The sequence below is a fragment of the Bos indicus genome, chromosome 6 (genome assembly GCF_029378745.1).
Source record: "Bos indicus isolate NIAB-ARS_2022 breed Sahiwal x Tharparkar chromosome 6, NIAB-ARS_B.indTharparkar_mat_pri_1.0, whole genome shotgun sequence".
Taxonomy (NCBI): Eukaryota; Metazoa; Chordata; class Mammalia; order Artiodactyla; family Bovidae; genus Bos; species Bos indicus.
Genome location: NC_091765.1, coordinates 58,930,081 through 59,050,071, shown reverse-complemented (window position 1 = coordinate 59,050,071; position 119,991 = coordinate 58,930,081). Strand labels below are relative to the sequence as shown.

Here is a 119,991-nt window from a genome sequence, read left to right as displayed (position 1 = left end):
AACTCTGCATTCAGATATTTATATCTTTCCTTTTCTCCTTTGCTTTTCGCTTCTCTTCTTTTCACAGCTATTTGTAAGGCCTCCCCAGACAGCCATTTTGCTTTTTTGCATTTCTTTTCTATGGGAATGGTCTTGATCCCTGTCTCCTGTACAATGTCACGAACCTCATTCCATAGTTCATCAGACACTCTATCTATCAGATCTAGGCCTTTAAATCTATTTCTCACGTCCACTGTATAATCATAAGGAATTTGATTTAGGTCATACCTGAATGGTCTGGTGGTTTTCCCTACTTTCTTCTATTTAAGTCTGAATTTGGCAATAAGGAGTTCATGGTCTGAGCCACAGTCAGCTCCTGGTCTTGTTTTTGCTGACTGTATAGAGCTTCTCCATCTTTGGCTGCAAAGAATATAATCAATATGATTTCAGTGTTGCCCATCTGGTGATGTCCATGTATAGAGTCTTCTCTTGTGTTGTTGGAAGAGGGTGTTTGTTATGACCAGTGCATTTTCTTGGCAAAACTCTACTAGTCTTTGCCCTGCTTCGTTCCATATTCCAAGGCCAAATTTGCCTGTTACTCCAGGTGTTTCTTGACTTCCTACTTCTGCATTCCAGTCCCCTATAATGAAAAGGACATCTTTTTTGGGTGTTAGTTCTAAAAGGTCTTGTAGGTCTTCATAGAACCGTTCAACTTCAGCTTCTTCATCGTTACTGGTTGGGGCATAGACTTGGATTACTGTGATATTGAATGGTTTGCCTTGGAAACGAACAGAGATCATTCTGTCGTTTTTGAGATTGCATCCAAGTACTGCATTTTGGACTCTTTTGTTGACTATGATGGCTACTCCATTTCTTCTGAGGGATTCCTGGCCACAGTAGTAGATATAATGGTCATCTGAGTTAAATTCACCCATTCCAGTCCATTTCAGTTCACTGATTCCTAGAATGTCGACATTCACTCTTGCCATCTCTTGTTTGACCACTTCCAATTTGCCTTGATTCATGGACCTGATATTCCAGGTTCCTATGCAATATTGCTCTTTACAGCATTGGACTTTGCTTCTATCATCAGTCACATCCACAGCTGGGTATTCTTTTTGCTTTGGCTCCATCCCTTCATTCTTTCTGGAGTTATTTCTCCACTGATCTCCAGTAGCATATTGGGCACCTACTGACCTGGGGAATTTCTCTTTCAGTATCCTATCATTTTGTCTTTTCATACTGTTCATGGGGTTCTCAAGGCAAGAATACTGAAGTGGTTTGCCATTCCCTTCTCCAGTGGACCACATTCTGTCAGATCTCTCCATTACCTGCCCATCTTGGGTTGCCCCACGGGCATGGCTTAGTTTCATTGAGTTAGACAAGGCTGTGGTCCTAGTGTGATTAGATTGACTAGTTTTCTGTGGGTCTGGTTTCAGTGTGTTTGCCCTCTGAAACAGACAGAAAACAACAGAATGGGAAAGACTAGAGATCTCTTCAAGAAAATCAGAGATACCAAAGGAACATTTCATGCAAAGATGGGCTCGATAAAGGACAGAAATGGGATGGACCTAACAGAAGCAGAAGATACTAAGAAGAGATGACTTTGGCCACCTCATACGAAGAGTTGACTCATTGGAAAAGACTCTGATGGTGGGAGGGATTGGGGGCAAGAGAAGGGGACGACAGAGGATGAGATGGCTGGATGGTATCACTGACTCGATGGATGTGAGTCTGAGTGAACTCCAGGAGTTGGTGATGGACAGGGAGGCGTGGCGTGCTGCAATTCTTGGGGTTGCAAAGAGTTGGACACGACTGAGCGACTGATCTGATCTGATCTGAATGTAACTGTTATGCTACAACAGTCTGTGATAAACACACAGGATCAGACTTACAGGGCAGGAGTGGTCAGAGGCTCAAGACCTGCCATTAGATTTCTTCTAGATGATACTCATATTCACAGGAGGACCACTAGTATAACACAGCTAAGACCCTTACACACTCTGCTTACCTCAGGTCTTCCAAATCCTAAGGCTGGCCCTGAGTATAAGATACCTTTTTATCCTCCTAGTTAATGTGTAAAAGAATATGTTATTCATTCCAAAGTTTTCAGCATTTCTTTCCATGCCCCATTCACTTTCTCTAATCTCTTCCACAGGGAAGTCATCATTAAGTGGGAATAATCATATCTACTTCATAGTGCTATTGTAAAGATTAAATGTATCAACATATATATGACATGCTTAGCACATATCTGCCACACAATCAAGATGACTCAACCTTCCTACATTTCAGTAAACAAGTCTGAAGAAATTTAATAAAACATGAGATTCAGCCTAATTACATTTAAATACTTCAAAACCTAAGAGATGCTCTGCTTGTCTTCAGGCCCAGAGACTCAGTTATTCATCCTCTGTCTTCTTTCAATAACTTTCTTGATGTTGGAAGCCCCACCTTGGTTTACCATTTTCTTTGCTATATAATTTCTCCTGCAATGCAGGAAACTCAAGATTCAGTCTCTGCGTTGGGAAGATCCCCTGGAGAAAGATATGGCAACCCACTCCAGTATTCTTGCCTGGGAGATCCCAGGGACAGAGGAGCCTGGTGAGCTACAGTCCATAGGGTCACAAAGAATTGGGTATGACAGCATGCATGCATGCATCTGGCACCATTTGTTGAAGAGACTGTTCCCTGCATTGAATGGTCTTAGCACTCCTACTGAAAATCAACTGACCATAAGATATTGACTATAGTTTATTTCTGGACTTTCTATTTTATGCTTTTGGTCTGTATGTTTATCCTTATAACAGTACCACACTGTTTCCATGAATTTTGATATAAGAAAGTCCTTCAACTTTGCTATTCTTTTTCACACTTGTTTTGGCTCTTTTGGGTCCCTTGAAATTTTACAGGAATTTTAAAATTGGCTTTTCCATTTCTGCAAAAAAGGCTGTTAGATTTTTGACAGGGATTGCATTGGATCTATAGATTAATTTGTGGAGTATTGCCATCTTAAGTCTTCCAATTTATGAACATGTCTTTCCACTTACTTAGGTCTTCATTGGAGAAGGCAATGGCACCCCACTCCAGTACTCTTGCCTGGAAAATCCCATGGACGGAGGAGTAGGCTGCAGTCCATGGGTTCCCTAGGAGTTGGACACGACTGAGCGACTTCTCTTTCACTTTTCACTTTCATGCATTGGAGAAGGACATGGCAACCCACTCCAGTGTTCTTGCCTGGAGAATCCCAGGGACAGGGGAGCCTGGTGGGCTGCCGTCTATGTGGTCGCACAGGTGGGCTGCCGTCTATGTGGTCGCACAGAGTCGGACACGACTGAAGCGACTTAGCAGCAGGTCTTCATTTCAGCAATATTTTGTACTTTTCAGTGTACAAGCCTTATACCTCCTTTGTTAGATTTATTCCCAAGTTTTATAAATGAAAAGGTTTTCTCACTTTTGGGCAGTATATAGAAATCAGCTAACATTTGTGTGTTGACCTTGTAACATTAATGATAGCTCTAATAGTTATGCGTGTGTTTTCTTTAGGATTTTTAATATATAGGATCAAAACAGTTGCAAATGGAGTTTTACTTCTTCCTAATTGCTAATTCCTTTTCTTTCTTGCCTAACTGCTTTGGCTAGAACTTCTTGTACAATGTTGACTAGGAATGGTGGGAGTGGACATTTTCCCGATGTTGGAGGAAAATCTTTTAATCTTTTATCATTTATTGTGTGGTTAACTGTGGGTTTTTCATGAATGTTTTTTAACAGGGTGAGGAAATTTCATTCTCTTCCAAGTTTGCTGAGTGCTTTTATCATTAAAGGGTATTGATTCCTGTCAAATGCTTTATCAACTGAGATGCTAATGTTATCTTTTCTTTAAATAATGAAGAGCTTTATTTTCATGTCACTGACTAGCTGAGTTCTCTTCATTCTATTAAGTGGTAAATTACATTGATGGATTGATTTTTGTATTTGAACCACCCCTATATTTTTGCAATACATTCTTAGTTCATCATGGTATAAAATCTGCTTTTGCCTGGCTTAAGTATCAAGGTAATGCTGGTCTTATAAACTTGTGAAGTCTACCAAATTCTAGTTTGATTTTTGTATTTGAACCACCCCTATATTTTTGCAATAAATTCTTAGTTTGTCATGGTATAAAATGTGCTTTTGCCTGGCTTAGGTATCAAGGTAATGCTGGTCTTATAAACTTGTGAAGTCTACCAAATTCTGGTTCTGAACTTTTTTTGTTGAGAGGTTTTGATGATTGAGTCAATTCTTGTTAGATTTGTTTAGATTTATTTCTTCTTAAATCAGTTTTAGTGATTTGTGTATTTCCAGAAATTTGTCTATTTCATACAGATTATCTATTTGTTGGCCATAAAACATTTTTAAAAAAATCATTACTTATTTATTTGGCTGTGCCGAGTCTTAGTTGTGAAATGCGAGATCTTTGATCTTCATTGCAGCATTCAGGATCTTTAGTTGTGGTAGGTGGGATCCAGTACCCCAACCAGGGACTGAAGCTGGGCCCCCTGTATTGGGAGTGTGGAGTCCTAGCCACTGGACCAACAGAGAAGTCCCATAAAGCGTATTTTTGATTTGTTTATGATTGAGCCATCCAAAACACCATGAAATTTATCTAATGTTCATAAAACCTGGAAGTATGTTTACTTACATTTACTTTTCTAAAGCAAAATGTATATAAAATTCCATATGAATTTTATTTAAATAAAATATCCCCCCAATATTAAGGAACCAAAAATTTCTGGTAAGAGTATAACTGATAAATTTTACTTCTAAAGCATTAACATTCTTTTAAATTAAAATAAATGATTTACTTAAAATAAAGTTTTTTTAAATTAATGATTTCTCACATGAAATGAAACTTCTTTTCTACCTAGAAGCAGGAGTGGTAACAGCATGGACTCCTGAGCCAGACTTCTACACCTGAATCCCTACTCTGCCACTAACTTGCTATATATAATCTTGGGGTTAAACTCTCCACGCTCCAGTTTCCTCATCTGAGTAAGGAGAATAATAAAAGGAGAACAATTAAGTACATTAATGCATGCAAAAAGCTTGGATCCTAATTCATAAGGATTCAATAGTTCACAGATATTCTTAATTTTCATAAGGTGGTCATTAACTGGGGCTAAAATTAAGAGCAGCTGGATGAGATGTTCATTGGGATAATGGAGAAGCTAATAGTAAAAGTTAAGACAGCAGTCTTGGATGATGCACACAAGGAAGGGCCATATTTTCCTCTAGATTTACAAGATCCCAGTCTAAGAGAAGAATAAATGTTTTGGCAAATGCTCTGTCACTAGAAAAGAAATCAGTTTTCTTCATTTGTATCCAGGACAGCAGGTCCTATTGACTACAAAACTCCATTAGAAAGACCCTCCAGGGGGACAGAAAATCAAAGTAACTGTTCTAATGAATCCCATAAAAGAAAGGAAGATCCTCAGGGACAAGAATCTGTTCCTTACCTTTAAGGTGAGTCTGACTCCACTGCAGACACAGGGAAGGAGACAGTGAATGATGAATGGAGATGAGAAGTAAACAAAAGGATAAGCACTTTCCTTTCAAATCCAGGCCTAAGCCTCCACATGAAGGGATGATGTACTAACACATTTCTACTTCTGAAATTTTTGCTTTGTTTCTTATACCTTTTTCCTCTTCTCTCTCTTACCCTAAATAAATATACTCTACAGCTGACCCCATCTTGTGAGGAAAATATCTGAATTCATATACACACTACAATGAATATATGAAATAATAATATATTTGTCATGATCACTGCTATTTTCTTAGTACCCACACCAGTAAAATGCCCATGGAATTTTCTTTGAGAATAAAAGTCCTAAGTTTGTTGACTTCAAAGGTAGAAAAATTTCATGAGTATTCAAAATCAGCTCAAAAAAAAAAAAAAAAGCTCAATTTTTAAAGGAAGCAACCAAAATAAAGGCTACACTGATACAGAATGTAAAAACACATTAACCACAATATGAACTTTTAAAAGGTGAGAATTTAGTTTATATATACTCTTTTTATATTAAGATATGTTAATGACTTATACCGTAAAGAATTTATCATAAAATACTGCCCAGTGCACTTGTGCAAACAATAAATAATTCACTGACAGTATTAACATTCACATGTGTAATTAAGAGTTTACAAATGTACAAAATTTGGGGTAATAAATACTTTAAACTCATTTGCCAAACATTCAGTAAGCCCATCCCCTCCAAACTGTTTGATTACAAAGACGCACAAAGGATTACTAATTCTGGCAAAAGATAAGACACAAGGCAGGAGAGGCAAACACAGACTTGAGAACATAGGAATATCCAAACAGTTCTTTGATACAAAAAGACAAAATCAGAACATTTTTAATAATATAAAAGAAAACAAATCCATATAATTAAATGCTACTTAGGTGAAAGAACCTTAGAGGGTATATAGCATTTATTTTCTCCACAAAATGTGCATATCTTGAATTTAATGTAAAACACCTTGTTTCAGTTCCAAAGGAAGAATATCATAATATAGAGTTCTTGATGAATCTAGATGGAATGAATATTTAAATAGATCCCAAAGATCAAAACAAGCTTTTATTTGGTCATTGTTCTAACTCTTTAATGTTCATTAAATTGATTCACTTAGAAATTTTAGAAATAAAACTCTACAACCAAAGCACAGAAAATTCAGCTATTCCTAAAAAAAACTAAATGCATAGTCTTTAGTATATCATTAAAATAGTGGTTGTGGTTAAGCAAACAAATGAATAAAAATTACTACAACTCATGTATGGTAAAGTTACAAAGCAATACATTAGAAGTTTTATCAGATGTATTTGCACTATAATAAAAGAAATCTGGATAATAGTATTCAGTAAAATGTTTTTGATTATTAAAAGAAATGAAATTCCCAATTAACCCTGGGTTGTGTTAGGAGCAGTGCATTTGTCATCATATTCTATATATCAGGAACATACATTCACAATCCACCAGACACAGTTTTAATCTCCTAAGAAGTGAAAGTTTTTAATCCTGGTTCTTCTGTTCTTTCCTTCCGTGTTTTAACATCTTCATTTAGAGATCAGGCACTTTGTGCCCAGGAATGTGGCGTTGCAAATTTACTAAAAACATATCCATTGATAGCAGAATAATTATACTAAATTCATAAAGGAAGAAGATATTTTCATTTAGAAAAACAAGCACTAAGTTATAGTTTCACAGTCACAACGCAAGCTCCAGCTCTTCCAAGGCACAGTGGAGCAACCTAAAAAAACAAACAAAAAACCAAAAAGACTTGTGTTGGGATTGTGGGTAAAAATGTTGATAATACTACAACAGTCAATGAAATATTGAAACAGTTTGCTCACAGTGGTTGCCAAAGAGCTGCTGCCCAAACCCTACTGTCCGAGCTCTTCTGCTGGCTCTTTTCTTAAACGAGATCCTCTTTCCTGATGCCAAAGCTTCACGGACTAAATCGTTTTGGGTATATAACACAATGTAGCATTCACTTCTCTTTAAAGATGACTTTTAAAGACAGATCAGGAACTGGTCTATGTGAAACACTATTTTGGCCAAAATTATGTACAATATGGATGTGAGACAAGGTTGAACACTTAGAGTAACTTTGTGACCAACATGGAGAAAATACCAAGTATTATCCAGAGCTGCTGTTACTTTGCTGTCTCAGAGAGTACACAAAATACACTGCTGCCTGGGATCTGCTTACTCTGGAGGAACCACTGACTTCACAGTTATTGATGACCTTCTCAGCATGGCTGAAAAGTCTAAACTCATTCTACTACTTGTTAGCAGAGTGAATCAATAACACATATCATCCACCCAGCTTCTTGGGAGTGAAAACAAACCTGGTGAATAAACTCTACACCCGTGAGAACAGTGAGACAGAAATATGAGCCACTTGGGAGAAAGTATAATCTTATGAATAAGCAATAATTCTTAAATATTTCACTTATTGTCTTTTTTTTTTTTTCCCCAAAAGTACTCTAGACACTGGAGTAATTCATAGTGGAGATAAGTGTAGACAAGAAGAGTTTTAAAATAAAGACTACTTTGAGCCCAGTAAGAATCTATGCATTTGAGCTAACAGAATTAAAACATTAAGCATTTGGAAAGGGTTTTGTTTTGTACCTATGCATGTACGGATATGTCGTAAAGTGTTTTTGTCAAATGGTGGTGGGGGTTAGTTTCTCAGTCATGTCTCTTTGTAACATCATAGCCTGCCAGGTTCCTCTGTCTTTAGGATTATCCTGGGAGGAACAGTTAAATGGGTTGCAATTCCCTTCTCCAGGAGATCTTCCCAATCTGGGGATGGTAACCCAGGTCTCCTGCTTGGCAGGCAGATTCTTTACCACTGTGCCACCTGTACACGATATCAAAATGACCTTCTAGTCATTTTGACTCTCCTCTCCTGACCAATTAAGGATACACCTGACTTCAACGTGAGTGAATTCATGGTTGTTTTCCACCTGAATCAGTTGTTTTCATCACTGTTACATCTTTTTGATTAAATAACCTATTTTAAAACCATATTTACTTACAGTATTCTAGAAGTAACCTCCAAGTCATTTAAATCACAATGTCTGTAATTAGTAGTTTTTCTCAAAACACTCAAGACACTGTCTCTACCCTGTGAACAGTCGATGTTGTCATGATAACCAGCTAGAAAGTTTAGCTTTGAAAATTTACTAAACGCAATGTGGTCACCTGTTTTGGGTCAATGCTGGTAGTGGGGTGAGTGGTAGCTTAAGACTTCATAATCATATTTCATTTCCTATGCAAATAAATGTCCTCCTGTCCATTTGTAGGACCATCGAATGGAAAACATTTATTTTTCAGATACTATGGTTATAAGTTCACATTTGGGAGCTTTAAAATCACTTATATGTGGAATCTAAATAATGCAACAAACTAGTGAATATAACAACAACAACAACAACAATAAAACAGACTCATGGATCTAGAGAACTAGTGGTTACCACTGGAGAGAGTGGAGGAGCAAAACAGAGGTAGAGAATTAAGAGTTACAAACAACTGCGTATAAAACGGGGCTTCCCAGGTGGCACAGTGGTAAAGATTCTGCCTGCCAATGCAGAAGACCCAAGAGAAGTGCGTTTGACTGATCCCTGGGTGGGATCCCCTGGAGGAGGAAATGGCAACCCACTCCAGTACTTTTGCCTGGAAAATTCCATGGACAGAGGAATCTGGCAGTCTACAATCCATGGGATAACAGAGTCAGACATGACTGAGCAAACACATGTATAAAATAAGCCACAAAGACACACTGTACAACACAAGGAATACAGTCATCTTTAAATTGTTAATCACTATATTGTACACTGGTAACTTATATAATATTGTATACTAATTGTTCTTCAATAAAAAAATTTTAAAAAGTAATGGAGATGGCATGTAAAGCAAAGGGCTGTATGGTCACAGATTATGAATTCTGATACAGAGTGATTCAGCATAAAGTATTAATTATCTGTAATAGCAAGTTTGAAATAGATTTCCTTATAACTGGCCTAAGGGCTTAAATGAAATACATTTCAGGAAAAGAGAGTCTTCTCTCTCTTCTTGGGTTCCTCAATTATCATTCACAACTTCTTCTGCCATGGTAGGAGGCTGATGGTAGTTTCTAATGAAATTCTGTAGCTCTAACTCAAGTCCTCAAATTATGCCTTCTCCCCTTCACCAAGTGATCTCACTTATTTAAGAAATAAGATCAAGGTTATACAATCTAAGTCTCTTTACCTACCATTCTCTTCACCTGAAAATACTTTCTATCTTTCAATCCTCATATTCTCATCTTCCCCTCCAGTTTTGGAGGATAAAACCTTTCCTCCAGTCTGAGGATAAAAACTTTCCTCCTGCCTTTGCCCTCAATTCTGTTTTCTGTCCTTCTTTTCAGAAAAATGCCTTCAACTTTGCTTTCTGTCAACTCTCCTGTCTTCATCTTTAATTGTGAAAAAGATTCTAGGCTCAAAATTTAACTCCACCATTTACCTGCTGTGTGACACTGAGTCAGCTATTTAGACACCTCATCCAATACAGTGAGGAGATAATAGTACTTACCTCATAGAGTTGTTGGGAAGATTCTTTAATGTGAAGTGCTTAGAACAGAGCCAGGTACATAAAATGTATTAAGTGTTAACTTTCTATCATTATCATTATTTTAAAATTGTATGCCGCTCTAGCTTCCACATTTCCTTTTAATCTTCTGGTGGCTTCTGCTTCTATCACACTCTCAAAGGTCCTGACAACTTCATGAATGACAAATCTTCTTCATTCTTTTATGTTATTGAAATCTTCTCTCCTTTATTTAATGCTCTATTTCATTATCTACTAAGATACTTTCTGATCATTCTTTTGCTGTTTTCTCCAGAAGCTGCACCTCTCTAGACAACCTGCTGCTGCTGCTAAGTCGCTTCAGTCGTGCCTGACTCTGTGCGACCCCATAGACAGCAGCCCGCCAGGCTCCCCCGTCCCTAGGATTCTCCAGGCAAGAACACTGGAGTGGGTTGCCATTTCCTTCTCCAATGCATGAAAGTGAAAAGTGAAAGTGAAGTCGCTCAGTCGTATCTGACTCGTAGCGACCTCATGGACTGCAGCCTACCAGGCTCCTCCGTCCATGGGATTTTCCAGGCAAGAGTACTGGAGTTGGGTGCCATTGCCTTCTCCATATAAATGAAGCAACCTTCTAAATGTCCTTTCACCCAGCCTTCACTTACCCTGCCCCAACCCAATTTACCTTGGCTCCAGCTTCTGACATGTGGATTTTCTATTACTGCATTGCTCTCTCAGTTAAAAGTCTCCACTGGATTCTCACTATCAAACTCTTTAGGCTAACCATTACAGACCTCCATCCTGATTCCAACCTTCCTCTCCAAGAATTCCTACTCTTCTCAATCATGGAGTCTTATAACCAGCCCCACTTCCTCAAGATAGCCTGCGTATTTCCACTTTAGTGACATTTATTTAATGTTTTCTTACATTAATAATGTTTTCTTACAATTAATAATTTCTCTGAGTATTAACTCACACTTTAAAGGTAATTTTGAATTTTAACTATACTATAAAATTAAACACTCCCTCTGTTTTCTTATATTTAATTAAGAGATGACTTTATCTTGCTTATGCTATGTATTTTGATACTGGACATAATTAGGGTCTGTTTTACCAAAAGAATTGTTTTTAACAAAAATACAGTTAAGTGTAATAATGAAACATGAAATGCCATACCTGGGTCCACTCATTTGTCTGGGGATCATAAGCCTCCACTGTATTAAGATAAGTCTGTCCATCATACCCTCCAACAGCATATAATTTATCACCAAGTAAACAGACCCCCACAGCATCTCTGCTGATGCTCATAGAAGCCACTGCAGTCCACATATCTGTTTTAGGATCATATCTGAAAGGAAATTTTAGAAATGGAGCTGACATTATTCTCACAACACTTTACATAAAATCCTTCTGTCCTTTAATCCTATTTTATGTCTTATTATCTATTACATAATGAACACATTTTAGAGAACAAAATCAGTATTTTCCTGAAAACTTCTAAATTACAACAGAATTATTTTACAGATGTGTAACATTTAAACTAGTCCAAAAGAGCTCATGTGAATGTTTAAAACTGCTTTAGGGTTTTAGATTGCCTACTGCAAATCTGAAGAAATCAATTCATGAAGCTCTGCATAAGATGGGTGCTCTATGTAAGATGACTAACAGCCTCAACTGCAGCTTTTTTTTGCTTTTTATGTTTTTTTTGGGGGGTGGTGGTGGTGCTGCTGGGATCGAAACCTATACCCCTCACAATGGAAGCTTAGAGTCCTAACCACTGGACAACCAGGGAATTCCCCTCAATCACTGTTAACTGCTCATTTTTAGAGTTTCTTGTCCTTTTCATGAAGTACGTTAACTAGAACTGCTCCCAAATTGTCTAAGAGCAGATACACCATGCTAAGATGACTTATATTGCTTCCAAATGACTTATCTATGCTTCTTGTATTAATGAACAGCTTTTCACTGGGTGCGGTCCTATAGTGGGCCTGTAATTTATGGGACAAAGTGTTTAAACACTTCCATATATCTTTCCTGGATTTTAACATGCAGCAGGCAAAGTCTGAATTATTTTCTTCCTGACACAGGTGAAACATAGGTGTTAACTATCTTGCTTTCTCAAAAAACACCAACTCTGCTTATTATTTTATAGAAAGCACTCACTGTCATCTACAAACCTTCATTTTTTATCCTTCTTTTAGTCATTTATAATTTATTAAATAATTCACACACATACACATATTTGTTAACTTTTCATTGCTCTTTAAAATCCAAGATCCTTAACAGGGCTTCAAGACTCTACAAGATCTGCCCCGACCTCCCCCTACTACTTTCCTGCCACTTCTGTCGTTCTGTGTTCTCCAGTGACAGTGGCTGCCTTCCAGTTTTGAAACATATACCTTTCTGATGTGTTCATACACACTCCTACTCAATTTACTTCCTGCTGCTGCTGCTAAGTCGTGTCAGTCGTGTCCGACTCTGTGCAACCCCATAGACGGCAGCCCACCAGGCTCCCCCGTCCCTGGGATTCTCTAGGAAAGAACACTGGAGTGGGTTGCCATTTCCTTCTCCAATGCATGAAACTGAAGAGTGAAAGTGAAGTCGCTCAGTTGTGTCCGACTAGTAGTGACCCCATGGACTGCAGCCTACCAAGTTCCTCCGTCCATGAGATTTTCTAGGCAAGAGTACTAGAGTGGCTTGCCATTGCCTTCTCCAAAATCTACTTCCTAAATCCCTTCAATTCTCTGGATCACACAGAAGATGGGCGGGGGGGGGGGGGGGGGGGGGGGGCTGAACCACTGTCCAGAGCTTGTGTTGATGTCAGGCTCTTTACCTAGACCCATATATGAGTTTTGAACATGGATAACTTGTTCAAGTTTTAAGTCTTACTAGCCCTTTATTTTCTTTTACTATTTCATACTACTTCATTTTATATCAAAACATGTCAGAAATGTCCCTTTCCTTTTTGCTTATTTGCTTCCAGCTCCTAATTCATTCTCTGTAAAATTCATCAGACTCCTTTTCTTATTAGGTACAATATCCAGTACAAAATAGGTACACAATAAGTGTTTGTCAAAGGATTCAATTAATGAATTATGTAATCAATTCTAAGGTAACACTGAGGGAAGACTCTGAGGGGGTTGCTGGAGACAGATCAAGAGATGGCCTGAGCAAACCACCCAGTATTTACAGAGCTCATAATGAACTGCCTTGTTTGTGGGTGCTCAAGTTGGAGAAGGCGAGGGTGGGATGATTTGAGAGAATAGCACTGAAACATGTATATTATCATGTGTGAAATAGATCGCCAGTCCAGGTTCGATGCATGAGGCAGGGTGCTCAGGGTGCACTGGGATGAGCCGGGGTGATGGGACGGGGAGGGAGGTGGGAGGGAGGGTCAGGATCAGGAACACATGTACACCCATGGCTGATTCATGTGAATGTATGGCAAAAACCACCACAATGCTGCTGCTGCTAAGTCGCTTCAGTCGTGTCCAACTCTGTGCGACCTCATAGACGGAAGCCCACCAGGCTCCCCCGTCCCTGGGATTCTCTAGGAAAGAACACTGGAGTGGGTTGCCATTTCCTTCTCCAATGCATGAAAGTGAAAAGTGAAAGTGAAGTCACTCAGTTGTGTCCGACCGACTCTTAGCGACCCCATGGACTGTAGCCTACCAGGCTCCTCCGTCCATGGGATTTTCCAGGCAAGAGAACCACCACAATATTGTAAAGTAATTAGCCTCCAATTAAAATTTAAAAAAATAAAAACAAACCAAAAACAAGAGTTATTAATTTGTGTGGGAGTGTCAGAGGCTTAGGTTTGTTGATTCATTCCTAGCTTTCTTTCACAGGAGATACCTCTCCACACAGTCCGACAGCCTGGAAGTCAAGTTGGATGCAGGTGCGTCGTGTCCCCCGATGGCATACAGCAATCCGTTCCAGGTAGTGACTCCTACTCCCCCTCTCCTTTTTGACATTTGTGCACAGAGTGTCCACTTATTAGTATGAGGATCAAAACATTCTACTGACTTGAGACAGGAACTTCCATCACGACCACCAACTGCATAAAGTCTATAAAAAGAACAAATTGAATGGGAAATAAGAGACAGTCCTATTATTATGCATAGGACAAAGAAAGAGGTTATTCTTATGGTATTTCATTGAATTCAGGGTGTCATCAGTTATAAGAAATACTGTCAATCTATGTGCCATTAAGAAAGAAGATGTGCTACCTATTAAATGGCACATGTATATATCATATATTTGTATATATTACATATCATTCTGTACATACATAAAAAAGAAAACATAAACTTACGTGAGCAAAGACAACTTTTTCACAGCTGCCATCTAACTGACAAGTTACCACTGATTGTAGAGTACATCACAATTTTAGAGATGTTAAAGTGTGTCTTAAAACAGATAAAAGATGATATATAAATATACCATGACATTTCTTAAATAGCTAAGATAGGACTTGGTGATAAAAGAAACTAACCTCTGAGCACTACCACAGGTGAGGCACTCTACATGTATTAATTTAATCATTACAGTGATCCTATGACAAACTATTTGTATCCTTGTTTCACAGGTAAAGAAACTGGGATTCATGGAGATTAAGAAACTTGCATGTGGTCACTCAGTAAGAAGGAGAAGCAGGACAACAGTTACATTAATGAGCAGTTGTACAGTCAACAGTCATCTGGGATGTATTTGTAATAGTGAAATATGAGAACAGAACTATCGATTCAAATATACTCATCTACTAGACAATGTTTAGGACATTAAAATATCATATTTATATTCATTGGTATGTTAATGTTCTAAACGTTGCCTAATAAACCAATAGAAATTCATTATCAATCAATACACTGCACTAAGATTATTATTAATTATATTATTACTACTGCACTAATAAAAATATTATTTTAAAAAATAATTTTATTTATTCAGTTTTGGTTGTGCTAGGTCTTCATTGGTGTGTGAGCTTTTCTCTAATTGCAGTGAGCAGGGGTTACTCTCTAGTTGTGGTATGAGTACTGCTAACTGTGGTGGCCGCTCTTGTTGCAGAGCACAGCTCTAGGGTGTGGGCTCAGGAGTTATCGCTCACAGGCCCTAGAGCATAGCCTCACTAGTTGTGGCACACGGGCTTAGTTGCCTTATGGCATGTAGGATTTTCCCAGCCCAGGGATAGAACCCAAGTCTCCAGCATTGGCAGGTAGGTGAATTCTTTACCAATGAGCCACCAGGGAAGCCCTAATTAAAAATATTTTTACTCTGATCTTAAAATATGTAAAATATTTTAAGTATTTGGACATATAAATGTTTTTTATTCAGCACAAAATCTTCTTAGACTTACTATTCACCTGGGAAACTCTTTGTAGATATTTTTCTATCAGTTTTTTGTAAAATAATAAATTCAGCTTACTGCATGTACAAAAGCTTACACATTTTGAATTTATGGATGCCTTAGTTAATATTCAGCTATCTTTTAATTCTTAAAGAACAGCATTTGAACTATATCAAATTTCTACCCATTAAAACTCTTAAGTATTTATATTTGGGTAGATATACATATTTAAAAGAAATATTTCATAATTTTAATTCATTATTTGTAATACCTGTGCCACTCAAGTGAAGTGTTAGTCGCTCAGTAATGTCTGACTCTTTGTGACTCCACAGACTGTAGCCTGCCAGGCTCCTCTGCCCATGGAATTCTCCAGGCAAGAATACTGGAGTAGGTAGCCATTCCCTTCTCCAGGGGATCTTTCTGACCAGGGATCAAACCCAGGTTTCAAACTGGTTCTTAAATAATAAGATAACATATCTTAAACAGTAAAATATAGTTACAGCAGTATATTGTTTTAAACTTAAAATATATTAATAGCATGGAATTTGAAATTTATTTGAAACTTCAACCTGTTAAAATTTTATGTTAAAAACTTTTTTTTGATGTTACCGCCTTAACAGTAAACTGTCCTCATCTTAAACTAATACTTGTTAGAGTAATTATATAAATACAGATCACAGAATGTTAGAAGGAATCAACAACTAGAAATGTCAATAACTAAAAACACATATACACATGCACAGTTTAATAGGATTTCAGGTACTGTACACTCTTCACAGTGAATTCCTGGGTCTTCCTTGTGAAAAGTGGTATAGTACACTCATTAAGAAAATGGACTCTGGAGCCAGACTCTCTGAGTTTGAATCCTGGTTCTACCACTTATCACTTACTAGCTGTGACTTTGGACGAGTTATTTAATCTCTATCTGCCTGTACTTTATCATCTATAAAATCTAAATCTTTTAATAATCAGTAACAATCCTACAAATAATTTTAAGTTTCTGTATTTTAACCTTTATTCTTTTCTCTTTCTGGAGATGATGATAAAGCATTTTAAATGAGTAAAGTTATGTAACAAACAACTTTTATTTAATAACCATATAGGTCTTCATTTTATGGAAGAAAGGCCTGGAAAAGATACTATATGTTTTAGTCTTTGAGTAAACAAGAGCTATTAGTGGTGGCTCTATCCAAATATGTTTATTTAGAGCAGACAAGAAACAAGGAAACATGTCTTTCTAAATGCATTCTAATATTCAGCAGTTTACCAAGATAAGAAAGAAGTGTTAAGGAAGGAAAGGCTTCCCCCACAGCTCACTGGTAAAGACTCCACCTGCTAATGCAGGAGATCTGGGTTCAGTCCCTGGGTTGGGAAGATCCCCCAGAGAAGGAAATGGCAACCCATTCCAATATCCCTGCCTGGAAAATCCCATGGACAGAGGAGCCTGACAGTCTACAGTCCATGGGGTTGCAAAGAGTCAGACACAACTGTGCGACTAAAACACACACATATTTAAGTAAGGAAAAATCAGTAGAAGAGATGGAAGGAATTAGAGAAATACGAGTGAGACTATATAATTAAAAAAAAAAAAAACTTTACAGTTACATAAACCACCAGATTTTGACTGTGAATATTTATATAAAATTTACTTAAAATAACTAGAAATTTATAATATCTGTACATTAAAATAAAACCCTAACTTAATGTTGAGCTATTTATTTTTAGAACTATTATAAAAAAGAGACTAAAAAGTTTGTTTACATCATTCAAAGTATTTCTCTCATGATTTCTATGTATCTTTTAAGTTGGACATGCTATAGCTTGATACATTTAAGTGGAACTTTAAATATATCCTTACTTTCCACTTAGTACAGCCACACCAACTGTGCTCCTGGGAGTGGACATGGTAGCAACAAAGTTCCACTGGCGAGCCTGAGGGTCCCATCTTTCCACTGTATTCAGATAGCTCCAGCCATCATGTCCTCCTACTGCATACATAGGACCTTCCAGTACAGCCACGCCTACAAGGAGATAGGAAAGAAGCAAACTGAAAAACCTTTCATTGAAATGTAAGTAAAATGAACCTTTAAGAAGCAAATTTAACTGAGCAAAAATTGATGATAAAAATTTATGACAAAGACATTGGTTATGAGGGACACAGCTCTTCTTGATAGATAGGTGGGTAGGTAAGGGGGAGAAACAGCACTGTAATTCTGGTCTTAAAAGTTTTAGAGGCAGCATTTTGAGGCCCAACAGGGGAAAGTTATTTAAAAAGCATACAATATGTGCAATTTTGCCATATTTATAACATTTTTCAACAATTTGGATTTACAATATATTTGAAAACAGCAATTTTATTCCTTTCTTCCTTTAATTCAAATTATGAGATTTTGCTCATTAGATTTGATACCACAATATATTGGTCTGATTCATCACAAGAGAACCAAGTCAGCTTCATATGTTCATTTATTCAACAGCTACTGAGCTTCTACCACGGGCCAGGTACTTAATGGAGCATAACAGATAAGGGCTCTGCCCTGATGGATCTAATATTTTACTTGGAAATAAAGGAAAAGGGTAGAGAGGATCAGGGAGACCTCTCGGATAGACTGATGTTTGAACAGAAATGTGAATGAAGTAAGGAAACCAGGCTTGAAGGTATCTAGGAGAAGCGAAGGTGAGACAAAAGGACTAGTATATACAAAGGCCCTGAGGCACAGTGTGTCTGTGGTATATACAGCTAGGAGGCCAGTTGGTGAGTAAGGGGGAGAGAGTAGTGGATGAGGGGCAGGGTGGACTCAGATCATGTAGTGGTCAGGACAATTGTAAGGACTTTGGATTCTACTCTAAATGAGATGGAAAGCCAGTGGAGGGTTTTGGGAAGTGACTTAACAACAGCAGCAGGAGTATGACATGACCATAGTCAGGTAAGATATAAATACATATCACCTGAAGGCCAAAATACAAATATTGTGATACAAAGACATCTATTTTTGTGAAATCATAGCCAGATGACATAAATAGTCACCGTCCATGCAGGAACCAAATCAACATACCATCCTACTCATTTGTGTCCTACCAGTACTAGCTATAGGAGATTACCTATCTATCTCCAAATATACATAAAACATAGACAATTTTATATTTTTACATGTGTGTGAGTGTAATTATTTAAATTTAAAATTTACTTAAGTAAAGATTTCTTCTGTAAGTTCAAACATTATTTTAAATAATGTTTATAATGTTTATTATAAGGTAAATTAGTAAGAACAAAGCTGTTCTGAACAACATAAAATGGAAATAAAGGCTTAAAGAAGACACTTTGAATGATATGGTCATTCTCCTTTGAACTTGCTACAGTTCAATAAACTCTTTTGTATGGTACCTAGAACTAATGATAGTATCCCATGCACAATCTCATCTGTATAAGACATAGGTAGATAATGGCCATTCCCATTCTATGTACTATAAGAAATTACATTAAGTTAGAATTGACTTTCTTTTCCCCATAATAGAGGAACGTTTGCAGCTGAATCATACTTTTGACCCTGGATTTTATGCTCAACACAAATTTAAAAGCCTCGTTCAGGCTGCTTTTAAGATATATCTTCCCACTTTGTGCCTATGTAATAGTTACCAACAAGGTCCGTCTAGTCAAGGCTATGGTTTTTCCAGTGGTCATGTATGGATGTGAAAGTTGGACTGTGAAGAAAGCTGAGCACCGAAGAATTGCTGCTTTTGAACTGTGGTGTTGGAGAAGACTCTTGAGAGTCCCTTGGACTGCAAGGAGATCCAACCAGTCCATTCTAAAGGAGATCAGTCCTGGGTGTTCTTTGGAAGGACTGATGCTAAAGCTGAAACTCCAATACTTTGGCCACCTCATGTGAAGAGTTGACTCATTGGAAAAGACTCTGATGCTGGGAGGGATTGGGGTCAGGAGGAGAAGGGGATGACAGAGGATGAGATGGCTGGATGGCATCACCAACTCGATGGACATGAGTTTGGGTGAACTCCGGGAGTTGGTGATGGACAGGGAGGCCTGGTGTGCTGCAATTTATGGGGTCGCAAAGAGTCGGACATGACTGAGCAACTGAACTGAACTGAACTCAATAGTTGATTTTATGGATTCAAGATTACTATTTGTTTTGTTTGCTGAATTTCATGTAGTTAATTTTAAGCTCCTCTCTCAGTACCTTAGCCCCAACTCCCTGGTTTTACTTCCTTATCTAACTTGAAACTTAAGATCATCTTTCATTGAAAGCTAATTGCAACTAGAAGAATCCCTTGTCTCTCTGATCTTTTGCTGTTCCCATTACCATACCAAGCTTCATGCCTAGATAATTTTCATTGGCATTTTGGGCAATCTCTACTCTGGTGCTCAGTATTAATAAACTGGGTATAGTATAAAGCCATCTTATCTAAACTCAACTATCTCTTCACTATAACTCATTCATCTTTTATAATAACCTATCAAATTCTTTATTGCAACTATTTTAAGCCTTTTCCAAAACTCTGATAAATTGACAATATGGTAACAAATTCTCCCTCTCCCAGAAGACATGTCTATTTGCAATGGGATTCTGTAGGTCCTCCCATCAAGAAGTGGAGTCTATTTTTCTACCTTTTGAATCAGGGCTTGCCCACATGACTTATTTTAGCCAATGGGATACTACCAAACATGAGGCAAGAAGCAGCTTGAAAAATGTTTGTGCACTGGGACTTACCTTCTCTTGCTGCTTTTGAAACCCTGTGACTCCCACCATGAGAATAATACTGGGCTAGCCTGAATGATTAGAGGCATGTGGCCCAATTGCCTCTGCTGCCTAGGCTGAGAGCCGGTGTACCACTATACATGTGAGTGAGGCCATTCTAGATCAACGACCAACTAGCCTGCCTGCCTACTCCAGATTCATGAGAAAACCCAGCGGAAATCTTCTAAGTCAGCCCAGACCAGAAGAACTGCCCAGCTGATGCACAGATTCATGAGCTAAATAAACAATCCTTGGTTTAAGCTTCTACGCTTTGGAGTGGTTTGTTATATAGCAAAATCTGGGTGATATACATACATTTCAAGCCCCATCTAATTTTATAATATATCCACCTCTTCACTCTCAGCAAACAATTCTTTCCATTTTTTTTCTATGAGAAAAGAGAAGTCATCTGATACAAGATCCCTAAATTCTCTTCTGTCCATTTCAGAATGAGTCATCAGTTTCTTGAAGATAAAGACAGTGTCTTCCTCATCTTTATATATCTACAGAACAGAGAGCATGGCACACAGCACATGCTAATCAATATTTGCTCAGTGAATTACTGAATTAAAGAATGAAGAGTCTCTATCATGACATTCTCTGTGCTACCTCAAAATTTTTCTGCATCTTATTCATTTCTGCTTAAAAACAAAGGAATATACATGAAAAAAAATAATGCTAAAGATCTTTAAATAAGCATTTCAATTAGATAACATTAAATGTCAACATAGAACACACATGTCAAATGGTAGCTTGTCAGTCCGTCGTGCTACACCATAATTCTTAAATATTCATGTTTTCACTTGTGCTGGCTGCACATATACATGCTTGTTTTCTCTGCTTCTGCTTCTCAGATAACAGGGAGCATGAGGGAATGCTGGTGACTGCTGTTGGCTCAGCAGCTGCGACACTGATCTTTTGCCAGGTAAAGACTGAAAATGCCATACAGGCCTATACATGAAAGTATGAACAAATCTGCAGTTATCTCACCAAGGCCATGCCTATGTGTAGACATAGGAGGCATCACACTCCAAGTTTTTGTTTTAGGGTTGTAGCATTCTACAGTATTCAAAGTCTTCAGTCCATCTCTTCCTCCAACCACGTACAGTTTGTCATCTAACACTGCAACGCCGAACTGCAGCCTCCGCCCATTCATAGTTGCTACAGGAGTCCACATATTTGTACGAAGATCATACTTTTCGATGCTTGTTGCTCCTTAATAGTAACAGAAAGAAGTTATGCAAATAAAAAGCTCACCATCATTGAGTATTTTATGAACTTAGACATATAAAAGTATAGGATTAGCACTGACAATACTATTTCTAATATGTTCCAATAAGCACCTGCATGATCTCAACCTTGCCTGTATCCCTGCCCTCATCTCCTTCTACTCTCTAGTGCTTACACCAGACTCTGGTACTAGAAGGTCAAGTGGGAAAGGACTGTCTGTCAAAGAGGGCTGAGAAGCAACAGCCAGAAGGGAAGCAAGCAGGGTAGTTTAGCACGATGGAAGCCAAAGTAAAAAAGAGGATCAAGTAAGATGAAGACTGAAAAGTATGACTGAATTTAGCTACATGGAGGTCATTCATGACTTTAGGGAGAGTCCTTTGTTTGAGCAGTTGAGACAGGACTACGAGGTGAGGAAATGGAGAAAATGAGCATCAATCATTCCTCTAAGAAGTCTGGTTACAAAAAGGTGGAGAGAGACAAGAATTATTTGGTGGGCTGAGGGAAGTTTTGTTTTGTTGTTAAAAGTGGATAAACCTGAGTTAATAATGGGAAGGATCTAGCCGTGGGGAAGAAGTTGAAAATACACGAGATGAAGGGCTCCTACTTAACAGTGAGAGTTCCTGAGAAAACATGAAAGGGCAGTATCAGGGCCCAGGTGAGAGGCTGTCTTTCAAAGAAGGAGGGGGGATACACACTTCACCGAAACCAGGGAAGGACAAAAGCTGAAGAGTGGATGCAATGCTTTGAAAATCCTAAGCGTGGAAAGTTTGGGGAATGATGGTGTCTACATGTTATCAAGAATTACAAGATCCAAAGAACTCTTCTATTTTCTTTATGAGGTAAGAAGAGTGGAGTTAAGGTTAAAAAAAAAAAAGACCTACTCCTCTAAACAAAGAGCCAATTCTCAGTAGTTAGTTCAGTTCAGTTCAGTCGCTTAGTCATGTCTGACTCTTTGCGACCCCATGAACCGCAGCACACCAGGCCTCCCTGTCTATCACGAACTCCTGGAGTCCACCCAAACCCATGTCCACTGAGTTGGTGATGCCATCCAACCATCTCATCCTCTGTCATGCCCTTCTCCTCCTGCCCTCAATCTTTGCCAGCATCAGGGTCTTTTCCAATGAGTCAGCTCTGTGCATCAGGTGGCCAACTACTGGAGTTTCAGCTTCAACATCACTCCTTCCAATGAACACCAAGACTGATCTCCTTTAGGATGGACAGGTTGGATCTCTTTGCAGTCCAAGTGACTCTTAAGAGTCTTTTCCAACACCACAGTTCAAAAGCATCAATTCTTCAGCGCGCAGCTTTCTTTATAGTCCAACTCTCACATCCATACATGATCAATGAAAAAACCCTAGCTTTGACTAGACAGACCTTTGTTGACAAAGTAATGTCTCTGCTTTTTAATATGCTGTCTAGGTTGGTCATAACTTTTATTCCAAGGAGCAAGCGTCTTTTAATTTCATGGCTGCAGTCACCATCTGTAGTGATTTTGGAGCCCAGAAAAAGAAAGTCAGGTACTGTTTCCACTGTTTCCCCATCTATTTCCCATGAAGTGATGGGACCAGATGCCATGATCTTAGTTTTCTGAATGTTGAGCTTTAAGCCAACTTTTTCACTCTCCTCTTTCACTTTCATCAAGAGGCTTTTTAGTTCCTCTTCACTTTCTGCCATAAGGGTGGTGTCATCTGTATATCTGAGGTTATTGATATTTCTCCAGCAATCTTGATTCCAGCTTGTGCTTCTTCCAGTCCAGCGTTTCTCACAATGTACTTTGCATGTAAGTTAAATAAGCAGGGTGACAATATACAGCCTTGAGTACTCCTTTTCCTATTTGGAACCAGTCTGTTGTTCCATGTCCAGTTCTAACTGTTGCTTCCTGATCTGCATACAGGTTTCTCAAGACACAGGTTAGGTGGTCTGGTATTCCCATCTCTTTCAGAATTGTCCACAGTTTATTGTGTTCCACACAGTCAAAGGCTTTGGCAGAGTCAATAAAGCAGAAATAGATGTTTTTCTGGAACTCTCTTGCTTTTTCTATGATCCAGCGGATGTTGGCAATTTGATCACTGGTTCCTCTGCCTTTTCTAAAACCAGTTTGAACATCTGGAAATTCACAGTTCACGTATTGCTGAAGCCTGGCTTGGAGAATTTTAAGCATCACTTTACTAGCGTGTGAGATGAGTGCAATTGTGCGGTAGTTTGAGCATTCTTTGGCATTGCCTTTCTTTGGGACTGGAATGAAAACTGACCTTTTCCAGTCCTATTGCCCCTGCTGAGTTTTCCAAATTTGCTGGCATATTGAGTGCAGCACTTTCACAGCATCATCTTTCAGGATTTGAAATGGCTCAACTGGAATTCCATCACCTCCACTAGCTTTGTTCACAGTGATGCTTCCTAAGGCCCAGTTGACTTCACATTCCAGGATGTCTGGCTCTAGGTGAGTGATCATACCATCATGATTATCTGGGTTGTGAAGATCTTTTTTGTATAGTTCTTCTGTGTATTCTTGCCCCCTCTTCTTAATATCTTCTGTTTCTGTTAGGTCCCTACCATTTCTGTCCTTTATTGTGCCCATCTTTACATGAAATGTTCCCTTGGTATTTCTAATTTTCTTGAAGAGATTTCTAGTCTTTCCCATTCTTGGCGGCGGCCGAGAGGACCTACCCCACGTCCAAGGTAAGGAGTACGGCTGGCCTTTGCTGAAGCAGCAGTGAAGAGAGAGATACCCCATGTCCAAGGTAGGAGAAACCCAAGTAAGATGGTAGGCACTGAGAGAGGGCATCAGAGAGCAGACTGAAACCACAATCACAGACAACAGGCCAATCTGATCAGACGGACCAAAGCCTTGTCTAACTCAATGAAACTAAGCCATGCCCGTGGGGCCACCAAAGACGGGCGGCTCATGGTGGAGAGGTCTGACAGAATGTGGTCCACTGGAGAAGGGAATGGCAAACCACTTCAGTATTCTTGCTTTGAGAACCCCATGAACAGTATGAAAAGACAAAATGATAGGATACTGAAAGAGAAACTCCCCAGGTCAGTAGGTGCCCAATATGCTACTGGAGATCAGTGGAGAAATAACTCCAGAAAGAATGAAGGGATGGAGCCAAAGCAAAAACAACACCCAGTTGTGGATGTGACTGGTAATGTAAGCAAGGCCCGATGCTATAAAGAGCAATATTGCATAGGAACCTGGAATGTTAGGGCCATGAATCAAGGCAAACTGGAAGTGGTCAAACAGGAGATGGCAAGAGTGAACATCAACATTCTAGGAATCAGCGAACTAAGATGGACTGGAATGGGTGAATTTAACTCAGATGACCATTATATCTACTACTGTGGGCAGGAATCCCTTAGAAGAAATGGAGTAGCCATCATAGTCAACAAAAGAGTCCAAAATGCAGTACTTGGATGCAATCTCAAAAACGACAGAATAATCTCTGTTTGTTTCCAAGGCAAACCATTCAATATCATGGTAATCCAAGTCTATGCCCTAACCAGTAACACTGAAGAAGCTGAAGTTGAACAGTTCTATGAAGACCTACAAGACCTTCTAGAACTGACACCCAAAAAAGATGTCCTTTTCATTATAGGGAACTGGAATGCAAAAGTAGGAGGTCAAGAAACACCTGGAGTAACCATCAAATTTGGCCTTGGAATACAGAATGAGACTTCTGCCAAGAGAACGCACTGGTCATAGCAAACACCCTCTTCCAACAACACAAGGGGAGACTCTACACATGGATATCACCAGATGGTTGACACCAAAATAAGACTGATTATATTCTTTGCAGCCATAGATGGAGAAACTCTATACAGTCAGCAAAAACAAGACCGGGAGCTGACTGTGGCTCAGATCATGAACTCCTTATTGCCAAATTCAGACTGAAATTGAAGAAAGTGGAGAAAACCACTAGACCATTCAGGTATGACCTAAATCAAATCCCTTATGACTATACAGTGGAAGTGAGAAATAGATTTAAGGGACTAGATCTGATAGACAGAGTGCTTGATGAGCTATGGACAGAGGTTCGTGACATTGTACAGGAGATAGGAATCAAGACCATCTCCAAGAAAAAGAAATGCAAAAAAGCAAAATGGCTGTCTGAGGAAGCCTTACAAATAGCTGTGAAAAGAAGTGAATCAAAAAGCAGATAAACGAACATTGGGGTACATGTGTCTCTTTCAATTCTGGTTTCCTCAGTGTGTATGCCCTTAGAAAAGGCAGGGAACCAGAGATCAAATTGCCAACATCCGCTGGATCACAGAAAAAGCAAGAGAGTTCCAGAACAGCATCTATTTCTGCTTTATTGACTATGCCAAAGCCTTTGACTGTGTGGATCACAATAAACTGTGGACAATTCTGAAAGAGATGGGAATACCAGACCACCTGATCTGCCTCTTGAGAAATTTGTATGCAGGTCAGGAAGCAACAGTTAGAACTGGACATGGAACAACAGACTGGTTCCAAATAGGAAAAGGAGTACGTCAAGGCTGTATATTGTCACCCTGTTTATTTAACTTACATGCAGAGTACATCATGAGAAATGCTGGACTGGAAGAAACACAAGCTGGAATCAAGATTGCTGGGAGAAATATCAATAACCTCAGATATACAGATGACACCACCCTTATGGCAGAAAGTGAAGAGGAACTAAAAAGCCTCTTGATGAAAGTGAAAGAGGAGAGTGAAAAAGTTGGCTTAAAGCTCAACATTCAGAAAACTAAGATCATGGCATCTGGTCCCATCACTTCATGGGAAATAGATGGGGAAACCGTGGAAACAGTGTCAGACTTTATTTTTCTGGGCTCCAAAATCACTACAGATGGTGACTGCAGCCATGAAATTAAAAGACGCTTACTCCTTGGAAGGAAAGTTATGACCAACCTAGATAGCATATTCAAAAGCAGAGACATTACTTTGCCAACAAAGGTCCTTCTAGTGAAGGCTATGGTTTTTCCAGTGGTCATGTATGGATGTGAGAGTTGGACTGTGAAGAAGGCTGAGTGCCGAAGAATTGATGCTTTTGAACTGTGGTGTTGGAGAAGACTCTTGAGAGTCCCTTGGACTGCAAGGAGATCCAACCAGTCTATTCTGAAGGAGATCAGCCCTGGGTGTTCTTTGGAAGGAATGATGCTAAAGCGGAAACTCCAGTACTTTGGCCACCTCATGCGAAGAGTTGACTCATTGGAAAAGACTCTGATGCTGGGAGGGATTGGAGGCAAGAGGAGAAGGGGATGACAGAGGATGAGATGGCTGGATGGCATCACTGACTCGATGGACGTGAGTCTGAGTGAACTCCGGGAGTTGGTGATGGACAGGGAGGCCTGGCGTGCTGCGATTCATGGAGTCGCAAAGAGTTGGACACGACTGAGCGACTGATCTGATCTGATGGCAGTTCTATTTCCAGTTTTTTAAGGAATCTCCACACTGTTCTCCATAGTGGCTGTACCCCAATGTTCATCGCAGCACTGTTTATAATAGCCAGGACATGGAAGCAACCTAGATGTCCATCAGCAGATGAATGGATAAGAAAGCTGTGGTACATACACACAATGGAGTATTACTCAGCCATTGAAAAGAATACATTTGAATCAGTTCTAATGAGGTCAATGAAACTGGAGCCTATTATACAGAGTGAAGTAAGCCAGAAAGAAAAACACCAATATAGTATACTAATGCATATATATGGAATTTAGAAAGATGGTTAACGACAACCCTGTATGCAAGACAGCAAAAGAGACACAGATGTATAGAACAGTCTTTTGGATTCTGTGGGAGAGGGAGTGGGGGGATGATTTGGGACAATGGCATTAAAACATGTATAATATCATATAAGAAACGAATCACCAGTCCAGGTTCTATGCAGGATACAGGAAGCTTGGGGCTGGTGCACTGGGATGACCCAGAGGGATGGTATGGGGAGGGAGGTGGGAGGGGGGGTTCAGGATGGGGAACACATGTACACCCATGGCAGATGCATGTTGATGTATGGCAAAACCAATACAATATTGTAAAGTAAAAATAAATAAATAAAAAATTTGCAAACTGAAAAAAAAAAAAGGGCAGATAAAGGGAAAGATATACCCATTTGAATGCAGAGTTCCAAAGAATAGCAAGGAGATATAAGTAAGCCTTCCTCAGTGATCAATGCAAAGAAACAGAGGAAAACCCTCAGTTATGAAGAGTTCAATTAGTATCTACTTTACTTCTCTCTTCTAAGCCTCTAATACAACATGCAATCAGTGCTATTCTTATAGCACTACAATCAAGACAAGCATTTATTCTGAAATATTTGTTACAACTAGGTCATCAGAGCACTGATGGCTATTGATGTCTCCTAAAATTAGGAATAGTTTTGCCATTATACATATGGCAAGAAACCTTGAAAGTCTTTAATACATGTGTGTATCCATATTTTTGTTGTTGTTTAGTTGATACATTGTGTCTGGTTCTTTTGCAACCCTATGGACTGCAGCCCGCCAAGCTCCTCTGTCCATGGGATTTTCCAGGCAAGAATACTGCAGTGGGTTGTCATTTCCTTCTCTAGGGGATCTTCCAGACCCAGAAACTGAACCCATAGCTTCTACCGAGTCTCCTACACTGCAGGCAGGCAGACTCTTCACTGCTGAGACACCAGGGCTGTGTGTATGCATATATTTTTCTTAAATTAGTGTTACTATTTTTATTTACCTTATAAAAGTTTTAAGTTATTTGAGATAAATACTGAGTCTTTTTCCATTGTAGCATTCTCAAATGTCATGTAATAGACTCTGTTGTATATAGCAGCTGTTGAAAAATATTTTTGAATTTGAATAATCTTTGTGATTTTTAGCCAAAATGAGGCTTTACTGATACAAATATTTTATGTAATAGTATACTTGAATCATCACTCTAAACTTGACCTTAAAAACTTCTTTCTTCCTCAAATAAAAAGCCCCTGCTACTTATCTGTCCTAATTTGAATTTTGAGTTATTCCTTTTATTTATTTTTAATTTAATTTGATTTTATTTATTTATTTTTTTAAATTTTATTTTATTTTTAAACTTTACATAACTGTATTAGTTTTGCCAAATATCAAAATGAATCCACCACAGGTATACATGTGTTCCCCATCCTGAACCCTCCTCCCTCCTTCCTCCCCATACCATCCCTCTGGGTCGTCCCAGTGCACTAGCCCCAAGCATCCAGTATCGTGCATCGAACCTGGACTGGCATCTCATTTCATACATGATATTTTACATTCCTTTTAGATCCAGTTCACTAAGCAGTATCAGAGGCATATGAATTAGTAACTAAAAATTCTTTTGTTAATATCAAATGTAATTCTTAAAGACGTTAAGATTTTAAAATCTGAAACATGTATCTTAAAAAATGTTATCTCCAAATAACAAAAATCTTAGTAATTATAAAAATCCTATGTAAAAGCTTGGAATTTCCCTAATTTATACTGAAGGACTGACCTTTAAAAAAAAAAGTAAGTACAAATATATCCTGATACCATTTTAGTGGCTATTTAGAACCATTACTAGCTCATTTGGGGGTTCTATACTAAACAGATATATGAAGGGACCAAGAACTCAATAATCAAGACTCCTATCTAACTAATGCAAATTGCTCTTCATTATGTCATGGGTGGAGGAGCCTGGTAGGCTGCAGTCCATGGGGTCACTAAGAGTCGGACACGACTGAGCGACTTCACTTTCACTTTTCACTTTCATGCACTGGAGAAGGAAATGGCAACCCACTCCAGTGTTCTTGCCTGGGGAATCCCAGGGACAGGGGAGCCTGGTGGGCTGCCGTCTATGGGGTCACATAGAGTTGGACATGACTGAAGCAACTTAGCAGCAGCATGAAGACACTGGGAATAAGATAAAGCCTTGGAAGATAGCTTGAGTAGGACAGAACCTCAGAGTATTTGATTATTAAGAGAGACTTAGAAATAAATTTGGTCAAACTGCAAAGGCCAGATTACAGAAAGTCTTGAAACCTAGAGAGAGGATTTATACTTTGTGCAGTAAAGAAATTAAGATTGCTGAAGCTTTTGAGCAGAGCAGCGGCATGTTAACAGAAGTTAACATGGGAATTAAGCAGAGTATAGTGTCCAAAGTCAAAATGCCTATCTGTATCTTGATTCCATCACTAATTAGCTGTGTGAGCCTAGCAAAGTTATTTAGCTTCTCTGTCTCAGTATCCTCTTCTCTAAAAGAGGGCAGTATGGCAGAAAGTGAAGAGGAACTAAAAAGCCTCTTGATGAAAGTGAAAGAGGAGAGTGAAAAAGTTGGCTTAAAGCTCAACATTCAGAAAACAAAGATCATGGCATCTGGTCCCATCACTTCATGGGAAATAGATAGGGAAACAGTGGAAACAGTGTCAGACTTTATCTTTTTGGGCTCCAAAATCATTGCAGATGGTGACTGCAGCCATGAAATTAAGACGCTTACTCCTTGGAAGAAAAGTTACGACCAACCTAGATAGCATATTGAAAAGCAGAGACATTACTTGGCCAACAAAGGTCCGTTCAGTCAAGGCTATGGTTTTTCCAGTGATCATGTATGGATGTGAGAGTTGGACTATGAAGAAAGCTGAGCACCGAAGAATTGATGCTTTTGAACTGTGGTGTTGGAGCAAGGAGATCCAACCAGTCCATTCTGAAGGAGATCAGCCCTGGGTGTTCTTTGGAAGGAATGATGCTAAAGCTGAAACTCCAGTACTTTGGCCACCTCATGCAAAGAGTTGACTCATTGGAAAAGACTCTGATGCTGGGAGGGACTGGGGGCAGGAGGAGAAGGGGACGACAGGATGAGATGGCTGGATGGCATCACCGACTCGATGGATGTGAGTTTGAGTGAACTCCAGGAGATGGTGATGGACAGGGAGGCCTGGTGTGCTGCGATTCATGGGGTTGCAAAGAGCTGGACATGACTGAGTGACTGAACTGAACTGAATTGAGTAACATACAGCTCTGAAAGTTGCTAGGAAGATGAAATGAAACAATGTAGGTCAAGTCCTTAGCATAATGCCTGACATTTACTAAGAATATAATGAATGCTACTCCCACAAAAATAACATAATCAAAATTTGTGAGTTGAGAGAAGGCTAACTGGAATTATCAGGACAGCAGTGGAGATTTCGAAGAATTAGGAGTCATTTGAAAGAAGTCACTTGGTGACTATCAGAATGTAAGTTTGAGAGAGAGAAGGAGAGAGGAGATAAGTATTGTTTACTTGGCTACTTAGAATTCAAGTTCCTTCCCCAAATTTGAGGACTCTTCCTATGTATGTATGAGCCTTGATGGGAGCCAGGAACCCATCTCCCAGAAAACTGAAAAGGCAGGTCTTTCTTTTTAAAAAAAAATTTTTACTGGAGTATAGTTACTTTACAATGTTGTGTTAGTTTCTACTGTACAGCAAAGTGAATCAGTCATATGTATACATACAACCCCTCTTTTCTGGACTTAAGACAGTCATTGTCTTTGGAATTTTGGGGCCTATGACTGACCTAAAGCTAGTCAAATGGATGTCTGAACTTGGAATTTAAGACCTAAAGACTAATGTATTATATTAGAGCATCCTGTGAAAAGACCAGAAGTTCTGTCATCATTTACGTTCACCTCACAGCACATGTTCAGGTTGGTAGGACTTTCATTATGTGGTCAACAATGAATTTTGACGTCTCAAGGCACTCAAGAAGCAAACCCTCTTGACATGAGTAGAACAGCAGCTTTTTTAGACCTTATTTTAGCAAGTTCTCAAGTCTGAGAGACATGGTCAGAGAAGATTTGAATACATGACGTTTAAGGTGAAAACCAAACGTCAAATATGTATTTTATACAAGTTGGAAATATGAGAATAAAATCAAAGTGCAAGACTTATTTTGTGGAATCTGAAATATGATACAAATGAACTTATCTACCAAACAGAAACAGACTCACAGGCATAGAGAATAGATGTGGTTGCCAAGGAGGAGCGGAGGTGGGGGAGGGATGAACTGGGAGTTTGGGATTAGCAAATGCAAACCATTTTATAGAAAATGTTAAACAACAAGGTCCTACTGTACAGGACGTATACAGGGAACTATATTCAATATCCTATAATAAACCATCATGGAAAAGAAAATAAAAAAGGATGTATACAGAACTCAATCACTTTGCTATAGAGCAGAAATTAACACAATACTGTAAATCAACTATACTTCAATAAATTATAAAAAATCAAAATGTGAGAGTATAATTAATACAGAGATAACAGTTAAAGCCTTGAAAAAGAGAAGGAAAGACTGAGGAGAAGAGTTCAAGTGCTGGTAATGACTACAAAGCTAAGCACCAGTTCCAGACATATAGCAGGTTATTTAGTAAATATTTGCAGATCAGTTATCTGGACAGTGGATGTCTCCAAAAATGCTCAAATACTTACATTATAACTCCAATCAGTTATCTTTATGTATTTCTAGAACACTGAGTCATCAAGTCTATATTTAAAACTTAAGCATCTATATATACATAGCACTATATGCTATGTGCAATAATAGCTATATTTATATTTATTTATATTTTATAATCTAAAAGTTAAATCACAATGCAAGATTTTCAATTAGAGCTCACGTTTTGATATTTCTTAGAAATATCATATAGAGGAGAAACCTTTAGATATGATCACTGCATCAAGTGTTTTAGTCATACAAGTAATACAAGAGAACTGAGACCACAGCGGTAGCTAGAAGTCAGAGGTATTGTCAGGAGCCTGCAAATTATTAGTACTAGGAATTCAGAGGAAGAGGAGATCAATGTATGCTGAGAAAAAATACACATAAACAGAAAGCTTCTAGCACAATATCCGGCATTGAGTAGGCACTGGGCATGGTGTTTGTTGTTATTAATGTTACTATGAATAACAAATGCTGCAAGAAGGGTACAAAGATTTCCAGATACTCTTGACCGAGATTTCCTGCATATTTATATTTTACATTTGTTTTCTATGTATGTACATGTGTAGACATGAATGTTTTTCTGAACTGTTTCATCAGAGTAAGTTGCAAAAATGATGACCATGCATGCTTAGTCGTTCAGTCGTGTCTGACTCTTTGTGACCCCTGACTGTGGCCTGCCAGGCCTCTCTGTCCATGGCATTTCCTAAGCAAGAATACTGGACTGGGTTGTCATATCCTCCTCCAGGAAATCTTCCTGACCCAGCGATCGAACCCACATCTCCTGTATTGCAAGTGGATTCTTTACCACTGAGCCATTGGGAATCACGATGCCCCTGTATCCCTAAATATCTCAGTGTTGCTTCTTTTAAACCAGAAATCCTCTTACAAAACCACAATACCATCATCAAAATCTGGAAATTAACATTTATACAATGTTGCTGTCTAATCTACAGACCTTATTTGGATTTCATCATTTGTCCCAATTATGGCTTCCCTGGCAGCTCAGCTGGTAAAGAATCTGTCTGCAAGGCAGGAGACTCTGGTCTGATTCCTGGGTTGGGAAGATTCACTGGAGAAGGGATAGGCTATCCATCCAGTATTCTTGGGCTTCCCTTGTGGCTCAGCTGGTAAAGAATCCGCCTGCAATGTGGGAGACCTGAGTTTGATCCGTGGGTTGGAAAGATCCCCTGAAGGGAACAGCTACGCACTCCAGTATTCTGGTCTGGAGAATTCCACAGATGATCCATGGGGTTGCAAAGAGTCAGACACGACTGAGCAACTTTCATTTTAATGTCCTTCATAGTAAAAGAAAATCCAAGATGATGTATTGTAAAAGCTGTCATATCTCTGTAAGACATATGACAGAGACAAATTCCTAAACCTTTTTTTTTTTTTTTTTGTATTTCATGATGTTGACATTTTGGAATACTTCAGGTAAGTTATTTTGTAGCATGTCTCTCAATTTGAATTTGTTTGTCTTTTTCTTATGATTAAGTCCAGATTATATGCTTTTGGCAAGAATACCACAGATGTCCAGGTGAGTTCTCAGTATATCACATAAGCACAGGCTGCTGGTTAGTCTCTTTACTGGCAATATGACCTTTGATTATTTGGTTTAGGTACTGTGTCAAGTTTCTCTACCATAAGCTATAACTGATTGACTAATAAGCAAGTGATTGGGAGATACTTTGAGACTAAAGATCCTGCTCTCAAAAACTTTCACCTATGAGTCTTAGAGAACTGATGATTGACTGAATTACTTATTAATATGATGATTGCCAAATGGTGATTTTTCTAATCCCATCTTTGCTTCTATATTTTAATTAGTTGGTATTCTACTGTAAGGAAGAGCATTCCCTTCTACTTTGGTTTGTATCAGTATGAATTCATGAATACTTATTTATAATCTTTTGCTACCATTATTTATTTTGATGTTGAAATTATCCCAGGTTTGGACAGTGGTAGCCTTTACAGCCATGAAATTAAAAGATGCTTACTCCTTGGAAGGAAAGTTATGACCAACCTAGATAGCATATTGAAAAGCAGAGACATTACTTTGCCAACAAAGGTCCGTCTAGTCAAGGCTATGGTTTTTCCTGTGGTCATGTATGGATGGGAGAGTTGGACTGTGAAGAAAGCTGAGCGCCAAAGAATTGATGCTTTTGAACTGTGGTGTTGGAGAAGACTCTTGAGAGTCCCTTGGACTGCAAGGAGATCCAACCAGTCCATTCTAAAAGAGATCAGCCCTGGGTGTTCTTTGGAAGGAATGATGCTAAAGCTGAAACTCCAGTACTTTGGCCACCTCATGGGAAGAGTTGATTCATTGGAAAAGACTCTGATGTTGGGAGGGATTGGGGGCAGGAGGAGAAGGGGACTACAGAGGATGAGATGGCTGGATGGCATCACCGACTCGATGGACGTGAGTTTGAGTTAACTCTGGGAGTTGGTGATGGACAGGGAGGCCTGGCGTGCTGCAATTCATGGGTCGCAAAGAGTAGGACACGACTGAGCGACTGAATTGAACTGAGCCCTTACAAACTGTCTGCTGTATCTCTTGACCTGTTTCCATCATTGGGCACTTCCTTACTTTCTGGCACTACAAGTTGTTCTAGGCTTATCTTGTACTTTTCTACCTCAGTGCTAGAATCAGCTATTTCTCCAAGGAGCTCATAAGCCTTAGTTATTACTAATTCATTTTTCTGTTTCTTTCAAAAAGATACATGTACCCCAATGTTCACTGCAGCACTATTTACAATAGCTAAGGCAAGAAAGCAACCTAAATGTCCACCAACAGATGAATGGATAAAAAAGATGTGGTATACATATATATATAAGATATACATACATAATGGAATACTACTCAGCCACTAAAAAGAACAAAATAATGCCATTTGCACCAACATGGATAGACCTAGAGATTGTCACACTGAGTGAAGTAAGTCAGAGAAGGACAAATATCATATGATATAGCTTATATGTGGAATCTAAAAAAAAAGGTACAAATGAACTTCTTTCAAAAGAGAGAGAGAGTTACAGATGTAGAAAACAATCTTATGGTTAACAAGGAAAAGAGGGGAGGGATAAATTGGGAAACTGGGATTGACATATACACATTACTATATATAGAACAGATAACTAATAAGGACCTACTGTATAGCGAAGGGAATTCAATATTCTATAATGACCCACATGGGAAAAGAATCTTAAAAAGAGTGGATATATGGCTATGTATAGCTGAATCACTTTGCTGTACACCTCACACTAACAACACTGTGAATCAACTATACTTCAAAGAAAAACAAAAATTCATTTTGTATGTTTCTTCAAATAAAAGATTATTTAATACCTTTTGTTGAATCCATTCCTCCAACTGCAAATAATGTACCAACAGTTGACTTCCTAGGTTTTGTCCGAGGACTCTGTAACATGGGCCGTCTCTCTGGTAGTAAGTGATACTTCATTGCTTCCATAATTAGTTTCTGACATTCTATATCATCTCGAAAAAGTGCATTATTTTCCATGTCTGCTAGGAACTAGAAAAAAAATAGTGAGTAGATATATTGACTGATCAAGAAAATGATGAGGCTAAAAGAATAAACACAAATGTTCACAAATGGAAATTATCTCATTAAAAAAAATCCAAGTCTGGACATCTATTTTTAACTAAAATATTCAACAGTTACAAAATTTACATTTTACTGAAAAACAGAACTAAGGAAAAGTGGTATGCTTTAAAATCTTAACAGTGCTTATCTCCGGGTAGTGGGAAACTGGTGCTTTTTAAAATAACTTTTCTGGTATGTTTCTATATTTTCAAGATTTTCTAAAATAAATCATTTTACTAAGTTAGAAATAGTTTTAACTGAAGAATAATTATAAGTGGGAGCTGACTAATTAGACTGCATTTATCTGACCTCTCTAAAGAATGTTCAACCAGCAAGAACAGCAAAAACAAAGTTTTCAATTTTTCCAAGGGGCAAAGAACTCCGAATGGTGATTATTTTAAAAGAACTAAAATTCCTTGTACTTCACTGAATTCTACGTGTTTTACCTATGTAATTTTACATAAATGTATAAGTATGGTTACAACCTACCTTTAAAAGATGAATTAAAAAAAAAAAAAAAGATGACTTTCTCTTTTGTGCGTGGTTCTTCGTCCCCCTACTTACCTCTTTATTGCCTTATTTCTTTCATTTAGGATACTAATTCATATGAAGTTAATTTTTAAACAGCATATGAGTTGAGAAATACTTTTTCTTCCAAATGAATAGCTAGCTCTAGACTAATATAATTCCATTTCCCAACCGAATTGACCCTTGGTTACAGCAGTCTCAAGATATATGAGATCTATTTTTTGATTCTCTATTCTGTTCCACTGATATATTTGTCTATTCCTTTCCTAATACTACTGTATCTTTAAAAAAAAGTCTTTATTGAATATGTTACAATATTGCTTGTTTTATGATTTGGTTTTTTTGGCTATGGGGCATGTAGGATCTTACTTCCCAGACCAAGGATGGAAACAGCACCCCCTGCATTGGAAGGTGAAGTCTTAACTGCTGGACTGTCAAAGAAATCCCTATTACAGTGTCTTACGACATTTTTTGCTTATCTGACATAAATCTCCCTTCACTATTCATTTAAATTTTCTGGGCTATTTTTGAGTCTTTATTTTCTATATAAACTTAAGACAGATTTGTCCAATTCCCCTTCACCATCTTGATCCTGTTTGAATTCTAATAGGAACTGCATTAAACCTTTTTGTAAGGTATACACCAATTATATCATTTTCACTTCATTGATGCAATTGCTAAAACCTTCCAAGCAGTGTTAAATAATTAGAGTGATAAAGAGTATCCATCTTATAGTTTAAATTGATATGGTTTCAGTGTTTCACTATTTAGGATAATAGTTACTATAGCACAGAAGGCGATGGCACCCCACTCCAGTACTCTTGCCTGGAAAATCCCATGGACGGAGGAGCCTGGTAGGCTGCAGTCCATGGGGTGGCTAGGAGTCGGACACGACTGAGTGACTTCACTTTCACTTTTCACTTTCATGCATTGGAGAAGGAAATGGCAACCCAGTCCAGTGTTCTTGCCTGGAGAATCCCAGGGACGGGGGAGCCTGCTGTGCTGCCGGTCTCTGGGGTCGCACAGAGCCGGACACGACTGAAGTGACTTAGCAGCAGCAGCAGCAGCAATTACTATAGCATTTAATTTTTTACTATGTTTAAATAATTTATCTTTATTATAGATATGTTGTTTTCTTCTCTCCCTATTTCAGAGTTTTAAAATTAAGAATGGTTAATTTTTTCCAAATATCTTTTATACAGCTAGTGATATGATTATATGGCTTTTTCTCCTTTAAATTATTGATATAATTACCTTGACAGATTTCCTAATACTCAACCATTCTTATATTCTTGGAAAAAGATCTTCCTGATCATAGTGTATTACCCTTTTGATATACTGCAGGATTGTATTTGACAACATAAGGTATATTTTGCTGCTGCTAAGTCATTTCAGTCGTGTCCGACTGTGTGTGACCCCATAGACGGCAGCCCACCAGGTTCCCCCGTCCCTGGGATTCTCCAGGCAAGAACACTGGAGTGGGTTGCCATTTCCTTCTCCAATTCAGGAAAGTGAAAAGTGAAAGTGAAGTCGATCAGTCGTGTCCAACTCCTAGGGAACCCATGGACTGCAGCCTACCAGGCTCCTCCACCCATGGGATTTTCCAGGCAAGAGTACTGGAGTGGGGTGCCATTGCCTTCTCCAAAGATATATTTTATATACTGTATAATTCACCATTTCAAGTATACAGTTCAATGATTTTTAGTAAATTTACCAACTTGTGCAACCATTACTATAAAAACAGTTTTGGAACATTCTCATCACCCTGAATGTCTGTTTACTGTTAATCTCGGTTCCGATCTCCTGTTCCAAGCTCTAATCTGTCTCTACAGATTTGCCTTTAGATGCTTTGTATAAATTGGATCACACAATGCACGGTCTCCTGCGTCTTGCTTTTTCCACTTACCATGTTTTTGAGGTTCATTGATATGTAACATGTATCAGTGTCCATTTCTTTTTTTTGTTGAATACTACTTCACTGTATGGATGCATCATATTTTATCTAACCATTCGCCAACTGATAGGCACTTACATTCAAGTTTTTGGCTATTATGAATAAGGCTGCTAAGAACATTTGTGTGCAAGTCTTTATGTAGATATGTTTTCAGGAGTAGAATTGTTAGGTCATATGGTACACATTTATGTTAACTGTTTAAGAAACTGCCAAACTGTTTTAGAAGGTGTCTGCACGATTTATATTCCCACCAGCTATCTACAAGGGTTCCTGTTTCTCCACGTTCTCACCAACAATTATTACTGTCTTCTCTTTTCAGCCACTTGAGTGGGTGAAAAATGTGAGTTTACTTTGTACTTACTTAATGGCTAATAATGTTGAGAATATGTTCATATTTTGATAATGGAAGAGAAGGAAATCTCCAACAAAAGTAACTGTAAAATAGTTTGTGGCATCTGGCAACTGAGAACGGCATGCGAAAGGCAAAAAAAGCCAAACTGAGACAGAAGTCTCAACATAGAGAACAGATTGGTGATTTTTAAGGCGGAGGGGGCTGAGGCAAAAATGGAGTGGGAGGTTGGGTAGCAGATAAAAATTATTATATATAACTGACAGCACAGAAAACTACATTCAATATCATGATAAATCATAATAGAAATGAATATTAAAAAGAATTTATACATCTGTATAACTGAATGACTTTGATGTACAATAGAAATTAACAATATTGTAAATCAACTATACTTTAATAAAAACATTAAAAGTGAAAAAAAAGATGTAAGTCTCAGGATCTAAAGCAGAGTGTAAATTCTGATATTAATCATTCCATGTTATCCTATGCACACAAAATATAGTTATACTTTTTACAAGTCATTAATGAATATGCATCAAATGGCTCATTTAGATTAATCTCAGTATTTCTACTACTTGTTATACATAAATGCTTTAGTCCTTTCTAAATAAAAATAAATGTGAAAAAACTGTAGAAAGTAAAGTCTTAGAGGACTCAACAGTTACTACAGTGAAATATATTTCTTAGCATGCTGACAGTATCTATAATTTATGAATAAATGGGGTTAATTATATTTAAGTAGAGAGATGACAGTAATGGAAGAAAATATGAATCCAGTAATATAAGCATCAGATGAATGGAAGACCAGATATCACTCGGAAAATGATTCAGAAGGCACTGAGAAAGGACTACAAAATACAGACTCTCATATACTCTGCATTTTAGGGTAACACCATGTACTTTCTATGCCAAAAAAGAATGGCAAATTACCTAAGTGGAAACATTTAGAAAAGATGAGAAACATGTTCAATTTGTAAATTTTTATCTTTACTCACATACTTGACAAGGCCTTGCAAATAGCTGAGAAAAGAAGAGAAGCTAAGGGCAAAGGAGAAAAGGAAACATATAACCAATTGAATGCAGAATTCCAAAGAATAGCAAGGAGAGAAAAGAAAGCCTTCCTCAGCAATCTGTGCAAAGAAATAGAGGAAAACAATAGACTGGGAAAGACTAGCGATCTCTTCAAGAAAATTAGAGATACCAAGGAACCGTTTCATGCAAAGATGAGCACAATAAAGGACAGAAATGGTATGGACCTAACAGAAGCAGAAGATATTAAGAGGTGGCAAAAATACACAGAACTATTCAAAAAATATCTTCAAGACCCATATAACCATGATGGTGTGAACACTCACCTAGAGCCAGACATCCTGGAATGCAAAGTCAAGTGGGCCTTAGAAAGCATCACTACAAACAAAGCCAGTGGAGGTGATGGAATTCCAGCTGAGCTATTTCAAATCCTAAAAGATGATGTTGTGAAAGTGCTGCACTCAATATGCCAGCAAATTTGGAAAACACAGCAGTGGCCACAGGACTGGAAATGGTCAGTTTTCATTCCAATCCCAAAGAAAGACAATGCCAAAGAATGTTCAAACTACCGCACAACTGCACTCATCTCACACACTAGTAAAGTAATGCTCAAAATTCTCCAAGCCAGGCTTCAACAGTATGTGAACCATGAACTTCCAGATAGATTTAGAAAAGGCAGAGGAACCAGAGATCAAATTGCCAACATCCGCTGGATCATAGAAACAGCAAGAGAGTTCCAGAAAAACATCTACTTTTGCTTTATTGACTACGCCAAAGCCTTTGACTGTGTGGATCACAACAAACTGTGGAAAATTCTTAAAAGAGACGGGATTATCAGACCACTTGACCTGCCTCTTGAGAAATCTGTATGCAGGTCAAGCAGCAGCAGTTAGAACGAGACATGGAACAACACACTGGTTCCAAATTGGGAAAGGAGTATGTCAAGGCTGTATATTGTCACCCTGCTTATTTAATTTATATGCAGAGTACATCATGCGAAATGCTGGGCTGGATGAAGCACAAGCTGGAATCAAGACTGCCGGGAGAAATATCAATAACCTCAGATATGCAGATGACATGACCCTCATGACAGAAAGCAAAGAACTAAAGAGTCTCTTGATGAAAGTAAAAAAGGAGAGTGAAAAAGTTAGCTTAAAACTCAACATTCAAAAAACTAAGATCATGGTATCTGGTCCTATCACTTCATGGAAAATAGATGGGGAAACAATGGAAACAGTGGCAGACTTTATTTTTTCAGGCTCCAAAATCATTGCAGATGGTGACTGCAGCCATGAAGCCATGAAATTAAAAGATGCTTGGTCCTTGGAATGAAAGTTATGACCAACTTAGACAGCATATTAAAAAGCAGAGACATTACTTTGTCAACAAAGGTCCATCAAGTCAAAGCTATGGTTTTTCCAGTAGTCATGTATGGATGTGAGAGTTGGACTATAAAGCTGAGCGCCGAAGAATTGATGCTGTTGAACTGTGGTGTTGGAGAAGACTCTTGAGTCCCTTGGACTGCAACAAGATCCAACCAGTCAATTCTAAAGAAATCAGCCCTCAATATTCATTGGAAGGACTGATGCTGAAGTTGAACTTCAATACTTTGGCCACCTGAGGCAAAGAACTGACTCACTGGAAAAGATCCTGATGCTGGGAAAAATTGGAAGGCAGGAGGAGAAGGTGACGACAGAGGATGAGAAGGTTGGATGGCATCACCAACACAATGGACATGAGTTTGAGTAGGCTCTGGGAGTTGGTGATGGACAGGGAGACCTGGTGTGCTGGAGTCCATGGGGTCGCAAAGAGTCAGACACAACTGAGCGACTGAACTAAACTGATGTGATTTGCACTAAAACTATCTCCCCCCAATACTAATATTTCCCCCAAATACTACTTAGAGTAAATAACAGAATGTGAATGATTTATGAACTCCATAGGCTTTAAAAAGTGTTTTGGTACCCCAAACTTGTAAATTAAAAGAATGCTAAAGATAAATACTGATTTGTTTTATATTTCTGAATTTCAGTAAAAAAACAACAATGAGAATTGAGAACAGAATAGTGGAGACCAATATACTTGTAATGCAGACTAATCATTGGGAATATTAAGAATTTAGATATCAAAATATTTAAAATAATGCCCTAATGCAGTTGACCCTAGAACAACATGGATATGAACCATGAAGGTCCACTTATACATAGATATTTTTCAACAATAAATACTACAGCATGACACAATCCATGGTTAGTTGAATGCATAGATATGGAGGAATCTCACATGGAGGGCAGGTGATAGGTTATACACAGAATAATCCCCACGCTGTTTGAGGGCCAACTGCATTTTCATCCACATTGTTTAAAATAGGAATGAACAGAAAAGTCTGGAATGCTTTCAAAGGTAAAATAAAACCACACACACCTATCTTCTGGATTATTCAGAGTTTAAAAATAGAGCCACACTAAAATGATTATTTGGTTCAGGATTGTAATAATATATATTATTTCCTATATTATTTTAAAAAGACACTACAATAAAATGACTATATGTAGGTTGAACTCATTATAGTTAGGCTAAAAGAGAATGTTTCTTACCAACAGAATAGGGTTAAAACTGTATGAGAAAGGAATTATTTTATGAAAGTAAATTCTTTAGGTAACGATGTAATGGTAATTTAAAAAAAATCAGTCATTTATTTGATAGGCACTAGACATTTTTTTGCTTTGTCACTTTTATTTTTTATTAAGATATAAATGACATATAACATTAGCTTTAGATGTATAACATAATGATCTGACATATCTATATATTGGAAAATGATTAAGTCGAGTTAACATTCATCCCCACATAGTTATCTTCTTTCATGTCTGTGATGAGAACTTTTCAGATCTACTCTCTTAGCAATTTCATCCTTTTCCTATCTTTTAAAATAAAACATTCAGAATATAATCCAAGATTTTCTTGATGATTTTAGAGTCTACTTCAATACTTTATCACTTGACAACTCTAAGTCTCCAAATCTGCCCTTTACTTTTAGTAAGGAGAAAAAAAGAACCTTGCTAGTATCTCTGAATGCCATAATGGTGCCATATAGTATTATCACTGTAGAAAAAAAAAAACATTGTTCAAAGAGGTGTTATTAAGTTGTTTAAATTACACAGAGCAACGTGGCTTCCATTGTTGCTACTCCCTGGGCTAAGACAGTGGTTCTCAAATTTGAGTGTGCATCAGATGCACTGAGGGCTTATTAATACACAACTGGCTTGGCCCCACCACCAGAGTTTCAGATTTAGTAGGTGGAAGCCTAATCATTTTCATTTTAAACAATTACCCATGTGGTACTGATCTTACAGTTAGGGAACACACTTCGAGAAACACTGGGCTAATCCAATGCATTTACTGTCCTTATCTGTCTTCTCTGCAGCATCTAATGATGATAAAATTCCCTTTCTGGAACCTGCAATCTCTTTTTAATAGTACTACAGTTATTTAGGCAGATTTGGGACTACCACTAAATATTAGTATCTCCTAGGGTTCCACCTCTAGTGCTTTTATGTTCTCTTTGATTGGTGTCACTCTCTTCCCCTTGGCTTCAACAACCTAAATAAGTAGTTTCTAAAACTTCCTCTTAGACTCTAAGAGGATTAAAGGTGTCAATAAGCTCTGGGAATGTGCTTCTTCTACTTCCTTCCCCACCTTCAAAATCAATGCTTCATCCTGTATTCTGTATTAACTGACAGCACCTTCATCAATTGCATTGCACAAATGAGAATTATTCTGGACTCTTTCTTTTTTTCACCTTGTACATTCAATCATTCCAGTGTATCAATCCTACCTCCTAAATAGCTCTTGACTGTCATAATTAATTTCTCTACCTCCACTTTTTTTTAAAAGTGCTTAATTCACTTGTTGGAATCCAACAGTCTTCCTTAGCAGGTTTCTACTTTGATCCCTCCAATCTATTCTCTGCAATGCAATCATAGGATCTTTCTAAAATAAAAGGATAATTATGCCATTCCCTACTTAAAATCCTTTAGTGCTTCCTTATTGCTTTTAGATAAAAAAATCCCAGTTCTTTGGCATGACTAGAATTCCTCCACAATCTGGTCTGTTTCCTTCCCCAGTCTCATCTCTCAATACTGTCCTTTTTGTTTCTGTAACTTTAGCTATGCATGCTATCTTCAGATTTCAGAACATGATATATTTGCTCACGGCTCCATAACCAGGACTTTTATCTTTTCTGGGCTATCATGCCCATTCTTTTGGGTGGCTAACTTGGCTTGCAAATTGAGTGACACTTGAGAGATTTTCCTAGCTTCTCCACTATCAGTCTAGGTGGACCACTCCAATTGCTTTCATAATGCCATGTCTATCACAGACTTTATCTCATTATATTGTAATTACTGATTTGCTTTTTAATCGTTTTCTTCCTCCACCTGATATCCTCCCTACCCAGCAATTTTACATGGAGTACATTCAAGAGGCAGAACAGTTCAGGAGAAAAGGCATGTAACTTTATTTGGGTTCAAGGTCTACCTCTGTCTCTTGTTCAGTTGCTAAGTCATGTCCAACTCTTATGCAACCCCATGGACTGTAGCTCACCAGGCTCCTCTGTCTATGGGATTTCCCAGGCAAGAATATTGGAGTAGGTTGCCATTTCCTTCTCCAGGGGATCTTCCCAATCCAGGGATCGAACCCAAGTCTCTTTGCATATCCTGCATTAGCAGGCAGATTCTTTACCACTGAGCCACCAGGGAAGCCCCTGTCTCTTATTAGCTCTAGTCTAAAGTCAAATAAAACCACAGTGCCAAAGAACATGATTTATGCAATCACTTTGTGATTTTGAACATATGGCTTTACTTATTTAATCTGTTATTTCATTTGTACAACAGGTGTTAGACTAAATGATCTCCAACATGCCTTTCAACTCATAAGATCTTATGACTATGATTATCAGCAGTATCCTGGATAAAAGAAATTCTAAAGGTCTCTGAGAGTCATGCAAATACAGTATCATAAATATTTGAAACTACAGGGCTAAAGTAAATTGTCAGGTTACTTAATTGCACAGGTTCTTTTCAAAGTATACTAGGATTTTTCAGACTTTATCTTCTTTCCTCTAGAGAAGGATAAGGAAAAAAATTAGGCTGGATACCAGTAAAAATAGTCCTCTTTAAATCTGATTTTAAGAAATGTTTTATGATGTTATTTTTCCTGAATTATCAAGTCATGCAGTTTCACTCCTATGAATTCATACAATATTCTACCTCTGAAGAGGGAAGTCATTCTTGTAAAGTATCACACTGATTTTTGTTTCTGTAAAGTAGAGAGCAAACAGTAACTTTTGCTCACAACAGCTGGAAATAATATATAATTCTCAAGATAAATACAAACCAAACAAAACACACAACACTTAAAACAACAACCAAAAAATCTGATCTTGAGCAGTAATAGCTCATTTTTTCCTTTTCTTTCAGGACTCTACTTAAGGCCTCAAAATAAGCAGCCAAGTATGTGTTAGTCGCTTAGTCATGTCTGAGTCTTTATGAGCCCATGGACTGCAAGCCCACCAGGCTCCTCTGTCCATGGGCTTTTCCAGGCAATACTGGAGTGGGCTGCCATTTCCTTCTCCAAAGCAGCCAAGCAGGCAGAGGAAATTTTTGTATATTCCAACTGAAACTGTAAAAAGGCGAAACCATGCATGTATATATGTTATGACTAATTGCCTTGAATACACCAACTAGGTATCTCTCAATTCTAAAACAGTGATAATACACTATCATTATTTATAGCACATTTTATTTCAGAGCACTTTTCTGATCCTCATAAAAATCCTGTGAGATAGAAAGGATGTGATCTCCACTTGATAGATGAAGAAACCAAGGTATGTGAACATGCCAAGTCACAGAGTTTTAAAATGTCAGAGTCAGAACTATGTCTCATTAATTTGTTTATCATCAGAGTCCAGCATTTAGTGGATACTTAATAAATGTGTGGCACATGAATTAATCTAAATTTTCTGGTTCCTAGAGTTCAGTGTTTCTTTCATTAGCAGCTTTATTAATTCTTCAATTGCTAGGACAGGTTTGTAGCTGAGTCAAATAAAATTACTAACCCCAAAGCAACGATGTTACTTAATGAATGCAATTTAGGTGGTCAGACTTTCTGGGTTGAAAAAAAACAAATTTTTTTAGCTCACTATCTTTTCACCTTAACATTTCATAGGAACATACATAAAACAACCACGTTGAACAGATTAAGGAAAAAACCTATAGACAAGCTAATATTAATGGGCTTCTCTGGTGGCTCAGATAGTAAAGATTCTGCCTGTAATGCAGGAGACCCAGGTTCAATCCTGGGTCAGGAAGATCCACTGGAAAAGGGAATGGCAACCACTCCAGTATTCTTGCCTGGAGAATCCTATGGACAGAAGAGCCTGGTGGGCTACAGTCCATGGGGTAACAAAGAGTTGGACACAACTGAGCGACTAACACAATTAGCATTAAGTGAAAATGAAGTCGCTCAGTCATGTCCGACTCTCTGCAACCCCATGGACTGTAGCCTACCAGGCTCCTCCATCCATGGAATTTTCCAACCAAGTGTACTGGAGTGGGTTGCCATTTCCTTTTCCCAGGGATCTTCCTGACTCAGGGATCAAAACCCAGGTCTCCCGCATTGCAGGCAGACGCTTTACCATCTGAGCCACCAGGGAAGCCCAATTAGCATTAATGTGCACTAATTAATGTAATTAGCATACTGTAATTAGCTCATATTAATGTAATTAGTAGTCCCTCAGTATTCTGGGGACAGAGGGTTGGTACCAGGACCTCTGTGGATACCAGTATCTCAATTTAAATATGTAGTATTTGCAATTAAACTCTGCACAGCTTCCTATATACCTTAAATAATCTCTGGATTACCTATAATACCTAGCTAATACCATGCAATTCCTAAACAGTTGTAAATGCAATGTAAATATTATATAATAGTTGCTGGCACAGAACAAATTCAAGTTTTGCATTTTTGAATTTTTTGGAATTAAAAAAAATTTTCAGTTCTATTTCCAGTTTTTTAAGGAATCTCCACACTGTTCTCCATAGTGGCTGTACTAGTTTGCATTCCCACCAACAGTGTAAGAGGGTTCCCTTTTCTCCACACCCTCTCCAGCATTTATTATTTGTAGACTTTTGGATCGCAGCCATTCTGACTGGTGTGAAATGGTACCTCATAGTGGTTTTGATTTGCATTTCTCTGATAATGAGTGATGTTGAGCATCTTTTCATGTGTTTGTTAGCCATCTGTATGTCTTTTTTGGAGAAATGTCTATTTAGTTCTTTGGCCCATTTTTTGATTGGGTCGTTTATTTTTCTGGAGTTGAGCTGTAGGAGTTGCTTGTATATTTTTGAGATTAGTTGTTTGTCGGTTGCTTCATTTGCTATTATTTTCTCCCATTCTGAAGGCTGTCTTTTCACCTTGCTAATAGTTTCCTTTGATGTGCAGAAGCTTTTAAGGTTAATTAGGTCCCATTTGTTTATTTTTGCTTTTATTTCCAATATTCTGGGAGGTGGGTCATAGAGGATCCTGCTGTGATGTATGTCGGAGAGTGTTTTGCCTATGTTCTCCTCTAGGAGTTTTATAGTTTCTGGTCTGCCTTATGATCCAGCAACCCCACTGCTGGGCATACACACTGAGGAAACCAGAAGGGAAAGAGACACGTGTACCCCAATGTTCATCGCAGCACTGTTTATAATAGCCAAGACATGGAAGCAACCTAGATGTCCATCAGCAGATGAATGGATAAGAAAGCTGTGGTACATATACACAATGGAGTATTACTCAGCCATTAAAAAGAATACATTTGAATCAGTTCTAATGAGGTGGATGAAACTGGAGCCTATTATACAGAGTGAAGTAAGCCAGAAGGAAAAACATAAATACAGTATTCTAACGCATATATATGGAATTTAGAAAGATGGTAACAATAACCCTGTGTACGAGACAGCAAAAGAGACACGGATGTATAGAACAGTCTTATGGACTCTGTGGGAGAGGGAGAGGGTGGGAAGATTTGGGAGAATGACATTGTAACATGTAAAATATCATGTAAGAAACGAGTTGCCAGTCCAGCTTCGATGCACGATACTGGATGCTTGGGGCTAGTGCACTGGGACGACCCAGAGGGATGGTATGGGGAGGGAGGAGGGAGGAGGGTTCAGGATGGGGAACACATGTATACCTGTGGTGGATTCACTTTGATGTTTGGCAAAACTAATACAATTATGTAAAGTTTAAAAATAAAATAAAATTAAAAAAAAAAAAAAAAATTTTCAATCCATGTTTTGTTGAACTCGGGATGTGTGGAATGGTGTCTACTCAAAAGTTGTTGAAACTTTAATTATTTTAAATAATTAAAAATAGTTTACCTGTGGTGCAAGAAGAGGTAGCCTAATATAAGCCAAAAGTTTACTGAGATCTTTCCGTCTCTGTTCCAAATCATGACGAACCCAAGTAAGAAGTGCGTTCAATATTGTCTCCTCATTAGGAATGTTCATGTCATCACTGGCTAAGAGCTTTGCAATTTCACTGGCTGGTAATAATACAAATTCCTGGTTTCGAATTACTTCCATGAAATTTTCCTGGAGGAAAAAAAGAGCATATAAAAAATACTGTTTCTTCTTTCCATCACAGTTTAAAAGAAACTAAACATTTCTTAATTAGACGCCAAAACACAGTTTATACTTTAGCCCTTTCTAACAATGTATTATTGCTTAAACGGGGGAAAAAAACAGTAAAAAATAACATTTAAACTGTAATTGTTATTAAAATTCTCATATCTCTGTATACACAGGATTAAAGTGATATATCAAGTATTACAATTTAAAAAATAAATTTAGGACTTTTAGGTATTGCTTTGCTCAAGTTAGGGAATAGTTTTGGCAAGTCTTTCACAGGAAGATAGAAAAAAATGAAAGAAGACACTTTATATAATACTCCAACATCAAAAGTTAGTTCAGATTTGTGGTTGCTGAAGAATTTGGCCAACAGGGGAGCCAAATACCTGGGTAAGAGTGAAGTATTTCTCTTACCCAGAAATGGCTTCTAGGGTGGCTACATTTCCCAAGACCATTCTGGACCACAGAAGTCTTCTCAGACTCTGCCTGGCAAAAGCCTGTGTCCTTAGAGCTATCCTAAACCCAAACTGGCCTTTTAAAGTGCTTTAATATTATTTATAAGACCACAAAGGATTTTAGGTCTGATGTGAAAACTTTAATCTCATCTAACCTGATCTATGTACAAAGTTCTTTTGCTTTCAGGAAAAAGAGCTGACAGGGGTAGAGTAAAGGAAAATTCTGAAAGAGATGGGAACACCTGACCTGCCTCTTGAGAAACATGTTTACAGGTCAGGAAGCAACAGTTAGAACTGGACATAGAACAACAGACTGGTTCCAAATAGGAAAAGGAGTACATCAAGGCTATATATTGTCACCCTGCTTATTTAACTTATATGCAGAGTACATCATGAGAAATGCTGGGCTGAAGAAGCACAAGCTGGCATCAAGATTGCTGGGAGAAATATCAACAACCTCAGATATGCAGATGACACCACCCTTATGGCAGAAAGTGAAGAGGAACTAAAAAGCCTCTTGATGAAAGTGAAAGAGGAGAGTGAAAAAGTTGGCTTAAAGCTCAACATTCAGAAAACTAAGATCATGGCATCTGGTCCCATCACTTCATGGGAAATAGATGGGGAAAGAGTGGAAACAGTGTCAGACTTTATTTTTGGGGCTCCAAAATCACTGCAGATGGTGACTGCAGCCATGAAATTAAAAGACGCTTACTCCTTGGAAGGAAAGTTATGACCAACCTAGATAGCACAGTAAAAAGCAGAGACATTACTTTGCCAACAAAGGTCCGTCTAGTCAAGGCTATGGTTTTTCCAGTGGTCACGTATGGATGTGAGAGTTGGACTAGAAAGAAAGCTGAGTGCCGAAGAATTGATGCTTTTGAACTGTGGTGTTGGAGAAGACTCTTGAGAGTCCCTTGGACTGTACGGAGATCCAACCAGTCCATTCTAAAGAAGATCAGTCTTGGGTGTTCTTTGGAAGGAATGATGCTGAAGCTGAAACTCCAATACTTTGGCCACCTCATGCGAAGAGTTGACTCATTGGAAAAGACTCTGATGCTGAGAGGGATTGAGGGCAGGAGAAGAAGGGGACAACAGAGGATGAGATGGCTGGATGGCATCACCGACTCGATGAACATGAGTTTGAGTGAACTCCAGGAGTTAGTGATGGACAGGGAGGCCTGGCGTGCTGAGATTCATGGGGTTGCAAAGAGTCGGACACGACTGAGCAATTGAACTGAACTGAAAGGGACAACACAGGCGATTAAATACTAAATTGCCCTAGGGGACTGTAAGTAGGGGAAAAAAAAAAGTATGGGAGACTCCTGGAAGTTAATGATCACTCAAGAAAGCAGGTTTTCTTACCCACAAAACCAAGCAGCCTTGCTTAGCAACCAAACAATAAGACAGAAGCATGAGACATGCTCTCAAACAATAGAACAATGGTGGCATGAGACCCATATCCTGCCCAGTGAGCTCAGTAAGTTAATGAACCCCTAGGACATGCTCTCTGCACACATCAACAACAACAACAACAGTATTTTATGGAAAGGTGACATTTCAAAGTGAAAGACCCTCACTGTACTGGGACCTGAAATAATATTTCCATAGTGCCACGACAGTCCCACCTCCTCCATGTAGGGACAAGAAAACTTTCCTGCTCAATATTGAGGAGGAATTATGATGGAAGCGTGATATCTACTCCAGAATTGGCCTCTCACTGAATTCTTTCTGTGCTGAGACATAAAGAACTGGAGCTCCCTGGAGCCTCCTAGAGATTTCAGAGCCAAAACAAAAATGTTGACCTAGAATGTATTGGAACTCCAGGATCTTAGACTGAAGATGACTCAGTTCTGGCCACATTCTTGAATCACGCTCTTTGTAATTTGAAATGGAAGATAAAAATGTCCTAAGGTGTGAAACAGTAATAATAATTTTTACTAAGCTATTATGCTAAACAATCTAAAGAGAAGGAAAATAGTCTTCTGGTGTACAAGTCTTAATGCATGGGCTATTTATATAGTTACAATATAAATGCAAATGCTGTGAAGTATTGTCCCTTAATGTTTCTTATGCTTCTTAATGCACTATGGCTGTCTCAGCACAGAGTTTTAGTAAAAAAGCTAAGGCTGTTTAAATTAGAGCTGTTTAAAAATAGCTTAAGCTATTTAAATTAGAGCTAGAGATAAGGACTATCAAAAATTATCTGCTATATTAAGATGAGAATTATATTTTCCATATAGCCTCTAGTAATCCAAGTTAGGTACTGATCAAAGATATATCTTGGGTTGACATTTCATTCCTTTCGTAGAAATTCTTAAGAGGAAAACCATACATGAATAATTAACGATATTCAATAGTTTCAATTCATCATGATTTGTTAAAGATGCCCAAATGAATCTATTTTAAAATGACTGATTATCATTTTTCAGAAATATATTTTAATAAAACCTCAGGGCTGAAATGGCTTCAAGCAAATTGTTCTACTCAATTGTATACTGACATTATAAAATGATTTCATAACACATAGCAAGAGCTATAAAAATGTTGAAGCTCTCAACTCCTAGCTATCCCATGAGAAGCTTAATCCTTAGTAAATAATTCACAAGAGGGGGGAAAAAAGCTGATGCTTCTCTGTACTGTTATCTATAATATTAAAAAAAAAAATTAGAAACAGCCTAAATCTCCAGCTCTAGGAAGTTGTAACTCAACTGGCTATTATTCAGGCATCAAAAACTTTAGGGACAAAGATCACACAGATAAATAGATATTTATTATTTAATTTTAGATGAGATTCTGAAGAAATCAAAATAATATACATTTCTAATTGTTCACAAGTATAGTGTATGGCATCACTGACTCGATGGACGTGAGTCTGGGTTAACTCCGGGAGTTGGTGACGGACAAGGAGGCCTGGCGTGCTGCGATTCATGGGGTCGCAAAGAGTCGGACACGACTGAGCGACTGAACTGAACAGTCAACAGTTATACAACACTGAAGTAACTATTGCCATACTTTCAAATGGTATTAACTGCATTTCATCAGTGAGAAAGAGATTATACAAATATTCATTTAATAGCTTACTTGTTGATATATCTATTTCAGAACAATGCCATTCCATTCTGGTATAATCTGTATTAAGTGAAAATGGAGTTTTTCAACACCTTATGGAAATACTACTGAACTCAAGGTTAAACACAAAGTGCTTTTCAAAATTATTAATTTGGTTTTGAAGCAGGTATTTTAGCAAAATTCAATGTTTTAAATAGCTTTTCTAGGTCAAGAAACCAAACTTAAAACTGCAAAAAAATCAAATGTTTGTATTTATTCCATAATGGCATTAAATATCTGTAATGATATAACCAGTCTCGGACTTTTTCGTAGAGGTTAAGCGATGTGTTTCAGGTCATGTTCAGTGGCAGTCAGAACAAGAACAAAAGTTTCCATATTTCAGGGTTACAAGAAGGAACTTCTCATCCCTTCCTACTTGTATTCATGCAGGATGAATGAACATCCCAAGTATACATACTATTTGCTAATTGTGACAACTGATTTCATTCTGTTGCACTGTGCTTACTTCATTTTTTAAATCCATTTTGTGATATAAACAGCTATCATGCTACCAAACACTTGCTAGCATTATGCTCTTTCCCCCTTTGGAATAGTTTTTAAGCAAATGAAGTTACTGAGGGATTTATTTAAATTGAAGATTGAATTTTGCTATACATTTTCATTCAGTTCCCATAGCAACAATTCAAATCACACAATCTGTCTCTAAATTACTTTTTATTAGAATTCAATTTTATGTATCTGTTGAAACTGAATAAAATCAAATAATGGCCTTGAGGAAAAAAACTACCACAACTAACTGGCTATAAATATAGCTTTATAAACACAAGCTAATTTAGATTTAACTTATATCTAAGCCTTAAAGCAGCAATTATGCCTCTACTGTAAACAGTAAGAATGACCTAAATGCATACAAATGTTTGCATGTGAATAAAACTCCTTCGTAGGTAAGAGATATTACTTAAATTATGAACTGATTACAAAGAAAAAAAAATCCAGCTTTATTTTACTTATGCGCATCTTATTCCAAAAAGCATTTGAACTTGAGGTGCAAAAGTTAAAATCAGAAATCTACAAGAAGGATAAAGGCTGGAGTGGGAGGGGGGAATATTTCAAAGGACTTAATTCATCAGACATTAACCTAATACCATGCTAGGTCTGTACAGTACTGCCCTGTCACACAGTCTTTTTCACTTGAAGAAGTTTGACATCATAAACTAGAAACATTTCCCAGGAACAGTTATACCACAGGGAGAATAACATCCATAAAAGCTGTGCCTTTGCCTGAGGGCTTTTGCTCACTCACATAGGTCCCTACTGTGTGGAAGAGAATAAACCCAAATGATGATGATGATGATGATGATGGTGTCATTTAATGACCAGGTTGAAACTGTGTATCAATTACTGTTTTATTGGTACTATGTACCAATCACCATTTTAAGTGCTGAACTTCTATTAACTCACTTAATCCTTGCTTAAGCTTACGAAATAGGTAGAATTACTCTTCCCAATAGTTATAAACATCTGTTCTTGTAATTTTTTCCCAATTTCTATTTCTATAGTGCAAGATTCCTAAAGTACTGGTCAATTCCTTCACATATGAACCAACTCAATGGAAGGATGGGGAATGGAAGACAGGGTAGACAAAAATGTATCTCTTAAATGTTGACAAAATCAGTAACATGGATAATAACATATGTGTATGTGAATATCCATGGTCTTTCCTCTCTCAGAAGATGTATTGCCCTAAATGAAGCATTTAAAGCAAAAATCTTCAATCACTACCCAGGTATGAAAACCCACGCATGGCAAAATGGTCACTCCTTAAAAATCCACACACCTCTGCTGCCCAAATCCTTCTACTATTTGATGGTGGAGGCTGGTCCTAACAGCATGCTCTCAACATGCCCTGATTTTCTTACTGTCCTAGATCAACTTGTATCCATTATCCTTAGTCTTCTGAATCAGAACTCCCTGGGATTTATTTTCAGCACAGAATTTGCTACTATCAATAGGAACATCTTTCTAGTCAGATTTACATATAGTCAGATTTATCCTTAATAGCTAGCCTCTCCCTTCCAACCTCGTATCTTCTGTACTAGTACTGCACCAATACACTATCACTATCACCAACTTCCATCAGTGAGTAAGGGGATAATTTCTGAAATTCATTCATATGCCACAAGGTAAACTGTCTAGGGGAAATCTGCTTTTAAAAGTAGCAGATTGAATGAAAGGGCTCTAAAATACTGCTCTGCTTCTTAGTGGCTGTGATAATTTAAGGCCTGACTTATAAATCCAGGAGAAATATTACTTGGGGTTTTTCCCTCAGACCTCAGTGAAAATATGACACACTAGACAGTGAACCTGAACCTCAAGACATACAGCAGAGCCACGGGAAAACAGCAACATGCAGACAAGCCTGCAACAATAAGGAATAAGGCAAGCACCTATGCCTTCCTGCTTTTTTAAAAATACATACCATGGTATAATTGTGAGCCACTTTATGCAAATCTGTACAACCTTGAGCATCAGCAAAAGAACGGATTCCAAGACAGTTGGATGGGTGAAGCTGTTTCATTAAAAACTTACAGCATGCTTCTACAACTTGTGAAAGCTGAAGAAGGCAAGCTGTAGATAACAGGCACTCAATATTATCTTCTTTTAATTCCAGGCGGCCTTAATGATAAAAAGAAATTCCATTAACTATGGAACTATATTAACTTTGGTTTATAAGGTAATTGATGCAAACAATAATAATTCTAAGAGCTCACTACATGCATTCCAGATATAGATGATTTAAGACATTCCAAAAAGAAAAAAAGTACTAAATGTGAAAAATAAGCTACTAGTGCTTTGTGACTTCTACTAAAATAAAAAATGAATAGCTGGTTTCCAGAATTTTCAAAGGATTAGTAATAACACAAAAGTTGAAAAACATTGTATAATTCATCAAATTATTACATTAACATGTAAAAATATCATTCAAAAGCTTAATTATAATAACCACTTTAAAGGTTCTAATATAGAGATTTCACCAAGGGTAGTTATAACAGCAGAACTATTAACTGCAGTAGGCTTATTAAAGGCAGAAATCTGAAATCTAATAATACAACTTAAATCTAAGAGGTTTTACATTCATTTTATTTTCAGATTTATTACCTGTATATGCATATTGAATCAAGGACCATAGGGAATTTGGTTCTACACCTTCCATTTTTATTTCTTCTTGTCTTGCTTCCCTGACATCACTAGTAAACATGGCAGCAAAGTAATCTGAGACAGAGGAGAGCACCAATCTAAGAGCACATCAGAAGAAAAAAATCAGTGACAACATCAAAGCTGATGTTCAGTAGTAAACACTTTGCTTTCTTTCCTTCTTTTTCTTCTATTTTTTAAAAAACTTTGTTACCTATAGAAAGTGTTTGGTACTAAGAAATGCATTTTAAGTTTGATAAATTGCTTTATGCTCTAGTCTCTTCGTTTTTTCCTTTTGTGTCTTTTTTAACTTTTAATTTTGTATTGGAGTATAGCTGATTAACAATGCTCTAAGAGTTTTTAGGTAGATAGCAAAGGGACTAGATAGCAAAGGGACTAGATAGCAAAGGGACTAGATAGCAAAGGGACTCAGCCATACATATACATGTATCCATTCTCCCCTAAACTCCCCTCCCATCCAGGCTGCCACATAACATCGAACAGAGTTCCATGTGCTATACAGTACGTCCTTGTTGGTTATCCATTTTAAATACAGCAGTGTGTACATGGTGATCCCAAGCTCCCTAACTTCTAGTCTCTTCCTTTGAATAATAAATTTCCATTACTGAAAGTTTTCTGCTGATGTAAATGATTTACTCATTCACTACTCAAATATCCCTTTTTATCATCCTGAAAAAAAGCTGTAATATTATTTAAACTAATGATATATAAAATACAGGAAAAAATGTAAAGGTTCTCCAGCTTATCATTTTTTAAAACAACCTAAGGTTTGTTTTTTTTTTTAATTATATAAGTAGTAAATACATGGGAGATATCTGACACTGGTTTTAGCAGGTTATTTTTAGCTTTTATGATTTTTAAATTATTAGGGTATACTATAATGTTTATATTTTGTTGTAAAATTATAGTACCTTTGTTACCACAATACAAAAGTATATTTTGTATCTTTTTACAATAATACATTATTATATAATAGGTATGTCTCTGCCCAAATTATTGATAGTCACATATATGCAAAAATAGATTTTAAGTGGTGGCACTAGTGGTAAAGAACCCGCCTGCCAATGCTGGAGATGTTGGAGATTCAGGTTTGACTCCTGGGTCAGAAAGATCTCCTGGAGGAGAAAATGGCTACCTGCCCCAGTATTCTTGTTATGAGAATCCATGAACAGAGGAGCCTGGTGGGATATAGTCCATGGGGTTGCAAAGAGATCTAGATATTCTGAGATATACTGGTGTGAAAACTAGACAAAAGATCCCTTCTTTTATGGAGTCATAGTCTACAAGATGACAACAATACACAGCAGAAGTAAATTCTAAATTATGGCAAGAAGTGATAAGTGCCATGGGGAAAAATGTAGGATAAGGGCAAATGGTTTAAATAGGTGGTCTCACTAGAAGGTGACACTTGAGATAAAATTTGAAGGAGGTGCAGGAATTAGTTATACAGGTATTTGGGAACAGCATTCAGGAAGAGCAGCCAGGGCAAACATCAAAAGGCAGAAGTGGCATGCCTACCACATGCAGGGAACAACAAGGGGGTCAGAGCGGCTGAAGCAGAGTGAGTAAGATGGTGGGCAGCATGATGAAGAAGTAACGGCAAGCTGGGTCACAGAAGCCACGGGGAAAATGTGGGGTTTCACGATGCAACATGAGGAAGCATTAGAAAGTTTGATCAGAGGAGCAACCACATCTGAGTACCACTTTACTGGGTCACTCAGGCAGCTGTGTAGAAAACAGAATGTAGGGAAAAGAGTGAAAACAGGGAGATGGGTCAGGAGTTTCTTGCACAAGTAATCTAAGTGAGAGGATGGTGTCTTACACAGGTGTTGCAGGTAAGGTACTGAGTTCTGTTTTGGAAACAGGAAATTTGAAATGCCTCTAGAAATTCTGGTTGAGATATCTCTAATAAACCCACACTCACAACATGGACTTTTGGTCACAACATATAGTGGCATCTCAATAAATGTATGCTGATTCAGGCATTAAAGACTATAAGACCAAGCCCATGCTTCCTAATTTTACTTTCACTTTGGAAGGTTTAACAAAACTTTTGGGACACAGTGTTAATTAGTTTTGAAAGGTAATAAAAAAAAAAAAAACACCTCTGGGATAATAATGGTGATTAACACTGAACAATTAAATATGGAATTATTAGGAGAAAAATTGTACTTTATTAAACAGCTTCCATTTCCTTTTCTTACAACAAAAAGTAATACTTCATTACTGTTAAATGCTTTTATTCGCTAGTACTACTGCCTTTCATATTTTCTGGAGGTCAGCAAACAGAAGTTGGGATGTGCAGTGCTCAGTCGCTCAGTCATATTCAACTCTTTGCAGCCCCATAGACTGTAGCCTGACAGGATCCTCTGTCTATGGAATTTCCAGGCAAGAATACTGGAGTGGGTTGCCATTTCCTACTCCAAGAAGGTGGGATAGAGTTGGCTATTTTAAAACTCAACAGTTTTGCCACTCCATTCTACGAATTTGTTTCTAAATGATCACCACTTTAATTTCCACTGAGTTTACTGAAAGTTATACAACAGATAAAATTAGGTGGGGTGTGGCTTAAATAGTAGCTGAAAACTATATCAAATGATACTGACAAACTTCAGGCTGGTATGTTTTGTTTTTATGCTTCTACAAAGGGAAAGTAACACTTTTGGGGTCATTTAATGTGTAATAAGGAGAAGGCAATGGCACCCCACTCCAGTACTCTTGCCTGGAAAATCTCATGGATGGAGGACCCTGGTAGGCTGCAGTCCATGAGGTCGCTAAGAGTTGGACACGACTGAGAGACTTCACTTTCACTTTTCACTTTCATGCATTGGAGAAGGAAATGGCAACCCACTCCAGTATTCTTGCCTGGAGAATCCCAGGGACAGGGGAGCCTGGTGGGCTGCTGTCTATGGGGTCGCACAGAGTCGGACACGACTGAAGTGACTTAGGGCTTCCCAGGTGGCGCTCAAAGTAAAACAAACAAACACCTGCCTACAGTGCAGCAGACTTAAGAGACGCAGGTTCAATCCCTGGGTCGGGAAGATCCCCTGGAGGAGGGCATGGCAATTCACTCCAGTATTTTTGCCTGTAGAATCTCATGGACAGAGGCACTTGGTGGACCACAGTCCATAGGGTCACAAAGAGTCAGACACAACTAAAGCAACTGAGCACATAGTGTGTAATAATTTCATATGCACTGCTTTCTTTGCAGAAAGTCCATGAAATATACCCCTTTGCCAAAACACTCCACTGAATAATCAATTAGAACAAGTTACCTCAACATACATTACTAAATGATCAAGGAAGTATTTCACACATATAGAAATTTAGAAAACAATTACCTGTGAGCTGGAATTCTGCGATCACCAGCAACTAAAATTACATCACATAACTGTTTGTGTCTCAAATAGTTTTCCATCTTTTTGAATGTTTGTTCAGCATGATTAAGGGCTTGGAAGAATTCATCTGATGAACATGGCTCCATAGTATGGCAGGATGATAACGTCTGACTACTATTGGAAGTCCTGAAAAGAAACAGAACACATGTTTTGAAACGTTATGAACACATTAAAAATATCTTTCCTATTAAGTCCTTTTAAAGCCTTCAAATGTAACAGAAGTAATAATACCAGTCAAAATTAATGTGTAATCATCTATCATTTTTGCCTTTTAAAATCAGTGATAGATCAAATCATCTGTGTGTCTTACAAACACTGTGAGTAAATGTGGTACCTTCTAGCCAACAGCTATATAACACATATCCTTTGCCTGTCCTTGAGATCTCTTCTCTGGTCAATATGACATCTCTGCTGAAGAAGCGCCAAACTATATTCATACAGACAGCCATAGCTCCGACATTATATTTAAGGGTGTAAGAGATAACTTTTTGAAGGCAGGAAAGCAATTAAACTATTTTGCAGATATAAATTCAAGCCATCCTTTATTTAAAAATGGGTTATGTTTCACAGTTCATTTGTAAGACAACTGTTTACAATACAAAGTATATGGTCATAAACACAGTATTGTAAATAATTCATTTGATTTTCTGGTCAGTCTTCAAAAGCCTGGGTAACCTATAACTTAGATTACAAATTAAAAAAATTTGATGGTCTAATCCAAAGAATTTTAGATAGTATCTAAAAATTATTTGAAATTTCCAAATTATAATGTGAAGAGTATGAGTTCAATATTTTCATTATGATTTACTGATGGAAAAAGTAAAAAGGTTGAGACTAAGAATGAAATCCTAAATCCACCCCTTTCCTCCCTCCCCCTAAGATCCCTTCTCCAAGATTACCTGAATCAAGTAATCAACATCCCATGGTTATGCAGTTAACCACAAAACCACCAACTAGGCCATAACTTAGTTCTCATTTCTCATCAGATCTACTTTTAAGGATATTATGATTCTGATAAATGCATTGTTGAATCAAGCCTCGCTATATCTTAAGAGAACTTTCTTAATATAAATATCTAATAACCTTATCAAAGTCTTTGACTCTTTTATAATAAAGGGAACTGAAGCCAAGGAGATTAACTGCTTTGCCAAAAGTCGGAGAGTTTGATCATGGCAGAAATAGGGCTGTTGCAGAGAAATCTGTGGGTTCACCAAAACCCTTTTTCTCCTAGAATATAGCTAGACTGCATTCCCAGCTTTTCTTGCAGATGGGTGTGGTCTTATAACGGAAATGAACTGTGTCACCTCCCAGCTATAATGGCCAAGAGCAGGTGTGTATCTCCCATTCTTTCTTTCTCTAACCATGAGGACGGAGGACTTACATGGAGGAAGAGGCAAAATATACACAAGTGTTTATAACTAGGATTATATATACAGATTCTACTCGTAAGAATTCTCATGTTGATTCAGATGTATCAGTTTTGAAAGTTAGGAGGGCCATGAATAATAAATATCTCTACCTAAAGCCCCTCCCAGCCCATCGCAGTTTCAATGCCATACAAACATGGGTCCTAGAGAATGTTCTTAGAGGATAACTGTGAATAATGATAATAGAAGCAAAATATAGATTATCTACAAAGTATATATTACACACTATGAATATTACTGGTGTAATGACTTGGGAAACCTAGTATATACAATACTCAACTTTACATTTAAGATCATTAGTATAAGAACATATAGAGTATTGTATAACTGTATGTTGCCTACATAAATACATGAGAATTAGAAACTATTTTAAAATCTAGGGTAAAATGTAATATAAGCAAAAACAAATAGTTGATTTTAATGAGTACCAATTTGAAGATTTAAAATATTTCTCAATAAAATGTTGTTTTCTATTGTCAAAATACTGACAAATGATTATGAAGACTAGAGATCTAAGGATGATGGAAGATTAGAATACCTAATTCTGTGTGTGTGTGTGACAGCACAGCATGGCACGCGGGGTCTTGGTTCTGATCCCCTGCAATGGAAGTGTGGAATCTTAACCAATGGACTGCCAGGGAAGTCTCTGAACATCTGCTTTTATAAGCCCAAATTCTTTCAAGAATAAGAACATATGAAGTAAAGTGGGGGGGGGGTGCTCCTATATTTTGCATCACATTTCTTATACTGGACAATGAATTAGCTGAGTGTTTTTTGAGTGATTAATTGCCATCATCAAAACACACTTTAATGTTTAATTCTGAAAGAACAACAGAACTTTATAATACTAACATCACTAAGTTATTACAGGCTAGCTTTGATGTTGGTGTAAGTCCAATTAATAAAGGGGCCATCTCTTTTCTTGTTAAGAACTTTCAAGGTTTTTAGTTCTTCAATCTGAGACATGAATCAGGATAATCTGGAAAGCATTTCAGCTTTTGTGTTCAAGGTCTCATTCCTTACAATTGATTCAGCAGGTCTGAAGTGAGACCTGAACATTGTATTTTTCAAAGCCCTATAGGTGATCCTAACACATCATGGATTAAAGGCCATCAATATACTTCAGAGAAGAGATGCATACATTATATAAGTCAGCATGTGATGAATGTACAGATTCAAAACACTGATATATGTAATAGATACTTCAAACGTGTAAACTGAATTTCTTTGAATATTTTAAATGAACTAGTAGAACTTAATACCTGTTATTTTCAAAATGAGCATAATGGTAAAACATTAAAATTGTTTAAATACATACACATTAACAAACAACTATTGGTGCTTCTAAAATAACATTTTTAACTTAATTTGCTTTCAAGCCTTCATTTGCTATCATGTGTTAAAAATGCCATTTCAATGATGTGTTGAACATATTATTCAATGTGACAATTAATTCAGAGATTTCTGGGTATAGCAATCATTCCCACTGCTTCAGATGAAGGATCAAAAGAAGTACAGGCTTCTGATTTGTGTCTGTGGAAGACTGAAGCCATCCATTCACAAAAGGAACATGAAAGAGGAAGGAACAGGGCTAATCACACATGAAAAGCTGCACACATTTCCAACATTTTTTGTTCGAGGAAATTTGGGGTTTTGTACATACAATTTTAATAATCTAAGAATTTACTTAAAAAAGAATTTACTGCATATCCGTACAACTACAGAACCCTAGCCATTAGAACCATTATATACAGAATCTTTGTATCTAGAAAGAACCTATGTGGTCATTTAATTCAACCCCTTTACTCTGCAGATGAGAAAATTTTGAGGCTCAGAACAGCACAAAGGGATCAACAAAGGACATATAGGCAGCTGGATACAAAGCCAGGACCTGAAGGCATTCAGAATGTTGGTCAAACCACTCACAAAGGAATGGAAATTTTTGCTAACCTCTGCCCTAAGTATCAGTAAGTGCAAAGGCTAAAGGTTTGAAGGGAGAATGATAGCACAAAATGAAGGAGGATAATTTAACAAGAACAGGACACTAGAATTAAAGATCATAGACAGAAGTCTACTACTGTGTTACTGCCCCTTACAATGGCACCCCACTCCAGTACTCTTGCCTGGAAAATCCCATGGACGGAGTAGCCTGGTAGGCTCCAGTCCATGGGGTTGCTAAGAGTCGGGCACGACTGAACGACTTCACTTTCACTTTTCACTTTCATGCATTGGAGAAGGAAATGGCAACCCACTCCAGTATTCTTGCCTGGAGAATCCCAGGGACAGAGGAGCCTAGTGGGCTGCCGTCTCTGGGGTCGCACAGAGTCAGACACAACTGAAGCAACTTAGCAGCAGCAGCAGCAGCTAGGTATAAGAGAAAAGGAGTCTCTTAGGTTTCTATGTGTAGAGATAACATCTCTATCTCTGGCTAATCAAATGTTTTTAATACTGTGGGTCTGTGTAGTTTATAGTGTCAGTATTATTCCTATTATGTGCTTTGGTTTGAAGATGTGAACTGGAGAGGTATGGTGTATGATTAAGAGTATTTTAGGGAGGTTCTAGAGCTGTGCTGTCCAATACAGTAGCTACTAGCCCCATGTGGCTATTTTAATTAAGATAAAATTCACTTACTTAGTTGACCCAATCATATTTCAAATGCTCAAGTAGCCCCATGGGGCTAGTGGCTGCCAGATTGGACAGTGCAGATATAGAACATTTCTGTCATTGCAGAAATTGCTTTCTATTGCATAGTGCTGATTTGACTCTGTCACCATGTATCTGGACAAGTATTTAAGTTCTCTAAGTTTTACTTCCAACAGCAATACAGATAAGTAATACATAATACTTTCTTTTAGAGGATCCTTCATGGGAAGATTATTAAATGAAGTAATGAATGCATAGCCCTAGCAGAGAATAAATATACACTCAAGGTAAATCAACTCATAGCAGAGCCTCGCTTTTCAAAGGCCAATGGAAAGACCTGTAATCTCAGTCTTTTGTCTTACACACTGTTGTTCCTTTGGTTGCCTTCCTAAAAAATGATCCCTAGCATTATTTTTATAACTAAATTTCCTAATTCTTGATTAAAATGACCTTTAAAGAAAGCTGAGTGCCGAACAATTGATGCTTTTGAACTGTGATGTTGGAGAAGACTCTTGAGAGTCCCTTGGACTGCAAGGAGATCCAACCAGTCCATTCTAAAGGAAATCAGTCCTGAATATTCATTGGAAGGAATGCTGAAGCTGATGCTGAAGCTGAAACTCCAATACTTTGGCCACCTGATGTGAAGAACCGACTCACTCGAAAAGACCCTAATGCTGGGAAAGATTGAAGGCGGGAGGAAAAAGGGAGGACAGAGGATGAGATGATTGGATGGCATCACTGATGCGATGGACAGGAGTTTGAGTAGGCTCCGGGAGTTGGTGATAACAGGGAAGGCTGGTGTGCTGCAGTACATGGGGTCGCAGTCAGACATGACTGAGTGACTGAACTGACTTAACACACCCAGTGGACATCCTAACCCATAATATAAAGATCTGGGAATAGGCTATTTATGGAGCATTTAAAACACATCTGTCTGTGAGTTCTACTTGATCTCTGCATGGTAACAGAGGAAAATATCTAACATTTCCCCTTAGTTTTATTTCTTTGATGTTACTAAGATGGTAAGTCATATTTCAAAGAACTGCATCATGAGAGCATTCAAATCTTTTATAACCGACATTCAATATAGAATAATGAACTCTATATTGCTGGATATTTCCAGGTCACAGGGAAACATTTAATTTCTAGCTTACTGTTCCTCTGCAGTAGGCAATGAATTTGTAACTCAGAAAAATGCCTAAACATAGAAAAGAGGCAAGTATCAAACAAATCAAGTCACCAACTATTTAAGATGAAGCACTGTGCCAGTTGTTAAAACTGTGGGGATGCAAAGAAGATACGATTTTCTTTTTCAGTGAAAGGACTTGGAATTTGAGGAGCTGAGTTTTATGAAGTAGAAAAAAAGTAAATAGCAACAATAATCACTCGCAATTCTTCAGATTCCACATGTGTGCACACACACAGTATGCACCTCAGCCAAAACTACCTCATTACAAATTATTTCGATTTCTTCACTTTCATCACCAGAACTTACATTAGGCTTTCTTTTTTTTTTTTGTATTTATTTATTATGCTGCGTCTTAGCTGTAGCACTCGGGAATTTTAGTCGTGGCATGTGGGATCTAGTTCCCTGACCAGGGATGGAACCCGGGCCCCTTGCGTTGAGAGCTGAGTCTTTGTCAGTGGACCACAAGGGAAGTACTTGCATTAGGCTTTCTTAATGGAGTAATTTTTTCAAAAGAAGTTTTAAGAATCACTTCCCAAGGATTATACACTACATGATTTTGAGTAGAAAACAAAGCTGCACTGAAACTCTATTCATGGTCTGTCTGGCTCACTCCCTAGCTAAGTGATTTACTCCTAGCCACCTGCCTCAGCTTTTGGCATTCAGATTTCATGGCTTTGCCGAAGTGCAAATGATTATATCATGAATCTTTTGGCATCTTTTGCACATATTCAAAGTCACAAATGTAAAATAAGAATGTAAATTGCTTAGTATAGGGTAGCAGTCTCTAAAAGAATTTTTATGCATATCCTTTACAGTATACTTTGAAGCATGTGCCCCAATAGACATTTGAGTTTATAAAAGATATACATATATCATCATACAATTATTTATATTATAAAACAAAAAATAGAGATTTAAATGATAAAATGTAAATAAACACATTCCAATTATCCATATTTTACCATGCCTCCAACAAATCATCTTGTACATTCCCAATTGGAATGTAACTGGTATCAGAATACAAAGAAAGCAAAGATCAGTATGGGCTAGTGTCTGGAAAGGCAACAAGTAACAGGTAAGATCTGATTACTGAAACCCTAAGGGTTTAGATGAGTAACTTGGGAGTTGAGATGAGTAACGAGGAAGAGGAACTGGAGTCATCTCTTTTAAGGTGAGGACAAGGCGAGGTGCATACAGAGGAATGACAAGAGGCAAAGAAAAAGACGACCTTCACCTCTTCCCTTCTCAAGAGAAATGTTTTTTAATTTAAGGCATTCTCTGCTGGTCCTGTGGCCAGAATATCTGTAGGGAAGAGAGTTAAATGTTGTTTATATAAGAATCAAAACTTCTAAAACAATAATCAGTGTGAAGGAGAAGAGCCAGGGGGCACTCTCATGCAATGCTGCTGAGAATTAAAATAGTTAACACCCCTGAAGGGCTTCCCAGGTGGTTCAGTGGGTAAAGAATCCACCTGCAATTCAGGAACCATAGGAAATGCAGGTTCGATCCCTGTGTTGGGAAGATCCCCTGGAGGAGAGCATGGCAACCCACTCCAGTGTTCTTGCCTTGAAAATCCCATGGATGGAGAAGCCTGGTGGGGCTACATTTCATGGGGTCACAAAGAGTGGGACGTGACTGAAGGAGTATGTACACACTCGATGTTCCTGAAATGACTGAGAATACAGATCAAAAACCCTAAAAAATGTGCACTCCCTTGGAGCTTTATCTAGAGGAAATAGTCATCTGTATGCACAGATCTAGCTAGGGGGTGTAGAGGAGAGGGGCTTATCACAGGTTGTTTCCAACAGGGAAATATTGGTTAAATAACCACAAGTTTTGTCTGTGCATAGAATGATTCGGCCATTTAAAAAGATACAGAAGAACATTTAATGCCATAGCAGGTTGTTTCACTGGGTATTGCCTTTGCCTATCCAGGATTCTTTCTTACAGTGACCGATCCATCTCTCCCTTTTGGGAAACCACACATTCCCTACCTCAGCTCTCAGGGATTGGGCAGAGGTGACTCCTCCCACTGGGCAGAGGTGAGCAAGGGACCAAGGCCTGGCCAATAGGAGTGTCATGTTGGGTGGATATGAGAGCCAAACAAGGCCAGAGAGAATCAGTTTCAAGTTGTTTGTTGATGTTCTTGGAAAAGAGTCACTCTCTTTCCACTCAGGAGGCTAAGCTGATAAAAAGTAAGCTTGGAGCTGCTAGCGGCTTTTTGTTACCACACAGATAGCCTGCATGAGGAAATGCCATTACAGAGGAAAAGAGAATCTAGAAAGGGAGGAAAAAAAGGATTTCTGGCATTATTTGAGTATTTGGATTCATCACAAGTTGAGCTTTTATTTACTTCTGTGAATCAAAAACTTTAGTTTTTGCGTGTCAGTTTGAGTAGGGTTTCTGCCTTTTGTGACCTAATTTTGTTGTTGTTTAGTCGCTAAGTTGTGTCTGACTTTTTGCAGCCCCATGGGATTTCCCAGGCAAGAATACTGGAGTTGGTTGCCATTTCCTTCTCCAAGGGATTTTTCCAACCCATGGATCAAACCCACATTTCCAGCTTGGCAGGAGGATTCTTTACCACTGAGCCATCTGGAAAGCCCCTAATTTTATGTTTCAGCTCAGTTCAGTTCAGTAGCTCAGTCACGTCTGACTCTTTGCGACCCCATGGATTGCAGCACGCCAGGCCTCCCTGTCCATCACCAACTCCCAGAGCCTACTCAAACTCATGTCCATTGAGTTGGTGATGCCATCGAACCAACTCATTCTCTATTGTCCCCTTCTCCTGCTTTCAATCTTTCCCAGCATCAGGGTCTTTTCCAATGAGTCAGTTTTTCACATCAGGTGGTCCAAGTATTGGAGTTTAAGCTTCAACATCAGTCCTTCCAATGAATATTCAGGACTGATTTCTTTTAGGATTGACTGGTTGGATCTCCTTGCAGTCCAAGGGACTCTCAAGAGTCTTTTCCAACACCACAGTTGAAAAGCATCAGTTCTTTGTGCTCAGCTTTCTTTCTAGTCCAACTCTCACATCCATACATGACTACTTAAAAAAACCATAGCTTTGTCTAGACGGACCTTTGTTGGCAAAATAATATCTATGCTTTTTAATATGCTGTCTAGGTTGGTCATAACTTTTCTTCCAAAGGGCAAGTGTCTTTTAATTTCATGGCTGCAGTCACCATCTGCAGTGATTTTGGAGCCCCCAAGAATAAAATGTCACTGTTTCCCCATCTATTTGCCATCAAGTGATGGGACCAGATGCCATGAGTAGCCATCATAGTCAACAAGAGTCCAAAATGCAGTACTTGGATGCAATCTCAAAAACGACAGAATGATCTCTGTTCATTTCCAAGGCAAACCATTCAATATCATGGTAATCCAAGTCTATGCCCCAACCAGTAATGCTGAAGAAGCTGATGTTGAACAGTTCTATGAAGACCTACGAGACCTTCTAGAACTAACACCCAAAAAAGATGTCCTTTTCATTATAGGGGACTGGAATGCAAAAGTAGTAAGTCAAGAAACACCTGGAATGACAAGCAAATTTGGCCTTGGAGTACAGAATGAAGCAGGGCAAAGGCTAATAGTTTTGCCAAGAGAACGCACTGGTCATAGCAAATACACTCTACTCTTCTAACAACACAAGAGAATACTCTACACATGGACATCACCAGATGGTCAATACCAAAATCAGACTGATTATACATTCTTTGCAGACGAACAAAGAGAAGCTCTATATAGTCAGCAAAAACAAGACCAGGAGCTGACATGGCTTGGATCATCAACTCCTCATTGCCAAATTCAGATTAAATAGAAGAAAGTAGGGAAAACCACTAGACCATTAAGGTATGATCTAAATCAAATCCCTTAAGATTATACAGTGGAAGTGAGAAATAGAGTAAAGGGACTAGATCTGATAAAACAGAGTGCCTGAAGAACTATGGACGGAGTTTCGTGACACTGTACAGGAAACAGGGATCAAGACCATCCTCAAGACAAAGAAATGCAAAAAAGCAAAATGGTTGTCTGAGGACGTCTTACAAATAGCTGTGAAAAGAAGAGAACCAAAAAGCAAAAGAAAAAAGGAAAGATATACCCATTTGAATGCAGAGTTCCAAAGAATAGCAAGGAGAGATAAGAAAGCCTTCCTTAATGATCAGGGCAAAGAAATAGAGGAAAACAATAAAATGGGAAAGACTAGAGATCTCTTCAAGAAAATCAGAGATACCAAGGGAACATTTCATGCAAAGATGAGCACAATAAAGGACAGAAATGGTATGGACCTAACAGAAGCAGAAGATATTAAGAAGAGGTGGCAAGAATACACAGAAGAATTGTACAAAAATGATCTTCATGACCCAGATAATCGCGATGGTGTGGTCACTCGCCTAGAGCCAGACACCTGGAATGTGAAGTCAAGCGGGCCTTAGGAAGCATCACTATGAACAAAGCTAGTGGAAGTGATGGGATTCCAGTTGAGCTATTTCAAATCTTAAAAGATGATGCTGTGAAAGTGCAGCACTCAATATTCCAGCAAATTTGGAAAACTCAGCAGTGGCCACAGGACTGGAAACGGTCAGTTTTCATTCCAATCCCAAAGAAAGGCAATGCCAAAGAATGCTCAAACTACCACACAATTGAACTCATCTCACACGCTAGCAAAGTAATGCTCAAAATTCTCCAACCCAGGCTTCAACAGTATGTAAACCGTCAACTTCCAGATGTTCAAGCTGGTTTTAGAAAAGGTAGAGGAACCAGAGATCAAATTGCCAACATCTGTTGGATCATCAAAAAAGCAAGAGAGTTCCAGAAAAACATGTTACTTCTGCTTTATTGACTATTTCAAAGCCTTTGACTGTGTGGATCACAAGCAGCTGTGGAAAATTGTTAAAGAGATGGGAATACCAGACCACCTGACCTGCCTCCTGAGAAATCTGTGTGCACGTCACGAAGCAACAGTTAGAACTGGACATGGAACAACAGACTGGTTCCAAATAGGGAAAGGAGTAAGTCAAGGCAAAAATGTTGCAAAACAGTATGCACAATGAAATTCAGTTTTTATTCTGCTGCAGCTGCTAAGTCACTTCAGTCGTGTCCGACTCTGTGCAACCCCATAGACGGCAGCCCACCAGGCTCCCCCTTCCCTGGGATTCTCCAGGCAAGAACACTGGAGTGGGTTGCCATTTCCTTCTCCAATACATGAAAGTGAAAAGTGAAAGTGAAATCACTTCTAAAAACATATTTTTATTCTATACTCGTATAAAATATACTGGAAGAACACTTTCTCAAATTGTTAATAGTATTTCAAGGTGGTAGGGTAATTAGTGATTTTTATTTTTTCATTTCTGCTTATCTCTATTTGCTAATGTCTCAATGGTAAAAAAAAAAAAAAAAAGTACACAATATCGAAAAAAACTCATCAAAAATTAGATCAAAAGGATTATGAAGAGTTCTATCCAGCTGTCTTCACCTCTTGCACCCTGTTGATCATAATCCCCAAACCATTCTTCACATGCACCACAGTAGTGAGTTTTACCTGGACACACGGCTACCCAGGCAGAGACCACATCTGAACCTCCTTAGCTACTCACTGCAGCCATGTGACTAGGTTTTCAACAATGGCACATGCGCAGAACTGATATCTGTAATTTGTGTTAATAGCTTAATGTCCTCCCTGTTCTTTCCTTGCTCAATCCCACAGGCTAGAATGTGGACAGAGAGCTTAGGAAGCTTTGACCATAAAGAAAGAATAATGCCCTATGGGATGGAGAAAGAGTATGGAAGGAACCTAGGTCTCTGAAGGAACTTGGGTAGCAGAACTACCTGTCTGCCCTGAGCCATTTGCCCATTTGTGAGATGACAGAGAAATAAACTTCTATTTTATTTGAGACACTACATTTCTGAATATCTTTGTTACATCATCTTAGCCTAGTCTCTACTAACATACTCCCTAAAGTTAAATGGCCAAATTATATATCTTTGTGCATATGAGCGATTGTGTGTATGTCTGTATCACTGTTTTTCATGCCTAATGTATCCAATTCTAAAAATGTAAAATTTCACTGTCTAGTTACAAATGGATGAACATATAAGCAGTTAAGTGTCATAAAAGTTTCCTCTGCCTTAAAAATTTGGACTTACAAAGGTCAGTTGTGCAACTCTAGAACCCATTAGCCGTTTTGCTAAGCTAATTCTTTTTGGGAACTAATGATTCCAATAAATTTCTATTCTGTTTAAACCAGCCAGTCAGTTTCAGTTGCTTAAAACTAAGAACCCTGATTGATACAATGTAAAGATAGGCTTTAGGGGATTTATGAAGCAGAGACATTACTTTGCCAACAAAGGTCTGTCTAGTCAAGGCCATGGTTTTTCCAGTGGTCATGTATGGTTGTGAGAATTGGACTAGAAAGAAAGCTGAGTGCTGAAGAATTGATGCTTTTGAACTGTGGTGTTGGAGATCCCTTGACTCTTGAGAGTCCCTTGGACTGCAAGGAGATCCAACCTGTCCATCCTAAAGGAAATCAGTCCTGGGTGTTCATTGGAAGGACTGATGTTGAAGCTGAAACTCTAATATTTTGGCCACCTGACGCAAAGAGCTGACTCATTTGAAAAGACCCTGATGCTGGGAAAGATTGGGGGCAGGAAGAGAAGGGGACGACAGAATGAGATGGTTGGATGGCATCACCAACTCAATGGAGATGAGTATGGGTAAACTCCGGGAGTTGGTGATGGACAGGGAGGCCTGGCATGCTGCAGTTCATGGGGTCACAAAGAGTTGGACACGACTGAGCAACTGAACTGAACTGAACCCTGTATGAAATATTTAACATATGTGTGTGTACATACATGCACATACAGACACACACATACAGAGGGTTTTCTGGGGAAAGGTTCTATAGCTTATGTCAAGGGAATCCATGACTTGGGCTTATGTGTGAGGAGGACATTACAATACATCCTTTCTTGATATAGGTACAATATAGCAGAACTTCTTTGCCATCTCTGGAAGCAAAGGTTTTTTTCATGTGGAGATGTATAAGATTTTAATTTTAAAATGAATCAGAATTAATAGACTAGTTCAAACAAGAAGATGTTTGACATAAAAACATAACATTAAAAAGGGTCAACAACAGAAAGAGACACTGCTAGTTACTTTCAATTAGTTCTACATAAATTCTTGGGTTTAAAATTTATGCTCCTATTAAGATCTGTCCTAATCTAGACCTCTATTAAATAAAGAATGCTTCATCTAATGAGAAAAAAAAAGGGTCAAGAAAAAAAGGATAGCACTTGAGAAATGCTATATTATGAAGATAACCCCTTGCTGGGAGAGGAGAAGGGCCTAAATGTTTTCAAGATGAGTCAAAGAAAGGCAAATCAACAGACCAAGGAACAGAAGAGTTCAAGGATATCTGCTGAAATAGAATAGCAAGCAATGAATACGATGGATCCGATGACTGTGGGTAAATGGCTGTCAAGAGATTATACCTGTAAATCAGTCAGAGGTGGCTATGCTGGGAGGGAATGGGGGCAGGAGGAGAAGGGGACGACAGAGGATGACATGGCTAGATGGCATCACCGACTTGATGGACGTGGGTCTGAGTGAACTCCGGGAGTTGGTGATGGACAGGGAGGCCTGGCAGGCTGCGATTCATGGGGTCGCAAAGAGTCGGACACAACTGAGTGACTGAACTGAACTGAACTGAACACTGAGAAAATCAGTTGAGGAGAGAAGGTAAAACTGGTTAGAATGAATCAGTATTATGTTAATCCAAAGTGAACTCAGTGATTAAAGGAAAAGTCACAGAGAACTGCCTACTGGTATTTGTGCATGAAATTTACATGTTAATGGTTTGGGTTCAAAATGCAGCTATTTCCAAGAGACCAAGGTCAAAAATTGTAAGTCAGATTGATGATATCTATCGTTGATTTGGGTGTGATGAAAATGGCACTTTACCTTTGTGGTCTTCCTCCCTAAAACTTATAACGCCAGTTTAATCATGAGAAAAGTATCAGACAAATCCCAACTGAGTAAGACATTCTGCAAAATACCTAACCACTAATCCCCAAACTGCCAAGGTCATCAAAAACAAGGGAAGTCTGAGAAACTGTCACAGTCTAGAGGAGCCTAAGGATATACGATGATTAAATGTAATCGGTATCCTAGGTGGGATCCTGTAACAGAAAAAGAACTTTAGGTATTTAGACATTAAGGGAATCTGAATAAAGTATGGTCTTTAGTTAATAATAATGTATCATATTGGTTAACAGTAATGGATGCACCATATTCGAACATGTTAATAACTGTTAGGGAAATAATACGGAAAACTGGGTGTGGGATATATAGGAACTCACTACATTATCTCTGTAATTTTCTTGTAAATCTGAAAGTGTTAATATAAACTTTAGTTTTTTAAAAATGCAGTTTCATTTTACTTACTATTTTTGAGCAAGTTACTTAACCTTTCCGTGCCTCACTGGCCTCATCTCTACAGTTAGAATGACAATAGTGACAATCTAACTCGGAAATCTGTGAAGACTAAATGATGTAATACAGTAACAGTGTCTCACAGATATTAAATACCCAGTCAGTATTAGCTATTATTTTATTGGGATATTTATAAAATACAGTAGTATTTTAAATACTACTACTATTTTAAATAAATTAAAAAATAATCTGATTTAAAAAATGTTTAACTTTATAAACAAGGTTGAGAGAATGAAAATTTCTTCACTATGTAAAAATACCATAATTTCAAAGTTGGCCAATCAAATACAGTGTAAATTGTATTTATCTTATGGTCCCATGACGAGTTATCATGTAAACCTGACTGGCCCTGGTGAAAATTCATCTTGAGTTACAGTCATAGAAACCTACTGCTCACACAAAAGATCACAATTCTGTTACTCAGGGCCTAAAATTCCTCAAGGTGTAAAAATCAAAGTTTGTATTTTAATAACAAAGTAACGACATTGGAGAGAAAGTGGCTAAGCTACAGACACAAGATCAGTTAAAAGATAAGAAACTTTTAAATCACTTAGATGTGAGACAGCAGAAATTACCATAAGTTGAAGAGCCAGGCAGGTTTGAATAGAACTGATGAAACGTATATCATATGTCTCCCCATCATGCCATGTCCGTCTATGGTATACTGAAATAAAATGTTTGCTATATATTTTATTGCAAGTACTATGTAAGGAAAAGAACTATTCCCAAGTTATATACAAAATTTGATGAATGTCAGTGTAACTTCTTTTGACATTAACAGTGATAGTTTTTGATTTGTTTACAGTAGAAGGCCAACCACCTAGAGAGATTGCTCACTTAATCAAAAAGCTGGCGGCAAATAAATGTATCCTCATAATGAAGATCAAAGACTTAGAGCTGGAGGATTGAAGAAGGGTATGAAAATTAGATACATTTAATCTGGAGAAAAATGGAAAAGTAAAAGTACACACACAAATGACATTTCTAAAGTCTAAAATGATTTTCACTTTTTTTGCAGAAAGATGTTGGGATAGAAATGTTAAGCCACCAGGAATAGTAAATTTCTTTGACACATTTCCTCTCATATCTAAAAATCGAAGACATTTTCTTTAAGTACATTTTATTTTTGAAATAATTTAGAAAGAGTTTGATCACTGCAGATGTGAACTGTTTATTCCCTTATTATTTACTTTCTCAACCTTCTCTATTAGCATTTTAAAAACAACTACATTCATTTTAAATTTTAGAAAATATAATTTTCTGATTTTTATAACTCCTACAAATAAAAACATCAATTATATATTCTTGAACTATGCACACAGCAATCTAAGTCCAAAAGAAAAAAAGCAATCTTTTTCTGTCATAATGACTATCCCATCAAGATGACATTTTAATGTGGATACTAAAGAACAGAGTAACTTAATTTCAGTAATCATTAGCTTTGCAAACTACCTTTGCTGTAAGGAAGTAAATTACAGTGACCCAGGTGTGTGTAATGTAAGATTATATACATGTATATAAATTTTATACTCCCTCACATATGTATAATCTCTCCAGGTAGTAGACACATGTTAAGATTTTTATAACTTATGCTGGTAAATGAATGAACCTTTTTTTCCTCTAATTTTGTTAAAATATTCTTGATACATTATATTGATTTTCAAATGCAAAGATGATTACTCTTTGGTTTCTCACAAAAATGGTAAACCCTGAACCTTTTACTAAATAAATCACGCCTTTTATGGCAACAAGTATCCAAAGAAAACACAAAACAATGAAACCATATTAATTCAAATGATCTCCATATGAAAATTATCAGTGGCTTCTATTCTCTTAATATAATGCTAAATCATGAACTAATTAAATTTTTAAAAATTAAATATACTAAATACCTATGTAAAGATATTCCCCTCTCCATTACACAAATGAGCATAGATGACTGGTCTATATTTGTTATTATTCCAACACCACAGTTCAGAATTCCATATTCTTCAGATTAGAAGAGAAGGTGGTAAATATCCCCAAGTAAGAGATACTTGAATATATGAACTCATTTTGTCTCCATCTCTTATGATGCCTATATTATTAATAACCAAGATACAAATTACAAGTGTTATCAAAACCTGCAGAGAAATTTTAAAAGAAAAAGGATCCAGTAATTAATCTAGAAAAATAAGCCTTTAAATATTTTTGAGTGAAGATGAATCAGAAGGGTGACTTTCAGGCTCTAACTTATTTCTTAAGATGTGATAGTAGTTTATACTGATTAAGAAGAAAATTCATTTCAAAAGTAAAGCCTGGCTCCATGGGTGAAGATGGATAAAGTCATATGAATTTAACCAATTTTTAATTTTCAAACTCATTTCCCCTTCTTTTTGCCCCCTTTTTACCAGCTGACCACATCTAGCTCCTCTATGTTCCCTTATACTTTCCTGAAGGAATATCCTTCATGTCCCTAAATAGCACAATTTTCAGTGAAGTGAAGGTAACAGGAATTAGTAGCTGTCATCTTAGAAAGAGACGTGCTACTGTATTCTCTGTATTAGTCAAGAGGGCTGCAACACAGGACAAAGAGAAATAACCATAAGAAAAATATTATTGACAACCACAATGGAGTAAATAAAAATTACTGGCAACTACTATGTGCATCTCCTGGTAAAACCTTTAACTAAAATTAAAACATGACTATAATCCGTTGCAAACTGAAATGTCATAAAATTTTTTGTACTCCAGAAATGTCTCCTATAGTTTTGCTATAAGACTATAGAAGGTACATGAATGAAGCAGACTACAAGGCATGATGCATAGAACTGCTACCATATATTATTTTCAAGGCAGAGCCAGATCTATATATGGAACACAAGATATTTCAAAATGAAAGCTGTTTGTTGTCTTTATAATTTTCTAGAATTAAAATCAATATTAGAACGTTAAAAAAACCCAGTAAAAGAACCACATTACATACCATTATATATATATATATATATATACACACACATACACAGAGAGAGAGGCATGTATATGTATAATCATAGATTTTAAACAACAATACTAAATTGCTTTAAACAGTATAGAGAATATCCCCCCATACCCCATTTCTAACAGTAAAAAAAATAATCAACCTGCATGAACTGGAATCAGATTCATTTTCTTCTTCACTAGTGTCATCATCCACTTCTGGTCTATCCAGCCAATGTGCACCGCCACAATCTTCTGCTGTAAACTCAAATGCAGGGACTTCAGAGGTGGATGCCATTGGCCAAGAAGGTGAATTCTGAAAATCCAGTTGGCTGGACCTTCGGTAACCAATTGAAGCCAAAGGCAATTGCAGGCTACATGGATCTAAAAACTTTCTCCCACCGTTTGCTCCGGTCTGTCCTCGATTCCAAAATTCTCCCTGCTGGCTGTCAACTGTAGAATTAGGAGATGATGCTTGATGGCTAAACCACCTCCATCTGATTTTCAAAATCTGCTTCACATCAAACTCTTTACGAGAACCAGACATCCTCAGAGAAACCAAGTGATCGTCTAGGCAACGGGCAAAAAGCACTGCACACAGATTTGTGCATCCAACCAAGACAAGAGAAGTATATGCCCTGCTGTACACAATAAACAAATTGAAAGGAAAATAAATCACATTCACATATATATCTACATTTACTTTTATACCAATATATCAGATTATAAAGAACAAAGGACAATGAAAAAAAGAGGAAACACGGTGGAACATTCCGTTCAATCAGAGCAAACTCTCATCCACCTATCCTGAAGCAGCTAGACTTTCCCCTGCTCTCCTTCCCCTTACTGACCATTAGCTCTCACAAACACTGACAGCATTCATTAAAGTCCTTTTAAATGCAGAACACCACCCCCTTTTCTTAAACCACAAATGACCGAGACAGAAAGCACTATCCCGTTGCAATGTCTGTCTCTGCTGCTTAGTATGTTAACTCTTTTATTGCTGAAACAAGAAATGTATTCCACAGCATTTTCCTTTGTACTTAAAAATCACTGTAAAACTAAAATATTTCTATTTTTATACTAAGTTCCTGAATGAAATTTCACAATCACTTTTTTAGAAAGCATTTTTAAATTAGATGAGTTATAGTGATGTTGAAGCTGTACTCTGGATGGGAGTGAGAAAGGAGGAGAAATACAAAGGTGGGGCTCCCGTTTACTGCTCTCCACTTCTATTTTCTCCCTTAAGGAAAGGAGGGTGTTTCATTAATATAGTACAATACTGGGTAGGACTTCATTTGAGCAAAGAATATTGAGCAGACTAAAGAGAAAGAAAAAGTTTGGAAACTACAAAGGATCAAAATATGACAATACTTACTCTTTTTCAAATAAATAACCTGAAGTCAGTATGGCTCTGTAATTATGACTGTGCCATTCTGATTTAGTACAGTAGACAAATTTCTATGACACTACTTAGCAAAAGGAAAATATGGCTCAGGAAAGATACCTAGGACTGGGATAGGATTCTTTCTTGGGTGTACAAATGCCCTAACGGTATCCTCTGTTGTTGACAAAACAAATGGTCTGAACATGGTTATACCTGAGGCACATTGATAAAGCAAATGAAAATCTTATCAAATACAATCAAATTTTAAAATACTGAGTGGTAACTGTAAGCAAGACACTCTACCAAGCACTGTGGGGGACACCAATATACATCTTTGTTCTTACCCTCAAAAATAATTAAACTGAGTACTGAAACAAAAAATAACAACTTAAATATAAGAAACACTATAATGCTGCAGTATTAACATTCTGTTACCTACAAATGTACAAACACAGAATTTGAGCTTTCAGGGTGCCCAATATCTTTCAAATGACCAAAAAAAAAAAAAAGCAAAGCTGCTTTGGAGACTTACAAAATATTGTGAGGCATGTACCTTAACCTTACACAGCTCTTTAGTAGGTGAATAAAAATTATTCAGAGACATAAGAATGAGAGGCATGAAAAGCCATATACAATTCTGTGCCAAACAGCATACAACAAGCCATAAATATTGTGAGACAGAGAAAGGAGATATCAGCATGGTGTGGAGTGCTATGGATCAGTCTGATTAGGGAGAAGGCTTCTAAGAATGGGAAGAAGTTGCCTAGGCAGAATGATGAAAGGTTTTATCCAGGAAGAAATGTATCAATAAAAGCATGAAGTGAGCATACTGACAAAGAAAGAGGGGGAGCTATCAGTTTGATCAGCCAATCAGACATTCATAATTAATTTTAAGGAGTAGTAAGAGACAAAGTTGCATGCATAAGATGACATAAAATGTCCTGAGCACAGAGCCAAAGGCAGGCAATGTTAAGTGGACTGCTGAAGAGGGCAATGCTTTTAGAAAGTTAATTTGGCAGTAGTATGCAGCATGCATTACAGTATGAAATAGTACTTTTCCCTCTTCTTCACCTCTGCCAGACTCCTTCTATCCACAACCTTCTAACTCCACTCTACCTATCCAACTTTGTTTCTAACTATTTTCCAACATGGACACACCACTTCAGAGCCTACATTATGGTGCTTCCTCTTTCACATGCTGTTTGTGTCCCAATTTCTCTAGTTTTGGAAATCCACTCATCCTTCACGGTTTATCACTGGCACTGCTGCCCCTTAGAAAGGCTTCTCCAATTACTCTAGCCTTATGGTTCTCAACAAGAGTAGCACCAACCCCTCTGCTCCCACACTCCGAAATTAGGGGGCATGGATTTTTAGTTGTTGGAATGACAAAAGAGGGCACTGAGTGGGCAGGGGCCAGAGATAGTAAATATCTGTAAGTACAGACCCACACAATGAAGAAAGGCCATTGCAGTAGTTCATGATGATCTTACCATCACTGTCTTCATGCAAATAAGTACAATATTTACCAAGCATTTATATGTTTAAGGCACCACAAGAGGTAGAAAGATAAATAACAAAGATCTTTCTTTTAAGAGGGCTATTTATTGTGGCAGAGAAAATAATTAAATGAACATTACAAATAAAGAATTTATCTTAATAAATATAACATATAAATAAAATTTTAAATTGGATTCAATCTGTCAGTATGAGAACACATACCAGAGAGTCCATTTACAATGTGCTAGCTCCAATAACTAATTTTTATTGTTTTGCTGTTTGGTTGACTGGTTGAAGCCTGAACACAAGAATGGACTTTAAAGGCCACTAAGGTGCCAGACATTTCTCAGTATGTGATAGAGAAGAAATCCAAAGACGTGAATGTTAAAATGTTGAACCATGCTTCCAGTCCCAAGAGGGGCCAAAGACCCTTTTCACAGAGGAATTGAGAAATGCATTAAATAAATACCTCTTAAGTAGAGAAGCTCTTCTGAGTAGGCTAGAGATGCAGGTGGGAGACTAGCCCCTGAAACAGGCTTTCTGATTAAAGAGAAACTAGGATCTTTGGTGACAAAGGCCAACCAGAAGTTTTTAACCACTGCTGTAGTAATCATGGGTTTAGTTGCATACATGCATACATATGCATGTATATACAACGCCCTGCCCCATCCTTCTACATCGGCAGGCTCACACTGCATGCTTTTCTTCACTGAGACACTTATTTTGTTGATCTTCACCACTCATTCTTCTTGGTAATCAATGTTGATAGCTTGGTGTATAGCCTTTCACATTTTTCTCCATGTTTATAGAATTCATATCCAAACTTACATACACATATATAGGAGTTTTTATTATTTTGTTTTATAAAAGATTACATTATACATATTTTTGGCATTTTGCTTTTCTCACTAAAATTATATACATGGAAATATAAAATAATGATCTTTATAATAGTTGCATAATATTTCATAACTGTAAAACAATTTATTAAACTATTTTCTTGCTAGTGGGCATGCAGATTGATTTTACACTTGTTTTATGCTATTAAAATAATTTTGAGATTAAAAATCCTTGTGAAACTTTTGTTATCTATGGAATTTATTCACAGAAGTGGAATTGCTGGGTTGAAAGTATGTCTATTTTAAATTTGAAAAGATAGTTAACTTTCATAAAATTCATATTTTCAAAACTTAAGTGAGTATATCCTTCTTATTTATTTTTACAGGCCCACTAGTCAACAATAAGTATTATCAGTCAGTTCAGTTGCTCAGTCATGTCTGACTCTTTGCAACTCCATGGACTGCAGCACGCCAGGCCTCCGTGTCCATCACCAACTCCCGGTGTTTACCCAAACTCATCTCTACTGAGTCGGTGATGCCATCCAACCATATCATCCTCTGTTGTCCCCTTCTCCTCCCACCTCCAATCTTTCCCAGCATCAGGGTCTTTTCCAATGAGTCAGCTCTTTGCATCAGGTGGCCAAAGTATTGGAGTTTCAGCTTCAACATCAGTCCTTCCAATGAACATTCAGGACTGATCTCCTTTAGGGTGGACTGATTGGATCTCCTTACAGTCCAAGGGACTCTCAAGAGTCTTCTCCAACACCACAGTTCAAAAGCATCAATTCTTCAGTGCTCAGCTTTCTTTATAGTCCAGCTCTCACACCCTTACATGACTACTGGAAAAACCATAGCCTTGACTAGATGGGCCTTTGTTGGCAAAGTAATGTCTCTGCTTTTGAATATGTTGTCTAGGTTGGTCATAGCTTTTCTTCCAATGAGCAAGCATCTTTTAACTTCATGGTTGCAGTCAAACCATCTACAGTGATTTTGGAGCCCCCCAAAATAAAGTCTGCCACTGTTTCCCCATCTATTTACCATGAAGTGATAGTTAACTTTCATACCATGTTTCCCCATCTATTTACCCATCAGGGACTGGATGCCATGATCTTAGTTTTCTAAATGTTGGGCTTTAAGTCAACTTTTTCACTCTCCTCTTTCACTTTCATCAAGAGGCTCTTTAGTTCTTCACTTTCTGCCATAAGGGTGGTGTCATCTGCATATCTGAGGTTATTGGTATTTCTCCTGGCAATCATGATTCCAGCTTGTGCTTCTTCCAGCCCAGCATTTCTCATGATGTACTCTACATATAAGTTAAATAAGCAGGGTGACAACATATAGCCTTGACGGACTCCTTTTCCTATTTGGAAACAGTCTGTTGTTCCATGTCCAGTTCTAACTGTTGCTTCCTGAGCTGCACATAGGCTTCTCAGGAGGCAGGTCAGGTGGTCTGGTATTCCCATCTCTTTCAGAATTTCCCACAGTTTGTTGTGATCCACACAGTCAGAGGCTTTGGCATAGTCAATAAAGTAGAAAGATGTTTTTCTGAAACTCTCTTGCTTTTTTGATGATCCAGTGGCTGGAAGAATTGAGAGGAATCAAGGTAATGGATCTATTTTGTCTACGTATTTGTTGATTTAAAAATATATAGAATATATTAGAATGATGAGAATGATCCAACAGGAAGGTGAGACTGATTATTGTAGGTGGGAGCACTGGAACAAAAAAAGTAAGACTTTGATAAAAGAAAAACAGATGGTACCTAAGCATAGTGGACAGTTTGGATAGTCACTGTAGGTGGGATAATTCCTCTACTGTTAAGACTGTGACTTTCTAAATGCATCGATTATTTTAAAAGGAAAGAAAAGACATGCACTAAGCCATCTATTCAAGTTGAAAACCCCTCTAGGAGGAGTCATGAAATAATATAGAGGTGAAACTAAACAATTAAGAAATAAAAAGAGAGAATTAGAGACCTAGCTCTAAAAATCTCTTCCCTTCTAGCAAGTTTAATCAAAGAAAAATTAAAACTTAGGAAGAGGACAACATGAGCATTAAAATAAAATATTTAAAAGATCTAATTCTTTTATTTCTTTAGTTTCTCCTCTAATAATTGATACAAGAAAAATTTTAAATGTCAAATTGAATAAGGGTAATGACAGTGAAAGAGGAGAGTGAAAAAGTGGGCTTAAAGCTCAACATTCAGAAAACAAAATCACAGCATCTGGTCCCATCACTTCATGGCAAATAGAAGGGGCAACAGTGGAAACAGTGTCAGACTTTATTTTTGGGGGCTCCAAAATCACTGCAGATGGTGATTGCAGCCATGAAATTAAAAGACGCTTACTCCTTGGAAGGAAAGTTATGATCAACCTAGACAGCATATTCAAAAGTAGAGACATTACTTTGCCAACAAAGGTCCATCTAGTCAAGGCCATGGTTTTTCTAGTACTCATGTATGGATGTGAGAGTTGTCCTGTGAAGAAAGCTGAGTGCCAAAGAATTGATGCTTTTGAACTGTGGTGTTGGAGAAGACTCTTGAGAGTCCCTTGGACTGCAAGGAAATCCAACCAGTCCATTCTGAAGGAGATCAGTCCTGGGTGTTCTTTGGAAGGACTGATGCTAAAGCTGAAACTCCAGTACTTTGGCCACCTCATGCGAAGAGTTGACTCATTGGAAAATACTCTGATGCTGGGAGGGATTGGGGGCAGGAGGAGAAGGGGACGACAGAGGATGAGATGGCTGGATGGCATCACCGACTCAATGGACATGAGTTTGAGTGAACTCCGGGAGTTGGTGATGGACAGGGAGGCCTGGCGTGCTGCGATTCATGGGGTCGCAAAGAGTCAGACATGACTGAACAACTGAACAGAAGTGAATAATGACAAATGTAGAGAATTTAGGTAAGCAAAGTTGGAAAATCCTCCTGAAAGACAGAATTTGCTGAAAAATCCTTCATAGCTAGGTCTCTAACAATTTCTGCCTAAGCTTAAGCCTGGGTATATATTTTGGGAAAAGAATCTTCACTTTAACAACATCTATTAAAGGTTATCTATTGATAAAGTAGCTTGCTACAGTTACCATGATAGAAAAGGGTCTATAGGACTACTTCCCAGTGTTAACACTGAATTCTTGGGCCAAATATTTTCCTTATGAAAAATATGTAGTAAACTTAGGCATGGAATTCAGAGTTAATTTAAATAAGACTTTTTCTTCTGCCACAGTAAATTTTACTATACAATATCATATTGTTTCACTCAAAAATTTATCCAATTCTGATGAGAAGTACTTCTTAGAGTAATTACTGATGAAAGATCAATACACATTAAAAGTCATTACACTTAAATTATTAAAATGGTTTGCAAGGGTTACACATAAAAATTAGATTGATCATCACTCTCTATCTCCTTGACCCTCTTCCTTTTTTTAATAGCACTTGTCACCATCAAGCATATTAGATGTTTATTCCCTAAATTAGCTGCAGTAGAGCTTTGGCTCACAGCTGTACCTAGCACTTAGAACAGTATCTGAAAGACAGGTGCTGAATAAGTATTTTTCTAATGAATGAATGAATCCAGTAACTATAAGAGCAATAATAAAAGACTTACACTTGAAATGTACACTTCTGGAATTATAAAATAAACTTAAGAATTGAATGTTAAAAAGAACATTAGAAAACATTTACTGCTGGTGAGAAAACCTCTTTAGTATTTTTTCAACTTAGGAAAATTCACAACATATTACTCTGAATTTCTTTTTTTCTATTTTGTTCTCTGGGTATAAAAATTTTTATCACTTTGACATCTATTGGCTAAACAACAAATGTCTTTTCAGATCGAGGTAACACTTTTTTTCAAATTGATTATCAAATTATACTGTAACTCTTTCTTGTTTTAATAACTTTGCTTTACTTAAAGTTGAGATACAAAGGGTCACACATTGTTTAAAACAGATGTGTCAATTATGAATACATTTCTCAAAATGTAATTAAGGAATCCACATGCAACTTCTGCTTCAAAACTGCTCAAATGTTAGTTTGTGAATTTATAAGATGAAGTTCTTCAATATGACAATAGCAACACTGAGATGTCATTAAGATAAGACTGCTGATGAGCTCACTTCAACAGTGTGGCTTTCAAAGCTAAGGCTTCACTCAGCAATTCAAATTATAGTCATCCAGTAACTGGTTTATATGGGTCATCACTATTACACAAATCTCTCTGCACATGGAGTTTTCACAAACAACAGTGCTTGTTTTATGAGTAACCAATTTTAATGAATCTATTCCTATAGTTTTAATATATACTAAATATACATATGTCATAAAACATATATATGGTATATGTTTTATATACCAGTAATATATATAGCATAAAACACATCAAGAACTAATTTACTGTACTAACTCAGCAGCACTTCACCTCCCCAGTTTTCCTCTCAACTAAAATAAGTTACAGCATATGATTTCAAAGAAACTTTTAAAGTTTGGTAATTCTAGGATACTTTTAAAACTGTTAAATTAAGTCTTTTATCAGAATTTGGCTTATTTTAACAATTTGAAGACATTTAATTCCACTAAAAATTTAAAATGTATGATATCAGAAAATGTTCATTAAGTACCTAGATCAGGAAAGATGTGAGATTTCATTTTAACTTTAATTTCAGAAATATAGTAGATACTCTGTACCTCTTTTCCAAACTCAAAAGCAAACATTATAAAGGTAAAAAAGAATCCTGTAATTATATAAACTCAATAAACTGTGCTATATGTAGAAAGAACTCAAAGATGAGAAAATAGCAAAATTCATCAGGGCAGGGGTCACTATACTCCTAACAACTTGTATAGTGCACAACATTCAAACATTTCCTGAATTTAGACCAAAGAATAAATGACTAAATTAATGGTCTCCGTCCATGGGATTCTCCAGGCAAGAATACTGGAGTGGGTTGCCATTTCCTTCTCCAAAATTAATGGCACACACCTTCATCTGAAAGGTCTTAAAATACAGCAGAAGAGGGTTTTCAATGAAACCTTTACTAATTATCAAGGAGTAAATATGTCTTTTATTTGGGAAAAGATGAGGTTCTTGAGTTGAGAATTTTGAAGTATGCCTCAAAAAAATTAATTTGGCAAGTGAAGAATGGATTTGTAAGGGAAGATGCCATTGGTGGGAAAATCAGTTAGAAAACTCTTTGAGGTAAGAGGATAGTAACCTTGGCTAGAGGCAATGAGATCTGAAAGGGGAGTGGCTGTTAAAACCTACTATAGGGTCGGGCCTTATAAAATGCCCATGTCAAATGGATAGGAAGAGGTCAAAGATGACAACATTTTCAAACATGGATGGCTATGGGGGTTGAGTCGCTAAGTCATGTCGGACTCTTGCATCTCCATAGACTGTAGCCTGCCAGGCTCCTCTGTCCATGGGATTCTTCATGCAAGAATACTGGAGTACATTGCCATTTCCTTCTCCAGCGAATCTTCCCGACCGAGGAAACGATCCCCAGTCCCCTGCAATGCAGGCAGATTCTTTACTGATTGAACTATGCGGGAAGCGGAGGTGACTATACGAATGCTAATATTAACATAAATAGGTTAAGTAAGAAGGATACTGTATCCTTATATATGTATGTTAGTTGCAAAGAGTTCAACATGACTGAGCAACTAACACATATACATATATATATGATATATATATATATATATATACACACAAAATGTGGTCCACTGGAGAAGGGAATGGCAAACCACTTCAGTATTCTTGCCTTGAGAACTCCATGAACAGTATGAAAAGGCAAAAAGATAGGACACTGAAAGATGAACTCCCCAGCTCGGTAGGTGCCCAACATGCTATTGGATATCACTGGAGAAATAACTCCAGAAAGAATGAAGAGATGGAGCCAAAGCAAAAACAACACCCAGTTGTGGATGTGACTGGTGATGTAAGCAAGGCCCGATGCTATAAAGAGCAATATTGCATAGGAACCTGGAATGTTAGGTTCATGAATCAAGGCAAATTGCAAGTGGTCAAACAGGAGATGGCAAGAGTGAATGTTGACATTTTAGGAATCAGCGAACTAAGATGGACTAGAATGGGTGAATTTAATTCAGATGACCATTATATCTACTACTGCAGGCAAGAATCCCTTAGAAGAAATAGAGTAGCCATCATAGTCAACAGAAGAGTCCAAAATGCAGTACTTGGATGCAGTCTCAAAAACGACAGAATGATCTCTGCTCATTTCCAAGGCAAACCATTCAATATCACGGTAATCCAAATCTATGCCCTGGCCAGTACTGCTAAAGAAGCTAAGTTGGTTCTATGAAAACCTACAAGACCTAGAATTAACACTCAAAAAAGATGTCTTTTTCATTATAGGGGACTGGAATGCAAAAATAGGAAGTCAAGGAACACCTGGAGTAACAGGCAAATTTGGCCTTGGAGTATAGAATGAAGCAGGGCAAAGGCTAATACAGTTTTGCCAAGAAAATGCACTGGTCATAGCAAACACCCTCTTCCAACAACACAAGGGAAGACTCTACACATGGATATCACCAGATGGTCAACACAGAAGTAAGACTGATTACATTCTTTGCAGCCAAAGATGCAGAAGTACAGTCAGCAAAAACAAGACTAGGAGCTGACTGTGGCTCAGATCATTAACTCCTTATTGCCAAATTCAGACTGAAATTGAAGAAAGGAGGGAAAACCACTAGACCATTCAGGTATGACCTAAATCAAATCCCTTATGACTATACAGTGGAAGTGAGAAATAGACTTAAGGGACTAGATCTGATAGAGTGCCTGATGAACAATGGATGGAGGTTCATGACATTGTACAGGAGACAGGAATCAAGACTATCCACATGGGAAAGAAATGCAAAAAAGCAAAAGAGCTGTCTGAGGACGTCTTACAAATAGCTGTTAAAAGAAGAGAAGCAAAAAGCAAAGGAAAGATATACCCATTTGAATGCAGAGTTCCAAAGAATAGCAAGGAGAGATGAGGCTTCCTCAATAATCAGTGCAAAGAAATAGAGGAAAACAACAGAATGGGAAAGACTAGAGATCTCGTCAAGAAAATTAGAGATACCAAGGGAATATTTCATCCAAAGATGGGCTCAATAAAGGACAGAAATGGTATGGACCTAACAGATGCAGAAGATATTAAGAAGAGGTGGCAAGAACACACAGAATTGTACAAAAAAGATCTTCGTGACCCAGATAATCACGATGGTGTGCTCACTCACCTAGAGCGAGACATCCTGGAATGTGAAGTCAACTGGGCCTTAGGAAGCATCACTACGAACAAAGCTAGTGGAAGTGATGGAATTCCAGTTGAGCTATTTCAAATCCTGAAAGATGATGCTGTGAAAGTGCTGCACTCAATATGCCAGCAAATTTGGAAAACTCAGCAGTGGCCACAGGACTGGAAAAGGTCCGTTTTCATTCCAATCCCAAAGAAAGGCAATGCCAAAGAATGCTCAAACTACCACACAATTGCACTCATCTCACATGCTAGCAAAGTAATGCTCAAAATTCCAAGCCAGGCTTCAACACTATGTGAACTGTGAACTTCCAGATGTTCAAGCTGGTTTTAGAAAAGGCAGAGGAACCAGAGATCAAATTGCCAACATCTGTTGGATCATCAAAAAAGCAAGAGAGTTCCAGAAAAACATCTATTTCTGCTTTCTTGACTATGCCAAAGCCTTTGACCACACAACAAACTGTGGAAAATTCTGAAACAGGAATACCAGATCATCTGACCTGCCTCCTGAGAAATCTGTATGCATGTCAGGAAGCAACATTTAGAACTGGACATGGAACAACAGACTGTTTCCAAATAGGAAAAGGAGTATGTCAAGGCTGTATATTGTCACCCTGCTTATTTAACTTATATGCAAAGTACATCATGAGAAATGCTGGGCTGGATGAAGCACAAGCTAGAATCAAGATTGCCAGAAGAAATATCTATAGCCTCAGATATAAGGGCAGATGACACCACCCTTATGGCAGAAAGTGAAGAACTACTAAAGAGCCTCTTGATGAAAGTGAAAGAGGAGAGTGAAAAAGTTGGCTTAAAGCTCAACATTCAGAAAGCTAAGATCATAGCATCCAGTCCCATCACTTCATGGCAAATAGATGGGAGAAACAGTGGAAACAGTGGCTGAATTTTATTTTTTGGGGGGGCTCCAAAATCATTGCAAATGGTGACTGCAGTCATGAAGTTAAAAGATGCTTACTCCTTGGAAGAAATTTTATGACCAATCTAAACAGCATATTAAAAAGCAGAGACATTACTTTGCCAACAAAGGCCCATCTAGTCAAGGGTATAGTTTTTCCAGTAGTCATGTATAGATGTGAGAGTTGGACTATAAAGAAAGCTGAGCTCCGAAGAATCGATGCTTTTGAACTGTGGTGTTGGAGAAGACTCTTGAGAGTCCCTTGGACGGCAAGGAGATCCAACCAGTCCGTTCCAAAGGAGATCAGTCCTGGGTGTTCATTGGAAGGACTGATGTGGAAGCTGAAACTCCAATACTTTGGCCACCTGATACGAAGAGCTGACTTATTTGAAAAAACCCTGATGCTGGGAAAGATTGAAGGCGAGAGGAGAAGAGGACGACAGAGGATGAGATGGTTGGATGGCAACACCAACTCAATGGAGATGCTGCTGCTGCTGCTAAGTTGCTTCAGTGGTGTCCGACTCTGTGCCACCCCACAGACGGAAGCCTACCTGGCTCCTTTGTCCCTGGGATCCTCCAGGCAAGAACACTGGAGCGGGTTGCCATTTCCTTCTCCAATGCATGAAAGTGAAAAGTGAAAGTGAAGTCGTTCAGTCATGTCCGACTCTTCGCGACCCCATGGACTGCAGCCTACCAGGCTCCTCCATCCATGGGATTTTACAGGCAGGAGTACTGGAGCAATGGACATGAGTTTGGGTCAACTCCGGGAGTTGGTGATGGACAGGGAGGCCTGGCATGCTGCAAGTCCATGGGGTCGCAAAGAGTACGACTGAGCAACTGAACTGTACTGAACTGATATATATAAGAAGGATACAGTTTCAGTAAGATTGAGTGACTTTAGACAAATTTGTCTTTAATTATGTATTTAGCAACCCAATAGCTAGGAATATGGAGTCTAGAATCCTATTTTCCTGCATGTATGCTCAGTCTCTCAGTCATGTCAGACTTTTTGTGACCCCATGGACAGTAGCCTGCCAGGCTCCTCTGTCCATGGAATTTTCTAGGCAAGAATACTGGAGCAGGTTGTCATTTCCTACTCCAGGGGATCTTCCTAACCCAGGGTTTGAATCTGCATTTCCTCCATCAGCAGGTGTATTCTTAATCACTGAGCCACCTGGTAAGCCCATGTTTAGCTTATAGTTTAAAATTAATCTGCAATCTATTTAAGAAACCAGAAATTTAAAGCCTGGATAGATATATCCTGGGCTGTTAACACTGATTATCTTTGCATTCTTTCCAATAGTTACCAAAAACACATGACATCAAAATTTCTCTTTTAACGAAAATAAGCTTAGAAATACAGTCTGAAATACAAAATTAAATTTCTAGCACAATGTTAAGTTTTTCACTCTGTTAAAAATACTTGGGAAATATTTCCAATTAATCAGTAAAATTAAAAATACGTATTTAACTTAAATTCAGCTATAACAAACTAAGAGATTTAGTTTAACTTTTTAAGTTACATGGTAGATTGAAAACTCAAAGTTGGAAACTCTTATATACACAGAAAATGAAGACTAGTTTCATAGTTATAGCCATTTAACACAAGGATTTTATTTCCTGCTGTACCCTAAAAGCATTGTGATCTTACTTACTTAACAGCAAGGTAAAAAAGATTAAGTGGGGTAAATTTTAACCTTTAAACTAAATTATGCCTCCTTGCTATGTGATGACATAGCATCCCAACTACTTGCTCAGATAACTTAATAATTTCATTGAAATTATTTACTTAATGTTTACTTTCTTCCCTGGACTGGAAACTCTATGAAGGCTGCAAAAAGGACTACAGTTTTGTAATGAATTGCAACACAGGAATTCACCTTCAATTTTAAAGTTGCAATACAGCATGGTAAAAATATACAGGGGCAAGCACAGGATCCTGACAGCTGCAGAGGTCAAAGATACATTTCTAGTTAGCTGGAACTCTTGAGTATAATAAAAGCCCCATTGTTGGATGAAATCAATAGCTGCTCCATTAAATGAAAAAGTTAGTAAGCATAAAAATTGTATTTGCATATTCTTAAAGATTTTATTTCAAGTTAAAACACATAAATGCACATTCATTTACAAATCTTTTCATATAGGGTTAATGCCACATATTTGCTATGGGTCTCCTACTGAATTTGGGTCCTCTTTCTTGCATAAGCCATGCCCACCACGACCCACCATCTGTGATTTCCACTTATGGCTTCCAGAAATGGAGAGAGAACTTAAAAGCATTTCTGAAAGAGTATGAATATCGAATCCATTAGACCAGTGGTGTATCCACCACTAGATACACAAGAAGATACACCACAAGACATGTGCCAGAACATAAATTAATGCACTGCTTCCTTCAAGGAGAAAGTGTTACCATGAAAAAAATGTCAGTGGATCCAAACCCTGTGCTTGCTGCTGCTGCTGCTAAGTCACTTCAGTCATGTCCAACTCTGTGCGACCCCATACACAGCAGCCCACCAGGCTCCCCCATCCCTGGGATTCTCCAGGCAAGAATACTGGAGTGGGTTGCCATTTCCTTCTCCAATGCATGAAAGTGAAAAGTCAAAGTGAAGTTGCTCAGTCGTGTCTGACTCTTAGTGACCTCATGGACTGCAGCCTTCCAGGGTCCTCCGTCCATGGGATTTTCCCGGCAAGAGTACTGGAGTGGGGTGCCATTGCCTTCTCCAAACACTATGCTTAGTGATGTAGTTAATTTACATTCCAGTGTGGGCTCCTTACTTCCTTCAGTTCAGTCGCTCAGTCGCGTCCAACTCTTGGTGACCCCATGGACTGCACGCCAGGCTTCCCTGTCCATCACCAACTCCCGGGGCTTACTCAAACTCATGTTCATCTAGTCGGTGATGCCATCCAGCCATCTCATCCTGTCGTCCTCTTCTCCTCCTGCCTTCAATCATTTCCAGCATCAGGGTTTTTTCCAATGAGTCAGTTCTTCACATCAGGTGGTCAAAGTATTAGAGTTTCAGCTTCAGCATCAGTCCTTCCAATGAACATTCAGGACTGATCTCCTTTAGGATGGACTGGTTCATCTCCTTGCAGTCCAAAGGACTCTCAAAAGCGCCAAAGAGTTGATGCTTTCTTTATGGTCCAACTCTCACATCCATACACGACTACTGGAAAAACCATAGCCTTGACTAGACAGACCTTTGTGGCAAAGTAATGACTCTGCTTTTTAATATGCTGTTAGCCATAGCTTTTCTTCCAAAGAGCAAGCGTCTTTTAACTTCATGGCTGCAGTCACCACCTGCAGTGATTTTGGAGCCCGAGAAAATAAAGTCTGTCACTGTTTCCATTGTTTCTCCTTCTAGATGCCACGGAGTGATGGGACTGGATGTCATGATCTTAGTTTTCTGAATGTTGTTTTAAGCCAGCTTTTTCACCTCTTTCACTTCATCAAGAGGCTCTTTAGTTCTTCACCTTCTGCCATAAGGTGGTATCATCTGCATATCTGAGGTTATTGATATTTCTCCCAGCAATCTTCATTCCAGCTTGTGATTCATCCAGCCCAGCATTTCTCATGTACTCTGCATATAAGTTAAATAAGCAGGGTGACAATATACAACCTTGATGTTCTCCTTTCTGAATTTGGAACCAGACTGTTCTTCCATGTCCGGTTCTAACTGTTGCTTCTTGACCTACATACAGATTTCTCAGGAGGCACGTAAGGTGGTCTGGTAATCCCAACTCTCTAAGTATTTTCTACAGTTTGTTGTGATCTACACAAACGTTTTGCCATAATCAGTAAAGTAGTTATTTTTCTGGAATTCTCTTGCTTTTTCTAAGATCCAACGGATGTTGGCAATTTGATCTATGGTTCCTCTACCTTTTCTAAAACAAGCTTGAACATCTGGAGGTTCACAGTTCACATACTGTTGAAGTCTGGTTTGGAGATTCCTTGAGAATCTCTAATAGCCTAAAGAACCAGTTAGCTGGACCATGGATTTGAACACTTTGACAGGCTTTGCTTTGGACTTTGAGGATTTTCCCCCTACTCTTTTACAGTTTTCCAGGCTTCATCAAATTTGATAGCAAATTTGTTGTTTCCTTTATATTGAGATGATATACGAAAGCAGTCAACTTAATTTTCAAGAATAAAAAAAGTCTTTTCCTTACACTCCCATTAATTTACATGTTTATTAATGTTTTATAGTAAAAACAGGTTTGTGAATAAACACAACCAACTTTCGGTAAGTACCCAACTCAGTGGGTAAGCACAAAATCGTGTAGGTCTGCCCTGGAGCAACCTACTCAGCCATGAGTGATCTCTCAGTCTTCAGGATCAGTAGGTACATTTTACAGAGGGAAGAAAGTGCATTAGGTTAAAGCCATGAGCCAGTGCAGAGGTAGCTGGTGTGGATTTTTCTGCTCTCACTGCCCCACATAATCACTTATTAATGGTACCCTAAGTGACACAGCAGAAAAAACTTGAGCCAATAACCAAGCCTCTCACCAGCTAGCACACAATTTGGACAAATCACTTCATCTCCTCCATCTTTGGTTTTCTCTTCAGTTAAATGGGATTCAGGAAGTAGCATGTACAAGTATCGAGAAAGAATTTTAATTTGTAACAGCAGCTACCATTTTGTGAATGTGTAAATGTGCAAGGTAACGTGTACACTTTATACTGAATGTGGCATTTGGTTGTTACAGTCACTTGGGAAACAGGGTTCATCCCTTTTACCCTTATATATGAGGAGACTGCAGTCATTTTGGAGCCCTCAAAAATAAAGTCTGTCACTGTTTCCCCATCTATTTGCCATGAAGTGATGGGACCGGATGCCATGGATCTTAGTTTTCTGAATGTTGAGTTTTAAGTCAACTTTTTCACTCTCCTCTTTCACTTTCATCAAGAGGCTCTTTAGTTCTTCTTTGCTTTCTACCATAAGGGTGGTGTCATCTGCGTATCTGCTTGCTCCTTGGAAGAAAAGCAATGATCAATCTAGAAAGCATATTAAAAAGCAGAGATATTACTTTGCCAACAAAGATCCATCTAGTCAAAGGTATGGTTTTTTCAGTGGTCATGTATGGATGTGAGAGTTGGACTGTGAAGAAAGCTGAGCGCCGAAGAATTTATGCTCTTGAACTGCATGTTGGAGAAGACTCTTGAGAGTCCCTTGGGCTGCAAGGAGATCCAACCAGTCCGTCATAAAGGAAATCAGTCCTGAAAATTCATTGGAAGGACTGATGCTGAAGCTGAAACTCCAATACTTTGGCCACCTCATGTGAAGAACTGACTCACTGGAAAAGACCTGATGCTGGGAAAGACTGAAGGCAAGAGGAGAAGGGGACGACAGAGGATGAGATGGCTGGATGGCACACTGACTCAATGAACATGAATTTGAGTAAGCTCTGGGAGTTGGTGATGGACAGGGAAGCCTGGTGTGCTGTAGTCCATGGGGTTGCAGAGTCGGACACAACTAAGCAACTGAACTGATGAGGCCACAAAATGAAGTGAGATTACATATATTAATAAATGGTGAGTAGCAGGGCTCAATTTGAATCCAGGACTGATTGTAAAGACTGTACAGTCAAGGATACCCCACTGCTTCTTGTTTTTTAGGTATTCTCATTTGCAGCTCATGACTACCTTGTGAGAAGTAGAGTAGGTAATTACCACCATTGTCCAAACTGGGAAGCAGATTCAGAGTATAGTTGATTTGATATCTAGGTTATCAAGGTTAGCTATTAAAAGACAGCCAGAGAACAGACTTAACATATCACTCCTAATTTAACAATATACTATTAAGTTCAACTTTATTAAGTGCCAATGGGGCATTTATTCACCAAGTACAAATGCCTCACAGAGTCTGCCCCACTTAAGCTCCCTGCCAACCTGTCACTAATTCTCATAGGATGAAGTGCTGACCCACATTAATATCAAAAATACCTTTTCATCTCTCAACTGTATCAGTACTTAAAGACAGTAGAAGAGCAAGTAACATTTAAAAAATCAGCTAAATTAATATTTTATGGACTTTGTATCCCCAATTTATCTATACAAGTTATCACAACTGATATTCTGAAGATTATGGCATAATTATAACAAAACAGAGGTGGTGGTTTAGTCGCTAAGTAGTGTTCAACTCTTGCAACCCCAGGGACTGCAGCTTGCCAGGCTCCTCTGTCCATGGGATTCTCCAGGCAAGAATACCAGAGTGGGTTGCCATTTCCTTCTCCAGATGATCTTCCCGGCCCAGGAATCAAACCAGGGTCTCCTGCATTGCAGACAGATTCCTTATCAACCAAGCTAAAAGGGAAGCCCAATTGTAACAAAATATTTACTTTTAAATAGCCCTTTGACTTGTGACAGGTAAAAAAGATTTCCTTGCTGCCCACTCCTGATTTTGTGAATATGTTATGACATAAGCATGAACGTCTTAATACCATAAATATGATGACAAACCACTGCTAACTTCCTGCCAGATACTGTATTTTTGGTATGCACATAGCTATCTTATGTGCCATAAAAAGTAATTATCCGGATAGCTATAATTTTGTTTTTTACTGACTTGAACAAAATTCAGTAAGTGTTTCTGTCTTGTTTGTAGCTTTACAGTGATGGAAAAAAGTGAGCAATCAGTACTCTTGAGACACTAATATAATCAAGCAACACTGCCTGAGTTCTTGGAACACAATGTGTCAATCACAGATTAACTTGACTCTGTTGTAGCCCCAATCAGATTTTACAAACTGCATTTTATATTAGATAGAACAGTGTTAAGCTCTGCAAAGAAGGGGTAAAAAGGTCAGTGTAAACAATAGGAGAAAAATGTAAAGCACTATGTTTCTCAACAGCTTATAATTAGAAATGGTTAATCACTACAAATGTCAAACCAGTTAGCCATTAAAGAAACTCCCTGGCTTGACCTATAACCAAGAACTAAAAAACAAAACAAAAAGGAAAGAAGAGAAAAAGCCAACAAATGACTTTTATAATTTAATTCCAGTAAAAAGCAAAATAAGGCAATCTAAGTGAGTCACATGGTGATCAGTGGAAACCAGTGGAAGCAAGGGTTATTTCTTAGTGTTAACCCAATGTTCTCAGGCAGTTCAGAGCCCTTCTCTCAAACTCCCAGTCTCCAAGTTGGGAGAGGGGATGGCAAATAAACTTAGAAAAATCAGTGGTTTGGCCCCTCCATCCAATGTACCATGCAGAATCTGTCCAGTAATTCTAAACTCTGCAGAGCACAGAACTGAGTATCCCTTCTTTCTGCTTATCAGAGAACTCTCTGCCCAAAGGGCAGGTTTAGTAGAAATGAGCCAACTGTCCTCAAATCTAAATCTCTAATTTGCTCTCCATACTAGAGCCAAAGTTAACCTTTCAAAGTGTTTAATTCTTGATCCCATCACTCTTAGTTAAAACTTTCCTCACCCCTTGCCCCCCCCAAAAATAAAAGGCAAGCTCTTTAGTATGGAATTTAGTGTTTTTGACAATCTAATGGTCCCGGCCTACCTTCCAGCCTTACCTTTCTCTTCTCTATTTCCCTCTATCTCATACTTCCTGTCATGAAAAGAGTTAAAACATACAACATTAAAGTTAACAAAATGAGTATTACTGAATACTTCCCAAATGAAAAGGATTATGGAAGACACTGTGGATAATGACAAGTGTGGGTAAAATCTTTTTCTCTTCTACTACCAACCTTCAGTTAACTCTCTTGGTTCTACTTCCTTGGCAATCTAATGAAGTAGGTATGTTAACTATGTTACCTGGCAACATTCCTCAAGTAAAAATGATCCCCCTGATTAGTGAATTTGCATCTGGACTCAGAGGAATTATAATGAACTATAAATACCTCACAAGAAGCCATGGCTTTGACTTTCCTAGGTGTGATAGCTCTTGAAATTGGCACATCCCTTGAGGGGACCCTGAAGTTAAATCTATGGAGTCATATAAGAGACAATGTCTCCTGTGGGGCATGAGGTGTTTTAAGCCAAGCCGGCTCTGGGACCTACCTGATGTGAGCTTTGTTTCCTAGCACCTAAGCTTTCACGTAGGGAGATGTCTCCCAGGTGGCTCCATAAACTGCTTACATGGCCTGCTGTGAGGATCACAAGCACTGATGAGGAACATGTGATGCTGCCTTGCCAGCCAGCTGTGGTTCCTGTCTGATATCTTCTGAGTAAACAAGCCTACAGCAGTTTTATAAGTCTGAACCCAAGAAAACCCAATCATTTCCACAGCAACAAGACTGTTAAGAATGTCTTAAATGAGGTTGCAGATGTTCTACAATCTGAACCTAAACTCATTCCTCTTTTTGCCTTTTTTAGCCTAACATACAGCCCTGATAAATCCCACCTAATCTCATACACAGCTTTTACTCACCTTCCTCTGTTGTTACTCTTTTCTCCTGGGGATGCCCTCTTCCAGGTAACATATACCTCTCCACAGTCCATCCCTTCAGCCATCTGCTGAGGTGAAGCTATGGATGTTTTTCAACTCAAATGAACAGAGACATTGCATAGGTAAAGAATGGCAAGGAAACTCTGCTAGAAAAGCTAAGTACACAGTTTAAAGAAAAAGAATGGAAATTTATTGACAATAAAAATAGGTTACGTTGGTGGAGAAATACAGCAATAGCATGTTAAAGGGTAAAATGTCCAAGGAGACTGTCTAGACCAATTTGAAGGATAGAAAAGAATAGAAAAGCAGTCTTCCTGCATTATTAGTCATGGGAAGAAACAAGGGAGCCCTGTATTAGCATCAGAAGTAGGTGATTTATAAGCATTAGACAATTCAGTAATCTGTACCTTGGGAGAGGGAAGAGAGATGGCTGACAGTATTACAATGGAGATGGCATCTGCCAGTGTTCTGGGAGGGGATATTGTTGCTACAAGTCAGCTCCAGTTCTAACTTCTTATCCTGATTATTCTCCTGTCCCACCAGATTTGCCAGCTGATGTTAATTATGTAGTAGCACTTTCATGGACATCACAGGTTTCTTTCATCCTAAGCTATTTGAACTGCTTCTCTCTCTATTACAAAATTGTCAATTATCCTAACTTGTTATACTTTAGGGCCAACTCGATCATTTCCAGACTCTGATAGTAAATTACCTTAAGAACTAATCAAGATGTGGCACTTAGGAAAAAAGTAGTTCTTCTGAAATGGCCAAAGGCTCTAATTCGTTTCAAGTGTGTGAACTCTTAGGTTAAACGCACCCATTTAAGAGCAGAACAGAGAAAGCCAGCCAACAAAGAGGAATGAAGTGTATGTGTGGAAAGAGACACTGGCAAGAAATTATAGATATGGAGAGGAAAAGCAGCTCCAGCTCCTAACTTTCTGCTATAGATGCCAGTTGCCTCTGAGCAACTCACGTCCTGCCCTTGGATTCTTTGACAGACAGCTGTATCACTTTTCTAACAAAACACTCTTTCTGCTTTAATTAATTTTCTATAACGTCACCAAATAATCCCTATGACCAAAAAAAATGATTAGAAGCAAAGTGTAATGATGTAGATATACATAACCAAGTTTTATCATATTAGAAGATTCTATTTATGTTATTTTAAAGAGAAAAAAAGGAGAGAATTCAATTGTAGCTGTTTTCTGTTGGTATAAACTTCCCATTCAGCTTTTTACCCTCATAGGATCTCACACAGGGCCTCATACAATACCACATTTAACAAATGTTTACTGAATGGACATATAATTAAAAAATAATGAAATTCACTTGGCCAAACATTTTGTCTAATTGGGAGTTTCCAAAAGCATTTCAGTTCCAATTAATAAAAAATGTTCTTTATAATTCTCATTAGCATAATTCTATGATTACATATACACAAAGAAACACTGTTTTCTATTCCCTAAATAGAATACTGAAAAACATGGTTTGGATTTGATTTATTCAGACTATGTTAACTCATGGAACTATAAAGTCTGCTTAGTTGTAGTCCAAAAGACCATCCCAAGATTATTCTCCTTCTCCTCTTTTTGGGTACAAGATAGAATTACATTTCCCCTCCTCCTTGAAGCTGGGTTGCAGTCATATGACTTGTTTGGCCAATGAAATGGCAGTGGAAGTTATGTGTGTCATTAAAAGTCTTTAAAAGCCAATGTGCAATTTATCACATCCTTCTCCCTGCCTAATAAATGTGGAAGCAGGTGTTAAGATGAGCCTCTGACGATCTGGGGTGCTAAATGACTACTGGAACAGAGCGCTCCTGCTGACCCTAACTGGACACTTAGCATGACTGAGAAACAATCTTTTGTTGTTTTAAACCACTAAGATATGAGGGTCTTTTTTTTTTTTTTTACCAAATAAATGAAGACAATGAATACCTTTGGCCCTCAATTTATCTTCAGGATGGTAACATTTTATATAGTATTGAATCATTTCTAGCCGAGTGTCCCCAACCTCTGGGATCTAACGCCTGACGATCTGAGGCAGGGTTGATATAGTGATAATAGAAATAAAGTGCACAATAAATGTAATGTGCCTGACTTATCCTAAGACAACACCCCCCACCCCGCCCCCCCGCACGCTGCCCCATCTGTGGAAAAACTGCCTTTCATGAAACCCATCCCTGTGCCAAAAAGGATGGGGACAACTGATTTATAGAATACTTTCTTATAGAAAGTATTATCTAAGTCTCCTAAGTTATTATCCTAAGTCTCCAAATTCAAACACAAGAACTGAGCGGAGTCAAAATTTTGGACTAATCCCTCATTCTCTCAACTCTCACTACTTGCTATCTGAAACTCACAGGCCAAATATATTTGGATAGGATATTTCTTGCTGTTCAAACTCTTGCCATCTATACTCAGGAATGGAAATAATTTATAATAAAGGATTCTTGATACATTGTTTCATTTGGACTCTTAAAGCTGTTTTTCCACTACTCAGTACCTATTAGACTCTCAACATTCATTTAATGAACTGCATACTGTCATCATTCTAATCTTACAAATAAGGAAACAGATTCAGAGAGGTTCATAAACTTACTGGAAAACAACCCTGCGCATTAATGGCACAATCCCAGATTTTCTGGCTCCAAATCCCTTTCCATTATGTATCATGCTTTCCAAGATGTCTTATAGCTACAGAATTCCAGGTTTGACAGTAATAGTGCCAGTAGTGTTTGGAATAAAAAGCAAATATTAATAATGTATCTATATCCAAGAATAATTAAAATCATCCTTTAAGGGGTTCTACTTGCCTAAACCTAGTTTAATTCAAGATCCCAAGTTCCCTGAAGCACAGAACAACAGGAAGAAGTTCTAGAGATCATTTGGTCCAACAGGCAATTTGCAGAACAACTGTAAAAGAACTCTGGGGGAAACTAGCCTTTTCCTTGATGTAAAATATTTTAAAATTCTGGGCTACCTAGGTGCCGCAGTGGTAAAGAACCCACCTGCCAATGCAGAAGACACAAAGAAATATTGGTTCAATCCCTGGCTCGGGAAGATCCCCTGGAGGAGGATATGGCAACCCGCTCCAATATTCTTGCCTGGGAAATTCCACGGACAGAGAAGCCTGGCAGATCACAGTTCAAGGGGTCGCAAAGCGTCTGACACAACTGAGCACATACACACATTTTAAAATCCTGACTTTTATCTTTACTTTGGCTCTTAATAAATTGGTAAACCTCAGGCCCTTTGCTCTCTCCTTCTTATCAAATCTCAGCTGTAAGAAATATTCACAAAGACTGCTTGAAGGATAAGCAATCCACCCACTTCTACAGGTTCAGTGGTTTTCAATTCGTGGTCCATATCAAATAAATTTGGAGAAGGTCACACAATACAGCCCCCTTTACGAAAGTAAACTAACATTAGCCAAGAAACTGAGGGGGAAAAAAAACCCTGAAATTTGTTTAAGCCAGTTATCTCAAACTTATTTAAGCTAAAATCTTATTTCAAGAAATAAACTACTGATTTCTCATGCCTCAGAATACAGTTTGGGAAATACTATTCTAGGTAACTCTACACGTTATGAATGGATCATTATGAAAGGCTTAACACCTTTACAGAACTTACCTTTAGAGTCTTACTATTGCTCTATACTGAAGTACATTGTTATCCAAAATTCATCAGTTTCTGTAGATACCTTAAAAATGTTGTCAACTGCATCACAACAATCTCTTTTAATTAGGCCCCATGAGAAACCATTCCTCTCGGGCCTAATTATTGGAAAATGCTGGGCTTAGGCAGAAGAATTGGTCTGTTTTTATCTCAGAATTTGAAATACACTGAAACTTACTTTATTCCTCTCTCTCTCTCCTCCCCCTGGCTGCTAGCGATGTTCAGAGCCAAAACTGTGACTCGCCTCTAGTACAGGATCTCATGCACTTGGTGTTATCTTACCCTTGACTTTTTTCCCTGCTCTGCTTCAACTTTTCATTTAATTTTGTTTCACCCCACAGTACCATATGGACATTAAGTTGCTTTAAATCATTTTTGGAACTATTATACACATCAAGTTCTATTTTCTTACAATTTCATACTGATTTCTCCCTACCTGTCCCAGTACCCCGAAATATCAGTGTCACCTTTGTGTAAAAGTATTCATATAGCTTTGAGAAGCCAACAGAACATACACATTTACAATACAGTCATATTCACTATGCTTAAAACCAAAGGAGGTCATTATTGGTTTTTCAGCGGTCTAATAACCAAAAAGACTTATTAAACTGTTTTTTAAACGGAAGGACAATTGCCATTTATTGGGTACCAGTAACTGCTAGGCACTTAATACACAACACTTTCGTATTTTTTTTTTTTAAAAAGCAAAGACATTGGCATATACATTATCTCTGGAAAAATGCGCAAGAAACTGGTAATACTGCTGGGTGGGGCGAGACAGCGTATCTCTTCTGTACTGTGAATTTTGTAAATGTATCATTAAAAAAAAATTTTTTAATGAATCGATAATAAAGACGGCAGAAATGCTTTACTCTTTAATACACCAAACTTTCTTCGTCATGTTTTGATCTCTGGGTACGACTGTGAAATGCCTAAATGAAAAAGTTTCAACCAGAACTGAAATGCCTAAATCTCTGAGAAAGTTTCAACCAGACACGCTGGTTTTTCTTGAAATAAAAGTCTCTTTCTTATTTTCCACACTCCCAGGGTGAGGCAATTACTCAGAAACTTAGCTTATGGTAGCCTGAGGGTAACGAGGGGAAAAAAAAATCCAGAATGGTTTCCAGTTAAGTTTTATTGGTAGAAGAGTAAGGGGAGGAAGCACTGATTCTGGACAGCAGCCCACGCCGCAGCCCGCCGGCCACAAACGCCGCGTCTAGAACTTTGCATAACTCGAGAGCGGCCCAAACGCCGCTCCGGGCTGGCGACTGAGCGGCGGGAGGCCGGACCCCGGTTCGAGCCCCGGGAGGTCCCCGCCTGGCCCACCCTCCGGAGCGAGACGCCCGGGGCCGCCTCTCCGAGGGCCGGGCAGGAGGGTCGCGTGGGGGCGGGGAGCGGGCCTCGGTGCGCGGCCGACCCGCCGCGGCCCCCTCCCCGGCGCCGAGGAGGAAGTCGCACTTACCGCGTCGGGCTCCGGAGGCGGCCGGGGGTCACGGCGGGGCGGGGCGGCCAGGCGGGCGGAGGGAAAGCAGGAGGCGGGGGCCGGCGGGCCGAGGAGGAGGATGCTCGGCCCCTCGGGCGCCCCCAACCCCTTCCCGGTGGCCTCACGCCCGCCGCCGGCCGGCCCGGGGCGGGCCACTCCTCCTCCGTCAGGCGGTGCGAGGCCAGGGGGCGAGAAACTCGTCAGGCAGCGCTGGAGGGGGCCAGCTGGCGGTTGGGGGTCGGGGGCCCGCTAGCCCAACAGTCCCGGCGCGGCGCTAGCAGCTGCCTGCCCCGCCCCCTTCCGCCAGGCTCCGCCCCCCCCTCGCCGGCCCGCTAGCCCCCGGAGACCGCCGCTGCCGCGGGGTTGGTGGTTTCCCTTCTGGTTTCCCTTCCCCCCCGGCCTGGTGCGCGCCGACGGCCTGGGCAGTCGGGGGAGAAGGAAGGGGAGCGGCGGGGTGCAGCAGGGGCCGCTTGTGGGGGAGGGGGACGTCAGGCTGGGTGGGGCTCTGGGGGAGGGGGCGGGGCGCGGAGGACCTGACAAAGATTCCGGTTGTTCCCTGCCCCTTGAAACCGGGATAAGGGAAAATTCCTGGGGGTGGAAGTTTAGGAAGAGGTCCCTCTGCAGGGCTGGAAGGCGATCAGAGAGCCGGGCTGTGTTGTTGTTGTTGGTTTTTTTTTTTTTGATTCCTTGGAGGACAGGACTGTATTGTCCTAAAGCTTTGGGGGAACTCACCAAGAGTTGCCTCTTTTCTCCAGACTCTCTACCCCTTCCCCATGCAACACGCTGGTAATTATTGCGCCCCATAGTGGGTTTGTGGATACGTGTCATGATAATTACGATCCTCAACTTTGGGGTCATAATCATTGTTTTCTAATGGTGGGATAATAGGAATTCCGCTGAAGTTGGTTCCTTCTTCATTCCTCTAGCCAATATATATTAATGCATGTATTTATATATATAGTGTGTGTGCGTGTATGTATATATGCCAGGTGCTGAGAATTCAGTTTATTCAGCGCCTGTATCCCAACACCAATCGAAAGCGCTTCATATGGCTTAACTCAATCAGTCTTAAGCAAAGCAGCTAAGGTCCCTGCACCCACGGAGCTCATGGTGGATAAGGGAAGGAAGAGGCCCCCTTAGTTTGTCTCTAAGTGTTGTGTAAAGGAAATGTCCACTTGGTTTCTGTTTTCAAAGTAATGCGTCTGTTCATTATTTTGAGATTTAGTGCTCCTGTGATACATTGTCATCCTGTCCGTGAGGTTGCATTTCGTCAGTCCTCCCAAAATGAAATTTGCACTGGAGATCTTTAGTGTGTGTCCATAATGAAAACCCAATGCAAGCAAATGGTCCAGAAGACTGATGGGTCAAGTCAACAGCAGAACAACTTGGCCAAATTGCGTTCGTGGCAACAGCCTGGGGTGGCTGCGAGATTTAGGGATCTATTTTTGTACACCCCCACTTGGGGAAGTGGTTAGAAAAACCAACAGAATGTAAAACACTGAGGCATTGATATGGACTGCTAGTTCAAAAGGAAGTGGATGGGCTGATTTTAAACTGTTACAATCAGGAAGAGATACTTTATAAAATCCCAGTGAGAGCTCCAACCACAAAGCACAGGATGCATTTTTTTTTTTTTTAATCAGAGCCACCTGGAAGAGACTCCCCACTTCCTCTTTGCAATCACACCTACATGCATGGATAAAAATTACTTGAATAGCATTGTCTTTAATTACAAAAGACAGCTGTGAAACCCCCAGTTTGAATTTTTGGAGCTGAATGCTATTTTTCAGCCTTCATTTGACTTCTCCGTGTTAACATTTGTGCACATTCACAGCAAATGACATTGCTCTCATAGTTTTGTTTCCTCTCATCATTATTTGTTGTTCAGTTTTGGAAATTTAATTCAGTCTTTTGGGTTTATAGTGAGAAAGGCTAGAAAAGCATTACAATCAAATCAGATTACAATTGTAGTTGTAAAAAGAAAATGAATCCTAATTTAAGAAATAGGAATTCCTTCTCCTTTATTTCATACTAAATATATTGTTTGAAGTCTATCAAAATTGGGAGAGGAGTACGTCTATATTGCCTATATTATCACCCTGCTTGTTTATCTTATATGCAGAGTACATCATGGGAAATACCAGGCTGGATGAAGCACAAGCTGGAATGAAAATTGCCGGGAGAAATATCAATAACATCAGATATGCAAGTGACACCACCCTTATGGAAGAAAGCGAAGAACTAAAGAGCCTCTTGATGAAAGTGAAAGAGGAGAGTGAAAAAGCTGGCTTAAAACTCAACATTCAAAAAACGAAGATCATGGCATCCAGTCCCATCACTTCATGGCAAATAGATGGGGAAAAAATGAATCAGTGAGAGACTTTATTTCCTTGGGCTCCAAAAATCATTGCAGATGGTGACTGCAGCCATGAAGTTAAAAGACGCTTGCTCCTTGGAAGAAAAGCTATGACAAACCTAGACTGCATATTTAAAAGCAGAGACAAGTTTACCAACAAAGGTCAAAGCTATGGTTTTTCCAGTAGTCATGTATGGATGTGAGAGTTGGACCATAGTGAAAGCTGAGCACCAAAGAATTAATGCTTTTGAACTGTGGTGTTGGAGAAGACTCTTGAGGGTCCCTTGGACTGCAAGGAAATCAAACCAGTCAATCTTAAAGTAAATCAATCCTGAACATTCATTGGAAGGGCTGATGCTGAAGCTCCAATACTTTGGCCACCTAATGTGAAGAACTGACTCATTGGAAAAGATCCTGATGCTGGGAATGATTGAAGGCAGGAGGAGAAGGGGATGACGGAGGATGAGATGGTTGGATGGCATCACCGACTAGATGGACATGAATTTGAGTAAGCTCTGGGAGTTGGTGATGGACAGGGAGGCCTGGTGGGTTGCAGTCCATGGAGTCGCCGAGAGTCAGACATGACTGAGTGACTGAGCTGAACTGAAATCTATTCTCTTTGATTTACTAATTTTGTTTTCAGGTTATTTGTTCCACCACCCCAATGAAAGCAAATCAAATATATATCCCTTATGACCTGACATCCTGCTGTTGGCCTCAGCTGACAGCATGCTTACTCTCAGGCTGTTCCCCACAGTGGATTTCTTTTCTGCCATCACACCAAGCATTTGCCAGTGAAGTCTTTGCATGTCTCTGTTTGAAACACTCTTAGCCATACACACGACTGTCTCCCTTTTCCTTCATGTCACCTTTCCTGACTGTGTTATGTAAATTTGCAAACCATAACCTCCACTCCATCTCCTTATTTCTCACCACTTAGCACTGCTGCTGCTGCTACTGCTGCTGCTAAGTTGCTTCAGTCGTGTCTGACTCTATGCGACCCCATAGAGGGCAGCCTACCAGGCTCCCTGGTCCCTGGGATTCTCCAGGCAAGAACACTGGAGTGGGTCCACTTAGCACTACCTGACATTTATCTGTTTCTCTGCTCCCACTAGAATATAAACTTCAGGACAGCAGAACCTTGTCTTTGTAGTTCACTGTTACATTTCCAGTGTTGTCTGTCGCATAGTAGATATGTGCGTGCATGCTAAGTCACTTCAGTTGTGTCCAACTCTATGCAACCCTATGGACTATAGCCAGCCAGGCTCCTCTGTCTATGGGATTCTCCAGGCACGAATATTGGAGCCGGTTGCCATGCCCTCCTCCAGAGAATCTTCCCCACCCAGGGATCTTATGTCTCCTGCATTGGCAGGTTCTTTACCACTAGTACCACCTGGGAAGCTCCACATAGTAGTTGGTGGTGGTGGTGGTTTAGTCACTAAGTCATGTCCAATTCTTGTGACCCGTATACGTGTGAGCCTGCTAGGCTCCTCTGCCCATGGGATTTCTCAGGCAAGTATACTAGAGTGGGTTGCCATTTCCTTCTCCACATAGTAGATACTCAGCAGCTATCTTTTGAAGGAATGAATGGCTTCAGATAGGAAAGATAGGTTGTATTCCTTTTTGTAATGGCCAAAGGGCTTTCATGAAATTTATCTTGTAACTGGGGTCATCTGACTTAGACATATTAATGAGGTCTCAAATGCAGCCTGGTTTTATCGTATTTAAAATTAGAATTAGAAAATGGTAGTTTTTAACCTCTTATTCTGGCAATATACTAAGAAACAGGAGTTGAAGCATTCACAGCTAAGAATTTATGGTAAGATCTTACAACTTGGGCCATAAATGGATCCATAGAATCAGAGAGTAATAATAGATCAATAAATGCTGTCAAAGTCTTAGTATTTTTTCCCTGAGATGATATAGCAGCAATCAGAAGTGGAATAATTGAACCTAAAATGTGATTACTCTACTGATAACTTGATAAATGGTGCCAATACAATGTCCTTTGAATGCTCAAATGATTTTAGTTGAGAATAATCATGATAATAATAATAATAATCAGCCTTGGGATTTCTTTGGAGGGAATGATGCTAAAGCTGAAACTCCAGTACTTTGGCCACTTCATGTGAAGAGTTGACTCATTGGAAAAGACTCTGATGCTGGGAGGGATTGGGGGCAGGAGGAGAAGGGGACAACAGAGGATGAGATGGCTGGATGGCATCACTGACTCGATGGACGTGAGTCTGAGTGAACTCTGGGAGTTGGTGATGGACAGGGAGGCCTGGCATGCTGCAATTCATGGAGTCGTGAAGAGTCAAACACGACTGAGCAACTGAACTGAACTGAACTAATCATGAGAGGGAAGGTGACAATTAATGTTTGAATTTAGTTAAGGTGTAGTACTGATAGCAAACAACTTAATCCTAGTGTATGGATGCACTTAGTAAAGAAATGGTTTTACTTTTCATTTTCTGCTCTGATTATCAGTTGTGTGGGTGGGGAGGATTAAAAGCTTAAATGTCATTTTATGTAGTATCTATGTGCAAAATCTGGATCTCACAAATGGGATTGCTTTTAGAGGCTTTAGGATTACTTTTAACAGTATTGTTGTTCTCCTTGTTTTGACATGAAACAGCCTCCTGTTTCATGAAAATACATAGTTATGTCCAACTCTATGCAACCCTATGGACTGTAGCCAGCCAGGCTCCTCTGTCCATGTGTATTTTCCAGGCAAGAATATTGGGGTGGGTTGCCATACCCTCCTCCAGGGGATCTTTCCAGTTATAAGATAAATTTCATAAAAGCCCTTTGGCCATTATGAAAAGGAATACAACCTATCTTTCCTATCTGAAGTTATTCATTCCTTCAAAGAATAGTTGCTGAGTATCTACTATGCGGGACTTCCCAGGTGGTGGTGCTGCTGCTGCTAAGTCACTTCAGTTGTGTCCGACTCTGTGCGACCCCATAGACGGCAGCCCACCAGGCTCCCCTGTCCCTGGGATCCTCCAGGCAAGAACACTGGAGTGGGTTGCCATTTCCTTCTCCAATGCATGAAAGTGAAAAGTGAAAGTGAAATCACTCAGTCGTGTCCGACCCTCATCGACCCCATGGACTGCAGCCTACCAGGCTCCTCCATCCATGGGATTTTCCAGGCAAGAGTACTGGAGTGGGGTGCCATTGCCTTCTCTGCCCAGGTGGTGCTAGTGGTAAAGAATCTGTCCGCCAATGCAGGAGACATTTCCTCCTATGAAAATACACAGCTTTAAGAGGTCTGATTAGATCATACTCCTGGAAGGAGCCTTTCCAGGGTGGGAGGAACATGTGGCCAAGTAAATCCAACCCAAAGTATGTCCCCTTGAATTTTACCTCAGATTCTCATTCTGATTTCTCTTGGTTCCCCAGGGCAATTCACTCCCCCTTTTAACTTGATGCAAAAACAATGAAAGTCGCTCAGTCTTGTCTGACTCTTTGTGACCCCATGGACTATATAGTCCATGGAATTCTCCAGGCTAGAAGACTGGAGTGGGTAGCCTTTCCCTTCTCCAGGGGATCTTCCCAACCCAGGGATCAAGCCCAGGTCTCTTGCATTGTGGGTGGATTCTTTGCCAGCTGAGCCATGAGGGAAGCCCAAGAATATTGGAGCGGGTAGCTTATCCCTTTTTCAGCGGATCTTCCCAACCCAGAAATCGAACCGGGGTCTCCTGCATTGCAGGCAGATTCTTTACCAACTGAGCGTGATGCAAACACCAAAATAAAGAAAAAGTTCCCTTAGTGCCGGGAGCCGGCATATTGCATATTGAGTGCATATTGCATATTGAGTGCAGCACTTTTCAGGATCTGGAATAGCTCAACTGGAATTCTATCACTGCCGGTAGCCAGCGTGAGGAACTCCGCCCATGACAAAGGTCATGAGGAAGGAGGCTTGGCATACGCAAAGGCGGGATCAAGCCTCAGGAGTCTCCCTGGAAATTCTCGAGCAATCTACCCCCAAAACCAGAGTCTGCCTACTTTCTGCTTTGTGCTTTCACCTACACCTCTGACTTTACGGGGGGCTGTCCCCCACTACCTCTCTGAAAAAAGTTAGCTTACAGCTCCAGTTAATAATTCCTGGGTGTGACAGTGTTTAACCTACAAACTCCTTTGGAAATCCTCTAGCCTGCCTGAATAGGTTTTTCCGGCCACATGTGATTGTTCAGAGCTTCCCAACTGTGAGAGGCAGGAGATGTTCTAAACTGTGTAAACACAGATTCTTTTGAATAGTTAAAAGATTGATTAGAAATTGTATTGGTGAAGGGATTTTCACTTGTTGGGCCAATGTTTGCTGCTAAGTTTCCATATCCCTTACCTGCTGTGTCCCTGGCAGTGTATTGGTTAATATAATTGGTGTAAGTAGTAGCTTTAATGTTTGTAACCTGGGACCCTTGAGTTAATTCTTTTTCTTGTTGTAGCCCACCACACCTTTGCTCTGTAGGAATGCAACTTTATCTAATGCTTCTGGAGGGTGGCTCCTGACCAATCACCTTTAGAGAAAAATAAGTTTTCTGAAGAAAAGGTCTTAAAATGTTAACAGGCCTCTGGGCCAGAAGATGATGCAAATCACCTAAGCTTTTGCATATGATAAGTTTGCAGGAAGAAAGCCTGGTTTGCTGCAAGACTCTACCCCTTCCCCCATTATCCTCTGTGCATAACTTAAGGTATAAAAACTACTTTGAAAAATAAAGTGCGGGCCTTGTTCACCGAAACTTGGTCTCACCATGTCGTTCTTTCTCTTACCTTCTGGCTGAATTATTCAGCCTCTTTTCTACACTGAATTTCCTCACTGAGCTATCCTTATTTCAGCCTCTCTTCTCCACTGAATTTTCCTACTGAGCTATCCTCATTCTATTACTCTTTATATCCTTAATTAACGTTTAATTAAGCAATTGTTTCCTGATCTTCGCCTACGCCGTCTCTCCTTCGAATACCCTGGTTCAGCCGGGGCTGGTCCCCGGCAGGTGGCGCCCGAAACAGGGACTTTCGAAGGTAAGCTCCCCAAAGCAATCAGAGCCATCAGCCCTATTGCTCCCCGTTCTCGGAACAACTGGGTGACCAGCCCTCTTGTTCCCCCACGGAGCAGTTTGGGTGACCAGCCCAACTGCTCCTCCCTTGGAACAGTTTGGGCCATCAGCCTACTGTTCCTCCCCCGGAACAATCTGGGTCACCAGCCCTATTGTTCTTCCAGTGTTCGGGACGGCTAGGACCCCACTCAAGGGTGCCGCGGACCCCCCTGTAGGATAGACAGGGCGAGAGGAGTGGGAAGTGTTGAAAGTGTTAAAGAGTTAGACTTAGAGAGAGAAAACGGTTTCTGAAGTTAAAAGGCCAAAGAAGAGCCTGATCTTTTAAAAGCTAAAAGCTTTATCTTCTATTATACTTAATTTTCTGACATGGGTAACACTGAAACTAAGAATGGCAACTCTTTATACAAGTAATCTTGAAACTGTTAAAGAGGCTACTGTTAATTTAGATACTTGGGTGAAGGTAAAAAACAACTAAAAGCTTATCCTATAAATATGATTAAAAATGTTCTGGACCCTCGTCATGAGGCTGTGGGATAGTCTATGGGAGAGGCTATAGCGGTGGATGGTAGTGGGTCTCCACCTTCTGCGCAGATCATATTTTCTGCCATTGACGAAGAAAAGGAGGGAGACTGTGCTCTACCTCCGGAGGAAGGAGAGGGCTTACAGGACGCTGCGGCCGGGCGCCCTGGCGAGCCCCCTCCCCCTCTACACAAACCTTTAAAAATTTATCCAACAATTTCTGATTTAAGGCGACTACTCCACCTCCGCTTGCACCTCCCAGGGCCTAAAAATTCCCCAGTTTACATCCAAAGTCTCCCAGAGCATTGCCTAAAGCTAAAAAAGATAAAAAAGATTTCTTTCAAACAAAGGAGCTTTTTTAAAAAAAATACACAATATACAGAGCCTGCTCCTTGCAGAAAACCCCCTCAGGGGGGCCTCACCCAAGCAAAAAAAAAAAGAAAAACAAACAAACAAACAAAAAAAAGTGAAAAAGAAAAAAGGAAAGAAAATAGAGAAAGATCTAAAGATAGAGAAAAAGCTAAAGAGTGAAAAGGAGAGAGGAACGGAGAAGGAAGGAATCAGGAAACGCAGCAAGATAGAGAAAGGAAGTTAAAAAGGAGATAACAGAGAAAAAGATAGGGAGAAAGAAAAAAAAAAAAAAAGATTAGGGAAGAGAAGAGGGTAAAGGGAAAGAAACGAAGGAAAGAGAAGGGTAGCGAAAAAGGAAGGGGGAGAGAAAAGTGAGAAAAGCAGGAAGAGAGGAAGAGAGAGAGAGACTGTAAGAGACGCTGTGACCAGGTGTCCTGGCGAGCTCTCCCTCCCCCCCACCCCCACTGCACAAACCTTAAAAAAAAAAAAAAAAAAAACTTATCCACCACTTTCTGATTTAAGGCCATTGCTGCCGCCTCCGTTTGCGCCTTCCAGGGCCCAAGAGTTCCCCACTTTGCCCCCAAAGCCTCTCAAAGTGTTGCCTAAGCCTGAGGAAGATAAAAAGTTTTTTGAACAGTGGAGATTTTAAAACAGACTGCGTGCACAATATGCAGAGCACGCTCTTTGGAGAAAACCCCCTCAGGGGGGGTCTCACCCAGGCTAAGAAAAAAGCGGACCCGGTAAGGGGATTTAGCAACAATTTTAACCCCTGACTTGCGGTTGCTCCGATTCCAATGGGAGTGGCTGGCCCCCTGCCTGAGGGTATTGTAGGACTTGTGCTAGGGTGTAGCTCGCTTTCTTTTCAAGAAATTTCGGTGGTATATGGTGTGGTAGATTCTGATTATATTGGAGAAATTATAGTTTTGATCTCGCCGCCTACCAAAACTGTGCAAATTAATAAAGGTCAAAGAATAACACAGTTTTTGCTTTTACCTTATTATCAGACAAGAAAAACTTGACTTCTCAAGCTAAGAGCCACAGAGTATTTAGATCTAGTGATCTAGCCTTTTGGGTGCAGGAAAGTACAGCTCCAAGGCCTTTAAAAGATCTTTTAATTCAAGAAAATAAAATGTCAGGGCTATTAGACACAGGAACAGACGTCTCTTAACATTGCTGGGAAAGACTGACCCAGCTCCTGGCCAACACATACTACTGAAAATGAGTTGAGATTAGAAAAACTGGTATGCGGGGTGGGAATGCTGTAGAGAAAAAGGTGAGGGAGTGTTTAAAACCTTGAAGAGTAGTGAGTTTCCTGTTGTTGGAAGTATTCAAGCAAAGATTAGATGGTTGCTTGTCATCTAAAAAGCTATAGATCAGATTTAGGTTACAAAACGATAACTGGAGAAGCTTATAAACATGTTGTGCAACACCTCTTTACTTACTTCTCATATTTAGGTCGGCCAAAAGTTTTAAAAAACTGATAATGCCCCTTTGAAGCTGCGGAGAGATTGTTTACTAACTTTAAATGATTTCCAAAAATTATTAGGGGACATTAATTGGATATGCCCACATTTAAAACTGACTACTGCAGATTTAAAGCCTTTATTTGATTGCTTAAAAATTGATCCTAATTCCAGTTCTAAGAGAAAGTTGACTAATGAGACAGAAGTGTATGAGACTTTAAATGATCAGTTAATTAGGATTAATATTACCAAAAGATGAGATTAAATTATTCTTGCCATAAAACATACACCTACAGGGTGATTGTGACAAAAAGGTCCATTGGTTCCATCTACCATTGACCCCAAGAAAAATAGTTTTATCTTATTCCCGCTTGGTGGCACAATTAATTATAAAAGGAGGAAAAAAGAAGTGTGGAACTTTTTAGAAAAGAAGTAGCAAATATAATAATTTCACTCAATAAGGATCAACTGCAAGTCTTTTACAAAATAGTGATGATTGTCAAGTTGCCCTGATAGATTTCAGGGGTCAAATTTTGTTTTATTTGCCCTCAAGCCCCCACAGTAGTTAAAAGTTCAAAAATGTTAGATTGGCAGTTTGAGGATACCTGTGGAACTTTCCAACCGTATGTAGTTCCTATGCTCCACTTTACCCTGTGGGGGAGGGACGTGCTGTCTCAAATAGGAGATACTCAGAGAAGGGTTTTCTCAATTTCTTAGTTATCAACAGGAGGTACAATTAACAATACTTTATATATTGTTATAAATACATAATATAAATATATTTGCCTAATTACAGTTTGCCTAATTAGATATGGGTATAAATAAAATATAATAAAGGTATGCCTAATCCTATTTATAGATCTATACTTACTTAATTTGTATATAAATCAATATATGTATTATATATATACTGTATAATTAAATGTATATTGCAGTAATATAATGTGTGTGGCTGATATTAATTGGTATGGATTGATGTGCTGTGATGATATATGTTCTGTATGCTGTATAATTATATATGTGTGACATGTATTATTACAGTACATTGGTTTGTGTTGGTTGGTATTGGCTGTGTGCGTGTTGTATTGCTGTAATATATATGAATTGATATATTAATTATAAGATTAGTTCAAGTATATTGGTTTATATATATTGTATATCATGAAGTTTATACTTGTTGCCATATATAAATACATTTTGCATTTAGGTATATCTGTATATCAAAATGAGATAAGGAGGTTATACATTTATTATTTAAATTTATACGGAGACCTAAACTAAACATTAGACCTAAATTAACATATCCCTAAATTTATATTGTTAAATGTAAATTTTAAAAATTAAATTGACAACTGCTTGATAATTCCTTTGCCCTAAAACCCCCATAGGTGTAATTGGGGTGGCCAGACAAAAAATTGGTTTTATAGCAAAACGGCCCCCTAGAGTGGGTCCATCTTTCCGCTCAAACTAAAAAAGTAGTGGCTTCTTATCCAGGATTGATAGCTACTTTGATATTAAAGGAAAAAAGTGGAACATTGAATTATTTGGTAAAGAGCCATCAGAAATTGTAATTCCATATAATAAAGAACAACTTGATGCTCTTCTAATGTTTGAAAATTGGCAGATTGCTATAGGAAACTATTTTGGTCAAAATTTTTGCATCATTTACCTTCACATGTTTTGCTAAATTTTATATCCAGACATCCAGTTATTTTTTCTGTCAGATGTAAACAATCTCCTATTCCAAATGCTCAGATAGTTTTTACTGATGGGTCAGCAAACGGTAAAGCCTCCATAGTTACTAAAAATCACCAAAAGGTTTTAAAAACACAGGAAACTTCAGCTCAAAGAGCTGAAATAACAGCAGTCATAGAGGCTTTTGCTATGTTTGCAGATGAGGAATTTAACCTTTATTCTGATTCTCAGTATATTGTCAGGTTGTTTCCACACATTGAAACTGCGGTTTTGCCTGAAAATAAAACTACCATATTTCATTTGTTAACTAAATTACAGCAACAAATTTGGAAAAGAAATAAAATATTTTTCATTGGACACATTCGGGCTCATTCCGGATTGCCCGGCCCTTAAAATGCCTTTAATGATTTGGCTGACTTGTTAATCTGAAATACAGTGGCTACTGTGATTGAGGAGGCCAGAGCCTCTCACTTACTTTATCGTCAATATGCTACTGCCTTAAGATATCAATTCCAAATTCCCAGAGAGGCTGCTCGAGAGATTGTGTGTTCTTGCTTATATTGCCCCACTGTTTATAATAGTCTACCTATGGGAGTTAATCCTCGCGGTCTCAAACCTAACGTACTCTGGCAAATGCATGTAACTAATGTCTCTTCATTTGGAAAACTCCTTTGTTCTTTAACTGTAGACACCTTTTCTCATGTTATTATTGCAACTGCTCATACAGGGGAAGCAATTAAAGATGTAATACAACATCTCTTTACTTGTTTTTCATATTTGGGCCTACCAAAAGCTTTGAAAACTGACAATGCTCCTGCTTATACTTCTAAGTCTTTTCAGGAATTTTGTATAAAGTTTCAAATTAAACATAATACAGGCATCCCTTATAATCCCCAGGGACAGGCCATTGTGGAAAGAGCACATCAAACGTTAAAAATCCAAATTCAAAAACTAAAAGAAGGGGAGTTTAAGTATAGCTGTCCCCATCAAATCTTGCAACATGCTCTTTTCGTAATAAATATTTGCTCTTTTCGTAATAAATATTCTAAATACTGATCTGGCTGGAACTACTGCAATGCTTCGTCATTGGTGCCTGGAGCAATTAAATGCAAAACCGTTAGTCAAATGGAAGGACCTTCTCTCAGGACAATGGAAGGGTCCTGACCCCTTATTAACTAGCGGTCGAGGATGTGCTTGTATTTTTCCACAGGATGCAGATTCTCCAATTTAGATCCAAGACAGGTTGATTCGCCATGTTGCAGACCCCCAGACATCCAGTTCCCCCATTGCTTCGATCACAAAAGAGAAGCCCGCCAGAAGGGGAGGCAAGATAAACATCGAGATCCTGGCACGACCGACGGGGCTGCTGCAGTGCGAACTCCAACCAGAAAATAATTCTACTTATTCTGTTTTGGCTTGTCTACCCTCTCCTTATGTTTTTCTCTTTACCAATGATTCTGGAAAACTTAATGTACATGTGACTTTCACTGGTGGACCCAATGTAGTGACTTGTGAACAATGCATGCTCTTATCTTGTTTAAACCCTCAGTATAATGTTTGCTCCTTTGTAGTGTTACAACGTCCACCTTATCTTATGATGTAACCACTTATTGATATGTTAACTATAGTCTTGCTGTGTTACAACAACTACAAGATTTAATGTGATCACGACGATTTGTGGGCTTTACTTATTTTAGGAATATCAGCTTTAATAGCAGCAATTACTTCTGTTACTGCGGCAGCAATATCATTGACTCAACAAGTGCATACTGCCCAATATGTTGATACCATGTCTAAAAATGTTTCTTTAACTCTAGCAACACAGGAAGCTATAGATAGGAAATTAAAGATGAGAGTAGACGCCTTAAAAGAGGCAATAATGCATATTGGGACTGAGTTACAGCCTTTAAAAGTGAAAATGGCTCTGTCTTGCCACGCTGATTACCGGTGGATATGCGTGACATCTTTAAAGGTAAACGAGACAGATTATGAATGGGAAAAAATCAAAAAACATATCTCAGGTGTTTGCAACAGCTCTGACATTGGCCTGCACTTAGGGAAAGTTCATAATCAAATACAGACCCTGGAACACTGTCGACTGGATTTTACCACCGCTGGAGCAGCTAATGACTTTTTTCTCGCCTTCTCTAACTTTTATTTCTGGAAAAAACATTCTGTCTAATATCTTTAGTTCTGCTTCTCATAATCATTCTTCCTTGTATTGTCAGGATTCTTCGGCAGAACATTCAAAAGCTCGCGACTGAGCTGCATCTGGCTGTTTTAAGAAATAAAAAAGGGGGAGATGCCGGGAGCCGGCATATTGCATATTGAGTGCATATTGCATATTGAGTGCAGCACTTTTCAGGATCTGGAATAGCTCAACTGGAATTCTATCACTGCCGGTAGCCAGCGTGAGGAACTCCGCCCATGACAAAGGTCATGAGGAAGGAGGCTTGGCATACGCAAAGGCGGGATCAAGCCTCAGGAGTCTCCCTGGAAATTCTCGAGCAATCTACCCCCAAAACCAGAGTCTGCCTACTTTCTGCTTTGTGCTTTCACCTACACCTCTGACTTTACGGGGGGCTGTCCCCCACTACCTCTCTGAAAAAAGTTAGCTTACAGCTCCAGTTAATAATTCCTGGGTGTGACAGTGTTTAACCTACAAACTCCTTTGGAAATCCTCTAGCCTGCCTGAATAGGTTTTTCCGGCCACATGTGATTGTTCAGAGCTTCCCAACTGTGAGAGGCAGGAGATGTTCTAAACTGTGTAAACACAGATTCTTTTGAATAGTTAAAAGATTGATTAGAAATTGTATTGGTGAAGGGATTTTCACTTGTTGGGCCAATGTTTGCTGCTAAGTTTCCATATCCCTTACCTGCTGTGTCCCTGGCAGTGTATTGGTTAATATAATTGGTGTAAGTAGTAGCTTTAATGTTTGTAACCTGGGACCCTTGAGTTAATTCTTTTTCTTGTTGTAGCCCACCACACCTTTGCTCTGTAGGAATGCAACTTTATCTAATGCTTCTGGAGGGTGGCTCCTGACCAATCACCTTTAGAGAAAAATAAGTTTTCTGAAGAAAAGGTCTTAAAATGTTAACAGGCCTCTGGGCCAGAAGATGATGCAAATCACCTAAGCTTTTGCATATGATAAGTTTGCAGGAAGAAAGCCTGGTTTGCTGCAAGACTCTACCCCTTCCCCCATTATCCTCTGTGCATAACTTAAGGTATAAAAACTACTTTGAAAAATAAAGTGCGGGCCTTGTTCACCGAAACTTGGTCTCACCATGTCGTTCTTTCTCTTACCTTCTGGCTGAATTATTCAGCCTCTTTTCTACACTGAATTTCCTCACTGAGCTATCCTTATTTCAGCCTCTCTTCTCCACTGAATTTTCCTACTGAGCTATCCTCATTCTATTACTCTTTATATCCTTAATTAACGTTTAATTAAGCAATTGTTTCCTGATCTTCGCCTACGCCGTCTCTCCTTCGAATACCCTGGTTCAGCCGGGGCTGGTCCCCGGCACCTTAGCTTTCTTTACCACAGCCAAGCCAATCTAGAATTTTCAAAATGAACTTTTAAAGACCAAATTCTAGAGGAAAGTAAATATGAAATTATTATGGAAAATATAAACAGCACCTGTAGCTCCAGGTGCTGTTTGTTCAAATGCTCTCCTATGGTTTCCATTCTTCCAGGAACAAACTTTCATCCCCTAAGGGCAGGTATAAATTTAAAGGCAATTTGCCTAGTTTCCTTCTCTCCCGGCTCTTTTTCTTTCTCCACATTGTAGAGTCATTTTGGGTCTTTTACATGAGAGGCATCAGGCTTGTCCCAGGCACGACCGCTGGACTTGTACACCTGTTCAGTTCTTACTTCCGGTCAGAGGGTGCTGGCATAGTCCCAATCCAATCCCAGGACTCTGAGGACTGACATAGTGTGAGAGCTCCTTCTTTAGGTGGAACTCTCTTAATGGAGGAAAGGTCATTCTAAGCCCACTGTCAGGTCACTTCTTTTCGTCTTCAGAGTATTCACGTAAGAACTGTCCTTCAAGCACACCCGTCTTGGGACAGGGGTCTGGCAGTGCTGGGCAGCAGAGACAATAGAGTCAGGTGCTGACAGTCTAAGGGTTTCTCACTGGAGGGCAGCCTCCAGTGGGAAAAGCAATGCCAAGGGCGGCCCTGTGGTGAGAGATGCCCCCACCAGCCGCAGACACACAGGGACCTTCAAAGCACAAAGCCATGGTCACAATTCAGTAGAAGTGCAAACTTGGTATTGACTCCCTTCTGAGTCAGGAGGGGCTTCCAGGAGACCTCTCTGGCAGTGCCTACCAGGAAACAGACTGACAGAGGGACAAGAAGGGCCTTGTCTAAAGCTACCCAGCAAGTCAGTGGCAGGACCCAGAGGGCCCAACAGGTCTGTCCACCCGCAGTCTAGGACATATTACTGTCACAGATGGCCCTGTCAGATCCTGTCCTGAGCAGAGACCTGGCATCACCCCCAACACACGGTCTGCTCAGTCCCACCCATGGGAACACTGTGGCCCTTGCCAGGCAGGCAGCAGTCCCTAGGCTCAGAGCCTGTGAGTCAGAGGGCACTGAGCCTTGTGAGGTGAGCCCTGCAACCCTGCCTGCGGCTTGTAACCATTCAGGGAGGTTAATGATCATGGAGGGGCGGGGCCAGCCCCACCTTCCAGGGTACTGTCGCTGGGGATGCCGAAATGCCATAATTGAGAAAAGGTAAATAAGTGATGAGTAAAGCCAACTTTTTACCAAAAATTAAAAACAAAAAATAAGCAAGCCTGTCTGTCCCCCTCTCCCAGCCTCCACCCCAGCAAAGCTGCTGAGGCCCGGGGAAAGAGTGTGCATTCCCTCATGCACGTATTTCCATTCCTTCATTCATAAGTAGGCCTCCGATAATCAGGCTATGCTCTGACTGGGAAAAAAAAAAAGGGTTTTGTAAAACAATTTAAACACTTCCTTCCCATCTCCTAAACACAAACCTCATTCTGTTCATCCCCCAGGACCCTGCTTAATAAGCTTCAGTGATTCCATTGCCTTCAAGGTAGAGTTCAAACATTTTAGAGTGGTAGTAAGAGCCTTTGTAATCTAACCCCTCTCCAGGCCTGTGTCCATTCCAAATGATTTGCAGTGTCCAGAATGTATCATTTCTTCTGTAACTGTACTTTCAAATAGCTTTCCTCCCTCTGGCAAGTCCAGCCTTTCCAATCTCTGCTTGCCTGAGTCCTTCAAGACTCAACTCAAGGGGACCTGCTCTGGCAATCACTATCCTAATCTTCCAGACTGAGCCTGTTCCTTCTTTGTGTTCCCATAATATCCTGTACGCTCCTCTATCACCACTGGTACTTAATGGGCTATGAACATTGGTTTACTCATCTGCCTCCCTGACTAGCTGAGAGGTCTATGATGACAGGCACTTATAAATATTTGTTGAATGAATGAATAGTTTTAAAAACACCCCTTGCCTATGAAGCCTTGAGAAATAGCAACTTAGTAGAGCAAGACCATTTCTACCTATTAGCGTTACAACGTATATGGATAGGCTTCCCTTGTAGCTCAGATGGTAAAGGGTCTGCTTGCAATGCAGGAGACACGGGTTCAATCCCTGGGTCGGGAAGATCCTCTGGAGAAGGGAATGGCAACCTACTCCGGCATTCTTACCTGGAGAATTGCATGGACAGAGGCACCATAGGGGTTGCAAGAATCAGACACGACTGAGTGACTAACACTTTCACTCACTACTATATAAATGTTTGCTATTATTATTACTGTTATTAATTCCAAGAACCCAAGGCTCTAAACCCACATCTGTGATGACAGGCACTTATAAATATTTGTTAAATGAATGAATGGAGGGATTAAAAAAAGCACCCCTTCCCTATGAAGCCTTGAGAAACAGCAACTTATTAGAGCAAGGCCATTTCTACCTATTAGCATTATAATATATATGGATGGAAACTTTCCTCTAATTTATAGTGTTACACTACCAGTTTCATAAAACTTTAGAAGATTCTTAATTTAGGAGTCTATAAACTTGAAAGGGAGTGAACACAAAGTACTGGTATGTATTTTCATGCAAGGAAAAAAAATTCTTCCAGCATCTCAATATACTTGTTTTGCATTTTAAAAATGAAAGTTGCAATACTACTAACTGATGTTGATTTCTTGTGAGTTAAAAAATATTCCGGGATCTTCATATTTGAAATATTATTTCTGGGTTCACCACCTAACAGACAGGAAGCACTCATTTGGCTTCCATCTTAATGGTCTCAGAGAACAAGTTTACAACCACTATGCAGGGTTAAGCATTTAGGTTTGGCACGGTGCTGATGGTTTGCTTATAGAATATTCATGCAGTAGCACTCACCAGATGTGACGAAAAGGCCTACAGCATAGAAGACACTGTACTTGCTACTTGTTATGGGACAGACTTTTAAAGAAAGATGATTCAGACAGATATGTAAACTGAAAAGTCCTTATCAATCATTGTGCTTCTACTTCCTCCTCCATTTCATCTTTTCTATAGCACACATCCCTTTGTTCACACCTGCATTCTAAATTCAGTGACTATACTTAGCACAGAATACTTGAGGAAAGGTTCTGGCTAACAAGCAGCTGACCTGAGATACAAAAACAGTGAGTGACTAGAAGGTGGCTCACACGGTACACATTCGAAGACAGTCTCAGATTTACTGGTCTCAGCAAGACAAAGAGGGAAGAAAACAAACATCTCATTCTCCTTCGCCCTGTCCCCAAGAAAATCAAGACATAGTGTTACTTACAGATTACATGTATCAAGAGACAGCAAAGCACAATGGAAACATTCTTCGTGATGTTAGAATAGAAAAACCTTTGACTCTTTAGGAAATAGAGTAAAATCAATCGCTCAGCATCTGAAAGTATTAGGTGCAGTAGGTACAGTCTCAGAAAAAAAAGAATAGGCTGCAACGAGAGGGCGTTTCAATTTCAAATTATGAATGCATTTCGTTCTTCTCCCCTCCATTTCCAAGAAAATCAAGAACTAGTGTTAATTAGATTTAGAAGAGCTCTCCAATCACAGCCAGTTTTTTTCTTTCTTCTTTATTATCAGAGTCTGGACCCATTGGATCTAAAACTTTCAGACTCTCAGCAATTGATTTTTCTCTGTTACCTGAAGAGTCAAAGCTTGTTCTATGCTAGAATGGTGAAAAATGTTTCAGTTGTGATTTCTGTCTCTTGATGCATGTCGTTAACATGATAATACATTTCAAGGTCAGATTAGGTGCCAGAAGCTGTTCCCAGAGGCTGAGACACTACAGTGTTCCCCGGAATCCATTCCAGGGTGGCTTTCCCTCTGGCCTCCCTCTCTCACCGTACCATCTGGGCAGACAAGCCTGCCTCCTATTCCTTTCAAGGAAAGTGGCCCCAACAGGTTCCTTCCCACACAGGCTGCTATCTCACTGCAGTGGGTTTTGTTAGTGAAAACAGACAAAACTTTTCCTGACACAGGTAATGGAGTGGGGCCAGTGTAGGGAAAGTAGCCATGTGCAGACTGGGCACGTGAAGCCTGACACCTCTACGGAGGCCCGTGGGTGAAGACCTCAGGTGCACTCTGCCCAGTCTCCAGCATTCTAAACACAATGGTGGCAGATCAAACCAGATGTCCCCCAGAGGGGAGGTGAACAAAGAAAAGGCAGCTCAGTGAACCGCAGCCTGTGGTCTGAGCAATGCTGAGCATCTTCTCTGGTTCTCTGAGGGGGCGGATGTATGTCCCAGGTTGGCCGGGCTGTGCTGGCTGCTAACGGGCGACTCCTGTGTGTCCACGTGGCCTTGAGTTTCTTTGCAACAACCTTGCCACAGCCACTGAAGGTTAACAAGGCAAGAAAGGGCAGTGCTGTGGTCTCCCGTCAGCCTGATCTGAGGCTTGCTCTCATTCTCTAAGTTCAGGTTCTGACCCATACTCCCAGCCCCAGGAATATCCCAGCATGTTTCTCAATAATCTTTGTTTCTAAAGCAGTGAAAAGGCTATGTGGAGAGAGGGAGAGAGAGAGATAGTTATGTTTACTGAGTTACAATTTACATAAAGTAAAATCTACCCTTTTCAGTGTACAGTTCTAGAGTTTTTGCATACGGTTATATAAGTGCCACCGTCATCAAGATAATATTTCCATCACCCTAAAAACTCCATCTTGTGCCTTTGTAGTCAACCCCTCCTCTGCCACCAGCCTCTGGCAACCACTGGCCTGTTTTC

The 119,991-nt window shown here is 38.9% G+C and overlaps 1 protein-coding gene across 3 annotated transcripts; it reads right to left on the bottom strand.

The window, feature by feature from the left end:
• Positions 1-6,132: 6,132 nt before the first annotated feature.
• Positions 6,133-100,679, bottom strand: KLHL5 (kelch like family member 5). Of its 3 annotated transcripts, none has more exons than XM_070791307.1 (12): positions 100,281-100,679; positions 75,003-75,479; positions 58,074-58,256; positions 54,676-54,812; positions 53,996-54,192; positions 47,744-47,956; positions 35,196-35,382; positions 21,177-21,401; positions 17,294-17,456; positions 13,944-14,156; positions 11,265-11,436; positions 6,133-7,269 (listed from the first exon to the last, which is right to left on the bottom strand). In XM_070791307.1, exons 2-12 carry the CDS (start codon positions 75,383-75,385, stop codon positions 7,213-7,215), a joined length of 2,130 nt encoding a protein of 709 aa, XP_070647408.1. In that variant the 5' UTR covers positions 75,386-75,479; positions 100,281-100,679; the 3' UTR covers positions 6,133-7,212. The 3 variants fall into 3 exon arrangements, with proteins under 3 accessions (XP_070647408.1, XP_019818156.2, XP_070647409.1); XM_019962597.2 differs by lacking the exon at positions 100,281-100,679 and adding an exon at positions 73,773-73,869 and having other exon boundaries at positions 75,003-75,260; XM_070791308.1 differs by lacking the exon at positions 75,003-75,479 and having other exon boundaries at positions 100,281-100,666.
• Between the last annotated feature and the right edge of the window lie 19,312 nt (positions 100,680-119,991).

Excerpts from the sequence above, each read along its gene's own strand:
- KLHL5 (XM_070791307.1), bottom strand. The coding sequence starts at position 75,385 with ATGTCTGGTTCTCGTAAAGAGTTTGATGTGAAGCAGATTTTGAAAATC. Across the intron at positions 14,157-17,293 it reads GTGGCTGTACTAAGTGGAAA|ACTTTATGCAGTTGGTGGTC; the intron begins GTAAGGATATAT and ends TTCTTTTTATAG. Across the intron at positions 7,270-11,264 it reads AGACAAATGAGTGGACCCAG|GTTGCTCCACTGTGCCTTGG; the intron begins GTATGGCATTTC and ends TTGTTTTTTTAG.